Below are 134571 nucleotides of genomic sequence, written 5' to 3'. Positions count from 1 at the left end.
AACACGTTCTTCGTCTGGTTGGATAATAAAATCCGCTGCTGCAATGAGGTTGGGACACGGGGAATCGAAAACGGGATAAGTCTCGGTGTCGCTGATGTGGATGCTTAGGTCGCCGCACGAAATTAGTGCAGAAGCAGCGGACAGGAAGTCTCATCCTAATATCATCTGATGACCGCACGTCGAAAGCACCGCAAGTTGCACATGATGACGAATACCGTCTATCCGGACGCGAGCTGTGCACTGTCCGGTAGGAAAGATGGGAACGTCATTGGCACCACATAGGACCGGACCAACATACGGCGTTTGCACTTTTCGCAGACAAAAGCACAGTTCACGATGTATAACAGAAATAGCGGCTCCAGTATCTACAAGGGCGTCGACGGAAACACCTTCCACACAAACTGAGAGCAAATTGGCGGGGCGAGCAGGAGGAATTGGGACAGTTCGATACGATGCAGTTTCTCCTACGAAAACTACAGCCTCTAGTTTTCCAAACGGGTGTCCAGAACATGGGAAGCAGCACGCAAGGGCGATGAGGAACGGCGGTAAGGTGAAGGAGAGCGACGCCGGGGCGAGCGGGATGCGCAAGCCATGTCCTGGGAAGGTAAAGGAGAGCGACCAGAAGAGGATGTGTACGGTCCGGGAACGTACGAATCTAGCCCTGGTATCCTTTCTCGCTCAAAGGTGTCATAGCCTCGCCTTTCACCTGAGTGACGCCCGGGAACGTAGGAGTCAAACGTAGGCGCGCTGTCTCGCTCAAAGGTAGCATAGCCCCGCCTTTCATCTTGTTGACGCCGACGGCAGAAGCGAGAAATGTGGCCGCGAATACCGCAGTAGAAACAAACAGGGCGCGACGACCACCACGGAGAGTAGTACGGCTGTGCAGGAGTATTCGCTGCCAGCGGAGCTAGGGTCGCGGTAAGGTGGAGACTGAATGGTTGAGGGAGGCCGGGAGGCAATTTCGGCATAACTTGGCGGACGAAATGGTGCAGTAGACTTGTCCATTTGGACGTTTGTCGTCGACGCCAGTTTGTCCTTGATGATGCCACGCAGTCCAGGAGGAGCGGGGCGAACGGTTGCAAGCGTCGTAGGTCCGGAAAGATGGCCGTGAAGTTCCTCCCTGATGAGAGTGCGTATCAGGGCTCGCAGCTCAGCATCACCGTTGAGATGAGGGTCGGTAGAGGCGCGTGGCAGGCGAATAGACTGGAGCGTGTCTAGACGCTGGCAGGCCGTGATAATATCCCCAACGCAGTTTGGGTTCTGCATGACGAGAGCATTAAAGGCGGCCGTGTTGATGCCCTTCAGTATGTGGCGAACGCGATCAGCTTCCGCCATGTCACTCTGTGCGCGGCGGCAGAGAGCGAGGACGTCCTCAATGTAGGACGTATAGGACTCGTCCTGCTCTTGTATGCGCGTTGCCAGCTTCTGTTTCGCGACTTCGGAGCGTTCAGAGGACATGCCGAATATCTGGCGAAATTGCTGGGTGAATGATGGCCAGTCCGAAAAGTCACTTTCGTGGTTAAAAAACCATGTCTTCACAACTTCGGTTAAGTAAAAAGCGACATACCGCAATTTGTGCGTGTCGTCCCAATGATTGGCGTCGCTGGCTCTGTTGTAGTGATCGAGCCAATCTTCGACGTCGTCGCCGCGGAGGCCGGCAAAGACGGGAGGATCTCGGTGTGTGGTGTTCACCGTCCAGGTAGGCCCAGCGGGCTGAGCAGAGGTGGTAGCAGCACTGGTGGACGGGTTGGTTTCTGCCATCACCGTGGTAGGCGAGAGCAAACGATGACCGGATTGGAGCTCCAGGAGAATCGGGAAAGTAAGAGGACGTGGGAATCGAAGCACTCTCCACCACTTGTGAGACGTCGGCCGATGCGATGCCTTTATTTCCGAGCAGCCGCCCGAGTCAGAGACGTAAGACAAAAGATGATGATGAGTCGTATGTGTACAAATGACGACGACGATATGCACAAATAGCGCTCACACAAGATGATGAGTCGTATGTACAGATGACGACGACATGCACAAAATGCGCTCACAATATATATATATATATATATATATATATATATATATATATATATATAGAGAGAGAGAGAGAGAGAGAGAGAGAGTTGCGGCTTCGACTCCCAGCTTCAGCGGCCGCATTTCGATGAGGGCGAAACGAAAAAGAAAAATGCTCGCCTACTTAGATTTAGGTGCACGTTAAAAAAACCCAGGTTAGGTGGTCAAAATTAATCCTTGGCCCGCTACTAGGGCGTGCCTCCTAATCGTATATGGTGGTTCTGGCACGTAAAGCTCCAGAATTTAACTTTAAGGTGGCCTGTTCGAGGACCTTCGGCTACTATCTCGATCCATAACATTTCTCCCATTTGTCCGAGTTGTTCAGGACAAAAGCTTCCAGCTACGAACCCGGAAGAACCGGTGCAAGTATACCTTACCGCAACAACACTTCCAGAAAATGCTGAAACGGTCGAGCCCTATGCATGAGAAGAAAAAAAGGAAAGGAAAAGAAACAGAAAAGAAAAAGAAAGAAGGCACCTCGCACAACACGCTATAATGCTCGCGCTTTATGGAAAACCGTTATTTTCGTTTATTCTTTTCTTTTCTTTTTTTTTCTCGCGACAAAGTTCGCAAAATGTTTCCCGAATGTTCTTTGTCAGCTATCGATCTGATGTTGTCTCGCATTTCCACTACGAGCCACGCAGAACCCTTTTGTGGTGTTTCGTCAGTGCCACCCACGTTATCGCCATTTTCTTGACCTTCTCTTCTGAATGCGTATCTGACACGCTTCGTATTCCATTTAGTTCCTTTGCTGGTGGTATTTTTTTTTTCGTTCTAGGATATGAGTACTCTCGCAAACGCCTCGTACGCCGAACTCCCGTCACGCTGTTCGTTCCCCCCCCCCCCTCCTTTTTTTTTTCCCTATTAAAATGGTATGCATCTTGTCCGCAAAACTGAAGGCTTCCAGGGTTGCTTACAATAAAACGGTTGATGAAGTTAGGAAATCTTGCCGTACCTTACATAGACGTTTTCCGATACTGCTTTCCTTGCCTCTTATTCAATTTTTTTTTCGCTGCCGCTATTTTTTTTTTTTTTTGTCTGGTGCTCACACTTAACGATTGAAGCAAATGTAGCACTGTATTAGTATCGCCAGATCAATATCGCCATAGGCCCGCTGTAATACGCCTGTTCGTCGGTTACCTATTGCCTTTCTTTTCGTCAACGTTTGCTTCACGATAGCAACGTGTCGTAATGACCGGCAGCGCATAACAACACCGCCACTCGCCTGATGGGAAAGAAACGGCACCTTCTAATAAATTACGCATGCGGCGAACTGCAAACGAAGTAACCTTTCGGAACCGACCACTATCAGCGTCTTTCGAGGAACCTAAAATAATGCACATAAAGGACGACCGCGCAAGTCTTCCCATTTCCCGCTTGTTTCGGCCCGGTAAGAGACCATCAAGAAATTGAAACTCGAAGCTACAACTCGGCCAACGAAACGTCAGTACAAAAAAAACGCGTCATGTCAAATGCCACGGATAAGGTAGTCACGTGGAATTTCAAGGTCGGTAGACGGTCGAGCGAAACATTGGAAAGGTGTAGAGACACAAAAGCAATACAGAACAGGGACCGTAAAACATAGCAAACGAAACAGAAAAGAAAGAGAACTGAGCGAAAAACATAGGCACCACGGCACCGCAGCGAGCGATGCAGCATGAGAGGGCCCACAAATGACGCAGTGTACGACACAGAAAAACGCAGAACGATACTCCGTAGTAATGGAGGCAGGCGTCGCCCAACGCACCGCAAATGACCATACCTGGCAATCACAGCAAGACTAAGGAGGGAGATCAAAAGAGCATCTGCGTGTACTCGTTGGTACTTGTGCCGCATGCATTCAGTGAGAAAGCCCTCTTGGAGCAAAAATACAGCGGCAAAGCGTATTTAGATGGGAACTTCCCAGATACTACGGGGCCTATTTGGCTGGCTGCGCAACCAAGACACATTAGTGAACACTGCATCAGAATATGGAAACAGAAAGTTTCCGCGAATGAAGTCCTGCAGCAACGTTCAATATCGGCGCGCGAATCGATAATGATCAGCTTGCGCGCGTTCGTAATAAGGATTTACCCGATGTATATACTGCAAGTCCACTTTTCCTTTTTTTTTTAATAGATTCACGAGCATTCAATGAAACGCGTACGCGGGCGGAGCATTGCGTCTGTAGGTCACCTGCTTTTTATATTTCCATGTTTATCTCAACATTTCGAATATCGCCGCGAATCACGTAGATGTTCGTTCCCAACGTTTATCGGAAACGTTTTGTAAATTAAGGAATCTGTATAACTATTCAAGAGACGTTACCTATCCTCATCATCATCACCACCACCATGATTGTAATGACAACATTAATCGTCAGCATAATTTACGTCTACTGCAGGACAAAGCCTGGCCCCAGCTGACACCATTCTAAATGCCTGCAAATTTTCTAATAGCATCCAACGAGCTGAGCGGATTGCCCGTGCTAGTGGGGCCTTGGAATAGGGGCACCACTCTGCTGGACAAACTTCCGTCTTTAACCCCCTACCCCCTCTGGGGACTGGGGTAGGAGCCTGTCCGGTTTCTGAATATAATAAAGTTTTACTACTACTATCACATCTGCAAATCGCACGGCCACCCTCTCGGCCGGGGATTTACGATCAGACCAGCTTCCCCTTGGCAGCAAAGGCACACCGCAAGGTTCAGTTATCTCTCCCATGCTTTTTAAGTTAGTCATGATTGGCCTTGCCCAGCAACTACAACGAGTCGACAATATCAACCATACCATCTACGCCGATGACATCACCATCTGGGCGTACCGAGGCAGCGATGGTCAAGTGGAGTCAGCCCTACAAACGGCGATTGACACGGTTGAAGCCTATCTCCAAGGGACCGGACTGCGCTGTTCGCCGGCTAAATCGGAGCTCCTTCTCTACAAGCCCATTCAGTGGGGACGCCCTCCAAAACACGAATCTGAGCACCGACCCTGTGACTCTATCACCTTACGCCTTCAAGGTGGCAGTCCTATACCACATGTCCCTAGTATCCGGGTCCTCGGTCTCGCCATCTCTACCAATGGCTCCAATGCCTTGGCTCTCAACAAATCTGCGCCCAATCTCAAAACACCCTACGTCTTCTTAAATGCATCTCCAACCGACGAGGGGGACTCAAAGAAGAAAGTCTTGTCCGCCTCGTGCAGTCCTTTGTCATATGCCACATCACCTACGTTGCTGCGTACCTCAACTGGTACCGGGCTAAGCAAAACAAGCTCGACACCCTCATACGAGGGGTCTACAAGCAAGCACTTGGCCTCCCGCATTACACCAGTACTGAACTCTTCAACCAACTAGGAGTTCACAACACCCTTGCCGAACTCATTGAATCACAACAACGCTCTCAGCTTGAACGGCTCACCCTTACTGAAACGGGACGCTTTATTCTATCTACGCTTGGCTTTACTTACCATCAGCAACAGGGCCCCAAACAATCGATCCCGACTGACATGCGTAGTTGGATCCACACAGACCCTATTTCTAGAAATATGCGCCCTGAATATAACAGGGCCCGACGCCAAGCTCGGGCCGGAGCAATCATAAAAGCTCATGTACCTGGCGTTACATTTGTTGATGCAGCCCAATATTCCCATGGCACACGATTTGTGGCCGTCGCCACACGCAATGGAGTCCTACACCACGCCTCCAGCGTCACTACCCCCACTGCCGAAACGGCTGAAGTGGCCATCGCCCTGGCCACTCTAGATCCCACCTGTCACACCATCGTGTGTGACTCTCGCTCAGCCGTCACTAACTTCAGCAAAGGCCGTATTTCTCCTCAAGCTCTTCGTATCCTCCGCCAGGCACCACACTCTAAAGAAAGCATGATCTCCCTGACATGGATCCCGGCCCACGCGGGCACTGTCCACCCACACCTCCCCAACCTCAACGAGGTCACCCACTCCACTTGCGCGAGGACTAGTCAACCGCGCCGGAGACACTGGAGACGAGTTGGACACCAGGGACCATCTGACTACTCATAACGATCTCGTTAAGGCATTTTACCTTAGTCGCCGAACCTTCCCCCCACCTCACCCCAAGTTCAGCCGGGCGCAGGCTACCACCCTGCGTCTGCTACAAACAAATACGTACCCGTCACCCGCCCGCATCCACCTTATATTCCCTGAAGTTTACAATACCCCCAACTGCCGGTGCTGTGGCACTCACCCGGCTACGCTTCCGCATATGCTGTGGGAGTGCCCAGCACAGTACACACACATTAACACCACGACCCTCTCGTCGAGGTTCCGTGAGGCTCTGCGGAGCTCCGCCCTCGACGACCAAACCTGGGCGACCCAGCACGCCCGTGAGGCGGTGGCGAGGCAAGCCCTCGACGTCCCCTCATGGGAGGCTTTGGCTCGGCCATCTTAAAGTGCTGGTTCCGCAATAAAAGTTTATTCCTCCTCCTACGATCGCATCTATTTCTCTGCCGTCCTCGACTGCACTTCCCTTCCCTTGGCACCTGACTCTAACAGACCCCCGTTTATCTGCCCCTACTCATTACATGGCCTGCCCAACTCCACTTCTTTCTCTTAATCTCATCTACAATATCGGCTCCCCCCGTTTTCTCACTAATCCGTACCGCTCTCTTCCTGTCCCTGTTTCCGTCCGTCCGTCCGTCCGTCTGTCTGTCTATGCCTCTAACCACTTTCCCGCCAACTTGAACCGGTTCAAGTTGGAGGCAGGTGTTGAACGTTGAACGCCCTAATAAATGCATGGGCGTTCCAGTTAACTTTGTGTTTCAATGCATAAAACAGCGTTTTCCTCAAAAAGTTAATTGCCCATGCATTTCGTCAGACACTTTGAAAATTAATATCTCGAAACTGGTTCAGTCCTGCGAATTCGTTCCTAGTGGATACGCCTTGCGAACTCAGCGGCTATAATTCGTAGATTGAAAGATGTGCCGTGAAATAAATAATTAAAGAGTTAATTAGCCTAATTCTGTTAATTATTCAATTAGGCGTTTTGATTTCTTGTGGAAGTATTGGCCGCCTCATCGAGTAGTTTAGATCAAGCATTATAATTATGCTATCTGCCACAGGCAATTTTTTTTTAAATTTAGTGCAGCTAAAATGAAACACCCTGTATATATTATTATATAACGCGCAACCACGTTATGTGGCCTTCGCATAATATGGTTTGGTTACATTCCGCATACTTCTCACTTACCTGATTGACGACATGAGTCTGATACATTGTTGAATGCGAGTTTCTAAATCCAGTCTCCTCTTTGGACAAATTGAAGTCAACTTCGAATGTGTCCCACTTCGACTGTGTCCGATTGAAGTCGATTGTGTCAAACCGTGGCCTAGTGGTAGAACGCCCGCCTCGGCTGCGGGAGGCTGTGGGTTCGATTCCCACCGCCGCCGGGCACCCACTGGTTCAAATGGGTACAAGTGTGCCCCGGCCTAGCGTTCGGCGGTCATTTCCCATGTGACGCCCCAAGCACCTATTGAGGTGGGGACGCCTTCGGGTTGAGGTCAAACACCCACCCCTTTCGAAGCGTTGAGGTCCCATAATGGCCGAGCACCAGGCCGGGAGCGCGCTTGTACCTATTTTACCGGTAGGTACCCGGCGGCAGCACTTGCCCCTCACAGCCGCGGCGGATGCTCGTCTACAAGGCCGTCTGTGGTTGGACAAGAGGCGCCCAGAGACAACAGCTGAAATCTCTATTGGGCCCTCTTTCGAGATGTGGACCCCCACGACAGCCGAGCACCAGGCCAGGGGTCATCTCTACCCATTAGAAAAACCGGTGGGTTCCCGGCGGCACCGGGATTTGAACTCGGTACCTCCCGCATACGAGTCGGATGCTCTACCGCTAGGCCATCGCTGCGGTATCGTAGCTACAGCTGCGGTATCGGTAGCTACAGCGTCAAATACGTCGCTGTAGCTAAAATCTAGTACCGAGTTCCCCGCCCCGATGGATTTCATTTGTAAGGTCTTCATTAGAAAAAAATTAAAAATTAAGAATCCCCGATGGCCTTGAGCATTAGAGGGGGTTCCCAAGGAGACGACGGCCTTGTACGTTTTCATCGTAGACGAATTCGGTAAGTTCCACCGACAGATGAGAAACATCTTCCTGGTTGATTTGGAGATGTCGAATCCAATCATCCAATGTGGCTGGTCGGATACCTCGAGGTATTTCGTTCATGATGCGCTTCCGGATTGCCTCGTGTCTAGGATAATTCCACAACACATGCCTTGTAGTGACGTGTTGCTGGCATGCTGTACACATCCCTTCTATTTGCTCGTCACCAGATAAGAGATGTCTCTTGTGGGGTGACATCACTGTAATGGTGGCCAGCCTTCTCAACCCAACCTCGACGTAAAGTAAGACAAGAACATGTAAATACAAAACACGTTTATGAAGCGAAACTCCAAAAAACATTCTTTAATTTAAAAAAAAAGTAGTGGTCCAGTTTCGGTATCGAAATGATACAGTGAAGTTAAAATCCATGAAACTCATTTCTTCTCCTTTTCCCCCTTTACCTCTGCGGTGCGATGAGTTCTAAACGAGCTCAGTCGAGCATTCGCCATCATGGCTTTCGAAGACGAGGTGCGCCTATGTAATTCTCGGTAACGTTCTCGTCCTCAGCACAGAGCTTTCTATATTTTGGTTCCGACAACCCTCCTTTCGAAATATTTCATATGACAAATATACCTCGTATCTAACACTCTCGTAGAACACATTCAAACAAACAAGACCGAAGAACAACATGAAGATGGAGGAAGGAAAATTGCTGCAAAAACCATATCGAAGATGATTGTCAAAGTAAGCGAATATAGGTTTTACGTGGACAGCAGAAATCAAATGAACATACTAGCAATGCTTGCGAAGCGCAGTGCTCGCGTCGAGGACGGTGTTTGATGATGGCGGCAGAAATTGCCGTCGACGTGCTTTAGTAGACGACATGACAGCATGAGGACGACGTAGGTGTGACGACTGCACTGCTGCCATTGGAACTTGTTCAGAATTGTTTATGCAGTATTGGGCATGAAGAATTGTTGTAAATGGAAAAAAAAACAATACAACATGTGTACAACTCTTTCGTAATTTACCTCTAAAATCTTCAAGCCTTCGCGTTTTCACTGCTCTGGCCGACATTTTTCGGTATATTTAGTTAGCATCAGGTCATCAAATCAGCGCAATTGTCTTTGGCGACAAACTTGGGATAATCAAATGCTCCATTAGCGTAACATCAAACGCGAAATGCATGAACATGCGTAATCACACTTATCGCATTTGTTTATTGATAAATGAGATGCGAAACCGCTGCTCTACGAGTTTTTAAACATACTATAAACCCGAAAACATGTGAGTGTCAATGCGTAGCGTCACAGATGCTCGGAGTGTGAAAAATGCAAAAAAAAAGTATTCGCTGTTATTTTATCCTGCATCTCCTTAAAGTTATGCATGCGAAACGGGTGATAATGCAAGGCGACAGACCGAAAACGACCACATAGCGATCGCAGCAAATAACTGCAACAGTTGCTCGTTACAGTCACAGCGGGAGCCTCGGTCATTCAACTTTCCTACCTAACACAATCACGCTAAAACTTCCGACATACAGAACGCTATTCTGCAAATCACGCTGCTTACATTACTCGCCTGGGCGTGATGGATGTCCGTGCGACTTATTCAGAATGAAGGCGTGTCTGCCTGCGGTGAGCTCATCCACATACGCCCGAGGGCTTCAGTGATGGATTGGTCGCCGCTTCAGATTTGAATAGAAGAACTCACCGAGCCCGAGAAGGCTGATAATAAGCAGAAATTTACAATAACGTACGCTGTGTATGATTGGCGGTACGTATCTGGGTCGAAAAGGGAGGGTATTGAGGAGATAAATGCTGTGACGTTATCCGCGCGAGAGCGCGTCCGTGCCTGTGTGTGAGCGTGCCTCTCTCTCTTTCTTTCTCTATGTGTCTGTGCGTATGTATGTCCGCGTGAGCGCATGCATCTGTGTGTGCGTGCGTGCGTGCGTGCGTGCGTGCGTGCGCTCTCCCTGTGATTTCCAATTACGTACCTCTGTCTTGCACTAGCTGATTCCAACTTGCGCCTGCAAATTTCCTAACTTCATCACCCCACCTAGTTTTCTGCCGTCCTCGACTGCGCTTCCCTTCTCTTGGTATCCATTCTGTAACTCTAGTGGTGAGTCATTGTCATTTTTGCCGAGTCATGCTCATGACTATGGCTTCTACCATGATCCTTCAGTGTTTCCTTCGCTTAGTACCCACGTAAGAGCCCATTTCAGTGGTTTTTGAGTGTTGATCTTTTTTTGCTGAGTGATTGTCATTTTTGCTTTGTTATTCTCATGACTATGACTTCTACCATCATCCTTTAGTGTTTCCTTCACTTAGTACCCTCGTCAGAACCCATTCCATTGGTTTTTGAGTGTTAACGTTTTTTTCGCTGAGTCATTGTAATTTTTAATGAGTCATGCTCATGAGTATGACTTCTACCATTATTAGATGCGAAGCATTTCTTGGCGAACATTTGCCACTTTGACGGTATCTATCTATCTATCTAGCCGCCTAGGTCTTGGTGCTCTCATAGTCGTTTCGTTAACTTGGTGTTTACCAAAATTGGTATAGTGTGACTAGAGTGTATGACGAACCTAAATGATAGGTCATTGCATGAATATCATGACATGTGTGTCATTTAGGTCATGAAACAAGTGCCTAAAATGACAATGACCCAGCGAGAAAACTTAAACACTCAAAAGCCACTGAAATGGGTTCCGACGTGGGTACTAAGTGAAGGAAACACTAAAGGATGATTGTAGAAGTCATAGTCATGAGCATGACTCCACAAGAATTACAATAACTCAGCAAAAAATAACACTCAAAAACCACCGAAATGGTTTCGGACGTGGGTACTAAGGGAAGGAAACACAAGGACGATGGTAGAAGTCATAGTCATGAGCATGACTCAGAAAAAATGACTGACTCTGAGAAAAAATAACACTCTAAACCACTGAAATGAGTTCTGACGTGGGTACTAAGTGAAGGAAAGACTAAAGGATGATAGTAGAAGTCACAGTCATGAGCATGACTCAACAAAGATGAGAATGACTCAGCAAAAAAAGGTTAACACTCAAAAACCACTGAAATGGGTTCGGAAGTGGCTACTAAGTCAAGGATACACTAAAGGATTGTGGTAGAAGCCATAGCTATGACTATGAGTCAGCAAAATGCCAATGACTCAGGAAAAAAACCAATGGAATGGGTTCGGATGTGTTACTAAGTGAAGGTTCATAGTCGAAGTCATAGTTATGAGCCTGACTAAGGATTTCGCCTTAAGGTCTATTAGGCATAGCTAAAGGGACTCCTGAGGATTCATGACATGAATGTCATGACATGCGTGTCATGTAGGTCATGAAACAGCGGCCTATGTCTTGGTGCTCTCATGGTCGTTTCGTTAACTTGGTAAGCTCCCCCCCGCACACTGCTTCGCATAACATCGATTCCCACAGGGCGTGGGATCTGCCTGCTTTTCTTTAGTGTTTCCTTCACTTAGTACCCACGTCCGAACCCATTTCAGTGGTTTTTGAGTGTTACTGGTTTTTGGCTGGGTCATTGTGATTTTAGGCGGCAGTTTCATGACCTACATGACACGCATGTCATGACATTCATGCCACGACCTATCATTTATGTTCACCATACAATGTTGTCAAACTATGCCAATTTTGGTAACCACCAAGTTTACGGACCACCATAAGAGCACGAAGACGTAGGGAGCTGTTTCGTGACTTACATGTCATGACCTATCATTTACGTTCGTCATACACTCTTATGCTAATTTTGTTAAATACCAAGTTAACGATACGACCATGAGCACCAAGACGTAGGAGGCTAGATAGATAGATACTGTCAAAGTGCCAAATGTCCGCCATGAAATGCTTCGCATTTAATTAAAATGAACATTATTAAAGGCGTCCGACGGCAGGACTCGAACCCAGGAGCCCTAGTACAGAGAAGGCCGACATTGAAAACCATTACGCCACGGCCGCATGCACAGACACGCGCCTTCGAACACCCTTATCAATCTCTCGCGGGCAAGTCAGCGCGCTGAGACGCTGGCGCGTTTCAACGCCGCTCGCCAACAGGACGCTGCGCGCGAAGCAAACCTGCAACACGGTCGCCGTCCCAAAAACCATGGGCCTTTCGCTGCAGCGGACTGTGAGTTCATGAAGCAAATATGCAACAGCTTCGGTGGAGAGAGAGAAATACGTTTATTAAATTTTTAAAAAAATGTACACATACATAGAAGACACGTTTCACTTTCGTGTTCAACCAATTCCTATGAAAGAGGGATCAACCATAATTTTTTATTTTATTCTGCCCGTGCAAAACACTTCCTCCACTTTATCTGCTCCACCAGTCAGAGGCAGTGTATTAAAATGTACTTTTTATTACTTTTGCAGGCCATGAGGCCACGATTCCCCTCTTTTGCTCACGAGATTCAAGTATTCAAGTTGCGTTCTTGAATGTGGGCCTCATTCTCTCAAGAAGCTTTCTTTTACCATATTGCTGTTGTACTCGCATACTGATGTTATACTTACAAAACGTTTATAATGGATCCTGAACTATCCATGTCGGCTATGGATACAGATCCTGCAACATTCATTTGTACGCCTTTTATGCGATGGACATTCTCAATCTTTCTCAATCTTAAACCAATTCCAACTACAAACCAATTCCATGCAGTTATATATCGCTTTGATTGTCTCTCCATTCTTGGCCAATAATCCAGAGTGGCTGTGTGCCATTGCCAGTGAGGTCAACAACAATAACTACTGAGCTAGGTGAGCTGAGGTCAAAGCATCTGAGGTCACTTGCTCAGGTATGACAATGCACCACGGCCACCGCTCGAACCGTTGCGTGTGCAAAGCCAGCTGGCGACCTTTTCCGGAGTAGCAGCGCTTGCGCGCCAGGTGGATGCAGCAGGGCACGCACCGTCAGTCCACGCTGGCGGAACGAACGGCTACAATTTATGACGCTCCGTTGTAGACCTTGTCGAGGCCCTTTCATCGATCGCCAGTGACTCTCCCTGCGTGAAATGAGCTTTTGCCTCGTCCAAAGTCACCGTTTATCGGTCACTGTCCTTTCTATTACCGTGCTACCGCGTTTCACGAGTGCGCATCTTTAAGCATGTTGTTACGTAGGTGCAACTAGTTTGCTTATGAAACGACGCAGTCAAGCCTACCTGCGTGCGTGTGGCTACCTTCCGCATCAGAAATTATATGGACACTCCAGGCGCATTTCTGCTGTCGGCGTCGCTGTCGCCGTGATGTTCTGTATAAAGTCCAAGGGCGATAACACCGTCGCCGCGCGCCGTATTCTGTATGTGTGAGTGAAAGCGCGCGAGGGGAGCCGTCGATCGCAGCTCAATCTGGCGCGCGCAACAGAGGGAAGCTGACAGGAAACGCGCCGTCTTCCATCGCGCGAAAGGCCGTGGGGTGGGAGGCGGGGAGGGGGGGGGGGGCGGCGTTGACCTCCGACAGCAACTGCGTATTTCGCGACCACGCGCAAGGGGAACCGACGATCGCGGCTCAGCTCGCGTGGCGAGGCAGCGCGGGAGGTGGGGGGGTTCAACTCCGGCACCAACTGCGTACTTCGCGCGACCGCGCGCGCCTTGTCTTGAAAGCGATCTGCAGGCGGCTCATACCTTTGTGTGTGCGGTGTTATCGTCGCTCAGTTTGCATTGAAGCGATACACAGCACGAAGGTCACTTCGCTCGATGCTGCAGCTGCGCTTCCTCACGCCAGCGTTTTGACAGCGAGAGTCCGCGGTGTGATGTGTTCATGTTTCCCTGTGCGCGCTGACACCATGCTTGTTAATTTAGTTAGTAAGTGAATATTTCCAAGTTAAGCCTTTATCTCTCTTTCGCTATAATTAAAAATGGCTAAATATAGACGCTGACGAAAATATCCACTGTCAGAGCTGCAGGTATACGGTCTGTGTTGCTCACGTTTCCCGAAGAAATATTTGGACAAAAGCCGCAAAAAAGAGCAGAGCAGTTGTACAGTTGTACATCATGTATGAAACTATAGTAGGCACGGCTTCAATTGTGGTCTGAAATTGTTGGACAAGTCAATATCTTAAAAAATGATGTTCCAAATTCGTGTTACAGCCTAATGATTATTTCGTTTGAAAGAGGAATTAAACAGTGCCTTTCTTATGGGGTCGCAACAAACGCAGGAGCGAAATCACGCGCGTTCACGAATTTTTATGTTCTTAATGCGATATAATTATACAGAGAGAGAGAGGAGAGTGAATGAATGAATGAATGAATGAATGAATGAATGAATGAATGAATGAATGAATGAATGAATGAATGAATGTGTATTGTTTAGTGGCGCAAGGGCCAGGTGTGGCCAAAGAGCGCCATGCCAGTGTATGCGAGTTTGCAATGGAGCGATGAATTCTGAGAAGTAGATGAGGCATGGCTGTGAAGGGGCCTAAAGATAGTCGCTGTAAAGTGCGTAAAATATACATGTAATAAGATCATGGCAATGACTAATAATGTGTACTATGAAAATGAAGAATGTATTGAGAAAGAATGATACTATATTCAAAATATTTAAGATGCAGTAATTAGCAAGAGCAAGGGGTGATGAAGTTAGCAAATTTGCAGGCGCAAGTTGGAATACGCTAGCGCAAGACAGGGGTAATTGGAGATCGCAGGGAGAGGCCTTCGTCCTGCAGTGGACATAAAATATAGGCTGATGATGATGATGATGATGATGATGATGATGATGATGATGATGATGATGATGAATTAGCAAGAAGCACAACTGCCTAAACAGAGCCCTTGAAACACAAGGGCCTGAAGACATGTGCTATACAAAACAATCACAGCGGCATCCGCTGGAGAGAGGATGCGCTACGAATTTATTGGGCTAATAACGTTTAGGACAACATCGTTTAAGAAACCTTTGACTGCTTTGGAGCTAAAAAGCGGTTCTCCACCAAGAAACATAATGGGATGGAGAGGGACATGATAGCGGTATGCTAGAGGAAAATGTTTCCTTCTCTCCGTTTCGGCTTCCCGATACTCCAGGGGGACGTGGAGGACGGTCAGCCTCTCACCATATCTACCACAGGTTGGTGGTTCATCACCAGTCAGCAAAAAACTGTGGGTGCCATATGTATGTCATATTCTGAGACGATTCCGAGAAGGATGTTTTCGTTACGAGGGGCCAGAAACCTAACTGTGGTTTAATCAAGTGAAGCTTATTATTTGTTTCAGCGTCCCACAAGCGTTGCCAGTGGCTTCGCGATTCCTTTCGCAAAAAAGGTTTCAGATCTGTGGAAGGGATAGCAGCGGCAGGATTAATAGCTTGCGATGTAGTTGATGTTGCCAACTGGTCTGCTAGCACATTGCCCTCGATGCTTCTGTGGCCACGAACCCAGCATATAATCACATGCTGGTTAGATATATACGCTTGACACAGAACGGAATAGAGCTCAGTAAGTACAGGATTTTTGTGTTTACTGAGTGCACATCAATGCTTTTACGACGCTTAGGGAGTTTGTAAATACAATTGCCTCTTCAGGTTTTGATTTCGTTATATGCTTCACAGCCGACAATAGTGCATGGGTCTCAGCCATAAAAATACTTGTTTTCGGGTGCAGTACACCGGATTCCGAGAAGGATGGACCGACGGCTGCATAAGACACCGCGGCACGTGACTTAGAAGCGTATGTGTAAAACTCCATGCACGAGTACTTGGACTGGATTTCTAGGAAATGCATTTTGATATGTGCTTCTGGCGCGTGTTCAGTGACCTCTACAAACGATGTATCACAATTTATGAGCTGCCACTGCCACGGCGGTAACAGTTTCGCTGGAGCCATAGGACATTGTTCAAGAACTGGAACAACCCATTTCCTTACTGAGGTTCCTCACACGCAATGAGAACGGCTTTCTCGCTGCAGGTCGGTTATGGAAGAGTGTGGCAGCGGTCACATCGTTTATTGTTGAACAAGAAGGATGTTTAATGTTCGCTTGTACTTTCAGAAAATACGTAAAACTGCTGTATGACCTCTGCAGATGAAGTGACCACTAATTCGACTCTACATAAAGGCTCTGGATCGGACTTGTTCTGAAAGCACCGGTCGCGAGACGGATGCCCAGATAATGAACGGGGTCGAGGATTTTTAATGCACTTGGCGCTGCGGAATGATAAATTATAGCTCCGTAATCAAGGCGCGAACGGAGAAGACTGTTGTACAAGTTCAGGAGGCATTTTCGATCACTAACCCATGTTGTGCGCGAGAGAATTTGAAAGGTTCATCGTCTTCAGACACTTTGCCTTCAGATATTTAAGATAGGGGATAAAGGTAAGCTTGGAGTCTAGAATTATTCCCAGGAATTTGTATTCACTGCTCACGGATAGTTCCTCTTGATTGATTGTGAGATTTGGCACTGGTGTCGCGCCTCTTTTGTTTGAGAAGAGCATGCATGTACTTTTCTGTGCGTTTATTTTAAACTCATTTACATCCGCCCATTTAGCCAATTTGTTTAATCCAAGCTGCACCTGTCATTCACAAATAGCGATGTTACATGATTTGAAACCTATCTGTACATCATCGACATACACAGAATAAAACATGCTGCGTGGAATGACTGAATACAGGGAGTTCATTTTTACAATAAAGAGTGTGCAACTAAGCACACCCCCTTGTGGCACGCGCCAGCCTCCTGGGTGAATGTTCTAGATAAAACATTGCCCACTCTTGCACGAAATGTGCGGTTAGACAGGTAGCTTTCGAAGTGTGTTATACATATTTCCACGGACCCCCATCGCGAGAAGACCTCGCAGAATCCCGAAGCGCCATGTGGTGTCGTACGCTTTCTCTAGATCTAGAAAGACTGAACTAGATCTAGAAGACTAACCCATGTTGTGCGCGAGAGAATTTTTGAAAGGTTCATCGTCTTTAGACACTTTGCCTTCAGATATTTAAGATACTGCTTATGTATAAACGCATCTCTGATGTTTGCCTCGACGCGAACCAGGTGGTCTGTTGTCGACCTTCCCTCTCTGAGACCATACTGAAGGGGGTCTAGTATGCTGTTACTTTCTAGAAGACAAATTAAGCGCCGATTTATCTTTTTTTTTCAAATACTTTGCACAGACAGCTTGTTAGCGATATTGGCCTGTAGCTGCTGGCTAAGGACGGGTCTTGGGCTTGTTTAAGTAACGGGATGACAATCTACAGCTTCTTTTCACGCGGATGGAATATACCCAGCCACCCACGTGGCATTGTAGAGAAACAGGAGTGTTTTCAGTGTTTCAGAGTGTAGTTGCCTAATCATTTCGTAAATGATATGATCGCCATCTGGCGCCGAGTTGTTGCAACAAGATAGAGATGCCTTAAGTTCAGCTAAGGTAAATGGGCAGTTGTAAGCCTCACTCGAAGAACCTTTGCGGTTAAGAGGCTGTCGCTCTTCGCGTTCTTTGAATTTCAAGAATATTTGTGTGTAATGAGATGCACTGGAGATATATTCAAAGTGTTCGCCCAGACAATCTGCCTGATCTTCCAGGCCATCTCCTTGGGTACTCACTAAGGGCAGTGGGTTCGTCTCACGGCCTTTTAATTTATTCACTCTATTCCATATTATCGCCTCATTTGTGTAAGAATTTATGCCAGAAAGGTACCTCTCCCAACTCTCTCTCTTCGCACGTCGACGTGTTCTCCTGCCTTGTGATTTGACCTGTTTGAAATTAATAAGGTTTTCGGCTGTAGGAGGATTGCGGAGCAATCCCCAAGCTTTGTTTTCATTTTTGCGTGCTTTCCGACATTCGTCGTTCCACCATGGGATAAGACGCTTATTAGCGAATCCATTAGTTTGTTTAATACATTTCGTTGCAGCGTCAATAATAAAACCTGTTAAATATACCACAGCATCGTCTATATTGAAAGAGGCAATATCATCTTTGCTAAAGTATTCAGTTCTCGGAAAAGTTCCCAATTAGCCGAGTCAACCTTCCAACGGGGAACGTGTGGGGAGCATTCATGTTGTTTTGTTAAGCTTATCATAATTGGGAAGTGGTCGCTTCCAAAGGGGTTCTTGAGAACAGACCACTCCAGACACGGAATTAATGTACTCGATACTATACTTAAGTCTATGGAGGAGCATGTGTTATGTGTAACGCTGTAATATGTTGTCTTTTTCTTGTTAAGTATAGATTCGCCTGAAGAAAACAGAAGATTTTCTATTAGGCGTCCTCGCGCGTCGCAACGAGAGTCGCCCCATAGGGGGCTATGAGCGTTTACATCACCAACGACTATGTATGGCGGAGGAAGTTCATCGATGAAGCTTTGAAACTGTCTTAGACAGTTGATAACAAGGGAGGATGTAAATCGAACTGATCGTGACTAGCTTACCGAACAGTACTCCTCGGACAGCAACTGCCTCAAGAGAAGTGCAGAGGTTTAATTACTGACAGGCAACACCTTTATCGACTATTCTAGCGACACCACCCGACGAGACTGTAGCATCGTCGTGGTCTTTGCGATAAATGGCATATTGTCTCAGAAAGTTCGTGCTTGCTGATTTTAGGTGCGTTTCTTGGACACACAACACCCTTGGACTATATTTACGAAGGAGCTCTTTAACGTCATCAAGGTTATGGAGAAGACCCCTGACGTTCCATTGCAATATTGCGTGTCTATATTGAAAAAAGGTTTGTGCTGTGTGTACAGGAAATGTAAATCAGCTTACAGGGGAGTCCTTGTCGGGCCCTGTGATGCGGGCTTTTTCTTGTTTGGAGCGATCGCGAGATTCACGGCGCTCCTTAGGCGCTGGCGGCACCGTGGCCGGTTGTTGTGTCCATGGCCTCTTGCGGGGCGCTGGACACGCGCTCTTGCGAGCGGTTTGTTTGACGTGCGGCCCTCGCCTCGATGGACGAGATCCTTGAGGCCACCAGCCCAGAGGTCGATGGCCCCTTCTGCTGGGGCGGTGGATCAGCACTAGCTCATTCTGATCACTCCAACCCTCTAGAAGTTCGGCTTCAGTCAATTCAATGAGATCATAATCGGACACGACACCTCGAATTGTGTTCATAGTACGGTGTGGGGTAACTGTCACATGGATGTCCCCGAATGACACTAGCTTAGGCAGATTTTCATATTGCTTCTTATCACGAAGTTCCAGAAGGAGATCACCGCTCGCCATCTTCGACACTTTATAGCCTGTACCAAAAGTTTCCGTGACGGATTTCGCAACTACTAAAGGTGAGATAATTCTTACTGTCTTTTCTGGTTTCTGGGAATGTATTACATGGAAACGCCGAAAATTTTCTTTTTGCCGTCCAAAAAACTGGAACACTTCATCGGTGCACCCTCTTTTTGAGGGCGATCAGGGAGTGGGGGTAAGGAGCTATCCATAAGTAAACGAGTAGTTTTCGACAGCAACGCCAACCACCCATTATGGAGCCCTACAAGGGGACGCAGCAGGGCCTGTAAAAACAAGCCCCACAAACGCCAGCTGTACGTTACCACTATAACCGAATATTACATAACCTAGGTTGGCTACTCACACAAGGTTAACCATTGCCACCCGGAAATTCGGAAGTAAGAAGTGAAAAGAAGACAGGAAATAATAAAAGTGAGAGATAAAGACGAAGATTGGAGAGGGGGACAGGAAAAGGTGACTACCGATTTCCCCCGGGTGGGTCGGTCCGGGGGTGCCGTCTAGGTGCCGTCTCCGCCGAGGGGCCTTAAAGGTCCAAACACTCGGCATTGGCTCAACGCCCAGGATCCCCTTTTCCCCGTACACGGCTAAGCCACGCACCGCTAGACGCGGGAGGGTCCAACCCTCGTGTGCTCGGGTACGTGGTGTCGCAACGCACCAAACGCCTGCTGCAGCAGACGCCCCTGCGGGGGAGAGAGAGAGAGAAACGAAGAGGGAAAGGTAGGAAGGTTAACCAAGGACGTGGCTTGTTTGCTACCCTACAGCTTGGGGAGGGGGAAAGGGGAAGAATAGATAAGGACAGGATAGGAAAATAATAGTCAGTCATTCGCAAAGGAATCTCTGCTGTCACAATTAAGCATGCCTGCAATCCAACGTATCATTCAAGAAGTGCGCAGAAGGGCTTCTTTGGCCTTTTGCATGCAAGAATGCATAGGCCATGGCCCAAGGTTCTTTCCTTCCGATAGCGCTGTATTATCCAACAGGTTGAGTTTAGCTTGTAGAGTACGTCATTGAGTGTCAAAGGATAGGCGCTCTGGAAGGTGCTCTAGTCTCTCATCGCTACCCGCCCAAATTGCACGCGGTACTGTTGGCTATCCCTATTCGGAACCAATAGGCATTGGTAAATTAATGATGCATTATTATAAATTATAAATTAATTATAGTTGTAACCCCCTCCCCTGAGGCCGAGTTAACCCCCCCCCCCCCCCCCCCCCACGCGTCCAGCCCCACCAGTCCAACGTGTACCTTCAGCGCTCTGTTCACATTGACATTTACAATTCAGAAGGTGGCTTGCGGTCGAATTTTCCTGATTAACAAACAACACTATCACTGTCTTGTATTCATTCACTCTTAAATTACTTTGAGTAAAACGCTGCAGAAATGAACATCATCATCCTTGGTATCATTATTATAATTTTAGTAATTTTATTTGCTGTTGGATTCCTCTTGCTAAAGCAAGGAAATTGCATATTATGTAAAGTGCTTGCTTCCCCCCCCCCCCCCACACACACACACACAAATTTACCCCCCCCCCCCCCCCCCTGGCAGAGATCCTGGGTGCGCTACTGCGATGAATAATAATCGAATGACATGACTCCTCTCCATAATGGTCGCACTACAGTCGCGCTCAGGCGTATTATGGCCAATTGTAGATCTTTATTCTCATTCAACGGCCCGAATTTAACAAATTGTTATCGTCGTGGAAACGTGACCAACGAGAAACAACTTCATCGCAGACTTCGGTCTCCGTTGTGCACCGGAAGCCATGGTGCGATCGATTTATAATTAAGACAGCCGCGCGGCATGTCCATAAAAACTCGACATGTTCTCTTTCCAGTCCAACCCATTGTCCGTCTCAGAGGGACCGGCAACCGGTGCCACGCTCACTTGTTTGCTCGTTCCAAACACGCTTAGCTCAGACGACTCATGGAAGCGGGAGCGCACTGACTACGACATGAACGCGAGATCGATTCGACGCGGCAGTTGGCCCGGCGCCACAAATGACTATATGGCAAGCGACAGCCAGCAGCGCAGGCGCGCGTCGTTACTCAAGACGCGTGCAGAAAAACGCGACACGATCGAGTGATTGTGCACTGCGCGCAGCGTTCTTTCTTAATACATATTTATACTTTTTTTTTATTGTTGCATGGGTTTAGTTCTCTGAGAGAGAGCCCGCAGATGAAAGCTCAGGCTGGCCAAGGATTGCTGCCATCGAATGTCTAAACTCTCCTTCGATAGGCGAAGCTCGTAAATTTCGGGAACGAAGAACAACGGTAACGTCCGCGGTAATAAAGAACACCTAACAAAGCGTGCTGCTCAGTAAAGCATTATGCGCCCTTTGGGTGATGTTTATGTACCGTCATTACTGTCGTGTCCCAGTTGCACGCTTTTCTCTCGTTCCTCTGCTCTCTTCTTCTTCTTCTTTTTTTTTTTTTTCAGTGGCTTGAATTATCAACCAGCCAGCCGAAGCAAGTATATGCCGCTATAAGGTAAAACTCAGCGCCCCTATACAAGGTAATATTGGTTGCGTGATTATCCGCATGTATATGCGCGCAGACGGGGGAAGCGCAATTACTCCCTCAAACAGCGTGACGAGGTCGTTGAACCCTCGGGCTTTTGAAACGCGACAAACTGGGGGCCTGTGCTTCCGTGCACGCTGACATGACACGCCGACATGACTTCGGCGTAGGCGGGTGTGTACGGGGCCTGCGCATAATAAAGTGCGCGTCTGTTTACGTCGCATGCTCAGCAATTAGTGCACGTGTCATTCCTGCCCACTCGGAAAACGAGGTCTGCTGTCTGTGTATCTATAGCGGTCTACTTTGTCGAAAACAACGCTTGGTGACAAGACTGGCCCTCAAAGAGGCATCATATGTTATGCAAGCCTCTCGCACCTAAATCGTTTCGCAATTGCTAGTTTGGCCTACTTTCTTCCTTCGATTCATTTGCATAGGAAAGCTGTACCGCACGCAAGCGCATCCGGGTCCGCGACGCCTGTGAGACCTCATCAATCATGACGCAGGGAGGAAGAAATAATTTTACGCACTTATGTGGTCATCTTGTCCCCAAACAATTATCGTAATCTGTCTTGCGTACATTTCCTATGTTTTCTTTTTTCTTCTTCTTAGTTTACGCTGATACCACTGGTATACGCGCATTCCGTCCATGCAAGTACGCAGCATCAAAGACGTTCCAGCCGGCGACGGCAGCAAGCAGCCTCTCGGAAGAGCTCGCCTCTTCTTTTATGTCGCGCTACTTTCCGCACGGAGGAAAAAAGCGCGATTCCTCTGATTTTGTCTCATATGAAATAATTTAGCATGCGAAAATGCAAATTATACCGGAGAACGGAGACCCTAGGAGAGCAAGTAAGATTATAATAGAGCAGGCGACGCAGGATCTCCAGCGCATGCAACGGGGCAGTGGACGGATCAAAGCTGGGACCAGGGCGGTCCGGGTTTCAGCATTGGTGTGCGCGTTGGTTGCCCCCTAGGTGTCCTGGAGGCACCGCTAGAGTGTGCTCAACAATGGCACGTTGTTTACTTCGACTGCCAGCTCGATTTGCGATCGGCGCGAAAAGAAGAGGCCCGCCGGCTGGAGAGTCCTGTGCAAAGAACCGCACCAGCAGCTGCTATGAGAGAGTACGCCCCAAGATGCGCAAACCAATCCTGGAGTTAGTGCAATGCCGATGCACGGACCAATCCCGGAGTCAGTGCAATACCGGGTCGACTATATAGGCGAGGATGAAGCTCAGCATGACAAATGCGGGCTGACAACGATGTCACAATATATACAAGCAAATGAGGACGCGGGCAGCAAATCCGGTTTAGAGCTTAGCTTTATCTTCTACCATGACACCTCTTACAACAGGTAAAACCCTCACAAATGGACCTAAGGCAATTCTGCGGGTGAACCAAGTTTACCAAACTATGTTCGATGCAAAATTTGCAGACACGGAGGCGTAGATTCACTTATTAATGCGCTCGAATTCTACCGTCTGCGCATAGTAGGAACATCCTTAATGAATAAACTGCACCAATAAAAAAATACAAGTGTGTGTAACGTTCAGTAGCAGCGAGCCGAAAAGCAATCTGTTATGCACATTTCAACGCTTGACTAGGCATCGCAAGAACTTTCTTGAAGCGGGAAAATAAACAAATAAACAATCAAGCAAATCATCAATTAATAGACAAACGGCTGACCAGGAGGAAAACGGAAAGTCGCCATGGTGAGTCATTTTGCTCTTCTTTCGTTCCGTTTCCCATAACATGCCTTCCTCCCTCCCCCTTTTCAAAGCAACTGTCCGGAGAAACGCCCCATTTTGAATTTGAGTTTAATTGTTCTGCTTTCATGATATGAGTCCTCTCTCCCGATGATGATGATTTAGTGGCATTCCTTTTGAAACGGGGCGGTGACCATAGTCGCCTAACCTGCTTGAGCTAATCGGGTAATCTATACTTATGCCTATTAGCCTAGCACTCCGCCTACATCTCAATCTTTTCTCTCTTCTACCTTGTCAGTTACCTATGCGTGTAACAGATTCAGTCCTATCAATCTCTTCCCTGCCTTTTTCCACCGATACTCCAAACATCTGCTTACCGCTTAATGCTTTGCTTCCATCCACTTTGAATCCCAGCGCCTCTGGAAGGTGGACGTTACCTACGAGCATCGCTGGGTGAATACGCTAGCATTTTATTAGGATGTGTTTCCAGATTTTTCTGCTGCAGACACATACTTCATCCTGTTGCGAATATTTGCTCCGGTGTGTTTTTGTCCTTAGGCAACATCTTGGGCCTCAAATAGCAAGGCACGTACTGCCTTTTGTGTTATCGTAGAGATGTTCCTTTGATTTAACTTTCGCCATATTCACAAATATCCATGGTCTTTTTTGTTTTCATTTCTTGAGCACAATTTACTGTCTGTTTCTCTTTCTTTTTGGCGACACCTAATTGTCTATTTACACTTTCATTACCCTGTCCTCGGTTGCCAACTTTCCTGACTTCTTCCTCCATTCTGTGTCCACGCTTTGGAGGTGGACACAGATTCACACAAAACTTGGGCACTTCGTGATATCTGGCAGAGGGCGAAGCATTTAAGTTACACGACACTTGGCGGCGGCACGGCAGATGGCGAAACAGGCACTCACATAGCCCCCCGCTTACGGCTAATTATACTTATTGTTTATGTCCTTAGTTACAGACTGCTGCAACGTGTTCTCGGCACAGAAAGATATCAATTGATACCATTTATTTCATGTTCGTATGACATCTACAAGTCACTTAAGCGAGCTTTTTTTTTTCGGAAGTGGTTACAAGATAATAGATCCCAGATACGCCAACTCGTGTTAAGTCAGCTAAGAAGACCTTGGCTTCGAAAAGCTTGGCCCCTATATTCGTAATTAGCAAAGTCAAGCGAAACTGTCATAATTTTCCGCCAAATAGATCACTCCATTGTGACGCACCACATTCTCTGAAAGCTATTGTGTTCCCGCGACACGCAGTGCTTAAGGCTCATTCCCCCTAGGCCGACACGACACTGATTTTGGTCTGCCGACTGTTGGCGACAGCGTTTTCCTTCCTTTAAACTGTTGTCCACAGCGCTTTCCGTCCGGTAAACTGCTGTCGCCAACAGTCGACAGACCGAAATCGGTGTCGTGTCGGCCTAGTGTGAATGAGCCTTTAGGTGATCTCTTCCTCCGTCACCCCGATTCAGCGCACCTTGCTCTGATTAACACGCTTATTAGAATAGTTCAGACTTGCGTACAGCAATTTTTAACGTTCAGCCCACATCAGCTCCCCTATACTTGCGCAAGATGCCTTGGAATCTTTATTTCAGTTTTATACTTAACAGTACTTGTGCCTTTACTCACGAACCAGCATCCTTGAAACATTTCACGTAAATGTTCTGCAATGTCCCTGATATTTGCAGTTTTATTTGGTCTCCATTGTGATCTGTAGCGCACCCTGCAGCTCACTCCAATAAGTTAGACGGATAATTTCTTGCGACACCTCCGACTGATTTGTATATGCAACTCCTCCGGCATGTTCTGTAAAGTACTTACTCCACTCATTCAAAATTTCATTCAGATTAAACTTTTACTTTTCAAACGAAAATCCTTTCAACTTTGTTTTGATGACCCCTATCCAGCGGCCATCTAATGACAATATACAGGGTGTTTCAGCGAACACTTACAAAAATTCTTAAAGGTTAGGATAGGATAGGAATAAACTTTATTTGTCCAGCGGTTAAGGCTGTTGGTGCCCGGGGCTAGGCTGCCAGGGGTCCATCGCCGGAGAAAAATCTTTCGAGATCCTCGGCAATGGCCCTGGCCCGCTGGACGGCCCATTCCTGGTCCTCGGGTGCCTCGCTGAGGAGGGCGGCTTGCCATCTCTCAGCGAGGCGCCCCGCTTCAGAAGGTCCTGCTGTTATCTTCCCCCTTCCTCTTGGTCCTTCTTCAGGGCGTTGACATTCCCAAAGTATATGGGCCATGTCAGCCCGTTCGTGCTCGCACCACGGGCAGCCGGGCGACGGGTGCAGCGCGGGCCACAGGCGGTGCAGGTGATAGGGGTTGGTGAAAGTGCCCGTCTGCAACCGCCTCAGGTCGACTGCCTGGGACCTGTCCAGCCGCCCGTGGGGTTGTGGATATGTCATACGTTCTTTCCTATAGTGTGCAAGAACCTCTCGGTACGAGGCCGGAAACTCCTCGATATCACAGTCGGCGTCCCCGTGGCCCCCAGCTCCGACCGCCGCGATTTGGGTTGTGTTGATAATTCCTCCGGTGGGGTCCCGCACAACAACGGCGGCTGCCCTCTGGGTGATCGCGTCGCGGCGGGTAAGTTGCCTCGCGACGAGATGGGCACGCTCGTTGTTGTTGGGCGGGATGCCGGTGTGTTTTCGGCCGTTAGTATTGTTGTTGTTGCGGCTGTTGTCTTCTTTAGTACCAAGCTCCCCGACGTGCGCGGGGAACCATTTGAGGGACTTGATCGTAATCCTGCCGGACACGAAGTCTCCGGCTCTGGCGTTGAGCATGCGCGCCACATCCGCGGACACCCAACCTTTGGTGTAGTTCCGGATCGCTGATTTGGAGTCGCTTATTATCAGGCTATCCTCCGTACCTCCGTGGAGTACCGCGAGGGCTATGGCCATCTCCTCCGCTGCTTCGGCCGACGGCAGCCTAGCTGATGCCGTGACTCGGATCCTTCCCTTCGTATCTACGACCGCCATAGAGAAGGCGGGCTCCGCCGCCGTCGGCCGGCCGTGTCGTTGATGTTGCTGCTGTTGCTGCTGCCGTTTTTGTCGTCGTAGTAGTAGTAGAGATGGTGGTGTTGGCATCCCCGGTTCGTCTCGCACATTTCGTTGTAGTGGCGATGGTGGTCGTCGTCCCTCGTCGCCATCAACGTTACCGGCGGGCCGCGGGTACCTGGCTGCATCGACAAACAGGACGCCTTCTCGTCTTCCGTGCTCCTCGAGGATTGCTACCGCCCGTCGTTTACGTCTTTGCACGTCATGCACCGGGTGCATGTTCTTCGGCATGTTTTCCGTCTGTATGGCGTCCCTGACCTCCGGTAGCAGTGTTTCCTTCAGTCCCCGCGCCTCATGATATCGAATCCCGAGCAGGTCGAGGATTCGTCTTCCCGTTTTGGTGCCCGACAGCCTCTCCAGCTGCGCTATTCTCTGCGCCTCGGCGACCTCCTCGAGCGTGTTGTGTACGCCCAGCTCGAGGAGCCTGTGAGTTGGCGTGTACTGGGGTACCCCCAGGGCGGTCTTGAACGCCCTGCGGATCGCCACGTTCAGCTTGTCGGTTTCGCTCCTGTTCCAGTCGGCATACGCGGCGACGTACGATATATGGCTCAGCGCGTACGCCTGTATCAGCCTCGTCACGTTGTGTTCTTTCATTCCTTTCCTCTTGTTCGCGACTCGCCGCACGAGGTGCGTGGCGGCGGCTACTTTCTTCTGCAGTCGGGAAACCAGCTCGCGGTTGGCACCGTTCTCTTCCAGCCACAGGCCGAGCACTCGCAACTTGGACACCGTCGGTATTCGGGTCCCCTCCCTCGTCGTGACGTGGACGCCCAAACGACGGGCGTCGAGCACGCCCTGCGGGAGGGGTCCTTTCTTGCGCGGTCTGTGGAGTAGGATCTCTGACTTGTCGGGTGAGCAGACGAGTCCCGTGTCTTCAAGGTGCCGCTCCACCTCCCGGACGGCCCGCTGCAGTCGGTCTTGCATTTCGCCAACGCTCGTGTTCTCCGTGGTCCACACTGTCACGTCATCTGCGTAGATCGTATGATTGATGCCCTCTATCGCGTCGAGACGCTCCGGCAGGCCGATCATGACGAGGTTGAAAAGCATGGGGGAGAGTACGGAGCCCTGCGGCGTTCCCGCACCGCCCATTCGGACCGTTCGCGGCGTGGCCCCGTCCGATCTTGACCGTCGCCTCGCGTTCATTCAGGAAGCTGCAGACATATCGGTGAAACCTCGCCCCGAGATCGAGTCGGCTGATCTTGTCCAATATGGCCATGTGCTTCACAGTGTCGAAGGCGCTCTTGAGGTCTAGCCCGAGCAAGGCGCGTACGTGAGTGCTCGGAGCGTTCACTACCTGTTCTTTGATTTGCAGCATGGCATCCTGCGTGGAAAGTCCCTTCCGGAAACCGATGATGTGGGTGCCGAAGGCGTCCTGCTTCTCGAGGAGCGTCGTCACCCTGTTGAGGCAGGCATGCTCCATCACTTTCCCCACGCAGGACGTGAGGGAGATCGGCCTCATGTTTCGGACCTCTAGCGGTTTGCCTGGCTTCGGTATTAGTATAACGTCCGCGGACTTCCACTCTTGCGGAATACGGCCCTCCTTCCAGCACGAGTTGATGTACTCGCAGAGCTTCTCGATGGCGTCGTCGTTCAGGTTCCTCAAGATTTTGTTGGTGATCCTGTCAGGACCTGGCGCCGATTTGGTCTTCAATAGCTGGAGGACCGCTCTAATTTCCTGCACGGAAAAGTCAGCGTCAAGCTCCTCGTTGGGAGCCCCGCGGTATTCGGGGTGACTCTTCCCTTCCGGTCGAGTGAGGTGCGTCTGCACGATCTCCTCCACGAAGGCTTCAGGGTCGTCCTTGTACTTGTGTCGCAGCTTGGCCATCTCTGTACGGGTCGCCGTTCTGGTGCTTCCCGGGTCGAGCAGGTGCCTGAGAATCTTCCAGGTGCGTCCCGCGCTCATGTTGCCGTTCATCGTGTCACACAGCTCCTGCCATTCTTGCTCGCACAGGCGGCCGCAATGCGTCTCGATCTCCCGGTTGATTTCGGCGATCTTCTTGCGTATCTTCCTGTTGAGTTTTTGCTTACTCGCTCTCCGTTGCATGGATTTCTTGGCCGCAACGAGATGTGCCAGCCGGCTGTCCACTCTGGACGGTTGGGGAGCGTCGTCGTCCCCAGCTCCGCGGGATCTATCTCCTACTTCTTTGGGGGATTCTTATCGCCAGTCCGTCCATTCAATCTCATCGGTGGCTTTCGCTACGTCCGCGAGTAGTTCTCTGCACCATTCGCTGATGTCTTCAATAGGGCCCTCCTTCTTGTCTCGTTCTCTATTTTTCTGGAATCTATCCCAGTCCACGATTCTTGCCTTTCGGCAGACGTCCTCCTCACTTTATTCTCTCCCACGGTCACACACAGGATTATGTGGTCACTCCCCAGGTCCTCGAAAGAGTTCGACCAAGTGACCGCGTCCGCGCCCGACCAGACAGAGAGGTCGGGGGATGTGTCGCGGCACACTCCCTGTCCGATCCTGGTGTGCGAAGCCGGCTCGTTGAGTACGGTCAGGCCGAGCTCGTCCATCAGTCCGGCTAACCTCTTCCCTTTCGGCGAGTCAGCTCCGTATCCCCATTGCGTGTGCGGCGCGTTGAAGTCTCCACATATGAGCAAGGGATTGGAGGTGGCCTTGGACATCGCTTCGCGAAAGAGGGCGTCGAAAGTGTGAGTGCGGTTTCTTTGCGAGGGGGAGCTATATACGTTGAGCACGAAGAGGCCGGTCTTCTTTCTTCCACTACTCGGAACGACTTCGATCAGGACGTGGTCTATGTCCGACTCTTCGTGGAGCACGAGTTCGTGTTCGATGAAGGCCGTCCCACGCTTAACCAGGGTGCACACCTTGACGTCCCTCCCCATGCATTCGTAGGGGGTACAACACGTAACATAGCCCGGAAGCTGGGGCCGGTCGAAAGGTTCTTGCAAGGCAATCACGACAGGAAGTTTGTTATTTGAAAGCGTTTTCATGTATTGCACCATCGTTGCTTTTTTGTTTTTGAAGCCCCTGCAGTTCCACTGCCAGACAATGCGTCTGTTGTCGGACTTGCGGGACACAGCCATGATTGTTATGCAGAGGTGTTGGGGGGACACAACTCTCCGTGCATCCCTCCTTCCCCGGTGCGGGTGGTGTTGGCGTTGTTGCCGCTGGTGAGGATGGCCGGTACATTTATCGCTTGTGGTGACGGTACCCCGGCCCTTCCGGGCAGGTGGTGGTGATGTTGCAGATGCTGCAGCTGCATCGTCCCACGTTCCAGATCTTCGATTCGTTTATTCATGGCCGCGAGTTGGGTGTTGACCGCTGCGTACTGCGCGTTCCGTCCCGCGTCGGATTCGTTCAGCCTCGTGAGGAGCATGTCAAACATTCGCTCCATCTTGTCCGTCAGTTTGTTCACCATCTCTTCGATCGCGTCTATCTTTCTGGCTCCTGACCTGGGTCTCTTCGGTGCTTGTGCGTGGACCACAGCGTCTTCCGTAGGTGGCGCGTCGCTCGTGCCCTTGCGCTTGGAGCCCGCCGTCGCCGGTGCTTCTTCGCCGCAACAGGTGTCCATCTCCCCGACTTCGCCTTCTGTCGCGGTCACATCGCCTCGCTCGGCGGCCTCGCGGGAGGTGGATGAGGAGATCCTCTCATGAGAGGATCCTTTCATGTTCTTCAATATTTCGTCCAGCGTCTGCTGTAGCTCGTCGATTTTCCTCGCTGATTGTTCGTTCTGCTTTCTGGCCCTGCCCAGCTCTTCTCGAAGTTCCTTGTTCTCTCGTTCCATTTTCTCCATCCTCGCCGCCAGGAGGCGATCGGGGGCTCCTCTCGTACTGCCAGTGGCGGGGGTGCTCTCTACACAGTATTCATTTCTCCCCGCGACTATGTCGGACCAGGTGACTTTGCGCGGCCCTGTCTGTGTCTCGCCCTGTGTGGGCCGCACGCCGTCTGGCAGGGGGCGGTTTCGGTTCCGGTTGCCGCTCCCACTCCGACTCCGGCTTCGACTTCTGCTTTTACGTCTGTTATGACTTCGGCTCCGTCTTCTTATCGGCGTGAGGGATCTGGATCTCGAGCGACTTTGGCCTTTTCCCTCCGCCATACTGTATCCCGATGGTGATAGGGTCCGCTGAGGACCCCTCAGCGGACCCTTTGTTAACTTCTTAACAAAGCGTTGCTTTATGCATTGAAGCACACAATTAACTGGAACGCCGATGCATTTCTCCGCAAAGTTCGGGAATTAATATCTCGAAACTGGTGTCAGCCCGAGAATTCGTTCCAAGTGGATCCGCTTTGCGAACTCCAAGGCTACAATTTGTAAATTGCAATATGGGCCATCAGGTAATTAGTTACAAATCTAATTAGTCAATTTCTGTTAATTATTCGATTGTGCATTTCAATTTCTTGTGCAAGTAATGTCCGCCTCTTCAAGTAGACCAGTTCATTAACTAGAATTGGGCTATCTGCCACAGGCAACCTTAAATAAATTTTGAAAGTGTTCCCTGAAACACCCTGTAGATCAACAAACTTGTTCTTTATTTGTGCAAAAAATATTGTTTCAACTAACTGACACCGCAAAAAAATACTGGCGGAATAGCCATTACACTGGACCACTAGTAATCACATTTGCATGTGTTTGTGACACAGCGACCATGGAATTCTTTGCGTTCCAGTACATTTACATGTATACGCCAGTGTGGTAGCTCAACACATCCTGAATCAGCAGAATGCTCACTTGACATTTTGATAGCACACAGGAGTGCCATTTCCTCTGTAAGCATTGTATGAAATCTCGGTAGGGCCAGTTAGTCAAAAGCAGTAAAAAACATTTACACTTAAATTTGTTTGCTTCAACGAGATAACAGAAAACAAATCATAAATGCACTTTCCAACACTTGCAGCATTTTGTGCAATTCACAGGGCATAAGTGTCCTGCGCAAGCACTTTTAGATGGAAGGTTAAAATTTAGGAGGGGAGAGTGTGGGGATTACTTTCGTCCAGTTTGTTGCGGCGCCATAGCGCAGCACGTTTTGGGCATAGGGGCCACATGCGAAGTGTGTTTCGAACTTCGCGCAAATTCTAATTTAAAGCAGCCCTGCATGAAATGAAAACCAAGTGCTAAAATATTCACCGACGATTACAATACTGCGTAATGCAAAATTTGAGTGCAGCTCTACACGTGTTTTCATTTAGCGATATATTGGCTGGCGTGGACAATCTGACTCGTACCGCACGTTGCAAAGGAGCGAAGTGTGGCACGACTGCCTCGCTAATCTGGAGAACGCGATAGCCAGCGCATGGGTTACACGTGGGCAGGACTTACAACAGCCGCCGTCGACAGACCTCCCCAGACGACGCGCGCTACTCTGGCGCCATCTCGTAGCCATCGTCGCCACACTGCGCTTTTTTTCTCACGCTTTCGTCATACCCTCATCCGCTTTCCGCCCATGGTTCCGCTGCACCCTCATCTCCGCTTTCCTCCTCGCGTCTTTCATCTCCGCGGCACTCCGCGTGCGCTCTTTCATCTTTAGATATAGATAGATAACCTTTAATCCAAAGATAGTTTTGCCTTGCCCCAATGGGGCATCGCTAATGGTCGGGGCCTCTAGTCCAGGGCTCCGCTGGCTCTTGCCATCTTCTCTGCTCTCTGGATCAGCTTGAGCTGGTCGTCGAGGGCCGAGCTGGACAGCAGTGCCTCCCATTGCTCCCTCGTGGTGTTCGTGTCATGGTGTTCTATGCTGTGTAGCGTGCACTCCCACGTAATGTGGTATAGGGTTGGTGTGGCCCCACACCACGGGCATTCGTCCCTGTAGGCTGTGGGGTGCATGCGATGTAATATGTGTAGGTTCGTGTAAGTGCCTGTCTGGAGCCTACGCCAGGCAGCGGCATCCTCCGTCTTTAGTATTCGATGGGGTGGGGATATCGCAAGCGACTCCCTCTGTGGTAGTTCAGGTTTGCTGAATACTCGGGGTCAACTTGGTCAGGGTCATCTGCAGTCGGCGTGATGAGTGCTCGGTTATGTGCAAATTCTCGAGCTGCTCTGTCGGCATACAGGTTACCCGTGATGGCAGCGTGACCCGGTATCCAAATGATGGTTATGATGGTGTTGTCGTCAGTGTCCTCCTTGGGTATTTGGGCTAGGACTTGTGCCGCAGGTCTTGCGATTCTTCCCTGTAGGAAGTTGCGGCAGGCCTGCTGGGAGTCCGTGAGGATAGTCAGTGGTTTGCGTGTTGGCCTTCGCGGATGGCTAACGCGATGGCCAGCTCTTCCGCTTCCGTGATCGTGCAGGGGCGGGTCGATGCACTGGAGGTGACGTGGCCTCGGCGGTCGCAGACCACTGCCACTGCGCCCTTTTTCTTCGTTCCGTACAAAGCGGCGTCCGTAAAACGGGCCGTGGTATCGAACCTGAATGTTTTCTCTATGTATTGGGCCCTCGCTTTCCTCCTTCCGGAGTGTAGGTTAGGGTCCATGCTGCGTGGTATTGGGGCAATGTGATACCTGTCCTGGACGTGACGAGGTATCGTGCAGGTTTCTTGGGTTCGTATTGTTGTGGCTTTGAAGCCCAAGGTTTGTAGGACCTGCCGGCCCGTGTGAGTCCGCGCGTCTCTGTTGTTGTGAGACGTGAAGGGCTTGTGTGAGTTCGCTGAGGGTGTTGTGTAACCCCAGCGCCAATAATTTCTCAGTCGATGTACCCATCGGCAGGCGGAGAGCGGTCTTGAAAGCCATCCTCAAGAGCGTGTCGGCCTGTTTCGTCGCGGATTGTGTGAGATGGTAGTACGGCAGGCTGTATGTGATTCTGCTCACCACCAGGCTTTTGATCAGTCGGAGGGTGTCCCCTTCCTTCATGCCTCTATTCTTCGATGTTACACGGGATATCATGCGTGATATCGCCTTGACACTGGTTTTGAGGAGCGTAAGGGTGTGTGTAGCACGCTGGTTAGACTGCAGCCACATGCCCAGCACCCTGAGCAATGACGTTTCTTGTATGAGGCTCCCGTTGAGGTGTACCTCGATTTTTCGTGTAGGGTCTGTGGGGACTGTGTGGTTACCCCGGCCTCGCCAGACTCGTATGAGTTCAGATTTCTCAGGCGAGCATTGTAGTCCCCGTTGGCTGATGTATTCTTGGATGAGGTCAGCTGCAGTTTGCAGCCGTTCTTCTTTTTGAATAAGGGACCCTGTTGTGGTCCAGAGTGTTATGTCGTGTGCGTAGAAGGCGTGGCGGAGGTCTTCTACGTCCTGCAGTTTTCTTGCGAGACCGATCATGGCTACATTGAAGAGCGTGGGTGAGATGACTGCTCCTTGTGGTGTGCCCTTGTTGGGAGGGTGGTATACTGCAGTCTGGATCTCCCCAATCTTCAGCTCTGCCGTGCGGTGGCTTAGGGAGCTCTGAACGTACTTGTACGTTCGCTCACCGCAGTTGGTGTTGGCGAGCCCTTCTAGGATTCCTTGGTGGCTGACGTTGTCGAAAACTCCTTTGATGTCGATTGCTAGGAGAGCATGTTCGCCGCTGCGGGGAACGTTGCTGAGGACTTCTTCCTTGATTTGGAGTAAAACGTCTTGTGTGGACAAGCCTGCGCGGAAACCAAACATGGTGTCTGGCAGGTGCTTGTTGTCTTCTAACTGTCTCTGCAGTCTCTTGTGTATGATTTTCTCGTACACCTTGCCGAGGCAGGATGTGAGCGAGATGGGTCTGAGATTTTTAATTGCCAATTTCTTCCCCGGTTTGTGGATCATGATTATGCGTGCGTGTTTCCACATCGCCGGCACCGTACCTTGTTCCCAGTGTTGGTTCAGAAAGGCCGTGAGCGCGGAGATGGCCTTGTCGCTAAGGTTTCTGATCATGGCGTTCGTGATACGGTCCGCGCCCGCCCCTGTGTTACGGGTGGTGGCTGCGATGGCCGCTCTCACCTCGTTTTCTGTGATAGGTTCGTCCAAAAGTGGGTTGGGTTGTCCCATGTGTAGGGGTTGTATATGGTTGCGTGGGAGCTGGATCTCCATAGCACTTTCATCTTTCGCTGCACTCGTTTACATGTGACGCCAGCGCCGACGATCGCCGTAGGAACTGGCGCCTAAGAGCTGCGCTCTAAAATGACAATATGTGCTGCAAAAGCTAAAATGTGAGTTTATTTGAATGCTAAAGGAGTTACAGGCTTCAACGACAAAACAGTAAGCCGCAGAACCAAGAGAAACAGTGAGAAAGTTACTTAAGAGAAGGCAGAGTGGTCAGCCTGATGATGACTTCCTTAAGCCCAGACCACACGTACGCTTGCGGACACGCGCAGGCTCGCGTCTACGCGCCCACGCATGCGCAGACGGTGCGGCACGAGCGGCTCGTACGCGTCGAAACGCGGCGCGATCTCGGTGATCAGCTCCTCTCCGATATGCTTGGGCTGCCTCGCGCTGGCGTGCCTGGCTACGCAGCTAAGGCGCGGTACATTCAACATTTAGTTAAGCAGATTTATACCATGCAAGAAAGTGCTTCTTCTTCACTTTTTGTGCTTATCTAACAGCTCTAAAAGATATAACAATTACGTTTATGGATATCGAAGCATTTTGAAACAATGTCAACAACGAAGTACGAAGTGGCGTCTGCGAAGGCGTCAACGAGTGAGGCCAGTAGCGCGCCATGGAGCGCGCGCCGTCGCGCGTATTTGTGGATGCAAACCGCCATTCCTCGCGAGGCGCAGCAGGCGCTAGGCGCGTAGACGCGAGTTTACACGCGTCCGCAAGCGTACGTGGCGTCTGGGCTTCAGTCTGCTGCTCTGCGCTGAAGGAAGGGGAAAAAAACAGGCTTGTGAGACGTGATCAGTGAATCAATGAACATTTATTGAAAGTAAAATGGCGCTTTGGCAGCAAAATGTAGGATTCCCAAACGCATTATTTTTAAGCTTACCTTATTATTTAACTACTATTTATGTTTCCAGAAGACAATCATCCAGAACACAACATGCCAAGGTGACAAATGTAGCTTTAACCAAACGAGCTCAAGCATGGTGACATCTGGTGGTGCATTTCCCATTGCCCTCTAAGTCACAGTCCATAAGTTCTGTGCTTTTTGTACATTACTGCAACTAATTTTGTGCATGTCATTCGATTTTCTCACCTGCCTTTTGACCTCAACAGTAATCGTCTGTTTCTATCGTCAGCTATCATCTGTTGGACAGTTTGAGATGTCCCAAACCCAATTTTTAAAAAATTCTTTCATAAATTATTTCTGCTGCATGGACAGATTACACATTATGATTCATTCTGAGTGTTGGCCCATGTAAATGTCTAAATAAGAGAAAGAAATGAAAATTTGTAGGTTGCTTCTCTTTAGCCCAGCATATGTAATTTACTGAAGAGTACACAGCCTGTACTGAAAGAAAAAAAGACCAGTTTCATATCTAAAAGTAGGTGTAAGCATGGAATACTTTGAATAGCATCAACTCTCATTGCTGTCTTTTTTTTATTAGGAGAGACTATCTAACTGCTTTCATCACCTTCCTCTTCTGCATTGACACATATGCCCAGACCACAGATGTGTTATGACAGACAAGCTCGATGAAGTGTATGAAAAGGAAGACTGCGTGTTACAATGGATGGTATGCTCACAAAAGCGATATTGTAAGAAACAAAGCACAGGTCGTTCAATGGCTACTGCAGTCGATCCTGCTGGACTGCATATCACAGTTTGGTGAACAACCTGAAGGAGTATTGTATAAACGTCTACCCAGTGGTCAGGTCTATTTTGTCTGCTGCTGCAGTTCTGATTGGCTGTGCTGGGGTACACATGAAAAGGAGACTGGTGCACCCAGCCAATCAGCACTTCAGCAGCAGACAAAATGGACATGTCCACTAGCTGGACACTTACAGAATACTCCTCCTGGTGTGATAATGTTGAAGAATCATTTATGCAGAGACAGTATGCTTTGCTGGTAAACATGTCAAGCAAGAGCCCACACTGCAGTAGTGGCTAGGGTGTCAGTGTGGGGCTTAAGTGCAAGACATAACATGCGTGCATTTGTCTCTGTGATGTACAAACACAAGGTAGACCAAATATTCACTCAAGCTTAGAGATTGTTAAAATGAAATTTCCGTTATATGCAAACCTGCACAACCAAATGCTCAGAAAACAAGCATCCAGCCATCAGTTTTTCCTCAAACCTATCACAAGAAACTGCAATAACATGTCTATGCAGAACCATTTCTTCCTCCTTTGGTCACGATTATCCCTTCTTTCTTGCTTCTTCATTATCGACACTGACACATGCCTCACTTTTTCTGAAATGCACTAAGTGTTTCACAAGCAGCAGTACTTCATCTATCATGCTGACACTCACCTAGTAGTAGGTACCAGGTGAGTAAGGTAGTGCCTGGTGAGAAATCAAATCCTGTTTTCGTACTGTAGTGCAATTATTTTTTTTTCTTAACTGATGACAGGAGATGGATTACACTTGGTGAGGTATGCTAGAGCTTTGAAACTGGCGAGACCCTTTCAGACACCATGAGGCCAGCGAGAATCTTGAGTTGAAACCTGGTTAATGCCACCTGCAAGAATTTTTTTTATTTAAGGCAACTGATTGAGGGGGGGTGGCAGGCACAGGAGAAATGCATGTCTACAAGCACAAGCACCTCAACTAAAGCAGTTCATAAACTTAGAACTTGGCATGTTGCTTTTGAAGATTACTTAGTTGCCAATTTATTCAGTATTTAAAAAGTCACTCACGTGATGAAGGCTAAAGAATATTCTCAATAGCATCTTGGTTGTCCCCAGTGAAGGCACAACAGATGTTAGAAGCCACAGCTAGCTCTGTTCTTGGCAGCGCATGAGCATTTATCCTATTTTCCCAATACTGTGCCGCTCCATCCTGCCGTGGCATGATGCCTGTCAAGTAGGGCCTATGCAGGAAAGGTATCTTGATGAAGCTATGAAAATGGAGAAGCAACTAAGTGCTATTATTCAAGGTTAAATGCACCACGGTCAATTGTGTGGCAGCAAAAATTATAAAAAGGTTGATTTTGTAATGCTTTTGTATCAGTGATTAAACATTGTGTGCCGTTGAGTCAAACTGAGAGACATGGCTTGCTGCATAAATTCACTAATAAACATTACCAAATTGGCATAAATATAATGCAAGTGACACAGGAACTTCTGAATCCTTGGCATATACCTAGGTATTTGATTATAGCATGAATTAACGACACCTAATGCCATAACACCATTGCACCAATGGGTTTAATGCCGTGGGCAATCTGTCACAGCTGCCACCTGCATATGTGCTAGAGCTTTTCAGGAAGCACACCGCAGCAATGGATGGTCACATCATGCTGTGATAAAACTCTAACAGCAGCATCACTATAGTGATTGGGTTGCTGTTCCTGAAGATCCTATATGGGCATTCTTTACTGTAGCTGTACTTTGCGTCATAGCCTCCATATCCTGTTCACTTATGCATGGTATCACCTATTAGCAGGCCCATGCCCCCTGCCATCATGTGTGTGTATACAGTTGAAACTTCAACATAACGAACATGAATATAATGAATTAGCGGATGTAAAGAAGGTATCTTCGTGCCAGATTCAACTTTATCATAATGACGTTTGATTGAAGTGTGACGAAGAGAGCTGATAAAAAGAAATCAATTTATATTTATGCAAACACTGCACACATAAATTCACACATGCTGTCGTAAAGAGCGAAAGCAGTTGAGGACACAATATATTAAAGCCGTAATTTTTCTGTACAATCTCAATATGTCCTCTCCACTCGGCTGAGAGACTGCAATTTGTTTAACTATATAGATATGGAATATTGGTAGAATAAAAGTGACAAATTATGTATAAAAACCTTTATGTATGAAAGTTTCTGCTAGGTGCTCAGTTGCTATGCTTTCTAAACACTGTTATTGTTCTTTTTGCATACATCATGAACAACTTTCATTGCATTGAACCAAAGTGAGATGAATATAAGGACTGGGACTGATTCTTTGGTATTGTTCTTGTATAACTAGCAATGTTTGCGGTAGCTTTACACCTTTGTAAATAGGAGCTGCCATGAAATATTGCAGCACCAATTCTAATCCAAGTCTCGGCAGCTGCTTTCATTGATGTTAGCAATGGGCCTCTTCGATTATCCGTCTCTGACAGTCCCTGACTGTCCGAAAGACTGCATACGCAACGCTGATTGGCCGAAAGCACCGTCTCGGGCAGTCCGGGACTGTCAGGAATGGATAATCGAAGAGGCCCAATATGCAGGGGGTGAAGTTGCTTAAGGTAAGTCACTACCTTCGAGAAAAATTTTTACAATTCTTGTCCAAAAGTTACAATTATATTTTTGGCTGGTAAAGCTTAGGTAGTTTGAAACTTTAAACTGATGAAATTACTAAAAATGTGAGCAAAAAGATTTATATAAATCAAAATGTGCCAAAATATGCATGTTGCGCCAACAGTCATAACTACAAAATGGTAGGTGCGACTCAAACGCGACTTGGCAGGTACTTAATGAGGACAATAACCTGTGCATCTAACCACCACAATCACCATATCTTTAAGCTAAGGTGCGCTATCACAAAATGACTGATAAAGTTGATATCCGGCAGGTTTGTTTTTCACACAATTGGTCATAGTATAAAAAGTTACGGCTCGTTTTCAGTCATTCTGCTTGAATGCATAGTTCCATACATAAAGAAATAGCACACAAAGCTTTATGCAAAAATATTTATTAGAAGGAAAGTTATCACTGTTCGCGTAACTGTAGGATGCAGAAAATCATGTTTTGAGAAAAATGGCTTTAAAGATTGGAACCGAATGTCAGTGTAATAAAAAAAAAAACATTCAATATGTCAATATGTCACCAGGCTCACAGCTTGGGCCCTCCTTCAAAGCAACACGAACTTTTTTTGAGCGAGCTAAAGCACGCATATTTTTTTTTTTTTTCTGGCCCGTTTTGCATCTCAGGCTGACTCGCATGCGGCCTTCCTCACACGATGACAGTCACTGCATTGGCAATTCCTTTTCGTCCCGTACTTTGCCATATTTCATGGAGTACTATGACTTTCTTTTTGAAGGGCTAGAACTACATCCGCGAGCTCGAAATGGCGTACTAAAAAGCGCAGATGGCACAGATAACACAGACGAAAACATGCGCAAACCAAATGAAGCGCGCGCAATGTAAACAACAGAGTGCCGTAGCGCCCTTCAGCCCTCTTGTGGAAATTTTTAAATAAATCAAAAACATCATGTCCCACAAAATGCTTCCAAAAGCTTTAGAACGTACTTAAACAAATTAGCATTACGTAATATGTATACGAAGAGACAATTATGACGAGATAGCAGATGCTGTGGAATCAGAAACCTTCAGTTTCGGTTTTGGATGCGTCTAGGAGGGGGTGGAAAAATGGTCATAACTTTTGAACGACTTAAGATAACAACATAATTTTTTTGCTAAATATTCTTAAATAGACAGGAAGCTTGAATATATCAAATCCCCCCCCCCAAAAAAAAAAATTTTTTTTTTTGTTGTTTAGCTTGTTCGTGCTTTGGTGTTTAGCTTGGCAGCAGTCCCACACAGTACCACCCCTACTTTTGAGCACCAAGCCAACGCCTCCTATAAAGACGTCTTTATAGGAGGCGTTGACCAAGCCTTCTCTACATTTTATTGCGATAGCAATTATATGGACACTTCAACCGGATTTCTGCCGTCGGCGTCGCCGTGAGGTTCCGTATAGATTCCAAGGGCGATAAAATCGTCGCCGCGCGCCGTATGCGCGAGTGAAAGCGCGCGGGGGACACGCGCTATCACGGAGAGCCAACGCACGGCGGAAAGCAAACGCGATTGTCGCGCGAAAGGCCGTGGGGGTATAAGGGGGAGGGAGGCGGGGCGACGCTGTGCTACGGCACCAAATGCTTATCTTGCAACACAGCGCAAGGGGAACTGGCAACGCAATCTCCCACGCGAAAGAAAAAAAAAAGCGGGGAGGCTGCGCGGGAGGGAGGGGGGGGGGAGCAGCTTATACTCTGCCAACGAATACGCTTGCGCTGGCTGTGGTGGCCGTCGCCCGCACCAGCTCTTATCTCCACACGGATCTGACCTTTGTATGCGCTGTGCATTCGCCGCTCAGTTTCCGTTGAAGCGATAGACCGCACGATTCTTCGCCCGCTGCAGCGGCTGCGCTTGCTGCCAGCGCTTTGACAGTCGTTGTCTGCGGTCATTCAGTGTGATCTATTCATGTTTGCTTGTGCGCGATGACACCACGCTTGTCAATTCAGTTAGAAAGCGAATGTGTGCAAGTTTATGCGACCGATAAAACTACTCTACTATCCCTACTCCGAATAGCTCTCTACCAATTTGCTATCGCAATTGATGCTTCGCCTTTCGGGCGAAACTGCGACATTTTTTTGTTTAAACCATTCTCCTGCACTCACTTGCAGTGGCCCATAAACATTTTCCAGTTTGCAGTGTGGCATTGATGCGTTATAGGGTACTACCAGCAGTGAGGGAAGAGTAGAAAACTACTGCAAATAGAGATGGAATTTTAGATAGAAGGTCTAATGAAACTTACCCCTCTGGCCAAGTCTAGTAGTAATATGAGGCAAGGACAACAGCAGCACAGAACAAGCTGTCCTTTGGGACAAACAGCCTCAAATTAGGTGACCGCCGCCGAATCGCACCACTGTGACAGCCGCAAGCTACCCAAAATACTTACTCCATTATAGAACTCTGAAACACAGACGTCAGTGTCGGAATCCCAAAGGCAGCGGCAAGCCATCCTACAAAAATGAATTGAATAAAACAACACTTAGTGCAGAACTTCACACTGCTTCGTATATGGAATATTACTCAGCAAGAGCAATAACACACGTTGCTAGACTTAAATGTTGCAAGAGTTAATTTGCAACGTTTGAAAATTTAATTAATACACTGAAAATATCTGCCCAGCATGGTCCCCGCTACATAGACCACTCTCGGCATTTATCCTGCATTGCAGCATACTACAGTCGAGCGTCATAACTCACCTTGCTCCTTCACCGCGCTGTTCGCTGATGACTACTTGCACCACGTACTTGTATCTTTCGAAACCCAATTCTGAAATGTAATTTGGACACGTACGATACGCGTGACAGCAGCTTTTAAAGAATGTACCTTGTAGTCTTTCGCATATCCTTTGCGAGGTTTCTTTCGTCCACTTTGCTATCTGACTGGAATCGTAAATTTTGTCGTCAAACTCGGTCATCAAGACATCTTTCAAGCACTCTCGGGCAGCTTGGGCTGAAAACCTATAAAAAACAGAGCTCTTTCTCAATCAACGATGTCGCTAGCCCTTTGAAAATAAACAGACGATACTGTAATACCAGTAGGCTAGAGAATTAATGCAGCGTTATGAATAAAACCTACTTTTTATCAGGTGCCAAGCGCAACTCGTACATGTTGGCAGCCATTTTAGTTTGGCAATCGTAATCATGGTTGTCATGACGACGACGTTATGAATTGGATAGAGGTACCGTAGTGGTCGTCCTGGCGGTCGTCTGCTCAAATGAAATAGACGCATAGACGTACTACATGAAGTCGTCTTGTCTGTTAGCAGCGGTTGGCAGATTCAGAATTCTGAATCTCTGGCTAATAAACGTTGGCTCCGGCTGTTGCGGCAGCGCTCATTGGCTGAGGCGAGCTCACGGGCTGAGTAGCTGTCGTCTGCTCGATGCACCGTCGTTGTTGCGTCGTTTGCATTCTTTCCGCCACTGTTTTTCTATTTTATTTACAAAAGATCGGTGGGAAATAACACCAGTGTTGCCGCCACCCAGTATCCGCCAGTAAAAGCTCCATGCAGCTGCGGTAGGGTCTCCGACGCGACAAGCGTCCGGCCGGCGCGCGGGGCCGCTCATTCGGGAGAAAGCGACGGTGGCGCCACCAACTTTTCAATAAAAAAAGCCTCAGCGGGGAGCCTTCGTTGGACCAACGCCTCCTCTAGAAAGATGCCTGCGGCGTCGCTCGCTCACCCATTGTAGCCGTCGCGCCCTGTGTTGCGGTCGGTTGTCGAGAGATGGCGCCAGCATCTACCCTATCTCCGCAGGGGGTTGGGGTGGTGCGGTGTGACGGCGGTAGCGGCGTCGGCAGCCATGCGGTGATGTGCGCATGCGCGCATGTGTGGTGCAAGAGATCACCGCTACGATCGCTAGCTTCTACCTCGAGTGGAAAGGAGGAAAAGGGGAAAGGTAAGGGCAGCAGGTTTTTCGCGCACGCGGCAGGCATCTTTCTAGAGGAGGCGTTGGTTGGACCCACTCCTCCAGTCTAGTGTTTCGATCAAAATGTTCGATGGCCAACTCGGCCCGCTCGACTGGCTATGGATGTGTCGCCGTGCTGGTGCAGTTAGTAAGGTGATGAGTTGAATCGGCGTTTCTCGTCAACCAGCGCCGACACGATGTCGGAGACTGGCATGCTAGCCGTTGCTGTCACGCTGCTGAGCATCGTCGTACCTTTCGCAAGCTGTCACGGAAAAGCAGAGCACTCGCAACGAGGCCGCCAACAGGAACTCGAAGTCGTCAGCCGAATCTTGAGTGTCTTCGCGAAGCAAGAGAAAGATCCGTGCATACCACGCGGGCGCATCCTAGCTATCATTCGTACTGAAAAAACCAGGTGTCTATGGTTTTCTGACGTTTGTAGGTTAGCGGGCTTGCGATGATAAAAGCTTCAGCGTGTCCGATTGGCTACAACTGTTGCCACGGCATTTGGTGCAGTACGCTTTGTAAGCTCACAATATACATTTTCGTTTTGGACTACGCGGTATCGTTACTGCAATGCTTGCTGCTCGTTGTGCAACAATCTGTGGCAACAAAAAAAGGAAAGAAATTAATCAGTTTCGACAAGCCATGCCACCGCGCTTAGCCCGACGGCGCGGTAATCGTGCCTATTGCAGTTACTTTTCCTCGCCGTGCCGGTCGGGCAAAGCGCCACGCCGCAAACTCACTTCATGAAGCACGAAACTTGCGTCCAAAATCGTTTAACATTTGCATAGCGTATACATTTTACTTACCCACATGTTTCGCGGCAGGTGGCGCGACAAAAGAAAAAAATGATACATAAACTATTAAATCTAATTTTGACAGTCGCACGTTCTTGTACCAATGGTCGGTTGTGGATTGCATCACACTGGGTGGTCCACAAAATCGGATCCTCGCTTACTACCTGCGAGTGCGGCACCAAAGATGTTTTCTGGCACATCTTATAAATATGGCTGTTTTCAATGCCTTTTTCTAGAAGGGGTCTAGTAAGAACGACACTCATTTAGAATTCTGTCCGAGTCTCGTAGAGGCTTTGATTGATGAGAACTCCCTACCACAGCCTCACAATAAAGGATGCCAATCAGGTGCTCAAACATGTCGCTGTTTGTCGCTCGCCACTTAAGTCCATGTTGCTCACTGCTCAAAGTAAAAAGCCGACAAGGAGGCGCTTCATGTGCTTAAAACAATTCTTGTGTGATCAGGAGGCAAAGACTGTGATGGGGCACTATCCACTATACCTTCCTTTGAAGTGTACCACACAGAAACCAACTTTTAGAACCATACTTGAGGCGAGCAGCAAAAAAAGAAAAAAAAAATGTTTCAAAGGCAAGGCAAATTACACAGTCATTCATCAAAGGAACAGTATTGCTCTATTTTAGAGCAAAGAACACATCATCTCGGCTAACTTCAAAATTTTGAAGCCCTGAAGTCATTGTAAGTGCTGCAGTTACGCAAACTTATTTTTTTATCAGTAACAACTGATAAACGCTTGTCCTGTGGTCTTCATTCCTTTGTCATCCTTGTTCCTTTCGCGATGTTACTTTATACCATTGCTCTAATTATTTTTTATATTTTCCCAAATAATATTTTCCTCCCACAATCTAAAATTTGGTTTATTTTAGCATAGAGAGCACAGTAGCAAAAGGGTTAAGGCAGGCATCTTTTTGGCTCCTAGTACTCTTAACATAAAAAGACTGCTCATGCTTTATTGGTCAGTGTGTGGACAGTAAGGCCTAATTTTGTTCTTTTGTTTCCATCTTCCGCCATCCTTTAGGTACAGCACCAATTTGTCCATCGTAATGGTGTTCATATCCAACCTCGTCTTGATGTTCAACCTCTTCGTCATGGTGGTGACACGATACTTGCGCTACGACATTCGGAACAGCATCGGCCAACTCCTCCGAGAGGCCGCCAATGAAGACAACATCTCGCTTCTTCCGAGCTCCTTTTATTAACCAATTCGAAAGGAGACACTGTGAAAGATTGGAACCACTACGACAATACACAGGTTTTACTCGTGCCCTGCAGTTGGTGGAACTGTGTGTACAGGGTGATAATGTGTATCATGTGCGATACCAGCAGTATAAGTAGTAGCAGCAGTTGTAATAGCAACTCTTTTTTCTTAACCTTAACAACACTCATTACCCCTGCGCTTGCGCAGCAGCATTTATGCCAGGGACATGACCACAAAAGCTTAACAAAAAAGTGCAGCAAACTTAATATAAAATGGCCAGACACTAATGTGTACAAATAAAATTAAGAAAATATGGCATCACTAGAAATGAATTGACAAAAACAATAATACGCTGAGCCAGCACTTTGAAGTTGTTTTAACACTTAAGCTCCACTGTTTTTCAAGAACGCCAGCAGCTAGCTGTAATTGACTGGTAATTTTTTAAAATCTTTGCTCTCAACAAATACTACGTTAGACGCACACATGTTGGTCACTTTGTTGGACATAAGAGTCTGCAATTGGTGAACAAGTGGTCACTGGTTAACAGCACTGATGCTTTTAAGTCCTCTTGTGAACCATTACTAACAAATATTACGTGCATGCTATACGACGGCCCCTTGGCTGAGCACAAACTATTGGTTAAATCAACCAAACCTGGCAAAAATACAAACTCTTGCCCAAACAAAGACCACGAGTACTTATATTCTCAAAAAACAAACAGCCAAAATGCACCAAAACCACACAATGTATACATGTTTGGGGGGACGCCACCACCTTTGTACTCTCTTATTTTCCTACTTGCCCCATTGTTGAGCAAGACAACAACATAGCATGCTACACTTGGCAACTACATTTTGTTCTCGAAGCTTGTAACTGTTAAAGAAAAAAAAGAAAAAAAAATACACAGAACAAACACGGCAAGCCGGAGTAAATATACATACACTAAGTATATATATGTATATATTTATATATATAATATGCTACAAGTGCACGTCAAGCATCTCAACATGTACCATGGCACTGGCAATGCCCGAAATAGTAAATAAACTTTGCGGTTCATGTGGTGAGCCTGCGACACCCTAGTGAATAATGTTTTAGGAGGATTTCACATATGGGGGTCTATAAAAAGCCACAAAGAAATACTTTAACAAAGTTTGCACGCTTCCTTACAACTTAAGCTGCAGCTCGCACAAGTAACACTGCCGGCAAGTGCAGTATGCTTTTAATCGTCTATGGTGGTAAGCCCCACACAAGTCATGTGCTGCTGCAAACTATACCATATAAAATGTGGAATCTGACATCAAGAGAGACAACTTGGATCGCAATGAACCTAATCAATCCACTGCACTGCGAAACACATTGGACTGCGCCTGTGCTCAGATTCAGGTTCCACCTGATAGCGCAAGATGTCATACTTCCGAAGCGAGCCACTGGGATGAGAGCACACCAAGCCTGTTCTAAACCGTTCACAGTGTTGTTTATGATTGCTTCGGAAAGACAAGGTGTGTGTGTTCAGTCCCCTTTTGGAACCACATGCTCCACGTGCGCTTCTGTGCCCAAACAAAATGTGACAAAGAGAAAACGTAGCAGCACTGCCAGTGCTGAATGATAAATCTTTTGTACGTGTTTACCTATGTCATGTAGACACTTTCATATTTGTGCTAACAAGTCAGTGACGACAGGCTTACGTCAAAAAGTGACAGCTCAAACACACACAGAGCCTTTCAGCAGTGACAGAGGAAAGAAGAAAAATAAGTCACTGTGAAAGATGGAGAGATACAGACAACGTACATTGCACCAGTCATTGTAAAGCATTCACGAAAGAATGACTAGATACCCCGTCGATACCAAGCAAAAGAAGACAATACGGAATGAAATGTGCAACAGAAGCACAACCCCGCAGATATATAAGAAATGCATGCACGTGTGTTATTAAATGAGCCTAACTCAGCACTAAATTACAAGTTTACAAATTAGTAAAGCAGTGAAAATGCCCCTAAAAATCATGACAGCAAAGAGAAAAATAGCAACAGTTGCCAGATTCAGTAGTTACTGTCATAGAAAATTTTACAGCACAGAAAAAAAGAAAGTAGACAGTAAAGACAGAATAAGGAAAGGAGGAAATAAGAGAGAAACGGCATGACATGAGCAGGTGCCGCTTTTCCATGGAACAAATCTAACTGCTCTGAAGTGAACAAAAGGGGGGGGGGGGGGGCAAGAAAATGAACGGGAGAAAAACATATGCCGCCACAATTAGCGCTTTTCTCGGTGGGCAAAAGCACCTGGCCCTCCAGACATAGATGCAGTAACTCCTGCCGTCCGCCCACCCCGTGTGCTCTTGTATCTAGTTGATGGCAGGCACCATCCCGATCTTGCTGTCTCAGGCTTGGGAGCTTCCAGCTCCGACTGCTTCATCGATGTTGACTATTTCGATTTCGCCAACCTTGTTGCCGGCAAACTCAACAAAAGTGGCACGGTCACTTTGCCCGAGGCTGCGCTTGAACACTGCGAGAAAGGAGGCAAGAGAAGAACAGAGTGCAGCGATTAGGCAGACTTCCTTCGTTTTCTTGCAGCACTAATAGTTGCAGGTTTTCCGAGCTCTCGACGTTACTGGACGTTTCTTTGTTAATAGGCACTGCTACAACAATGGGCATAATCTGCATGATCTGTTCAACTGCTTTCAACACCAGTGAAGAGGTTACTTAAATGCTTCTCTAAACACGTGTAAGACATTTAAAGCACTAAAAGTAGTGACAGAAATTCTAGTGTGAGCTAATCTTTTTAAATAAAATACTAGTATGTATGTTGTTACCACAAGGCTAGGTTGTGCATTCTATATATTAGCAGTATCGTCACAGTAAGAGTTTTCTCACAGGGGCGTAAAGTTTTGTCCAAGAATTACTAAGAAGGAAGACCTAGCAAGAATTTCAGGAACTGATGGGCTCATTTTTTTTGTTGGTAACAATCATAGAAGCCAAGAGAAGATAAAGCAAGAGAAAGCAGAAGGAAAATTAATCTATTTTTCATTGAAGTGTCAAAACCAAAAAGAAGAAAAAGCTGAAGTGTTCAAGAACACTTCAGATTACTTGCTGCAGGTGAGAGCCCGACTCACATCTTCCACATTGCACGTGTGGTGCTTTACCAATTAAGCTACCACGGTAGCCGTCCTCCCACCAACCTTCTTGGGTGTTTGTATATCGTTACAATACCAGCCCTGGCAGTGTTCGCCAGTGCCACTCATGGTCATGGCAGCGGATGTGGATTGCCCGTGGCTAAAAGGATACTATTCCACATTTGCCACTATGCCCTGAGTGGCACTGGCTAATACTCCAAGGGCTAATCTCGTACCCATACACAAACAGCCAAGAAAGTTGATGGGAGGACAAATAGCCTGGTAGCTTAATGGCATCGCACCCACATACAGAATGCGAAAGATGAAGGTTAGGCTTCTTTTTTTTTCATCCACTTTAATTTCCAGTTTCCTTATAATTCTACGTTCAATTACAAAGTAACAGTTAATTTTCTCGATGCTTTGTCTTGTTTCATTGTCTGTAAGCTTCTATTTTTTACACTTTATCTTCCTCAAACTTCCAAGCAATCATTGCTCTCTGACAAAGCAAGGCAATAAGTTTCTGTGCACATGCATAATTATTCTGAATTGTATATATAACACAATATTTTCTTGAAAATGTTGGATTTGAAAAGTCACAAAGCCGTTTGAAGTTGGAAGGGCAAGTCCATGTGCTGCCCATTGTTCCAGCGCTGGCTGAACTGCCATACTTCCAAATCCCGTAGACACCAGTGCCATATTTTCTTCTAGTAAATATTAGACAGTCTTAGCAGACCGTTTCCTGCGCCCCGCTCCGCTCAGCCGCAAGCGGACGGGCAAGCTCCGTTCCGCTAGAGAGCTCGCCGAGCAGAGCGCACAAGTGCGGTGAGCGAGACGAACGGAAATACTAAATGGCTGCCGCCACTGCTGCGCGTTGGCTGAGCTGTTGGGGAGACCCTTTGAATCTTTGACAGAGTACCTCAGGAAACGAGGTGAGGGCACAAACTCGGCGCCAAAAGCGCAGTTGTGAATACGATTTGTTCAGTAGACATGTGGCACGTCAAGCACCTTTGACTCGGCTTAGCCTCATGAGTCGCAGCTCCGTGACAATACACCTGCCAGTATTTCAGCAAAAAAGGAAAAACAGAAAAGAAAAAACCTGCTTGGGCACTGATAGCCTTGACTACGCGATACACATTTTGCTGTAGTATCATCTTCTACCACCAGATGGCATAGTATGCGATGCACACCCGCCCAAACGCATTAATGCTCAGCTAAAACCAATTCTTTTTCTGTTTAACTGTTGTGGTGGAGCAGCTGTACACGAGCGAAACATGGAGCAGAACACGTTCTGCTAAAGCTGTCTGTTATAGGAAACTATGCACATGAGCACCAGCAGGGAACTGCATAATAATGAGGCCCAGAAGCAATTTTAACGGAAGTGAATTCATGGATCCTTACACACAACGCAACTATGTATACCAATGTACACTAGAAAAGCACATTAACCCACATCATTTGCAAGCAGTTTAAAAAAAAAATATCCAGTGAACGCCAACATTAGGATTAAAATTATGAAAGTTCTGGCTGATAGAAATGTTTAGGCATTGGCGGGGACCATCGCTCAAGGACTATTTAACCAAAAATACAATCGGTGAAATTGCAAGATTTTAAATTTTAACTCTTTCCCTTTATCACCCATTGTTTACATTTGACTGATTCTGGTTATAATGTGAGTAAAGCGCTGCCCGGACCTTCGATGAAACACAAAAAGGAACAGCAGCTGAATAAAATAGTAACATTAGAGAGTGAGAAATGGCGCACCCAAATGTCCTTGTGTACCCGAAACGCCACACCCTGCTTGCGTTTGTTTGTACTCCTTTTGCATTTATACCTTTTTGCATTTTTTTGTATGCCCACCAGATTAGGTACACCAATTTTGGGTTCTGCGATACTAAAACTAATTATTTCAGCCAAGGTCTGCAGATGCCTGACATGCACATACCTGGCACAGTCATGCGTTCAAGGCGATAAGTGGGCAGCGAAGAGCATTCACGGGTGATGTAGTAGCCAACGTCCCGAAAGTCCAGGATGGGGGGCGTCACAACGCGCATCCGCTCACGCACTATCTCCGTGTCCACGTCATAGTAGCCAGCCTAGGTGTGAAAAGAGAAACGAGGGAAACAGATTTTCTTTTTTTTGCATGCAAGACAACTATTTTCTAAGTCGAGGCATTATTTTATTGACAAATACAAGCCTTCTCCTAATATTAATTTAAATTTTGCAGTATTAAGTGCCAAGACGATACAATTATGAGGCAGGCCATGGTGGGGTACTCCGGATTCATTCTGACCAGCTGGGGTTCTTTATAAAGGGCACCTAAATTTAAGTAGACAAGCATTTTCCCGTTTTGCCCCCACAGAAATGCGGCCAGGATTGGCTCCACGATTCCAACCTCAGTAGCGCAATGCCATAGCCACGAAGCTACCGCAGCGGGTAAGTTTTTTCGTATGCGAAAGGGGCACAACCAAGAGCATCTTTGACAACCTTGTTGTCTACTCATGAGTTGCACAGCACATAAAAATGGGAAAAGAAAGTAGACTTAAATATTGCTACGTTATAAGATGTTGTTATGCAAACGAAGGATTAAGCACTGGAGACTATTTACAATGTATATTTACAAAAGACAACTGCAGGGCTGGCCAGTTCGGCCGACAGCTTGAGAGCAAGAAGCAGTCTGTCTTCTTCGTCTGGCGCCCCCGTGCATCATCCACAAGAAACACGCAATATGCATGTATCAATATGATGCAATAAAATGAACCTAATATAAAATTTACTTCTGTTTTAAATGTGCTTCTGCAAATGCAAAATGTACTGTGCAAAGCTGCCTGCCAATGGTGGATTCAACGGGGCCTGCTTCGCAGCAATGAAATCGTAAGCTACCATTGTGAAAATCTGATAAGGGTAGCTGGAGCTATGCGGAATGTGAAGCCGCACAATGCTTAGAAGCTCACCCGCATCTTGACAATCAGGTCGAAAAGCGAGTGTGGGGGCAGGACGAGGCTGCGGTTGAGAGGCATCACGAAGCACCGGCGTCCCTCTACATCCACGATTCCTGTTTTGTTGGCTGCAAAGTCGTGAATGAAACGTCCTCGTCGGCCATGGGAGAAGTCAGGCACCTCTATCTCTTCGTACTGTTCGTACTCCAAGTCCAGGTCAAATCGTTCCTGTGCATCAAAAGGGCGAAAGTATAATAGCAGTTGAAGACGAATTCAAATTCCAAAAAAAAAAAAAAACTGGAATCGCAAGAGGCACAGACTACTACTTTTGGAAGCAGGAGTGACGTGACATCATTAGTACAGAGCAGCAAAACAGATGTGGACCCAGCCTTTGACCCCACGAAATACGTGAAACAGTTATCTGAAGCTAACAATGCTTTTTGCTGCAACAAGAACACATAAATCCCTTGTGAATTTGACTTGAACAGTGCAAGAGGCATGGGAAAACGCAATACATGCTATCCAGGGATCACAGCCTTTGACCTGTGCTATATAGTATACCACACTTTGGCCACAGTAGGCAATAGTAGGCTGAGTAGCATGTTGGCTATCCAGTCGAACCCGTTTATAACGAACTTGATAGTTCTGCGAAAAGCAGTCGTTATATCCGTATTTCGTTAGATATGGACTTGCCCTTAAAAATGCTAAAAAAAAAAAAAATTTGAACTGCATTGAAGCTGACATCAGCAGTAGCAATTAAGTAGCGAGTCAGTCTGAAAACCAGATTTTCAGTGTAATTTTTATTCCAGGTGCGTTCCCGCACCTAGCTGCAAACTTGCGTCAAAAACGGCCATTTAAATAACGAAATGCGGCGTCGTACATTTCGAAACTGCAAGCACAGCCACCATTTTTTTTTCGAGAGCTTGTGATATATTTTACTACTAGCTTGGCATGACAAGCACAAGAGAGCGAAGTGTTCCAGTTGGGCGAAAGCGTCAACTTCGGAAACTACCGCGACATTCCGCCCTTCTGAGAAGGTCTTAGACATCCTGGTCTCGGCATTACGACTGCACATCAGCCACACAAGAGCCGTAAAATTGTTATCTATGTCGCATCGAGGTGAAAAAAAAAAAAAAAAATGCGACATTCGAAAATTAAACATCACCAGGGACCATTATCAGCCATCAGCGAAGCACAAACGATGTACCACTGAACCGAGATCTCCTGATAACAGCGTATTAACTGCCAAGCCTTCGTGACATTGCATGGTGGCAGCACGTGGTGCAGCATTCTCGCCGACTCGGGCAGTGTCAACAGAACACTTGAGCGATCGTTGTTCCCATGATGGAAAGACATAGATGGTGGTTCCAAATCGTTGGAACAGGCGTAATGCACGTGGTGCCGCACGGACAATTGCGCAAAAACAAGAGTGACGCCGTCGTGGCATCCGATATCGCACCGGTGCATGCGCCAGTGCACACCCCTGCGCCATGCTGTTTATGCTGTAGATGCTGTACATCTCCACCCTGGAGGCGTGCCTTGAAAGCGCATGAGCTTCATCGCGGCTTCCAAAATCTACGCGCAGCAGTCACTCGCTCATCTTGAAGGTTGTATCATCATCATCATCATTGCAATTGGACTCGAGCGGGGCACGCGCGCTGCTGTGTGCCATTTGGTTGCACTTACCTGCTTTGGTACTTCGTGTGTGCCCTTTTTTTTACCGTGACTAGGTTCGAAGCGTTCATTGCAACAGTCTGGCAATTAAAGAAATTCTCTTTACATCACGACACAGTTTCAATAGGCAGGGTCAGAAAATTGTAAATACATTGAATTGTGGTCATTATAACCGATAGGTTGTCATATCTGGGATATGACAATCTATATATATCTGGTGTGAATGATAGCTGCATAGCATAACTACAAGTACTCAGTGTTAAGCTTATAAATGTGTGATAACAACCTATGCTGTTTCTTCTGTCCTTAAATATACATACGAGAAGTAGATAAAGCACTATGAAAGTCGCCACTGCTTCCTGGTAACACTGCTCTGCGATGGAAATGAGATCCTCCTCTTCACACTAGACTTGAAGCCTTGTGCCCCTTGGGCATTCTCTTTATATCTGTAAGTACACTGCAAAAAACTTGCAGATAATTTTCACTAAATTACATAAATGCTGTTCAGGTAATACCGGGTACGTTCGATTCACCTGCACCACCTGTACCAGTTCACGAGATTCAGGTGATGTTTAAAACCAGAGGTTGTTTAAAAAGGTGCAGGACTGATTCACTATTCTGCTGCACCCCCTCTACTGTCAGTGCCAATTTGGTACAGATGTACTAGTGCGAAACAGCAGCGCAGCAGATGACACAGCACACATGTGCAAGCACCGTTAAAACCCCGCTGACGTGAACCTGTGCCGTGTCTATGCAAGTGCGGCAGTATTTATGCCTCAGAAGCCGACCAGACCATACCAGCAGTTCAGGACCTCTCAAACTTACACACTCTATGCACATTAGTCGCACTAACATGATGCCTACACCACGTCTGCATATTGGCACTGAATTCAAGCGTGGCGCTGTGCTTGCACCACACAAATCGAGCAGCACAATTTCTGAACTTCACGTGAACCACTGCGAACTGGTTCACAGTGGTGCAGCAATTCACAGTGGTGCAGGATTCAGCAACATTGCAACATAATAAAAGAGGATACCGATGAAGTTTGCTTCATAATCTGCACACAATTTATCTTTATCAGATGCTTAGCGCTGTCATTCTTGTTTGCACTTGCTGCCTAATTACAGATGTACAACAATGTACATCAAGACATGGTATACAAATGTGGCAAAAGTAAGAAAGTTCTTTTTTCTCGAATTCTAAAACTGAAGCAGCAGATTAGCTTCATATTGTTAACAGCGTGTTCAAAGGGGCTGGTTGGTTCATCACTAGAAAAATACAGAAACAGCGCGATACAGGCACAGGACAGAGCGCTGTGTCCTGTGCAGCGCTCTGTCCTGTGCTCTTCATTCGTCCTGTGTCGCGCTGTTTCTGTATTTCTCTAGCTTCATATTCACACGCCAACTGCACTTTGTAGGACACAACTAAAGAGGTTGAGCACACAGGAAAAAGTAGCAGTACAAACATTCCAGAAGTAGGCAGAGAGTGTAGTAGCAAATCTTTTAACTTAGTATAGTCCTGCAATACCTAACGATAAAGGTGTAAAATGTGTCTAGCAATAGAGGGCATCACCTGGCGAGTACAGTGGAATCCCGATTATACGACTGAGGGGACCACGCAAAACTGTTGTATAACCTGGTGTCGTATAATCGAAAAACTAAGAATATAGGCAGTGAAGCTCAGTCATGCCCAAAAACGGGTACAGACCGCCTGAATAAGCCCATGCCACGAACCTGCACTGCTTCCAAGGAAGGTACATTAAATTATTAAAAAAATTACTGTATTCATTCAATTGTAACGCGGGTTTCTTTTTTCATGATTTTGTTGCTTGAACTCGACCCTTGCGTTACAGTCGAATAACAGCAAAATTGACCATTTTAAAACAATCTAAATCCCGCGATTTTCAGCGTTACGTTGGCAACCTGTAACTTTACGTCTCGATCCAATCCACAGACAAGTCGACTGAAGTCAGAACTTGTTTTTGGTTGGAATCGACACTGTTTTCAGTGTGGTAGTGGCTGGTTACGATGCTGCAATACTCAACGGCATTTTGTGGTTCGACTGCGTTCCTTCGTGATGTTATGGCGACACAGCGTATTCGGTATGACGGTCACTTCGAGAGACGAGCAATTTTGACGACCAAGCAGCGGCGAAAAAAGTCCACCACGGCTTGGTGTCTCGACGTGGACGATTTGCGGATGGCGGGACCAGCGGCAGGCCCGCTTTAAATGCGAGGCCAGTCGGGAGGCCAGTCGGGAAAGCTCTGTGAAACTTGAAGTGGTTTGGTACTGACCCTGAATGAAATGAGTGTGCGGTCTTTTAAGTAGTACTTAAATCTCAAGCAAGCTCGGCGGCACGTAAGATGAGGGAAGGCTCGCAAAACCCCTCGAAGTATACTGCCGACAGCTCTCTTGGCGCTGATAGAGAGCTTAGGACAGCGCCGGAAACACTTGTCGGGGACGCTTTCAGTGCCGAGCATGAAATTTTGCGAAAGTGAAACTATTTACGAAAATGATTGCTCGAGAAAACTGCCCAACGAAAGCTCCTTCTCCTTTTGAGATGACCATGATGAGTGAAGAGAACATTTCTGAACTGCGATTCCTTGAACAAAGATACCATTTCATATTCCGTTCATCTCGCGTTACATTAGCGGTTTTATTTCACGCGACTGGAAAGTCGCCCCTCGCTTTACATTCGAGTAAATACGCAATTGCACACCCATTATCAGCCTGCTGCAGTGTGCTTACGTGCTAGCCTGCGTTTGCTTAGAACTTTTTTTCTTCTTTCCTCGGACGGTACCAGAGAGGAGTCGTATGAGGCAGGTCGGCGTAAAATTGCGTCGTATAAGCGAGGTTATTAATACACTATTTCTATGGGGGTTTCGCCAGGACCAAACCAATTTGGAAAATTCGGGTCGTCGCATGACCGGGGGACGTATAATCGAGGTTCCACTGCCTTCTGCAACAAAACTTTCTTAAGGCATCTCATATTAGTGGATCTATTGGCAATAGTGGCGTTTACATGAATACGACATAAGCATATCGTATCAACTTTCAAGCGTATGTAAACGAGGTAATTCGCTAGGAAGGCGTATCGCATCCAATGTGCCAAACAAGGGTAGTTTGAGATGGAGAATGCGCATTTCAGTGGTGCATGTAAACAGAAGCGTATCGCATCAGGAATTATGGGAAAGCATTCGCTGCGGGACTACAACTGGCCAACCAACCAGTGGCGCAGCCGCTGCCGCACTGCGAGACATGAAACAAACATGGCGGCTGAAAAAGCAGGTGCATCGCATGGTCCTATTGCTCGCGAGTAAGTGTCAACTCGCGTTTCCTTTACGCACTCGGCCACTGCCGGAAACCAGTTACACCGGAAGTGGGCTGCACTTACCTCATACGATACCATGTTGCGCTACGTTCTCGCGAGAGTTAATGCGCTACATGTAAACGGCGTCGCATCGCCTTTCTCAAATGCGCTTGGAAATGTGATGCGCTACTGTCGCATTCATGTAAACGCGGCTAATGAAATGCTTCCCTTGCTATGTCTTGTCCCCCTTTCCTATTTTTGATGTTTCAACTGTGCTCAAAGCTGTGCCGATGCCCAGCAATTCCTGCACTGCTCTACCAGCCCTCGTGCTAAGCTCTGATATCGGCACAGCCTACAAGATTGGTCTGTTGTGCTGGCTATTTCCAAAGCCACAGATAGCATCAGCATTGGTACTGTTCTCTGCTACCTAATGGCAGCACCGCATAATCATTCATAAGATTTCTCCATTGCTGGCCCGGCCAAAGGCACTCACTCCTTAGTTGTCCTGTCCAGAGGAATCTGGCCAATAGCCATAGAGTTAATTGGTGCACTATGGAATCAGCAGGGATTTCCAGAATTTTAAAGGAAAGGGCATGTGGTCTTTTACATAGAATTGTAGGCTCCCTGTTGCATGTACTGGAATATTTGGCTCAGACATAGAGGTGTGGCCACTGCTAGCAGGAACACGGGAGCCCGTAGCATCGCTTCGTGAAGCACCATTGCTGGTGCTTTGCGAAGCGCTGCCACGGGGGTGCCGTGTTTTCACTAGCAGTGGCCGCACCCGCACACAAACAGCCCTGTCTAGCGACATAAGGTTTATTCACGTCCAAAAAGTGTTGCAGGGATCCCTAAAAAAGTGAGCAGTAAAGTGCACTGGAAGTTGGTCTCAATCATCTTAACTGACAACTGCAACGAAATCTCACTTGAGCTCAATTTTTTAAAAACAGATAAGTGTGTGTAACCAGAGTAATTGCAGCAAAGCCATACGGCTAGCAACTGCACAGATCATTAATTACAGTAAGCCTCCACTACAAGAGACACTCAAGGGACCCGGGAAACATGTCTCCTGTAACAAAGAATTCAAAAAACACGGAGGAAGTCGGACCAGATCACTTTATTATACATCAGCACCAAAGTGTGTTAAAACACGTAAACAGGAAATTGCTCAGAGTGGCTTAAAGAAGCACTTCACTTTGCAAGCCTTCCTGTTGCTCACAATTCTTTTGAAGTGCTCTTAGATGTTCGTAGAGAAAGTGCTCTTACACTTTCTGCCCTGCAATGTCCTCGTCATCCTCCTCCTCCAGCCCGAATAATAGGGCTGTGTGCTAGCCGTAAACGGCGCACAGCTACTCTGTACCGTACAACTCCTGGGAGTCTAATGTCCACTCACAGGCGAACATAACACGAGATGCGGCATTCGTTTTTCTTTCTTTGTGTCAGCTGTCTTTAGCCTCGGCACGACTGTGCTTTTATGATGACTTCCCTCCTGCCGTTTAGTTCTACGCAACCTAGTAGGCGCACGAGCGGAGAAGAGGGGCTGGGGGGATACGAACTGTGGACAGAGCGACAGCAGCACGAAACAGGAAAGGGAAGAGCGAGGTGCAAAGCCTAGATGTAGCAAAGATTCACAGCAAGATAACGGGGCTGGTCGCTCCGCGCTGTTTGGCTCCCAACGATTCGGTTCGAACAGAGCTGTCTCACGGAAACACGGCGATGGCTTTGGAGTCCAACTAGTACCGGCATACAAAAAGACCAGCACCAAGGACACTGCGACGGAAATCCAACTCAATGGTACTCTGTTGCAGAGTCAGTGTGGGAGCGCGACAGCGATTATAAAAGCATAATGACAGAAAGTTCAGCACAATTTGTAGTCGCAACCATTCGAGGAATGACATCCGGCTGCAGATATAGCTGCCCTTAGTAACCGAGTGTCTCTTGTAACCATGTCTCTTGTATGCGATATTAACAAGGTGAACATAGGAAAACCAACCAAACCATTCTCAAATGTCTATTATAACTGTGTCTCTTATAACGAGGTTTTACCGTAACAGCACCTAAATTACCCTGTCATGCATGATACCAGCAGACAGGATGACGGCAGTGAACGGCACAACCATAGATTAGGGAAGATATTGCATCAATCCCAGAATCACATGTGGTGCAGTGGGAGCGGTCCCAATGGTATTTTTTTTTTTTTTGCCTCTTAGATATATTAAAGCTTGCCTTGCATGTGGAGCTGTGTCAGACACTAGGTGTGTGTGGGCACCTTGATTCAAGGTCATGCTGAGATTTCGCTCTGTGTCACTTTCAGTGAGCTGCACCTATTTCCCAGTTTCAGAATGAAAAGCATGAAATTTTGTGGGTTGCCTCTGATACAACTGTTTGCACTAACTGGCACTGAGCCTTCTCTCTAGCTTGCAGTATCATACAAATATGTTTTGTGTGATGCAAAAGTTTGCTGCACTTTACTTTTGATAGTCTTTACAAGTGATAACTACTAAACACTCTCTACTGCAAAAATGTAAAGGCCAGCCAGCTGTTCAACACAATGACGGGCTGGTTTTCACTTTTCTGGCAAGAGGATACACATTCATAACTGCATGAAGAGAGGCCCAGAACCTTACCTGAAAAATGTTGTTGTCCCTAACAGGGTCTACAATGGAGTTGGCAACTTCTGGTGATGAACCGTAAGCACCATTTGAGCTCTGGCGCAAGAAATCCGAGCCTGACATCACTGGTGGCATCTTGGAGTCTGACACATATGGCACACCACACCATCCGCGGAAGTGGCGGACCTGCATAACCAAGAGGAAAGTGAGAGTTTAAAAGAAAAGAAAAGCAAATTTAATATGCTTATCACATAAATATCGCTGTTGGGCATGTGCAAACACAAGATTTTAGGCATAGGAAATGCAACACAGTGAAGGAATGTACTAGTTGGAAATATATGATCAAGTTATGAGAACGCTTATGAATGCCTTGTCTTGCCTGTTGGACTTCTTTCTCTGCTGAATTCTCAGACTTCTGAATGAAAACGACTCGTGTGAATTATCACAACCCCTATTCGTCTCAAATCAATTTACCACAAAAGGAAAATATATGATTAATGACACATTAGTCAAAGGTGCCCTGAACCACTATTTATCAAAACCGAGAAATGCAATTTGAAGTTAAATTAAGCTTTTTCAGACTTTGCCGCAAAAAGAATTTCAATGCGTTCAGAAGCGGCGGAGTTATTGGCAATCAATGGTCGTGTATGATCCTGTTCACTGTGCTCCCGTTCCTTCTTCAATGCCTTGCACTGCGAAGGCTACAGCGAAGTGGGGCGTGCTTACAACGTTCCACCTACTGAACGCCACTGTGACACGCAGTTCAAATTTGATTTTAGAAGTTCATGTACACGCCACTACTTCCGATTTTGGTGCCTACGATGCGCCAAACGTAGCCAAATGCGGTTGTTCTCAGCGAGCCACAGTGCATTCAGGCAGCGGACACGTCACGGCACCCGCGGCGGCCGTGGTATCTACGCTATGTTGCAGACCGCAGCTACATGCAACTGTAGTACGTATGTGCAGCGTTTGCTTTGCTTACGCTCACATGCTCCAATCTAACCATGCAACATGGTGCGGACCGGCTTTATCCTGCACCAGCTTGATCGACAGAGAGTAGCCACATCCAACTTGTGCATTTTGAAGTACTATCACGCTCAATACGAAGTGAAGCCTGCCAAGGCGTCTAACCAGGAGAGGGCAGTAGTGAGCAAGCGTGCATGGGGTCTGACATGGATGCTTGTGGTTCGAGGCTAGTTGAGTGTTCAAAACTAGTAGAAATTAGTGAGACCCGATGGCCACGACACTGATAAGCAGGGTGGTCAAAGTTTAATTCCTATGTGGACAGCCGTGGCCGAGCAGGAGCAGGCTATAGTCGGCTTCTTCCGGAAGTACGTAATTATTATCAAAATTAGAAAGCAGATTTTCGCTTACTTCAGCCTGTTTATTAAACTTTGTCAATAAATATACAAAGTAACAGTATGACACAAAATAACAGCATGAAGAAGCACACCGATCCAAACAGATCGAAACACCCTTCTCGATTGTTGTCAACTATTGGCCAATAGCAGCCGCATATGGCAATCTGCTGTATTACGAAATAAAGCGCCCAGAAAAGAGTGAGGAGTAGGCTTCTGCTAAAAAGAGCATTTGAGAGAAAGGTGACTTCGCGCTCCACTTGAGAAATCCACATTCAGTGCATGAGTGCAAAATTTGGCTGAGATGTTCACAGCAGCGTATGCTATTCACGGACTGTTTTTTCCCCAAGCCCAAGTGGGGTGGTTCAGGGTCCCTTTAACAAAACACACACTCAAGGGTTACTTTTACCTAAAGTTTGTTTCAGTTTCTATAACTGTTTACAGTTCAGTTTCAGTCACAACATACTCATTGCCACTTGATTGATATCACTTTGCCAATGGCAGCAAACATTTCCTTTGTGTGGTTCATTTTAGTACTTTGACAGAAGCATGTTCTTTAAGACCCTGACAAGTAGATTTGTACTCTTATTGTGGTTGCCTATTTGTGCATACATTATTCTCGATGCTTAACCAACCTGCCCACATAGCTGTTCCAAGCAGATGGACTGATATTAGCAACATAGTGGCTTATATTCTAATATCACCACACAATAGTCATAGCATCTTGCCATATTTAGTTACTTTCACATATCCGATATTTTATTCATGAACTAATGCCATACTAACTATTCTATTTAAATGGCAAGTTATTTATTATGCTAAGCCTCAAAGCTACACAGTAGTACTTAACACAAGGAAGCAGCCTCACTTAAGCCAAGTCAGTGTGCGCTGAAAGCACTAAGAGCCAGACAAAAATTTAAGATCACTTTCCATTACTATCAGCATAAACCACCATAATTTAAATTACAATAAGCTACCTCGCACAAACTGCTTGCACTGTGGTCTTGCACCTCTGTTATACCTTTGCACATAGTAATTGCTATGCATTTTTTTATTGTCAAAGGCTAAAAATATTTATATATAAATGGCCACAAATGCAGAGCTTCGTTGCCATCATCAGAAGGGTAGGTGTTCTCTACTTCGCTTTCGCAACAACTTGTTTTCATGGCTCTTTGCCATGAACTTGTGAATGATTACCTTGTTGTTTATTAGTAAGCTAAGGCATAGCTTGAAGCCAGATGAGGAAGCACCTTTTACTGCTAACAGTTGCACCAAGGTTCTGTTTGAATTATTTTTAAAATATTCTTTTTTCTTTTTCCCACTGGCTAGAAACAATATATGTAGTATGCAGTTAGTGCGCCTTACTAGTTCACTGTAGTACAGTCTCATCGTGTGCATGATGGACACACATGATAATTTTGTCCACATCACTTTTGGGTCCCATCACCTTGATGCTGCCTTTGCTTGCTGCAGCTTTCTTTGAGATCACATTTACTATTACGACAGTGCTCACAGTACAAAATACATACCTCAGCTTTATGGTAACAGTCATTATTAGCTTAACCCCTTATGGGATCCCAACAACCTCAGCTTGCTAAGAACGATCACCAATTTTTGGCTTATGACAAGCCCACTTTATCATACGTATCCTGCAACTTTTTAAATGGCTTGCTGCATGGGGAGAAAACGGTCTCTTCTTTTATCGCAACGCACATAGCAGCAGACATTCTATACCTCCATAGCGTTTACTGAGTCAGACTTTCCGCACTATTTCAGGGGCGAATCCAGGGCAGCTTCCAGGGGAGGACCCTCATAATGAAATGTACAGAAAGTAGAGGGGGGTGGGGGAGGACTCCTTGCATGCTTAGTACTATCAGTGCTAAAGTCCCGGCATTCTCAGGGGGTGGGACCAGTGCAGTCTTTGCAGTTATATTTCTGTGTTCTAGACATGCCATTAAGACAGATCATGTAAAAAAAACGAGCCATCATGGTACAGCTCCTGAAAAAAAGAAGAGGGGGGGGGAGACGGAAATGAACCCTAGGTGGATTAAAATACCCCCCCCCCCCCAATTAGACCCTTCTCCAAATTCACCCGTGGGCTTGCACTAATTTGGCCAACTAATGGCGGCACCAGTCATGATCTAAATGATGACAAAATGCTAGCTGCATTGTTGGGGTTTGTCACTTGTGCATGGTTTCGTCACATGAGCCACTCCTACATCTTCCTTGTGACACGACATGCAAACTGTGCTAGTACATGCGGATTGCAAAAATGACTGTTGCCTTCATCTTGCCAAAATGTGCTCATATGTGCGGATTGCAAAAATGACTGTCGCCATTAGCATGACAGACTGCTTCACGAAAAAGCTAGTTTTACAATTATGAAGAGTACTATTGAACTGGAATTCTTAACTTGGTATTTTATGAATTTTATGAGTACTGAAGCAATACTTTGCAAACACGCATGCAGCTGCTCAAAATAACTACACAAGTTGCACAGGGCAGCTAGTTTTGACAACCTATCCATCTGAGAGGTGAAAGAACCCATAACAGGAACCATTATAAAACCCTAGGGACTGTTAGGTACTTTTAGGTACATCTAGCTACATATTAGTGCCTAGGTACTTTCTAGCACCGGTAGAAAAAGAAGCAAATATAAGGCAGTTGCTATGGGCCGTAACAGTCTTTCAATGCAGACCATGCTAGTAAAATTAGCCATCTTAATGCACATACGCACATACGTTGGACGTACTACTCATTTACATACGCACATACGTTGGACGTACTACTCATAAATGGATCTTTTTAGAGGTGTGCGAATAGTGATTTTTGAGACTGAATCGAATACTTTTCGAATAAAAAATAGCCGTTATCACAATTATAAAACGATGTTCACATCACAGTTTTCTTAAAATTAGCAAGTTCCTACCATTACATAGTACATTATGAAGTGTTGCTTATTAAAGCACAAATGAAGCATTAGGAGCAAATGAGTAGCCTCTTCAGATTATTTGCTCTCTTGAGAGCGCAAATAATCACTGTACTGTGTACAGCATGTAAAGTATGGCTACCCAAGTGACGTAGCCTGCTCCACTATGCAAGTTCTCATGTTTTAGGTCTACACCATCCCCACGAGGGCAGAAATTTACTGTAATTTTGCTCAAATTTTATGTTTCTTTTGGCGCAAGTGACATTTTGAAATATTAGAAAAAACATTACAAAAACATTCGCATTTACAAATAGTGATTATTCGATTCGTTATTCGAAAGTTTCAAATATTCGCACACGCCTATATATTTTCCACACGTGTAATTTGGCTGCCCTGCAAAGCTTCGTAGGCCCCGTAAGAACTGTCATACAGAACTGTCATGCCTGCTGTGCCGGCCCCTCATGAAATTTCTTTGTTAGTATGCGACCTGCCCCCTTCCCTGAAAAACATATTTCTGGCTACGCCACTGCACACTCACTTTTTCATTTAGTTGAAAACAACACATTCATGCCATCTATCCTTGGTGACCTGCTTAAGCGGAAGCTTTATCTCGGGCCCAACTTGAATGCCGCTTATTCAAATACGTGTAAAACGTAGAAATGTTTTTCTGTGAAAACCCCTGGGCCTATTTTAATGAAATGTGTTGCATTTGAGAGATAAAGTTAAATTCTAGTGACTGTTGGAAGCGTAATTTCGATTTGGGGCCTGAATTTCTTTAATAAAATTTTCAAAATTGGCAAGTGAAAAAACAAAAACAAAAAACAGACACACGAAGGTTACAAATTTGTAGCTCTGCACCTAGGACAGATATCGTAGTACTGTAAACTGAATTCATAAGAGCATCCAAAGCATATTTGATATGTCAATTGATATCGTACACTGAATTTGTTACATTGTTTACAAGGGTTTTACAAAAGTTCTAGTCTCAAATTAGTGGTCTAGTTTAGAGCCACGTATAATATACAAATTTTGTCCACTTCAGATGTACTATTAAGTGCAATTTACAGAATTGCTATATCATTTTTCATTGCTAAGTTAGAGTTGTAAATTTGAAAGCTTTGTTTTCTGAAAATGTGAGATTTTTGTCAATTTTTATCAGAAAATTGACGACCTGTATCAAAAATTTGCAACAACAGTAACTAGATTTTAACCTTTTCTTTTAAATAAATAAAAAAAAAAGCCTCATCAAAATTTGGTGCTGTGGTTGCCAAGAACTATTTCTGCTTTCCCATGTATTTAGATAGGAGGCCCCGAGCTAAAGCTTCCTCTTAAGCTTTCAGCTTGGAACCTGTTGGCTGTCTTGCTGACTACTTGTGGTGGAGGCCTCTCAAAGGGGCAACCTGGAGCCATGACAACACGTAATTTCTCTTACTACGAGACAGCAATGCAGCCTGTGGAAGAGAGTTATTGTGGGGTTTGCTAGGCATCCCGACAGCCACCTTACTGAGGCATGAAAAAATGTGTGCAAGATTGCGAGCACTCAATGATTATGATGTTGCACTCCCTATACAAGTGTAACACGACGCTAAAGCACCAAGTTAGCATCACTAGTATTCGTTGGCTGCTCTTCGGGTCTATGAATGAAGCCTGTGATTGTCACAATACCTGACACAGTTGATTCATTACTTTATCAATCCCATACAACAGCCCGTTTCTCTGAGGAAACAGCTGCCAATTGAGAGTTCACTTGATACAGCAGACTGTTTACACAGAACTATTTCGGCTCAGCGGCGCGGCGCCCCCGTGGTTGCCAAACTCCGCCGGAAATTTCATGTGCCCAAGCCGCCGTACGCAACACCGAAATCCATTAGTGAAAGATTGAGACTGGCCTAGCCTTCACAGTGTCTGTAGAGCCAGGTAAAAAAAAATTAGGTATCGGTCCGGGACAGTGGCCTTGGTAAACTCGGCGGTAATGCAGTTCCACTCAACGTGAAAGCTGGGGAAGTGCGAAGCAGTCATTCACCGATGTTTTCCTTGTGTTTATCTTGTTTTATCCTTTGTTTATCTTGTGTTTAGCAATCCATCATCCATTTTGATACCTAAATTAATTAATGAAAATTAATTTAGGTATCAAAACGGATGATGGATTGATACCTGTGCCAAGGTACAACTGGTGGGAAACTGCCACGCACATGGAGCCAAAGCCTTTGCTGGTGATAGTTAGAAGTGATTTTAACAAATTTCTGTTAATTAATTCGATTAATTCATGAGTATTCATATCTTTTAAATGATTCTGAATCATGTTAGTTTATTTTGAACCAGTTTTTATCAATTCTGCACTTGTTTTGACCCTGTTTTGAGAACTTGTTTTTGCATGTGACCACGACGACATGAAATCACATTAAAGGATTTTCACGAGTTTCTGCCAATTAATGCACTTAATGCTTGATTATTCCTTTCTTTTACATTATTCTGAATCATGTTATTTTATTTTGAACCAGTCTTGATCAATTCTGCACTTGTTTTGACCATGTTTTTGCGTCATGTCACAGAACCATCTGGCTTACAACACATTATCAGAAGTATGGAGACAATTCGTCCAGTTCAGAATAAAGCACAACTGATGTTCAAGGTATACATATACATACGCACGAACACCCAACCAGACCTAACAGCGAGCCTTACATTCGGTAGAAAGCGGCCTAGCCAACAGGCTCCCAAGTCTAGTTGACATCGAATAGTGCAATTTCTGTTATACAAAAGCATGCCTGACTGTTTCAAATTGCTTCATTTAACCAACTGCACAGATGAAAGATATACATGGTGGTTCGTTTATGTAGGCAATAAGTATCAAAGCAACAGAAATAACCAGAGTTTATTAGTAAAATAGGGGCACATAAGCAGAAATATTTGTTACCCCAGAGTCAAGCAAAGAAAGTTAGCAGAATACCTAGTAGGGTCATGAGAATTTCATGTTTTTTTTTTTTTTTTTTCAATTTGAGGGACGCTAAATGCGTCATAGTATGAAGACTACAAGAATGATCGGGAGCAACTGTAAACCCATGAAATTTAAAAATAGAAAACTTCAAAACAGGAAATAGGGAGAGAAGTAAGAGTAAGAAAGTGGACCAAATTGGCACACGACCAGTGTACTTAGAATACATTGGCTAAATGGATAATCTAGTTTGGGTCATGTGTAGTACAACACCTACTGCTGGACCAACATTTCTAGACATGCATGCAGTCGCCAAGACGAGTCGATGCTGTTGGGGGTGCAACTGCTGAAGTGTGAAATGATATCACCATCGTTCCCCCACTGTAACACTCACACAGTGAATGGTACCACAGGCATATTTCACTGCCTTACTCTGTGATAAGCACAAAGTGTGAGCAATTGTGTTCTAAACGGGTACTGAACCACCCCTTGAGCTAGGTGAAAAAACATACTTCACGGATAGCATAGGCTGCTGTGAACATGCCATGCAAATTTTGCACTTGTGCGTGGCATGTGGGCCTCACAAGCAGAGCGTTAAGTCACCTTTTTCTCAAACATTCTCTTTTCAACAAAAGCGTCCTCCTCACTTTTTTGGGGTTGCCATATTTTGTCATATAGCAGATTCCCATACACGGCTGCTACAGTAGCTGACATCAATCATGAAGTGCGAACCAATCCTCGTCTGCTCATGCTCGGCCGCGCCGGCCCACGTAGGAATGAAACTTTGCCCACACTGCTTATCAGGTATACAAGTAGTCTCCGGCTCTCACTAATTTCGATTAGTCTGGAACACTGAATTAGCTTCAAACTACTCAAAACTTAAGCGCAGACCAAATGCACGCTATCCCTGCTGTGCCTCGCGGTGAATAGCAGTTAGCATCTACAAGGGATGCGTACCAATGCTGGCCGCTTCCGACTAGACGTGCTTCATATTGATCTTCGTATTGAGCACTACCAAGTGTGAAGACTGCATGCATTTGCTTACTATCTGTGCGGGACAAAGTTAGTCTGCACCACGTAGCACGGCCAGGCTGGAGCACGCGAGCATGCACTCCAACCCTGCTGTGCACTTACAGTTGCACTTCACCACACGTAGCTGCATTTGCGTAGCATAAATGCCGCGGCAGCTGTACAGCGTCGCGATGAGCCAGCTCTCTGTAACAGTGTAGGCGGGGTATCGCCACTCTATCACCACCGGCGCTCCACCACTCCTTCGGAACAGAGGACATTGAAGGTGAGTGGAAAAGGTAAATAGTGCCGCGCTCGAAGTATCTACACGCTTGTACTAGGTCTTGTTGAAAAATTATTTTGCTTATATATTCCTGAGAGGTTCCGCACTTGTTCAAAGGTGTTTCTGAAGCTTCAAAGAAATGTTGTTCAAGGCCCCTTGAAGATTCGGTAGCAAATCAGTGCTCCTCGGAATAGAAGGGACGTGTCATTTTGTAAATGCAATGAAGTAACAAGTGTGACATCCAGTTAAGCAGATACTTGAAGACAACTACAAGCAAAGCACCTCAAAGCAATCATTTGCTTTTCTTCAATTATTAAATTCTTCTTAAAGCAATGTGATATCAGTCAAAATGTAGACATCGTTTGTTTATTGTGATGTACCTCGGGTAGCAGGATACAGACATGAAGACTGTCTCCCACAAAATAAATGGAAATCGATATTTGAAAAATTACTTTACCAGACTAACTGAGCGTTGGTCTTTAGTGTCGCTTTAAAATGCTGTACTGAGTTGGCAGTGCTGTTATTTATGCAGGGAATTTATATACTGCAACACCGCACGTGCTAAGATTTCACACCACAGAACTGGTTTCACACTAACCTCCTTTTGGGGGCAAATGAACTACCTAGCATTGAAATACGATCTGCAACCATGTTCAACCATACAACCTAACACTGAGACATAGTCCGGGCTAGGGTGAACAACAAATGAGAACAAATGTGCTAACTCAGTTACATGACACAGGGCTGCATGCATATATTTGATGCCCCTTTTTGTTCATTTTTTTACAACATATGCATTGTGGCAAATCCCCCTAATAATAATAATAGTAATAATAATAATAATAATAATAAGAAGAAGAAGAAGAAGAAGAAGAAGAAGGAGCAAAGCTGACAAACCTTGTAGTGTGTGAACTGGCGATAGAGGTACACGCCACCGACGATGCCTGTTGCCAGCACCAGGAATGCAGTGAAAAAGACGCACAGTGTTGTGGTCGTGCTTACGCGACGGGCGCGCATCGTCACTATCACAGGGCTTCCTTCCACGTCGCCTTCGTTGCCCTACAGCGGTTCGAAAAGAAGGTCAGTGGGGCAGAAATGCAGGAAGCATTGTATGCATTTTCACTATCACACATTCCTCCTTCATTATATGTACAGAGACAGTATGAATTCCATACCGACCCTGAATCCTTTCTGCACAAGTAAAAAGGGAAGCACAAGGTATTGTGAGAATACATCTCAACTTTCGGTATTGTAGGCAATGCTCTTTAAAAGCAAGATCAGATTACTTTAGATGCCTTGCCAGAGAGAGGCAACAAATGGTTCTACCAGAAATATCAAGCTCGGACACTTGAACCATGAAGGCTGCACCTATTCTCACAAGGTCAGTAGCTAACATAATGGCTACGTAGGTTGACTGTACTATGTCCTTTTACTATCTACCCTGCATTGTACAAAAGCAACAGTATCTGAGCACAAAGTGTAGCTAATAAACCTAAGAAGCAGTAAGTATTATTCCCAAATGTTCAGACTAACATTGATGAACACACACACGCACACACACTCATATTTCTGTGACTAGTGCATCAAACGCACTGCCAGACAATTATGTAAAGGATTTGCCAATATGAAATCAGTATTCAAATGATTCCTGCAGTGTTTGGCTTCTGACCCTGCCACGTAATACGTGCTATGCACCTCTCCTCTTGAAAAACCTGCCCCACTCTGAAAGCTTTTATAGTGAAAAACAATGAAAATTCATGGTTATGGATACAATTGTTCCTTACATATTTCACCATGCATAGTCTCAATAGAAAGCATGCAACCTTTCTGAATCCCATCATAAACATATTGAATGTAGATATACCTCCTACAGGCCTCTAGCAGTCGTCTCATATGTACGATACACTACAAATTGCATTAGTATATCTTTGCTTGCTGTGTTACATTCACTTGTGTAGACATATCTTGATTAATTTTGCTGCAGGTTTCCTTACCAGGCCAAAATTTACAAGGTCAAGTATCAGCAAATTTGCTAGATATCTTGCTTAGCTTAAAACAGAGTGACCTTGACTCTACCCTACATCACCACCTTATATGACCGAATCTTGTCTGCTTAAGCAAAAGTGCATAGGTATCACAAACAAGTGAGCAATTGGAATGTGTACACAACCTGTAAACAACACTATATGTCAGTTATCTTCTCTCTATTCCTCTTTCATGTAGAGCAACGGTCCAGAGACTGTAGCACCTCTTCACTATTCTTTCATTAAAACTTTCACTGCACAAAATTTTGGAAGCCTTTTACAAAGACACACTACACATTTGCAACATCAAATGGAAATTTATCATCAAGGGAGGCTGAAGAGCACAAGCAGAAGGAATCTTTAAAAAAAAAAAGCCTTCTCCTCTTCTTTTCTTTTGATGACGAAGCGCATTCAACAAATTTTTATAATGTTTTAAAGTGTGAAATGGTTTTTGCGCTGACAGATGAGAAAAGAGGCGTTGGACACACAAAGCGTTTCGTGTGTCCTGTACCTCTTCTCTGTGTTCGAGTCTGTCAGAACAAAAACCATTTTGCTATGTCCCCTAATCAACTCTCCCAAATCACCACTCTCAAGTGTCACCTGCCACGAGTTCCAAAATAAAATCATTGGTTAATACCAATCAGAGCTAATGAGAGTCCTTAGAGCAACAGCGATTAAGAATGTAACGGAAGCTCAGGGAAGGCAGGGCTGGTTGTTCCATCAAGGCATCTTTTTCTTTTTGGGGTTTTACGCGCCAAAACCAGTTCTGGTTATGAGGCACGCCGTAGTGGAGGGCTCCGGATTAATTTTGACCACCTGGGGTTCTTTAACGTGCACTACAACGCAAGCACACAAGCGTTTTTGCATTTCGCCTCCATCGAAATGCGGCCGCGGCGGCCGGGATTCGATCCCGCGCTCTCGTGCTCAGCAGCGCAACGCCTTAGCTGACTGAGCCACCCCAGCGGGGTGTTCCATCAAGGCAACGCATCGGTCTAGATGTAAGATAAGTTTCTGACCCAGATGTAGATGCCATGGTAGAGCTAGCTCCACAACACGTGTTATGCCTTAAGTTAAAATCTACTTTAAAGGTCACCCATTTTAATCTATTGACATCCTTAAAAAAAATATAAAAAAATTACTAACAGGTCTATACCGCATTACAAATCAGAAGTTCCACGAAGCTTTCCTTTGGTGAAAGAACAGTCTTGCTGCACTTAGATTCAGGAGAATTATTTGAAATGCAACAGAGTTTCCCAATTTCTCGGCATCTGCACCCACTTGATATATCCAAATGTCCAAAGCTTTCGACACAGACTTTGTATGTGTTCTTCATTTAAATTTTTTATGTCATAGGAGCTCAATTGCATTTGAGAACTAGAAAGGCCAAGTTGATGTTTCACTTCGCCAGAATTAGTTGCAAAAAGGAAGAGCAGTATGGTAGTCCTACATTTCATCAAATATCATCCGACAACAAAAGAGCATAACTGCAAGAAATATGATTTAAAACAAAAAGGTGCAACATGATGCTTGTTGCAACTATTATTCTCTTGGCAATTAATCCCCACCTTCGTACTCAAGACTGCTTTCCTTCAGCAAACAACCACAAATTTACAGTGGTTTCAAACATGTCAGGCAATGTGGCTCATTATTGATCATTCTTATGACATTGAAATTACACTTCATCTAGTTAACTGAGCATGACACAAAGGTTGGCGGCACTTGTCACTACCCTTCAACCAGTTAAAGTACAAGCACTACATTAAGGTAGTGCCACAGATTTTTCACCTGTGCTGTGGCTTTTATTAAAAACAAGTACAGAAACCACTACAAAGCAAATGCAGAGATCCAAGACTCAAAACGCTAATGCTATGCTCACATCAAACCTGTGCCAAAATGCTCAGAGTCTTATTTGGCCACACCGTAAGTGACAATGATGTCATCAATCCTCTGTAGATGTTAATATTCTAGGTACAGAAGCACTTTTGGAGAAAGCAATGTTCTCGATGGCTTCAGGCCCTTTGTCTATACAAGCTATCCACCCAGTTTATGCTAAAGTGTCAGTACCCAGGGCAATCTTGTTCTCAAGCAGCATAAACGTAGTTCAAATTCAAATTCTTGGGTTTTGAGTGCCAAAACCATGATCCGAGTACGAGGCATGCCGTAGCAGGTCACTTTGGAATAATTTTGACCACCTGGAGTTATTCAACAGGGCACCTGAATCTAAGTAAATGAGCAATTTTGCATTTCGCACCCATCGAAATGTCGCTACTGCAACTGGGATCAAACCCGCGACCTCGAGCTCAGCAGCGCAACACTACAGCTGTCGTGGTAGCATAAACCTCGTAAGAAAGATTAATGCTTATTTATATTTATTGCAAAACTTTAGCTTGCCTAAAACCTGCCGTTCTTCTCAGTGACTTATTTCTTGATGCCCCACATGACAAAATATCTTACCGTGCATAGCACACAACAGTTTGGGTAAAGCATGCAGCTTAAACATAAACAAATAGCGCATAAACATTAATAAAATATGAATTTCTGGAGTATATTACAAATGACAACTTTTTTACAAGGTCAAGATAAATAAAGTACAAGAAAAATGAAAACGCTGCTTCACTGCAAAGTGTTGGCTGTATTTTGTTTGACTGAAACTCGGCACTGACACTGTTTGCTGCTGTATAGAAAACAGGATCCAGTCTGCTTTCTTTTTGGCAGATGCCTCCTGTAAAGTACATAAGTGAAAACTGGGGGGCAGGCAAACATACTGATACTCCCATCGCTACACTGCCTCTGTTTATAGGCTGCTTATCCCCATACTCAACCAGCAGGCCAAGCAGCACGTCAATTCCTTGCACAAGACTGTCCCGTTTCAAAACAAATTTTTCTTTGCAAAACATTTGCAGCCACTGCTTAATGTCAGCAGTTTATGCGTTCCAAATCAACGTGACAGCTCTCGTATACCACGAAATATTAATAGGCACGATGAAAACGAAAGACAATAAAGTGAACAGATTATTCACGGATATGTTAAGGCCTCCTGGAACTCAACATGGCAAAAACGTTTGTCATAGCTCAATTTTACATAAGCAAAGATTATATTCAGCTATGCAAACTGCTAGACAGACTGTGTTGGAGAGACTCGTTATTTCTCCTGACTTCTAAGAAACAGCACGAAAGATCACATATAGTTATTTCATCTTGCTCAGCTGTAGCAATCCTTTTATACAATTTTATTCAGTGTAACGTCAGAGGATTGCAAATGAGTAAGTATATTACCTAAACAAGGAGGAAAACAAAAGTGCAACGTCTGAAATATACAATCATTTTGCGACAAAGGTCGGAAACACAAGTAGATATCCTACAGTACAGTATACATTACGAGACACTTGCAGCAGCAGCTGTACTGTGAAATTTATTACACACCTAACGACTGCTCATTGGAAAGACTAGTGAAAGGAGGCATTGGACTAGTCGCAGGGTCGCTTCGCGCAGCTAGCTGAAAGCGTGCCAAGGCTGATATTTGAGGCAAGCGCTTGGGACACCTGAGCGCTCGATCACACTATCCGCACAGCGTTTACTTGAACGCGATCCGCCCTTTCGTACGCCTCAACGACACGAACCATCTGCATGCATTCACCGCGACATACACGACGCTCGAGCGCCAAGTCGGTGATATGGCGCGCTGCACGTACTCTTGAAAGCTGAAGACGTTGCCGGCAGCCTCATCTGCAATGCGGAGGAGTGTTGCAAAAAAAAAAAAAAAAAAAAGACATATCGCAAGCGCTTCTTTAAGTACATGTACGGCATGTCCTCTTGGCAAGGGCGCAACACGCCGGCGACCGTGCGTTGTCGACATCGGTATTTTGGCCGTGGCGCGAGCACTGCGGGCATGAACAGCAGCAGAGCAGCGCGAAACTCCTGTTCTCAAAATAAGTGATTCTTCACGAAAGAGGCAGCAGCCTCTGAGGCATCCTTGTTTTCGCCACAGGAGCGCTGCACATGAAGTGGTGTCAAAAGAGCGGCGCCCGAGGCAGCTGGGCCACAGTCCAAAAGTGCCGGGTTCAAGACTACGCAGACGCTTCTTGCTGATCAACACGCCGGTGTATCCGGAGTAGCGCATTCGTTTCCAGGAAACCGTCTCTGCACCACGCGCACTGGCATAGTGGACAACTCGATACCGTGCCGCGGAAGGCCAAATAAGCGTTTTGTTTTGGTAACGCCAGTAACGCTTTGAAAGGCTGACGGTATCGACGGAAAGAACGAAAAGAGAAGAGCTCGAAAGTGGTAAAAGAGAAAGAAACGTATAAAATGCAGGCGAATCCGAGCCAACAGAAACCACTCCGAAAGGAAACTGCCATTGCCTTTACTTTTCGATGCAGTCTCAACAGTACGTTAACTTACTAAAAACGTTGGCGACTGGCTTGACGCGCCATGCATTGCGACAACGACCAAGCGAATTGAGTTGGTCCGAAACAAACACCATTTCAAACATTACATAAACGACGTGGGCAATGCTACCGCTGACGCTTCGCGCGTTTGGGAGGATAACGCGCAGTCGACCCAGTGTGCTCGCGCGCCCACTTCCTCCGTCTGTTCGGCCAGAGCGGAAGCGAAAACCAGTCATATCGACAACCGAGGTGGCAACTGCGGCGATATCCTTTTTTTTTACGTAAGCCTAACTCACCGACTCATGCTGAACGAGAGGCTTGGCCTGCGGCGACTTGGCCAGCTTCTTTTCCGTCAAGGGTTGCGTGATGATCGTCATCTTGCGATGATGTCCGCTGTCAGTGCGGCACACGGATTATAGAAGCAACGAATCGGAAGGATTGGGTTGCGACGCACAACAGCAGTAAATGCGCTATCAACGGCGCCCAGCAGTCCGGTAAACGCGCAAACTCTACTCTCGGCGCCTGGCGGCAGCAATCCTCCGCTTCGATTTGTTTGATTTTGCTTTGCAAGCACTACGTCGAATGCTCTCCGGTCGCGGTGCTTCGCGGTTCAAGAAGCTGGGTCTGGCTGGGCGAGCACGGGGGAGATTGAGGTGCTAAGTACCTAGACTAGCGCTTTCGTATTGAATGTAGGGAAATTTGGGGAATTCTGTGAGCGACAGCAAAGTTTTGCCTGCGCTGCGCAAAGTAGATCCAAATCTTATAATCCAAGGTTATCCTTTTTTTTTTTTATTTCCCTCTCCAAACGCGTTGTAAGTGGGCAAGTGAAAAAAAAAAAAAGTTGGAAAGAAACACGGCTCTTGCGTAAACTGTTATGAAAATGTATAAACGCTCGAAATTTGGTAGTTTGCGTCAGGATACACGCCATGCTGAAGTTTAGCCATGCTGGATGTGTACCTTCGTAAAAAAATACTTGGCGGTCCTTTCCGAAGAAGTGTGGATGTGATGATTGGCTGCAGCAGCGAATTCATTAGGCTCGTGAGTGTATCGAGTGAGCAGCGCGAGTTTTACGAGATGCCGAGGATACCCTAGTGCACAAGCGCGGAAATCTTGTGCGTGTACGTCGAGAGGTGGACAATTATTAATCCCTTCGTTACGAAAGTCCTTGATGAACAGAAGCATGGCTGATGAACCCTTGGTGATGGAGGAGACAGCTCCCACGGACCTTGTTGATAACTCGGACTGCGAGTTGTTTACGAGTGAGAGCCCGGAAGATGACGTTAATACCCGTCTGACCGACACAGTTGTAACATCATTCAACTACTGCATAAAGCCCGTTCAAGTGTGCGGTGCGTGGAAATCATTTGCTAAGTCCATCACACGGGGTTGTAAATGGTAAACTATTTTAGTTTATATTTTTCTTGTCGTTTCTTCTCTCATACTTCCTTATGCGTAAGCCGAACAGAAGTGGTGAAGCTTCACTTGGTCGCTTTTTTTCTTCTCTTTTTCTTCATGGAGGTCTCCTGATGGGTCATGCATTTTAACAAACAGCGACGATTGCTGTCTGCGGATTTTCAACCTTCCTGCGGTCCTGTGCCAACAGCAGGTTGACTGGAATGAAGTGGAAGAGATGGTGACATATTAACCCATGCCTCTAAGTTCACCTGCTTCTTTTGTCTAAGTCTCTATCTACACTGTTTTCAACATACCATAAAGCTACATGCAAAAGTATTGCCTCTGTTTACACATTGTGAATGTGTGTGAAATTCAGATGGTTTTCTTACACTAACATCTTTTGTGTGGCATGTTCGGATGCAATAAGGAGATAAAGGAACCATTTTAATTGGCTCTCCAGACTTACTGTGGTTCAACCAAAATCCAACAGTCTTGTTTTTTTTTTTAATTATTATACTTTCTTGCTCAATAACGAGGTGGCCAGCACTTGGCTGGGGTGCAGAGACCCTCCTTTATCACCTGAGCAAGTGACGGCACACACTTGACTGATGTTTCAGCAAAATGCAGTAGTTGATTTCAACTCACCTTTTTAGATGCTTGACAGCAATGCAGGTGCCAGTGCAACTGCAACAGCTTTCTAGCTCACTTTAATGCTCATTCTTAAATTGCATGACCAAAGTAGTTGGGATGATAGTTGTAGAGCTTTTTTTTATTTGTCTGCCAGGAATTTTTTAGGTGATTGGAAATGTGTTTCCAGGTTCCTGTGCTCAAGTGCAGTGAAAGTGGCCTGATATATGACTATGCTTGGTTCCCTGGCATGAGTTCCTCTGATCCGGCAACTTGTTGGTATGTGCCAGCATTCATTATGAGCAAGCTCTATATATACTGGCACCACACTTGCTGTATCAGTGCTCATCAAATACTGCAAGGTTATCAAGGCCTGTTGGATGTTTACAGGAGACACCCTTTAATGGGAATTCAGGCCAGATTTTCTGATAAGCCATATTGTTTGGGGAATGTCTTCTGACAAATGTTTGGTGAAGTTTGTTTGGTTTCCCATATATACAATACACTTATGTTAAGCTTAACTTCTGATATGATGAAACGATTTCCAACATACCTCGAAGGGAGCCTGCAGCACCTACAATATTGGAGACACTTATGGAATGTCTCAAATGGCAAACACTTCATGAAAAATTGCAGGGGTGACTTTTAATTTAAGGACATGAACAGCTGTAATAGTGTTCAACAAACTTTTAAAACTGCAGCTGTGATGCAGTGTTACATGAGATCTTTGCTTAACCTTCTGCATCAGTTCACACATTTCCCAAACAGCTACAGTAGCATGAGCTTTGAAATTTTGCTGCCAGTGGTGCAAGGAATGAAGACAGAGGAATCACATTTAAGAGGTGGGGAGGGAGAAGAGAGGAAGACAGCCAACAAGTCTCTAGAGGTGCTAGGAAAAGCACACAGTGAGCTAGCATTTGACAAAGGTTTACAATACTTAGCAGGAAACACAGCTCCGCAAAAAAAAAAAAAAAAGCAACACTGCAAAAATGATAACTTTAGTCTCTAGTAAAAACTGTACTAAAAACAGAGGCAGCTTGCAAGGCACGTGACTCCTCAACCTACAGAAAGAAAAATGCAAATTAAATTGGTTATGTCAGCAGTCAAGTTTAGATGTCTTAACGCGACACAAAAGAGCTCTGTGCATTTGATGTGCACAGGGGGAGGCCAGGTGGCCCTTTTCAAGCCTGTCAAGGGGAGGGTGTAAATCGAATGCATAGTCGTTAGTTCTATATACCACGAGCACCTTCTATGGTTATTTTTGCCTTGTTTTGAGCAGCTAATATAGTTTCTTTGCAGCAGCTTGTATCATAGCGCCTGCAGCACGGTTGAAGTTCGTTGAAAGTAAGTTGTGGGCAAAATACACATTGCACAACAGCGTGATAAGCGATTATTAAAGAAACATTATATTGCATGGTGGCATTTCGCTTTTGGTTGAATGTCCACGAACGGCGAAAATAAACTTAAAAAAGTGGGGGGGTGCAAGATATTTTGGTCCTCCTAATGAAAATACCTGTGCATGCAAATGTGCGTTGAGGGGAAAAAATGCTGCTGCTTAAAGAAGTATGGTGCTCAGCTATTCAAACACTATACTCGGAGCGCATGGCTTGCGGTGCTTCTTGTGCTACTGATGGGCACTGGGGCACTAAGCTGATGTGTTACGGTATATGATATGTTATGGTAAGCGAGGGCCGTAATGACACATTGTGACAGTGTACGGCTTACCAGTGATCACGGGTGGTGCAAGAAGTGCTGGCCACCGTGCAGTCCAATTATCACATTTGAATCGCTAAGGGCTGTACAGTTGAGACAAAGAAGGAAGATATCACGAAAGGGGATTGCACATTGTTGTGCATATGCAGAGTAAGTTAGGGACAGTTACAAAAATGTATATAGCACGTGAGCTTTTTACATAGTGATGATAGTTTCATCACTAGCTAGACTGATGTACTGCCACCACCAACATAACAAAAACACATGCTTTTGTGCTTCTCCTACATGCAGAAGCAGAATTTTCCAGTGACTTGCTTGTGAATGCTAGCTTGGCCCATCTTCAGAGAAACATAAGTGTTCACTTTGCAAAGTCTACATCTGCTAAAGAAAATTTATACTCAAAAATCATGTTAGCTAGAGTAACCTATTATTGGTAGAACATGCAGACATGCTGCTTTGATAAAACATGCTTTTTTAAGCAAGAAAGTAGCATTGAAGTCAAGCACTGGCATTAACTCGCCCCCACTATTGGCTGTCATGTAATTGTACTCCACTGAGGGGTTGCCACGACTGATCTATTTTGGAGCTACTCACTTCTAGCCACTTTATATTAGGTTTCCCTTTCCAAGTGATGCAGCTTTTGCAGAGCAAAAGTTATCTGAGGTGCCATTGTCTTGTTTTGTTTATTTTTCGAGGTATTCCTGAAATTCTTCTGAAATGTTTTGCAGCTTTGCAAGCACAAGTACAAGAAATCCTGTCCACTTATGGGATGCATACACAGCCGAGTTACGGTGCTCTTACAGGTCATATAATCACCTGGTAAGAATGGGTTTTCCTGAACAACCACTTGCACTGGGCAAGCACAAAGGACCTCCCCAATTGTCATCTATCTCTTGTGCACTCATTATTAAACATATGACGTTGAAATACGTATAAGCAAGAAAAGGACATTTTCAGTGTTTTGTACCTAACCCACAAAAGCTCAGTACAAGCAGCTTTTGACTCTACTCGTGATTTCAGACAGTAGCTCACCTCTACCTCCATGCACAGGAGCAGGTCATGCGCTGTGCTTGCCACTCGATTACCGACATGCATTTTTATGATTGTGCAAAAGCACCGGTAAGCAGACCTGGGTCTGTGTTAGCAAAAATTTTCTTACGTAGTAGCATTTCCTCATTGGCTTTTGATCTGATATGACTAGCTCCTACATCACCGAGAGCTTATTGCTTATTAAGTGAAGCTTTTTTTGCCCCCCCCCCCCCCCCTCTTCCGGGTTTCTTGTCTCTTCTCCTATCGGTTTCCTGACGAGTAGAGTGGGCCAATCAGGGAGGCAGTGTAATGGTAAACTAGGCCAATCCTGTAATCAAAACTGTGGCGATTCCAAAGTCGGTGCAATATTGCAATACAATGCTATCACATTGTATCGATGGTCAAGAATAGAACTTCCATATTGCTAGTTAAAAAGTTAACTCTTTATTGGCGAACTTGTGCCCAGCAAGGCAAGCAATACACAAAGCACAATGATGGCGGCGAGCACAGTCGTCGGACGTCGAAATCCGATCTACGACTCAAGTGCGTTGGCTACTTGTACAGGACTCAACGTACATTCTAATGTAATCTCTGGTGCTCACATATATATACCAGAATGTACACCACTATTCGCTTTGTGTACACATTCTGATTAGGCAAGGTTCTTTTGCTATAAATCAGCGACAACGTTTGAGAATGGTTCGATACACAAAGGTGTGACTTGCACCGAGTGCTTACTTTGTGACAGTGGTTAGCCAACGAAAAACGGTCACAAGAAAAAGATAAACAATGCATGCGTGTTAGTATGTTACAAAATTTAATTGTGTTGTAATACTAAACTGGACTGATCATGGAGACGGTGTACTCAAAACTGGACTGATCCTGGATGTTGTAATCTAAGGTGGCGACATAGTGGGCCAGTCCTTACACCTTTGCTAATTATGCGTTCTCGTAAGGGTTTGGATGTGGTTTGTAACACGGGCCAGTCCTACAGGCAGTGCAATCCTGATGATCCTGATGACGCCACCTATTGCATTGCAGTTGCTCAGGTGTAGCATATTAGCCTAGCTTCTCTGCCTCTTTTAGTTTGGCATCAGTTTCTCGCCATGTATACGTAGGGGGTCTCCCGCACAGCTGTGGCACAATGAGAGAAAGCACGAGGAATATTTGCAAGACAATCTCGCTGGATAGATTCAGCAGCTGATCTTCATGGTTGCGTGGTGGGGGTGATTGATTGATGTCAGAGTAATTGAAGCCTTCAACATGCACTGTTATTTTTCATTCTTCTCTATATAAACTTCTGCTCACAGTGCGTCCTTATCCACTTGCGAAGAGTTGCATAAGTCTGCAAGTCATTGCTGCATCCACGTTGCACGCCATGAGGCCATGTAAACCTCTGCATTTACATATAAGCAGAAAGTGTAAGCAATTACACAAGTTCGAAATAAAATATAATTGCACACAACATGTGTCTGCATAGCAATAAACTAAAATGAATCAAGAAAGCCTTGCTTAACGTTGATTCCAAAAAGATTCACCAACGATTACGATACTCCCTAATGTGAAATTTGAGCGCAGCTCTATATGTGTTTTCATTTCGCGATATATTGGCTGGCGCAGACAATCTGTCTTGTGCGGTATGTTGCAAATGGAATGAAGTGCGGTGCGACTGCCTCGCTGATTATGAGATCATTAGAGGCAGTGCTTGGGTGATGTGTGGACGTGATTTACAGCAGCCACCGCAGGCACACATTCGCTCATGCAGCGCTTTGTTTCCATACAGACGACGCGCGCAACTCTGGTGCCATCTCGTAGCCATCGTCACCGCAAAGCCCGTCTTGTGCGGCACCAGGCTTTTCTTACGCTTTCGCCATACCCTCCTCCTCCACTTTCCTCCTCATGCTCTCTTCGCTATTGCCGTCTTTCCTCTCTCACTGCGCTCTGCATTCGCTTTCATCGTTCGCTGAGCTCGTTCGCTCACTTACAAGGGACATCACTGCCGCTCACCGCAGGAACGGCCGTCTAAGAGTTGCGCTCTAAAAGTATGTTGGATCTGCCATAATTTTGTAAAAGTACCTTTACTAACTTTTCTTTTTTTTGGTTTTCAGGATGAGCCCGTGGCAGCGCACAGTATAGCATTTGACATGTTTGGTGAGAGGCTGTACTGCGGCTTTGACAAGATGGTGCGAGTATTCGACGTGGCCAGACCGGGGAGATGTTTCGAAGAGCGTCCAACAAATGGTGACTTGCAACCTTTTACTGTTTTGATATTAATGCAGAGCCTTACCTCCGTATTCATACATGCATCTTAACTTGAATCCCATGCTTGACTTGATCTAAATGACGCCTGGCATGAACGTGCAGAGGGCACTCATTGCGTTTCCTTCGGCGCGTTCACGACAGGCGTCATATAAATCAAGTCAAGCATGGGATTCAAGTTAAGATGCATGTATGAATATGGAGCTTAGGACCTCTGTGTGCTCCTGCCAAACATTGGTAACAGAACTGAGATTGTTGGAGGCTACACATTTGAGTTGCTGCTCTCGTTTAGCTTTGAAAGCTTAAATTACCTTTAACTAATCCCTGAAAGACTCCTCAGCTGCCTGCATGTTTTGCTTTCAGATACATTGATTCAAAAAGTGAATGTATATGTTGATGTTTATTGGGAAATAGTCAATGTTCAGTTTATAAAAAGAAACTGAAGTTGTTTTGTTCTGCTCTCTATCTGTATTGTCCAGTTATTACTACTCCATGCAAGAATTAAAATGTTGCATTCTGCTACAGAGCACAAGGTCTTGGGTTTGACCCCTGACCATGGTGGCCACACTCCAATTGTGGCAGAATGTAAAGGGGCTTGTGTACTTATATTTAGGCGTATGTTTAAGTGCCCCAGGTTGCAGGGGGCCAAATTTAGCTTATGATTAGAGGATTTACGCTTGTTGCTTTTTCCAGCTTCCTTGAAAATTCTTCATTCAATTGTCATGGACCTTGGGCTTGTTTTTACCGAAGCTATTTTAGTAGAAAAAAAATTGCAATTTGATGTAATGGGTGTTTCAGTGACTGCCTCTAATTAAAAAAAAGGGGGGGGGGGTGATTTCAACAGAAAAAATTTTGGTGGACCAGATTTATAGCTTTCAATCACTGAAAATTGTGCTATAATTGCCACAAAGACCGTAGCAAGTTAACACCGATTAGATTTCGAAATAATTACTTGAGGGAATGTGATACAATTTTGGGATTGAGGTTGTTTTAGTGTCCACGGAATAGGAGTTTTGAGACTACTGCCACTTTCGAGATAATTGTCCCCAAAATTGCTTGCAAAATACATTGGTGGCATTTAATTTTTTTTCTACAGTGTGCAAGCAAGGCATTCTGGGCTGGTATTTTGTAACGATGCCTTATGACTTATTCTATACTAGTCCTATCATCCACCCCTCACGGCCGGCTGGTCCTGTTGATAACGCGAGCGGACCGTCGCTCTGTCCACTGACAAAGCACAATAAGCACGAAAAGGCATTAGCACCGGAAAGGCATCACTACAAAATACCAGCCCTGGCAAGATTTAAAGTAAAATACAAATGGCATTTCTACACTTTAGTTTGCACACATCTCGAGAAGACCAAAATTTACCTGAATTCGCAGGAAAAGAATAGTAAGCTCTACATCGGCATTCATTTGCCCTTGTGGATTAGGAGTGTATGATAAAACACCTGTTAACCGTTTGAGGTTCAAATTTGTTTGAACCTCAAACCAAATGCGACCTCCCAGAGTCCATTATTTTTTATTGCAGATTTAAAACCTTCAGAGTGACCTGCAGTGTAGACTGCTTATAACGTAAGTCACGGGAGTTGTAAAAATCTGCGCTATAAGCAGTACCACGTTATAACCAAAGCATGCTTTTTTCAGCTTTTGCTTATGCCAAACGGGCAACCCACCTTTCAAACACAATTTATTACATATTTCACCCACACACACATGCAACGCAATCGCACCACAGCACAGAAACCAAGTTCCCCTAATAAGTGCGGCATCAGCAGAAGAACGCTGTTATTTTCGTCGGGAGACTGGTCTCCACGCTCACGCCCACGCTTCCATTCCTGAAAAAAAAAAAACGAAAAAAAAGGAGTGCGCCACCAATCTCCCCCGCACTCCGCGCGCCCTGCTTGGACGCTGCTATCAGTTCACTCTAGATGCTGCTATAGTAATGAAAACACGTGCCCTCCTTCCTCCACAGTCTCCCGCCCATCTCTTCCTTTTTGGTTCGCTTTTCGCCGCTAATCTCCACACGCGCGCCCACGTTCCCACTCCTGAAAAAAACAATAAAAAACAATGCTGTATGCTGTTGTATGCCGTATGCTGTATGTGTGAGTGAAAGCGCGCTAGGGATGCGTGCTTTCACGGAGAGCGAACGTACGGCGGATAGCGAACGCGGCGACTCTCGTCGTGCGGAAGGCCGTTGGGGGATGGGAGGGAGGGAAGGGGGGCAACGTTTAGCTGCAGCACTCAATGCGTATCTTGCGAGCGGGCACGAGGGAAACTGGCGACTTAATCTTCCACACAAAAGGAGGAAAGCGCGAAGGCAGCGCGGGAGGGACGGGGCGCGGCTTTCTCTGCAAGCCACTGCGTACTTTGGGCGGCTGAGGGTTGCCGCGCGCACCGTACCTTGAAAGCGATCTCCACACGGCTCTGACCTTTGTATGCACTGTGCTTTCGCCGCTCAGTTACCGTTGAAGCGATAGACCACACGAACCTTCGGTCACTGCTCCTGCCGCGTTTGCTCACGCCTACGTTTTTACTGTGCTTGTCTGTGGTCGTTGAGTGCGACCTATTCATGTTTGCTTGAGTGCGCTGACACTATGCTTGTTAATTCAGTTAGTAAGCGGATGTGGCCAAGTTTATGCAGGCGATAAAACTACTATCCTTACTCTTATAGGAGGGACGTGACGGCAGCTGTACGAGCCGTGCCGTCATCCCTGATCAGAAGGGCGAAGGCAGCGAGCCGAGCAACGGCCGCGACGACCAGCGTGGCTGGCTTTTAGAACGACCCTGCGCGTGCCGAGCTTGCGCCCCGAGCACGCGCTGCGCTTCTTTATTTTTCTTCTCTTTGCAGCGCCGACCATAGCGCTCCCCGCTGTGGCGTTGGTGGGCGCTACACTCTGTATACTTACTAGTAAATTTGCTTCGCCTTTCGGAGGAAACTGCGACTTTTTGTTTTGCTTTTCGCCACTGGTCTCCACGCGCGTGCCCACACTCTTACTCCTCCGCCTTTGTGCGCCCGGCAACCGTGCAAGCCGTGCTCCGTGCACCGATTTCATGGTCGCGCACTTAAAATAACCGCGCTATAACCGGTATTCTGCTTCGCGCGCCTATGCAATGAACGGTCCGCCTATACATTGAGTTCTATGTGAGATATATCGGTGGTCAAAAAAACCCACGCTATAACCGGTCCCGCGCTAAAAGCGGTTACGTTATAAGTTGTCTGCGCTGTATTTCGAGAAAAATTTATTGCATTTTTTTTAGTGACCATAAAGTGACAAAAATAAAAATGCTGACTCTCCTGTAATTGAGAGTAGATGTAAGCATGAAATGACTACCATATGGCATCTTTTGCTGCCTGTGGTGCCGCCTCCTTCAACCGCTTTTAGTCTTCCAACAGTGCAGCGCTCTCAGCGTCTGTCGCTACTTTTTCTTCTTGTTGCGGACCGCTCATGACTCACGGACCGCTGGCGTTCAAAAGAGCACAGGCAACCTCTCTATCTGCCTTTTGAACGTCGCTATTGGAAATGACAAATAAAATTTCGGCGTACTAGAAGTTAAAGCTTCAGTGTTATTGTGAACAAACATTCAGAAGAAACTGGAAGCAATATTTTTTGTAACTTGTTTGGGAAGTATCTAGCGTATGTAATGCGGTCCTGTACAAAGGGTTGGGTGCCAGAGACAGCATTTTCCTAACTCTTGACTGGTTGCCCGGATGATCTCGTTTGAGTGCCCGGATAACAGCTCTAGCTTTTCGCTCAAGGTCACTTGAAGGTTGCCGACAGCGGGAACTAAAAGCATTTCATGCTTAAATATTTTCAGTAGGTAAACATGCATACTTTATTCATCAATACGGATGTGCTTGCATAATACCTATAATAAGAATAAAAAGGTCCACACACTGGAATGGATATATTCCAATTTGGCACTTGGGCAGTAGTCCGCATTGAAGGAATCGCCACTCAACTCACAGAAGAGCAACTGGCACTCATGTCCATAGTGTAATTGAACTGTGTTGTGAGCGCATGCAAGAAAACTCAATGGTTGTGCGCTCATCAGAAAAACCACGCGAATTAGCAACTTGCAGTAATTGTTCTTCTCATCGCCAACGTGGGGCAATCAGATTTTGTGAGTTTCAAGAAATGCAGGCATGGCAGCATCGTTCGTATACGGTGGCATCATTTGTATATACCAGCATCCACCCGTGAGCAGATGTAATCGCTCCCCTGTGAGCAATAAGCAAGCGAGCATCTAGCAGTGGCCCTTTGAGAGATTAGAAACCAGATAGACATCAGTTTTTGCGAGCGGTGCAAATGGAAACAGCCCGCGAGACGAAACTAAACCTAACCGCCGCGCACGTGTGAATGCGTGAGCGGTTATCGACGTGCCGGTGTAATGAAGGAGTGGAATTAAAATGAAGTGACTACGGATCAAAAGAAAATTTATTGTATGGTGGCATGGAAATGTATTGCAGGGTGGCAGCACTTGCTGGGCAACAGAGCGTTGAAAAATTGGTGCATTTTTCGAACATACCGACGGTGTCGTAAATCATATGGTGTTGTACGGCATCGACCCTTTGGAACTTGTTTGCCACACTGTATATTTACATCTTTGACCCTCAAAGGATTAACTGGCTCCTTGTTCACCATTCTGGTTTAGTGTGTGTGGTGTTACCTCTGCCTCTTTGCAGTGAAGAAGATGGGTCAACCTGGCATCATTAGTTGTTTTGCGTTCAGCCCACTTGGTGTCTATGCCGCTGGCTCCTACTGTAAGACAGGTATGCACCTCCTTTGTGTACAGTGTGGTATATTTTTAAAGGGAAAGCTTAACTTATGATAAAGCCAGTTCCAATGTGTCACACCACAAGCTGGCACCACTTTCTCTAGTTACATATGCTGTGGTTCCTGTGCCACGCTTGCCCGTTGCAGCCCTCAACTGAAGTGACTGATAACCCAAACCCAAGCAGTGACAATGAGGCATCCAAATCTCCAATCACTCAAGCAACTGAAACACTTACAGCATCTGAGCAATACACTTATGTGTAGCTGAATAGCTGATGGGGGGCGGGGTCTTGCCAAAAACCACAAGATCGACAATGTGTGCCTTGTGCTGCAACAATTCAAGCAGTGCTTAACATTATGAAGATGTCAACTACAGTTGTGTCTGAAATTTCTTTAATGTCTTCGGATCATACGTTTTTCTGGTTAGTGCGCTTTTCTCTTGTTTATCGTATTTTCCCCCCTTTAAAAAAACAAAAATGGATCAGCGAGGTTCTACTGTGTAGCCTCCCTGTTCTGGCAGCATTTTAACAAACAGCCCTCCCAACTCTACCACTGATGTCGTTTACAATGTCGGGACCAACTCCCGGTTAAGTCTATAAGAGCTTTCATAGCACTGCCAATAAATCTGAAAACCAAGTGAAATTTTGCACTCCAACACCGGTGCCAAAACAGTTGCAGTTGGACAAAACACAGTCAAATTCTACTCCTTCGTCACAAATGATGCTATTACTTGACATCCTGCGATGCAACCAGTTCATTTGCTGACTTCCAAGACAACAATGTTGAGCAGAGACTTTGCTGAAAAAAAGCCTCGACTTTCCTGAACGCCGTTGACACCACAGTCTGAGCAGAGAATGCAAATGTCCACCAGCAGCACATCAGAGGCAAGACCTTTGAAATCAACAAGGCTGCAGCAAATTCATCTGTGTATAACACCCAAAACACACTGTCAACATGGCTCTGCTTCTGTTATGACGAACACCGAACACAGCAGCCTGGACTGCCCATACCACACGGAGAGGAGGGGCTTCTGCTCAAAGATAGGCCACATCGACAAAGTCTGCTTAAAGAAAAATTCACTGACGGTTACGATACTCCCTAGTAAAATTTGAATGCAGCTGTTCAAGTGTTTTGAATTCGTGATATATTGAGGCAGAGAATTTGAATCTGAACGGCAGGGTCCTCTTGGCGGCGGCGCTGAGCCTCTGCTCGGGCAGCTCGTTTAGCAGCAGCGGCAGACAAAGCGCTTCCACCGGTTGCATTGCTGATTGTTCAGAAAGAAACTGTCAACATGGGAACGCGTGGCTTGCGCAGCGGCGGCGGCACAGGCGAAGTAGCACATGCGAGGTGGGTTCAAAGCACACTCCAGCACTTTGTTTTCATATATTGTATCGGTGTACGCGCTCACCCAGACGTTGCCGCATGCTTTAGTAATGATGTCATTGGCACACTACGGCGCACGTTACTATGGTGACATCTCATAGTCTCATGTGGCATTCTGCTTTCCTCTTCACCCTTTCGTCATACTCTCCTCCTCCGCTTTCCTACTCGCTCTCTCTTCGCTATCGCCGTCTTTCATCCCCCGCTGTGCTCTGCGTTCGCACTTTCATCCTTGGCTGTGCTTGTTCACTTGGCTACGCTGAGGGACGCCGACACTCAACGCAGGAACGGGCACCTAAGAGCTAAGGGGAAAGAATGAAGCATGACTAACTTCTAACTAGCAGCATTCTCCACATTGCAAACTGCATGCTGTGGAAAAGCAGAAGCATCGGACATTCCAAAAAAACTGCAAAAAGGGAAAATGTGTGAATGTTGTGACACTCGCTCAATCAGGCCATAAGCTCATGGTCTGTTCAAAAGTTGAAGGCACAAGCCTTGCATTCAGGGTTGATTTTGGAGCCACCTACTCGCTCATCAGTGAAGAGATGTTCAGAAATGCTTGGACTAACAATACGCCCACTCTCAACATTGCCTTATGACCATGGTCAGCCGAAGGCCTCCCAGCTTTGGGTACAGTATCAAAGTAAATTTCAAAGAGTTGCAGCGTGCATCGCAGCAACTGGTTCCAGTCACTTGGCATCTCACTAAATGACAATCATCCACTTCACTGTTACAGAAATGTGACTAATTTGCTCAACAAGCATGCTGCCATTTTTTTTACGTCAATGTGAACGGCTAAAATGGACCATCTATAAAAGTCAGAACTGAAAGATTCAGCATCTCTTAAGCTCTTTTGTGCATGACTGGCTCCATTGGCTTTGAGATAAGCTATATAAGAAAAACCAAAAGCGCTGTAACAGAATTAGGAACACCCAACGCAGCCCTAGGAAATTCTCCACTTAAACGTTGCAAAACCAATTGAAGGCAACATTCTTTGTAAATGTAGATGCCTTTACCAAATGGCATGAGGTTGTGCGGGGCTAGCACAACTTCTGTCTCTGGAGCTGAATGAATTTTGCCAGTGAAATGGCATGCATTCAGTGACTAGCACACCTTATCACCTAGCTAGAAATGGGCAAGTGGAGCACATTGTCTACGAGGTGAAACAAGCCTCATCACATGAACCTAGTGGTGATGTTACACTGCACGTGATCAGATCTTTTTTTAATCAACATTCGAATGTGTGCTCAGCAACTGGAAAGCTGCCAGCACAGCTGATGTTTGGAAGAGAATTGCAGTAAAACTTCCGCAGCTTGCTCCCAGCCCATTCAATGCATCGACAGAATTTGTCAGTCATAAATAAAGCCTTTCATTCCAACCAGATAGTTTTGTCATGTACGAGGTCTGTCCCAAAATTTCTTACAGTGAGTCTGCAAAATAGTGGGAGAGGGTGTAGCAGCGCCACTCTCTCCATCCGAAAGGACCCATTTGACCTCGGGTATGAGCCAAGCCAGACTGCTGTATGACAAGGTAGAATTTTATTATTTAGCCTTTGTCGAAATGGAGATCAAAGAACAGACAGAATAAAGGATAAATATCAAATTTCTTGCAAAATTGTGCAGGAATGGTTCAGAAATTCATTAATAGCTGCAAAAGGTTTATGCAAAAGATGCCCTAAAGAAAAGTGGGTTCAGCATTTTTGGGAAGGCCGTGAAGACCTCAAGGACAATCTAAGACCAGGACGCCTCTCCACCTAGCTTAAAAATGAAAACCTATATCGTGTGCATTCTCTTATGCTCACTGATTGTTAAAATATCAGAAACACTTGATTTGGGAAAGTTGTCCATTCACCGAATTTTGGGCAAACAATTGTAGATTAAAAAGGTTTGCACCATGATGTTGCCGAAGCTTCTGACTAACAAGAGAAAGTTGCAACGAAAAGAATGTTGCATTGATTGGAAACTGCTTGCAAAGGGTCGTCATGAGTGACGAAACTAGGTTTTATAAATACAACATTGAGCTGAGTCGCAGGTGTTGGAGTGGAAAAAGAAAGATAAACCAAGACCCTATCCTGGCTCTGTCCCAAAATGTGCAGAAGAACGAAGCAAAAATCAGTCACATTGATCGTGCTTTTTGACTGCTGTTTAATTGTGCAACACAAATTTGTACCTGAAGGTCAAACTCAGTGCAGCATGAAGGTCTTGAAGCATCTGAAAGGTTGTGTGAGCCACGTGCAACAAATTTGTCAATAGAGGGGCGTTGGATTCTGAACCACAAGGCACAAAGGGGTTTAATGAATAGAAATCGCACAAATGCGAGAAGCTTTGCTGGAGGTGTGCGGGCAACAAACAACTCAGGCACTCTCATGGGGCATGTACAACAATGCACACCACATGGAAATTTATGAGTGATGCGAAATACAAAGAAATGCATGCAACTATACAGTCGACAAACACTACAGTCAATGAATATACAAAAAAGAACATGCAATGATTAGTTAAACATAAGATTACACGTGATTAATGAAAAACAGTATGACGGAAAGATCTGGGAGCAGGTTGGAACACATAGGCTCATCTGTGGCATGCTCATCGCGACTCCCATCTGGAGATGTGTCGGGCTGCTGGTACCTCGCTGCTGAAAACGATTGCAGACTCACGTTGGGGTTTTGGTCTACTTGCCAAGTACGCTGGCCTGGAGATCTTTAGCTGAATCCCAGATGCACCACCACACTGTGCCAGCTTCCAAGCCGCCGTGCCGATTCTCGCAATGACCTTCCCTACTCACTCCCTTACTGTGCGCCGCCAGCTACTCACATGGTGAACAGGCCAGGCGAGTTAAGAAACAATAGGAGAGCTCCCCACCGTCACATAAGTGGTGCCGCAGCTGTGACAGCAATGGGGCCGTGTCAAGAGATACACGAGTGCACACACTTTGTGACAGTATCGGAACAATCCTCACCTGTTTCGACCAAAAGACTCAAGATACCATATCTGTAACCCAATCCCGGGCAGAGCAGCAAAACACATGTAGCCGCTTAGCAGTGCGCTTTGTGCATAGCTGGTTAAACTGTTCATAAATAACTAATTTGGTGTTCCCTTTAAAAGTTGATCATATTGCACATCAATTTTTCTCTTCTTATACTGTAGTAAATTGCATTGCTTGTTTTGAAAGACTTACTTAAATCCTCGAGCAAGCACATAGATCATGCTTGTATTTTTCAAATTCAAATTTTCCTTAGAAAAACATACTTCACCATGCTGCACCGCTGTAAGCATTTTGACGTGCAGCTCACAGAGGTGTCGCAAAGTGCCATAGCACTTCTGGTTCATTCGCTGCTATACTAGTGGAATAAGAGATATGCCCTAGGGTGTGTTGATCTGAAACAAATGCTCACCTAGCAGATCACCTAGTAGAACTCATGTTAAGCATTTCATCTCATATGCAGATGGCTCCATGTCATATGGTAGCATTTCCTTGACAGCTGTGGCCACATGGCTGTAGCTGCCAGCAGCGTGGCACCTGCCTGGGCTTTTCAATGTCTGGGAAACTTGTTGAAATAAAATTGGAATTCAGATCACACAATTGTGTGTACGTGATCTGGTAGCTAACTCAGGACTACCTGAGAAATTGGAAGACGTTTAGGACGAGGAACCTCCATTTGTCAATAAAAACTGTGGTGTTTTTGCAAGTGGCTCTGAGCTAGTGCAACACTGGGCTGGGAAGCACTATAAGTAACTGGAATTAAAATTGATCACCTTGCAGATTTAGCAAATTTTCCAAAACAACTTGTTTGGCTAAGCCTGTATGTGTACTCTAACTCAGTGTTAGCTAAACAGGGCTGCTCTTTCTCATATTTTTCGTTGTGTCGTTTTAGGTGCGACGATGTGGCTTTACCACACTGGAGCATTTGCTTCTTTGACAAACTGCATCTGCTTTGTCCATGTGTGCAGTCTTATTATGTGTTCATTTCGATGGAGGCGAAATGCAAAAACGCCCGTGTGCTTGCGTTGTAGTGCACGCTAAAGAACCCCAGGTGGTCAAAATTAATCCGGAGCCCTCCACTACGGCGTGCCTCATAATCAGAACTGGTTCTGGCACGTAAAACCCCAGAAAGAAGAAGAAGATTATGTGTTCATTGTATTGTGGATAACTGCCATCTTAATTGTTTTCCTTAGTGGCTGTCTACAGTGAATCTGATGGGGCCCTGCAGTTCATCTTGTCTGGCCACCATGGAGGTGTGACTCATTTGAACTTCTCGCCTGACGGACAGCTGCTGTACAGCGGGGGCAGAAAGGCATGTTTTTTCAGCTTGCTTAACTCGTCTTGGTGTTCGTAAGCCATTTCGACTGCTATTTTGCAAACGAGAATAGAGCGTAACCCTTTTCATACGGAAGACAAGCTGATCTTATCAAGGGCGTACTTACAAAAAAGACTGAACGATGAGCCCAACTCATCCAGCGGGGTCTTGTCTTTCATGCAGCCCTGAAGACGATTTGAGCTTGTTCATTGCTCTGTACTAGTAAACAAAACCACATGGCTCAAGGAGCCTGTTGTAAGACTGAAGTTTTGAACATGCAACCAAAACATGCAGCGAAGCCAACTTTCATTGCAGTGTAAAATGTTTTTTACTTTTTCCTTTTTTCTTGTTTTTTTTTGTATAAATTTTATCTTACTAACACGAACTTTTCACGTGGTCTTGCTTTATACAGTGAAATCCCAATAATTCAAAAGTTTTTCATTCCAATTGATGGATAATTGTAACTGCTTTGTTGGTCCCAGCAAAGACCAGTGCATTTGAATAGAAAAAAACTCCCTCGAATTCCCTAAAATGTTCAAAAACCGTGCAACGGGCACCAAGAACCAAATTTGTCAATCCCATGGACCGCTTTTAAGACAAACCTGAGCCAAAGGCATTGTTTCAGTGTGTCGCTAGCTGCCATAATATCGCAAGCTGTAAAAATGACAAAGATAGAGGCGTGTGGGAAGCCAAGACCGAACCAGAGCAAGCAGAGTGGTGTGCGCCCTCCTTTCCCATCTGCTTTAGAAGGAGTAGGAATGAGCCCACAGCACGCTCACCTATGCACCTTCCCCCCTCCCCTCTCTCCTAGCGCACACTTGATCGCAATACCACACACTTGCCTACACCCCCCTCCTAGGTTGCGCTTGGCCACATCATCTTCAACATTAGGCATGCAGGAGGATAGTGTCATCAAGCCACCATCCTTCTCAGCTCACTCTAACAAGTTGTTCCTCTCACCTACAGCAAACAGACGCGCGAGGCATGATGATATCGCATTTGGACTTAATACGGAAGCTATGCTTCTCCCGGCACATGTCGTCGCGAGCTGATGGAGGAAAGATCAGGCTTTTTCATTGAGAGCCCAGTGATAGTTTTGGTTTTGTACACTGTACTGTATAATTGATTGGGCACTGCATTTAAAAAGGGGCTCTCCGTAGTTCGAGCTCCATTTTATTCGAATAAATTTCTGGTCCCTTTGGAGCTTGAATTAATGAGATTCTACTGTATAATCAACAGAATTGCTTTGCACACACAAAAAGAATTCAATATTTTTGCTAGTTTTCTTTAATATTTTTTATCATCCTTAAAGGGTTAAAGCGACATTAAAGAGAATAATTATTTTACCTGTGTTAGTAAATTACACTTTTCAATAACCAAAAAAGCCACCCTTTCTATGAGAAAAGAGGCATGATAAACAAGAAAAGACACAAAAGACAGGCGGCGATGCTGCCTTAAAGTTCCCACTTCAGCTTCCCATGATATCATGGATTTTGACTGCATCTGCTGAGGCCTATTTAACTTTGTATTCATGAGATGAACTACATAATGTGATGAAAGAGCAAGAAATTGAAATCAAAAAGGTTTTGAGCTTTCTTACTGAACTACAATGACCCGAATACGAGATAATACCTTGAAATATGTGACATCACACTGACATACTGGCACTTACTTTTTAGTGTGAAATTAAAAGAATGGAAGCGTGGCCTTCATTTCCTCTTCTAGTAATAAAACTGTTACCACAAGGTAATAGTTTGAAAGAATACATTATCAATGCAAACTGTTTTAATGTTTCTCTTTAGTGTCCCTTTAAAGACACTTGGATTGTGCAACCTTCCTTGAAAGCACAATAAATGCTCTTGTGTGTATGTGTGCACACATATTGGTTTCATTGTGACAGCAATAATAGACCCTTTTTGCAGAGCAGTTTGCTCTCTAGAGGAACGAAATGGTGCTTTCAGTGGCTCGCCGCACGTTGCCTCAGCGAAAGCGCAGGAATACGAAACTATTACCACGTCTGCACTGCTACTGTGCAATCAGCTGTCAGAAATGCAACTGGGTGTTCAATAATGCACTGTGCTCCATTCATGCTGCAAAATGTGCAATGGTAGAGGGAACACGTGTGCAATGGTTGGCTGTAAAAATAGTGACTGGCATCTTAAGGAATGGAATGAACCTGTGTGGCCAAGTTCACAGACCACTGCTACTTCAGGGCTGCCTGTGTTGCCGGCCTTTCATGATGCGCGGCATTTTTCGGGGATAAAAACATTGTCTTCCACCACCGTTGTATTGCTAACCTTGAAAGAAAGGACTTCAGCCCCAGAACATTCGCAACACTGAATACTGCTCATTATGACAAAGGAAGTAGTGCCGCTTCCTGGCATAGTAAGTTTCTCGCACTTTATCTCCACACATCTGCCCCAACTTACACACAAGCTTACGCCCACTATGTTGCCAACGTATCAAGAATAAGTGAATGAGGGCACACTTGAATCAATGGACCGAAGCATTTGTGACGGTGACTACACGGACTACACATGAATGTTCGAAGCTGTACGTTTCGTGACAGCCCACAGGGATTAAGTGAGCGACTAGCGATAGTATGTCTTTGCTACAAGCTATTACAGAGTACAGAACATCTGCGTTCCAAGCCTTGTGCGCAGCATGAACAAATTTATCGCAACCAAGCACACCCACAGCGATTAGGCAGAAAATAAACCAGATACAGTATAGACCACTTATAACGTAACCGCTTAAAGTGCAGGACCAGATGTAGTACGGTCTTTTCAGACTCCCATTAATTTCCCCATAGCACTCCATGTATACACGTATCGCTTATAGTGCAGTTGCAGGAAACAAAATACCGGTTACAGTGCGGCTGCCTGGAAGTTTGGCAGTCAACTGAGACGGCGAACGCTCCCCTCAAGCCGCAGATATACTCGAATGTAACTCGAGTGCGCATGTCGAGCTTCGTGACGCCACGGTGGCGAACAACCGGCGCGTCTCGCACCATCGGGCGTGTTCCGAAGTTGCTGGCGCGTGAATAGCTCCGTTCATATTTTTCGCCCGGCGCACCAAGCCGCACCGGCCACGCATCCCAGCATTCCTCATGAGGTGTGGGTAGAATGACGTTATGGCGGGAGCGCTCGAAAGCACGTTTGTCGCCGCGGCTCTCTGCACATTAACAAGCACAGCGGCCCCTGCGGGCGAACGTGCGCGCTGAGAGTAAATGCAGCCCTCCCCCCCCCCCCCCCCTCCAAGCCTTGCGCACGACGGAAGACAGCGCACTTCCTTCCCGCTTTCCTCCCTTGCATGTGCGAGATTGAGACGCGATCACCGGCTCACCCTCGCACGCTTTTGGTCGCACATACGGCATACAGCGACGATTTTATCACCCTTGGACTTTATACGGAACCTCGCGGCGACGGCTACGGCAGCTAGAAATGCGCCTGGAGTGTCCATATAATTGCTATTGCAATAAAATCGTGGGTTTTGGTTATAGAGCGGTACCGCTTATAATGCAGATATTCACGACTCCAGTGACACGTTATAAGTGGTCTACACTGTAGTGAATGCATCGAGAAATGTTACAGAGTCAGAAACATTACAAACCTCTGCTTCAAAGTGTTTGCCGAATAAAGAATGAAGAGAAAAACACACTGATCCTGATTTAATTCATAAGTGAAACATTTGGACAGCTTGGAATACACTTTTAGCCTCGCTTTTTGTACAAGCACCGTGTGGTATTCTGCATGCGCTGTTTAGACAAGGCGTAATGAGTACCAAAAGCGCTTACATGTCCTCTGAAGCTGTGGCCAAAGTTTCGTGTCGTCAACAAAGCCACCGTCTACGATATCTGCCGAAACAGAGGTTTGCTTAGCCGCATGGGGCATCATGCACATCCATTGTAAACACGGAGGCAGCTGAGGCAAGCAATGGATGCGTCACCGTGTGACCAAACATGGCGGCGCCGACGAGATAGCTGTGAAAAGGGTCTATACGGATACATTGGCGGCAGCAGCGGTGGCATGCTTGCGCATGCACATGCACCGCTCACACGTGGGAAATTGAATAGTCTTCAGAGACGCAGAAGGTGTTTTGCTGTGAAAACAATGAAGCAAAGTGTACGCACCCTCAGCATTCCGTGCAGTGAACTCAGTCGTGGAGCCAAGGCAGACGTTCTGCTTTCCGCTGCTGGCATGAGTGTTGTGCGTGCACACATTATTAGCGCACGAGCATTCCTGCTAGGTTGCTGTGTGTATGCTCTGGTGGGAGCAGTTAACGTCAAGCTAACAGGTATATTTCACTTTGTGCTGACTAAAGCTGGCGGTTTCCCGCCTGTCACATCTCATGCACCATTGAGGTGCGAATGCTGCAATACCACTGGCGGTGCTCAGCATGCCAGTATTTTGAGACACCTGGTAGCTGCTGGGGCGTTGTTCATTTTGCCCAGCAGCAGTTGCCGTGAATGCTGTGTCATGCCAACATTTCACACCTACGCATAGTTAGAACACTATACAAGGAGTTCGAGCACAACGCTATACCTCGCTAGTGAAACTGCCAAGTTCTTTTCCGTTTTCTTTCCTTTCTACATCTTTTTAATGTGATTAGCGTTCTTTGCCTACTTCAGCCATTTTGAGCCAATCTATCTATCTATATAGCCTCTTACGCCAGCCCCGTGACCCAAGTTGTCTACTAGCTTGGGCTGCAAGTTATGTACTCGTGGTTGTCATGCCGTCATGGCCGTTCCATCGTTGTCATTCCAGCTTCTTGATCTGATTCATCATGCCATCGTCGTCACGCCTTCTACGCCGACCCAGTTTTGTTATCGTTGAGAATCATCTCATTTTCGTCATGCCGTCGTCATCATACCACCTCTGTTGATCTGTCAACATTCTATCATTGTCACTGTGTTGGCATCATACAGTCATTGTCATGCCACCATGCTCATCAGTAACATTGGCAAGTAAGTGCCATAGGAAAGTGTGACGACACCGGAGTATGTTGCTTATAGCTGAAGCAGCGCAAATCTCAGACTGACCACCTACAGATGTTAAATAAACATCACTTGAGAAATACTGTGTGTCACTACTGCTTGAATGCTTAGCAATCGCATTACCATCGGCAGTCATCGGGAGATGAGTTCTGCCATAATTTTTTCTGTCCCCTTTACTCCTCACAGTGTACAGTTGAAAACCAGGAGCAGCTTAATTTAACCTCTCCATCTTTCGTCTCGTAATTTGTCATCACATTTTTATTCTGACTATTGATTTTCTAATAGCATTATCTTTTCCAGGACACAGAGATTCTCTGCTGGGACCTGCGTAATCTGGGCAAGGTGTTGTACTGCATGAAAAGGACTGTCACGACTCACCAGCGCATGTACTTCGAGCTTTCCCGGTGGGTTGTTCTGGCAGAATTGAGCTCTGTTCTGTCTGTTAAGTAATGCAATTGCGATAGACTTCATCTTCTTTTTCGTTTTCTGATTTTTGTTTTCTGATTGTGCACTTTTTATCTGTTGAAGTAGTTTGGTTAGCCAGAAAGGAGTGCTTATGTAGTGCTAGTGCAGTGATATATTTCAAGCGAAAACACTTGAGCCTTAGCTTGGCCTTACTACCTGTTCAAAATTTTACTTTTTAAGTTACTTTATTGTGTCTTTTTGTTGAAATATTCTTGCGTGTAGCCTTATTATACTAAACGCTATATCTTGGAGATGACATAAAACTTCAAAGGAGTCCTGAACTGCCCCTCGGGCTCGGTAAAAAAACACAGTCACAGATGTTCACAGCAGCGTAATTTTGCAGTCATGCACGGCGCGTGGAGCTTGCAAGCGGAGCACGAAATCACCTTTTTCTCAAACACACTTTCAACAGAAGCCTTCTCACTCTTTTCTGGCTGCTTTATTTCGTCATATAGCAGATTATCATGCGTGGCTGCTATTGGCCAATACAGAGAACCCTGCTGGTACGTTCCCGGGTGCTTCGTTTTCCTGTCTGTTATGTCATTTTCGGCCGGTCCCGGCATAGCTCCTATAGGACCCAATGCATTGGTAACCCTGCTGTTGCGTCGCAACGGTGGAACCGTTCCCGGTGGAACCGGTGGAACCGTACCCGGTGGAACCGTACCCATGTTGACTTTTCATGTCGCTTGACAATGGGATTGGCCGCCCAAAGTGCCCAGGGCGACACCTATGACGTATTTTCAGTTTCTGCCAGTAAAAGCATGGCCCTTGAGATCCGTATTTGCTATCTAAAAATGGTGTCTATGACGCATTGGGGCGCTAAAATTGGTTTTGGCGCATAGATGTTCCGTATAAACATCAAAACTGAGAGCTGGGCCAGTTGGTGCAGTTCCATCTTAAGAAAAAACTAGTGCGAAAAAGACGTGAATGAGCAAGAAACGACAAACAGTGCCCGTGTTCGTCGTTTCTTGCTCGTCCACTTCTTTTTCGCGTTAGTTTTCCGTAGTATGTCCAAGGGCGATAATGCCGTCGCCGCGCAACGTATGCTGTATGTGCGAGGGGAGCCGACTACCGCGGGTAAATCTCGTGCACACAAGAAAAAAAAGCGGGGAGGAAGCCCACCTTCTTCCGTCGCGCTCTACGCACAGGGGGGAGGGAGGGATAGCGGGTGTTGTTGTACTTTGGCATCAACTGCGTACTGCGCGGCGGCGCATGGAGTGGGATGTGTTCATGTTTGCCTGTGTGCGCTGGACACCTTGCTTGTTTACAAGTTTATAGGGACGATAAAACTACTATCCTTACTTTGTATAACTGTCTACTAATTTGCTATCGCAATTGATGCTTCGGCTTTCGGGCGAAACTGCGACTTTTTTTTTTGAAATGTATGAATTAAAATAAAATTGTGTGCAGTTCACCACTACTCTCATTTCACAATTTTCCTGATTTCTCGGCTATTGCGTTTCCCGGCTCTTACGTTCTTTCTTTCTTTTATTTTATTTATTTTTTTATTTTTTTACGGTCCCATGAAAAACGCATCAGCGGGGTTCTACTGTAGCTGACATCAATCAAGGGGGGTGTTTGGATCAGTGCCCTTCTTCCTACTGTTACTGTGTATATATTGACACAATTTAATAAGCAGGCTGAAGTAAGTGAAAATCTGCATTTGAATTTCGATACGAATTATGTATTTCCAGAAAAAGCCAACTTTTGTCTGCTCATACTCGGCCACGGCCGCCCACGTAAGAATTAAACTTTGGCCACCCTGCTTATGGGTGTCGCAGTCGTCGGGTCTCACTAATTTCAACTAGTTTTGAACACTCATCTAGCCTGGAATCTCGTGAAACTTAAGGTCAGACCACACGCACGCTTGCCAGCTCACGCTCACCCCTGGTTGCTCCTGACTTGGTGCCTTGGCAGATTTCACTTCGTATTGAGCTGTTGATAGCGCTTCAAAATGCGCAAGTTAGATGTGGCGCTATCTGTCGATCAAGCTGGTGCAAAGAAAAGCCGGTCTGCACCACATAGCACGGCCAGACTGAAGCACATGAGCGCAAGTGTGCACTCAAGCCCTGTCGTGCACAAAGCAAATGCTGTGCAAATGCACTTCAGTGGCATGCAGCTGCGGTCTGCTTCGTAGCATAGATACCATGGCCACCGCTGGGTGCTGCGTTGAGTCCGCTCGCTGTGCGCACTGAGGCTCTTTTGAGGACAACCGTGTTTGGCGCATCATAGGTGCCAAAATCGGAAATAGTGGCATCTACGTGAATACTCAAAATCTCAAAGCTTGAACTGCGCGCCACAGTGTCATTCAGTAGGCAGTGCGTTGTGGGCACGCCCTGCTCCGCCGATGCCTTTGCAGTGCAAGGCATTGAAGAAGCGGGAGCACCGCAAAGGGGATAATAGCAACCTTTGCTTGCCAACAACTCCACTTCTGCTGTACGCATTTAATTACTTTTTTGTGGCACAGTATTCCTAAAATACTCTGTTTTAACTCCAAATGCATTTCTCGGCTTCGATAAAGAGCGGTTCAGGGCCCCTTGAATCTATAATTGTAGTTGCACTGTGAGTACATCATTAGGGCATGCAAAATGAAGGTAATATAATAAAGTGGTGCAACATAGAGTGAACACAGCCATTGCTTGTACATTGACCTGAATTAGGACTGCTTCATGTTCTGTGTCATAAAAGTTGGGTTTACTGTGTCTGAAGATGGGGGCATTCTTCACAGTGAAGGCGAAAATGAAAGCATGCTATTTTTTGGATTGCGGAATGTTTAGATGACTTTACCAGGGGACATATTTTTAAGCATTCCATTTCATCGTTTTTTATTCTTCTTGGCCTTTGTAATTAGCCCAGACATAGCTCAGCCACCACTACAAGGCTCTTAAATCTTGGATTGGTCACTTGGCCTGACGCATGATGGGAAAAGAAGAATGAAAAACAAAATGGGATGTGCTGGATATGAGCCCTGTTGGCATTGTTCTTCCACATTCCGTATTCTGTTACTCACTACAAGTCGCATTGCTTTTGTGTTGGCCGAAGTTCCAGCCACAAAAGGGAGGTTGGCTTCAAAGGTGGTCATGGTCTTGCTTTCCTCTGAATTTTCAGGTGCGGAAACTACCTTATTTCAGGGAACAGTAATGGCATCGTCACTGCTTGGGATCTTAAAGTTGAGCCGTTAGAGCTTGAGGACTGTGAGCCCCTCAAGAAACCAGGCCTTTTCTTCAAGGCTCATGACGACTGCGTAAATGGTATCAGGTGAGATAGTCACCAGATTCTTGCTCTTGAAGCCACTTTATACTTGCTGTGCAGTTGGTGGCTTACTGCAGCACCATTAGAGCATTTATTATATGCATGCTGTATTATGTAACATACATGCTTGAGGAAAGTTACGAGCGGAAGGTTATGAAATTGATGTTCTGTGGCTGAACTATGATGTTTCTTCCATTGCACACTTCACATGCTAGCAAAACGGTTGCAATACAGTAGCCGACGGATTTTTCGGACTCCAAAAATTCGGACTTGTTGGATATTCCGGACTTCACAGATGTACCGTCAGGATTCCCATGGAGCTAATGCATTTTCGCGACCGATTTTTCGGACGAATCTAGGTGCCAATGTTCGATTTTCCGGACTGAATCGCACGCTCCGTGCCCCGCTACCCGATCTTGGGGGCCGCCATGTTGGATTTTCTGCTGGCTTGGCCGGGCTTGGCTTCCAGTGCCCCCCCTGTATAGCCTTCAAGATTGGTAGACACACGCTATCCTCCCGTCTCCGAGACCATGCCCACTCTTCCTTGGCCAACAAAACGTTCCAAAAAGCGGCACTTGCTTTTTTTTTTTCGGTCAGCTCAGCACTATCGTCATTATCACTTAAGCGGAATCCGTTTTTTTTTTTTTTTTTTCCGGTTGCGCCGTACCCTGTGTACGGGTGAAAGCTTGCCTCGCGCACGCGAGAGAGGAAGGCGGCCGGATGCGCGCAGACTTCGTTCGCTCGCGGGGCACGGGGAAAAGGCGACGTAGTCGGTGGGAAGTTGCGTTCAGCTGCTGCCGCGCAGGCACCGTATCTTGAAAGCGATCTGCAATGGGTACAAAGGACGTGCGCCGAGTGCCAGTAGCTTCGTACGCGCTGTTCTTCTCTTTTTTTCGACGTTCGCGTTGAAGCGAGAGAATAGACAGCGCGAAGGTCAATTTGCCCGCGGTCATCGAGCGAGATGTGTTCATGTAACCTGTGCGCGCGTGACACCGTGCTTATTTAGTTAGTAAGCGCATATTTACAACTTTATACGGCCGATAAAGCTAACATCCTTACTTCGTATTGCTGTCTATTAATTTGCTATCGCAATCGATGCCCCGCTTTTTGGGCAAAACTGCGACATTTTTCTTAAGCCGCTCTCAGCCTCATAATTTTTTTCTCTTGGTGGGGGGGGGGGGGGGGGGGGAGGCGAGTTTTTCGGACTGTTCGGTTTTTCGGACTGCTAGATTTTTCGGACTATTTTTCAGTCCCCGCGAAGTCCGGAAAATCGGTCGGCTACTGTACACAATTTTGGGCAACACCTGCTCGCTATTTCTAGTTTTAGATAACTTCTCTTTGAACTCAAGCAGCTGTACAAGTTGTATCCCACTGTCTATTTATTGCCCTGCTCCCTTCATGAACAAGTGCAGGCATCTCTGCTAGCCTCAAAAACAATTGTGGTGGTGCTAGGGGACATGCATGACAATAATTGGCTGGAATTTATGGCTCGAAGTCACAGTTTGACTAAGATATTCTAGTGGGGGGCTTCGAATTATTTTCATCCACCAGGTGTTGTTTAATGTGCACCAAAATATCGGCACACAAGCATTTTTTGCATTGCTTCCCCATTAGAATGCAACCGCAACACCATGAATCAAACCCACAGCCTCGTGCCCAGCAGCAGAACACCATGGCCACCTATGCAGTGGTGGCTCTGTGGCCATGGCATATGATGCAGTGAGAAATGAAAGTAGCGCAACCATATACAGTAGAACCTCGTTCATACGTTTTCAAAAAATACGCGAAAAAAAAAAAAAAACGTACGATCCGGGAAAACGTACGATCCGAATCCAGTAAAAATTGAAGCTGATAAGCCCATATTGAGGTGCAAGGGCAGAAAACATTTATTTCTTGCAAAACATAGTTACAGTTGAATCTCGTTAATTCGAACTGACGCTGTGGTCCCGTCAAAGTTATGTGTATTCCAATGGGCGAGAACGCTCGGTAATTCGAATACAAAAGCATTTGCGACGGTTAAATCGAACATCACCGCGCACTGACAATGCTCTCAGCAGCACGCCAAATCATGTGGCGGGGCCTCCGACTGGCATTGCTCCGACACCGCCATAAAGCAAAAGCTTAGGAGAGACCCTTTAACGCCGTGCGGAGAAACAAAGAAAGAAAAAAAATACCCGGCGAAATTTGCTCTCTCAAATGGTAAGGTCACCGTTTCTGCGTCGCGCCAGTACATGCGTGTACGTGCCGACGTCTCAGCCAATGCTGCGGCTGCGGCGCAGAGGGAAGCAACGCGGAGGCCCAGTCTGGCCAACGAAACTGCCCACGCCGGCCAACGCTCGCTTCAACGGCAGAAAACGAAACTTTGGGAAGCGGGCTAAGCTGGTGCCGGGCCGGCGGTAGTGGCGGCACCAGCACGGTGGTGGCGCCGGCACCTAGACAGTCGAAGGTGAGGGAGCTACGACAGAGTTGAGAGGGAGAGGGAGCCACCGAAGCGACTGGGTTGCCGAGGCCAAATGCGCTTCCCTGCCACCCTCCTCCCTCACCTTCGACAGTCTCCACGCGCGTGCGTCACTGTGCCGGCACTGCCCGCTCCCTGATGCTTCATTCACTGCTGTTATCTGGATGCGAGAGAGAGAGAGATTGTGGTTGTGAAGATGTGATGTTTTTTGTCACCGATCTCAGGGGCGTGCGGGTGTTAGAAGAGATGGAGAAGGAAGACGGATGGCGACACAGCAAACAGATTTTTTAATAGCACGCAAACTCGAGACTCAAACTAAAAAAGAAAAATCAAGCACACTAAAACATATTGAACAAATACAAGAACAACTTGAAGCTTCATGCACTAAACAAATCCTAATCTGCGCCTACACTCGTCTGTGGCGGCTAATCCTTCAAAGTAAGGCAACCCTGTCTTATCGCCGAGACGCACGCCTGAAACGCTACAAAGAGTCACCTTGCTGCACCCGTCTTTGAACGTGTGTTCCGGCTTGTCGGCTCTTTTTCCCCAGCGGTTGGTGCTCTCGTTGATGGTGTAGTCGCCTTGTAGTCGTCACGTCGCCTCTTTATCGGTGGTGAGCTCGCCAGTACTTTGTCGGTGATGAGCTCGTCAGTAATTCTTCAGTGATGGCGCTCGGCGTTGCTTAGGCCCACCTGGATAGGCCTAGCGTCGGGATGCGTCGCAACTTCTTCACGAGTGCCGACGTGGCGTCCCGTGGAGAATCGAACGTGTCGGTCTGCTGCGGAAGAGGGATCCTCTCTGGGGTGCCCGGTCCTGCCGTGAGAGGCTGCAGCCAGTCCAGGAGCCTCGCTCGAACTTGCCGAGGTCGACGGCCACACCTTGGACGGCCAACGTCACGGACTCAGCCAGACCCCCAAGTCTCCCGTCGCCAGAGCGGAGCTGGCGATGCGACCTTCCTGGCCCGGAGCCACGTCGATAATCCACCGACAGCGCCGTTCATCCCCCGATTACGCCTCGGCTCCCGCGCCTCGAGAGCTCGTGCCGTTCCGAACACTATGCTTCACGTGCTCTTCTTTTTCGCGCCGCAGGCGGCCTCTTACATATGACAGAAGAGAAGAGGCGCTATCGGGATGCGAGCGTTGGTCCGGCTGTGGGCAGTTTCGTGGCCCTCGCTCGCTATGTGCTTGCGCGCCGCGATATTTCATGACTCGCACCATTCGTACGTAGCGCTATGGTGCACAAATATGTCAAAAATAATTCCTTCTTTTAATTCGAACAAATTTTCGGGCCCCTTCGAGTTCAAATTATCGAGATTCGGCTGTATTTTCTGCTGGTGCGTCACACCCTTGGACAGGAACAACTCCTTTTGCACACATTGCAGACCCTTGTCCGCATTTTCGTTGTCTTTCGTGCGAAAGAAGCTTTGTAAGGCTTCCAGGGCAGCAAGGGCTTCGGCGAAGGTAGCCGGTGGGCGCAAGCCTTCGTTCTCGCCACCGTCTTCAGGCGCCTCGTCCGCCACCACCTCCGCTACGATCTCGGCAAGTCGTAGCGCAGCGCGCGCAGCGCGCCGCGTTTGCCTGTTTTTGCCGCTTAGTAGTTCGCGTTGTATTAACACATTCCTCTATGTGGTTAAGTTTATTTTTCGCGATTGCGAACGTAGGAGCCGGGTAATCGTATTAAGCGGGAACGTATCAGCGACGTTCTACTGTACTCTCCATAATGTCATGGCAATCATTCCAATGCTACCCGCTTTTTGAATGCCACAGCACAATACCAGCAGCGTTACTTCTGTGTCACACTTAGCATAAGCAAGAAAGGCTGTAACACTAATGGTTGCCGTCAGTAATTCTTACGACCAAGCAGGCAAGAAATGAAATAAAAATATAGATTTATATCTGGCAGGCTTCATTGATTCCTGTGGCTGTGAGCTCGTTTACAGCGACAGCAGGATCCCAAAGTAGGCACTGCCATTTTCTCAAGAACAACTTATCCTTTGCAATTTCACATGCTGTCATTATCGTACGTTACATTATCGCCTGCTGGGACATCCAAAATACATGCACCACTACTCTCACAGTCTATCTGCATGGTGCACAAAACCGTGCACTAATTATCAAGTGCCAACGCTGCACAATAGCGCATTGATGAGTGCATCCAGCTCCTATCTGCACATTGCCACAGGGGCATGAGTCTAATCCCCAGTGGAGTGGTGAGCAGTTTGTTTGAAGGGATGATTTATTAGTGAACCCTCCAGGACTTTCCTGCTGCACCATGTTATCTAGAAACGAAAAGCGTAAGAAAGACCAAACAAAAACAAAGTTTGCAACAGAGTTTGTGCACCTCGTTTTCATTTCATCCTTTCGTCTTGTCTTTTTCCCAAGTAACCTCTGTAGCATGACCTTCACCTAGGTGTGGAAAACCAGTTGGCCTCATTAACATTTATGCTCTTCTTTGCAGCCTCCATCCAACATTACCAGTCTATGCCACAACCTCGGGGCAGAGGAAATTTCCAGAGCTTTCAGATGACGACAGTGACAGTCTCTTTACATTCAACGATTCAGACAAAGTGGACAATTCTCTCAGACTTTGGCTTATAGATGACAGACCACACAATGTTGAACAGTTGGCATAGCTATTCTGTCATTCACAGAACTGGTTTCAATGCGCCTTGAGCCCTGGTTTCTGTTTTAATGTCTGTGCCTGTATATATTGTCACTGTACATAGGAAGTGTTGTACAATAAATGGCATTTGATTGTTGAGTTTCTCTGTTCTCTCTTGTGTATACATTGGGGTCCTTCGTTTTCTGGTTTTATATTCCTTAAATTCAGGGGGCATTGTCTTAAAAGATGAAAGCCGGTGAGAAATCGGGACTTTCGTTGTCTGGCAGCTCAAAAGGATTTTTCTTGTAACTTTTACTAACGATTAACACATGCAATAGCCTCCTTTGGGACACAAACATTTTAGGTATTTAAACAAGTTAAACCACTTACAGGAACATCTAATGACAACAAGAGCTACTCACAAATCATGTGAAGAGTTCATCTATACAATACCTCATTAGCAGGCATTATTAATATACATTTAAAAGAAAGCACATAACCAAGATACGCATTTGGTGCCGCAGCACAGCATCGCCCCCCCCCCCCCCCTCCCTCCCTCCCTCCCATACCCCCACGGCCTTTCATGCAATGGAAGTTGCCTTCGCTCTCCGCTGTGCTTTCGCTCTCCGTGAAGGCGCACAGTTTCACTCGGCTTGCAGCGACGATTTTATTGCCCTTGGACTCATGCTCCACGTCTCATGCTCCTCCTCCGCATCGCCCTCGTTGATCTCCTCTCCTATCGGTGGGCACACCTCGTTGAGAAGCGTGCTCGCTAACGCCCTTGTTGGCGAGATTTTACCGCGGAAGCCGCATTATAACCGGTATTTCGTCTCATGCGGCTGCACTGTAAGCGGTATGCGTATACATGGAGTGCTATGGGAAAATTAACGGAAGTCTGAAAAGACCGTACTATATCCGGTCCTGCACTATGAGCGTTACATTATAAGTGGCCTATACTGTACATGTATTTACCTGTACGGGCCTTTTTGCATTCACCCCATCGGAATGCAGCCGCTGCAGCCAGGATTGAACCCAAGACCTCAAATTATGCAGCACAATTCATAGCCACTAGGTTAGTGGCGTGGGTTCAGCAACACTTTCATGGCCCTAAAAGCATTTTGTGGAGTTAGATATGCAAGAGTAAGGGGATGCTTGGGTGTGGTTGGTTCTGGTTGGTAGGCATTATTCTAGCACAACTTAAGTAACTGAAGCAAGCAAAAATATATGTGACTAAGCGACAAGAGCGGCAAGTTGGGCAGGTTGGTTCGACAAAAAACTGCACGACAGATAAACACCTCGAAAAATGATGCAGACTCCAAGAAGAAAGGTATGTAACTTTATGTCCATTTCTTGTATTTGTTCACATCATTTTTCGTGCTTTTTATCCGTCAAAGTGACATTTAACAGTCGGTTGTGGCATGGAATACCACAAGACCTCAAGGAAAGGATGACAAGTGTGGAGTGACGTGGCCAGCGCAACAAGATTTCAAGATCCAGTTGGTGAGCGAGCAAGCAAGGGTGCAACCAGGCAAGAGCATGCAAACGGCTTTCATGGATGAGAAGCCTTGAATGGGACAAGATCATCGGTGCACAGCTACAGCCATACATGTTAGCAGGGCTGTACCCAGGGTGGGAGAGGGGGAAGCGAGGGTGTTCTCAAGGTTCTTACCCACCTCCCCTTTAAGAGTACCTTTCTGTTTATTTCAGCGATTCACTCAATCACACACGAAAACAAGTCAATATAAATAGTTCAAGATGGCCACAGTTGTCCCAACAACACCCTCACCGCCCTGGAAAAGAATTCCTGTGTAAAGCCTTACATGTTCTTAGCACGGCTGGACTTTTTTTTTAAGCCTCCTTAGGCGGGACACTCCTATTTCACCATGTTGGCGTTTTAAGCCAGTAGAGAGGGCGTCACTGCTCTCAGCTAATCAGAGCAGACAAGATGGCGAACTTGTTAATATATGGCCGAATTTGACAGTGTCCAAAGTTGCATTCTGGTCAGAAAAAAAAAATCGCTCTTTTTCTTTTTCTTGGCCACAGCAACGTCAGAAACAGCTCAGAATGGCTGACAGTATAGCTATTTGAATTCTCGGCGCTCGTACTGTAACCTGAGATTATGCGTGTGCATAATTTATGGAGCACCCTGGCAGTGACCCCTTTACGCATTTAGTATGCTTCACCGCAGAATATTGCTGTCCGACGGCAAAGCTGACTGAAAGGAACACTAAAGGCAAATTCTAAATCGACGTGGACTCTTTAAACACCATTCCAGAAACCTCGCAACGCTTGTTTCGTGCCAACAAAAGACTTAGTTTACTAGAAAATTGCATCTGAAGGGTCCGAATACCTTTATCGCAATTCAAATATCCCGCCACCTAACCGGGGAGTTGTGACGTTGCATACGCCATCCCCGCCATTTGCTGCCGTCGTTGAGTAAAACGGCGCCCCACAGACGGTGGTACGTTTTTTTTTTTTTTCCACACAATGCAAGCGCGCGGCCATGGAGACGCCGAGCCAAGAATGGGCGGTAGATTCGCAGCTGCAGCTGCTTTTGGTCAGGTGGCGTGGACCGATCGGGCATCCCGCGACATCACATGGAAGTGGAATTCTCTGCTACTTGCAGTTTGTGCGAGTTTCGTAAGCCAGCAACACCAGCGCAGCAATACGCGATAACGAAACTACTGAAACGCGAAAGCACGGGCGGTGCAGGGTCGAGCGAAAACGAAACCTTTCGACTGCCTGCGTCGTCAGTGGTAACGTCAATGAGTTCTTTTTTTTTTTCCTTTCGAACTATCAAATAGACCTGGACAAATAGCGCATTATTCTGTCTAATAATTAAATGCACTGATCTTTTGATTACGAGAGGTTGAGCACTAGTGACAGAATTAAAATGAGGAGTGTCTTCCTACGCCATCGGGCTAGTACTTCAATGTCCCAGGTGAGTCGCAAGTCGTACGTCCTGTGTTTACCTCAATTTCTCGATTACTAATATTTTGTTCGCAATAATATTGACGCCTTAGATATTCTCGAGCACTTATCTATTACTTTAGCGTGATTTAATATTTATAGGAATGGGCGAATAATGAATTTGAGGTTCGAAGCGAATTCGAAAGTTAATTCGAATTTCACGGGATCGAAAAAAAAAATGTCCGAATTAACCGAATGCCGAATTATCAGGGTATCCAGAAAACAATAAGCAAATGCTTACTACGTCAGCGCCATTTTATTAGTGTAATATGGATGAGCAAATCCTTTTGCTATTTTGCACAAATGTAGTGCGGAAGCTGCAATTCTCGTCATCTCGTGACTGATTGGCTCTCGCAGCGGAGATCGAGGCTTGACGACTTCCTTCGCAGCACGGCCGCGGCGCGCGCCATCATTTGCGACACGCTTTGCACTACCGCGCGCACATCCTGATTATTTTTTCGCCAGTAAGCTGACCGCCAACAGATCGCATGTCCATCGCGATGTAGCCGGTGCTCTTCGTCTCTCGACAGCTTTGCACCGAGTCAAACCGAAACAAGTGTTTGTTGCAACCACGGCCGCTATCGACACAATTATGAACGGCGACTTTGCGGTGCTTAAGGCACGCGGCCGACGCACGCACCGAGTCAGAACGAAACTACCGTTCGCTGCAACAACTGCAGACGAAATCGTAGTCGCTATCTATGCGATCATGGATGGCCACTACGCAGCTTTTAAATACGAAGCATTTCTTGGCGTACATTTGTTACTTTGACAGTATCTATCTATCTATCTCTATCTAGCCGCCTACGACTTGGTGCTCTCATGGTCGTTTCGTGAACTTGGTAGGCACCAAAATTTGTATAGTATTACAGGAGTGTATGACGGACATAAGTGATAGGTCATGACATAAATGTCATGACTTGCGTGTCATGTAGGTCATGACAATGACCCCAGCGAAAAAGATTAACACTCAAGAACCACTGAAATGGGTTCGGACGTGGGTACTGAGTGAAGGAAACACTACAGGATGCTGGTAGAAGTCAGTCATGAGCATGACTCAGCAAAAATGACAATGACTCAGCGAAAAAAGATTATATAACCCTCAAAAATCACTGGAATGGCTTCGGACGTGGACACTAAGTGAAGGAAACACTAAAGGATGCTGGTAGAAATCATAGTCATGAGCATGACTCAGTAAAATGACAATGACTCAGCGACAAAAGATTAACACTCAAAATCCATTGGAATTGGATCGGACGTGGGCACTAAGTGAAGGAAACACTAAAAGATGATGGTAGAACTCATAGACATACAGAGTTTTCTTGCACACGTCTTGAAGTCATGAGGTCCCCCACAGCGCTTGCACCTCTGTTCCCCACGACAGTACTTAGCGATATGTCCGAAGCGCTGACACTTAAAACAGCGTGGTTGTGTCTCCACGTAGTCGACAAGCTCGTGTCTGGTGAAACCAAGGTTGATCTTCTCCGGGCGTTCAGAATTTGGAGCAAATGTGAGAACCACCGAGTTAGTGTGCCTTGACTCCCATTCAGATCACTAGGTTTGGACCCGAGGGATGATTCTTCTTGCATGGAATACTCCCTGGGGCCTCAGGTAGGTGAGCAGCTCTTCATCTGAGTACCATCTGAGCGACCATCCTGCTAGCTACGGTCGATGAACTGCGCGGACAGCTGCTCAGCGAAGGAATAAGATGTTTGTTTTGGGTCCAAAGAATGCAAGCGCACCATCGAACATGAAGAAGACGCCCAACGCGCCACAACTAACTGGTTTGGAAAGAGAGTACGCATCTCATTTCCCGCGTCTCACACCGATAAACGAAGTCATTGAGTCAACGCAAACGGTCACCGCCGCTGAGAAACCTGTTCTAAAAGAGTCCGAAAAGCGCACCTATGCGGCCGCAGTGAACCGACCTCAAGTACCACTTGGAAGCAGTCAGCTGGAAAACTGCCAGCATGTGATACGCGCTTTGTTCACGGCACTACGTTCCCACGTCGCGAAGATGCCTGTGAGTTCAACGAAGGATATGTTGGAAGCAGTGCTGGCTCTTGAGTCAGTAATACTCTGCTCTACTTCCACATACCCTCAGTAGCATAATGGCAATTTCTAGCCCACTTGGTCCATTCTGTCGTCCAAAAGTGCCCTTAATAATGCAATGGAACTGCACCGGTATTCAACAGCGTCTGTGTGAACTTAGCCTTTTCCCTCGAGACAGATCTATACCAATTCTAGCCCTCTCGGAGGCCGGTCTCCCTAATGGAAGGATGATCTCAGGGTACATCAGACATGGAAATTCGAGTATACCGTCATTTGCGAATGGAAGTGCGATGATATACATCAGGCAAGAAATACCTCACGTCTCCTTACCAGCGCAACACCTTTGTTCTACCTACTTGGAAGTCACCGCTGTGCAAGTGTGCCTAGCAAACCGAAAACTCAGTGTGGTGTCAGTGTATATAAGTCCACGCAGGAAGGTCTCCATGGCGGCGTTTATAAAGGAGCTTTGCATTCGTTGCCCCCTCTCCTAGAATAATCTGTGGCGATTTTAACGCACATCATTCGCTTTTGGGGAGATAAGATTTAAGATTTCCGAGGCAAGGAACTTGTCGCAGCCGCGCCCACGAAACACAAGCAGCTATCTGATGTCTAAAAGATGTCTTGAACGGATAAATCAAAAGTCTAATAGCTGTCCTGGTCAAGACATTTTCTAGCCGTGGACGTGTACAGGTACTTCAGTAAGCCCTGCTAACGTTACGCTAAAAGTTGGCTAATAAACACCTCGACAAGAAACAACTTCAAGAATTGTATTAGACGTTCCCAGAATTCTGTAATAATGACTTTGGAAACATTATGCAGGCTTTTATAAAACATCTTGACAAGAACAAGTCCCCAGAATTCTGTTATAAATTATAACAGAATTCTGGGGACGTCTAACAAAATTTTTAATTAAGCTACAAAAGCCTGCATATTGGTTCCGAAGTCATAACGTATAATGGCTTCAGAAACAATATGCAGGCTTTTATAGCTGTCTTTAAAGCAGCATTTATAGATTGTCATTCTACAGTGACGTGGTAAGCAAAATTATTGGCGACTTCTTCCTCATACCATGCATCCGTATGCTAGCTTCATAGCACACATGTTACTATATAGGACTGAAAATTAAATTGAAGCATTACATTATATTATTTATAATAACTTGCATAAAATTGTTTAACATATATCAAATGTGCAATACACATCCAAAGCAAATGAGCATAACAACATACAGAAAAAAAAATTACCTGACCTTGTGAGAAAGCGGCTTTATTGACTAATAAATTAAAGGACATGCAGAATTGTTTTACAAAATTTTTTTAATACAGTAGAAAAGGTGACCACAGAAAATAAGACGTAGCTGCAGTAACCACAGCAATCCAGGTCCCTTCCCTTTTGAATACCGCTGGCTGCCCACAGAAGTTCGCTCTGTAATCAGGCGCGGATCCAGGGGGGATGTCCGGATGTCCTGACCCCCCCCCCCCCCCCCCTCAGATTTCTGCATCGCCACCTCGCTGACAGGGGGATGGCCCTGTCGCAAAAAAAAAAAAAAAAAAAAAAATATGGCCACCAGCATTCTTCAAAAGTATTTTTCGCGAGTACCAGTGGTATCAGCCATGTAGAAGTAAAGCTAGCTCGCTCACAAGCTTAGTTCTATTCCGTAGGAGTGTGTGTGTCGCGAAGTTGCCGTAGTTATTTTTCTCATGAACACCTTGGACCTCTTGGAGCCTGCCGTGCCTTACTCGTCCCGTCGGTGGCGTCGAATGAGCGAGGGGACGTCCCTTTTGCCAAACACGCCGAGGTCCGCTCGAGCGCCTTCGCGCCTGATTAACTTGGTTTCCCCTTGAGGAGTCAACGGTTGCCTCATTGGCTGTCATCGGTTCCGCAACCAACCTGCTTAATGAAAGAGATCTCTTGCTGAAGTGTTCATATATAAATAATATCAACTAACAGCAAAAGTAAGAACTACGCATAGGCAACCTTTTTTAACTGTAGCACTCATTGTGATCACAGTTACACGTGACAATATCCAGTACGAGCACAGTACCGTTCGTACGCTACAAGTTCTTCATTGTAACTTCGCAGTTTTATTGTCGTACATTAGGAATAGGAGGCTCAAGCCCACCGGATCCGTTTATCTGAGTGGGCGTCCTTGCGGAGCGGGGCGAAGCCTCGAGCCGCGGCTGCGAAGTGGGGGAGCGTGACGTCAGCGGCCAACGCCAGCGCGCGGGCCTAGGATGGCGTCGCGTGGTTAGAGAAACGGGAGCAGATGCCCCCCTTGTGTAAAAGGATGACATCGCGTGGGAAACAAAACATGAAGACGCTGGCTCGCGCTCTCGCCTACTATGCCACATCGTTATTCTTGTAGGTGGCGTCGTGAGTCTTCATACGCGGTGATTCGCATATCGTAAACAACCAGCGTATTGGTTGCTGCGTTGGAGCGGACCGTTACGCCCGTATTCAAGAACGTTCCTCTAGTCAACACACCACCACGACTCAAGAGAGAAGATGGCACCGCCATCCCTCCACAGAAGTGGTCACTGAGCTTCATGATCATTCACGGGAATTCATGAGAATTGTCGCGTCTTTATTCTCGATTATTCTGCGCAGTACGACAATTGAAATTTGGAGTCTGATATATCGGAGCACTGCATGCTGTTCACTGCATGCTTAGAAGAAGTATTCAAGCTCTTAGACTGGGAAGGATTAGGAGTGAGGATCGACGGCGAATATCTCAGCAACCTTCGGTTTGCAGATGACATTGTCCTATTGAGCAACAATGGAGAGGAATTACAACAAATGATTGAGGACCCTAATCGAGAAAGTGAAAGAATTGGGTTGAAGATGAATATGCAGAAGACAAAGATAATGTTCAATAGCCTGGCAAGGGAACAAGAATTCAGGATCGCCAGTCAGCCTCTAGAGTCTGTAAAGGAATATGTTTATTTAGGTCAATTACTCACAGGGGACCCTGATCATGAGAAAGAAATTTACAGAAGAATAAAATTGGGTTGGAGTGCATACGGCAGGCATTGCCAAATCATGACTGGGAGCTTACCACTGTCGTTGAAAAGAAAAGTGTACAATCATTGCATTCTACCGGTGCTAACATATGGGGCAGAAACTTGGAGGTTAACAAAGAAGCTCGAGAACAAGTTAAGGACCGCACAAAGAGCGATGGAACGAAAAATCGTAGGAGTAACGTTAAGAGACAGGAAGAGAGCGGTGTGGATCAGAGAACAAACGGGGGTAGACGATATTCTAGTTGACATTAAGCGGAAGAAATGGAGCTGGGCAGGCCATGTAATGCGTAGGATGGATAACCGGTGGACCATTAGGGTTACAGAATGGATACCAAGAGAAGGGAAGCGCAGTCGAGGGCGGCAGAAAGTCAGGTGGGATGATGAGGTTAGGAAATTCGCAGGCGCAAGTTGGAATACGCTAACGCAAGGCAGGGGCAATTGGAGATCGCAGGGAGAAAAAACTTTATTTGGTTGGAAAATATTTGAAGTATAGCGGTGGTCGGAGCCCCTCAGTCCAGGGCCCCACTGGTCTCTGCCGCCTGCCTGACCTGGCTAATTAAGGACTTTTGTCCTGCCAAGTCGGAACGGGCGAGCTGTGCCTCCCACTGCTCCATTCAGATATTATTAGTGGGCCTATGAGGGTGCTTACTACACTCCCAGGTCACATGTATTAGTGTAGGTATGCCACCGCACCAAGGGCATGTGGCCCTATAGCGGGTGGGATACATGGCATTTAGCAGTTTTAGATGGGGGAATACCCGGTCTGTATTTTGCGCCAATCGGCGGCCTCTTCCCCGCTAAGTTGTGGGTGAGGCGGCGGGTATTTTCTGCGGACTCCGCGCTGATGAGCAAGGATGTCTTTTGCATTTAAATTGATGGGATTTTGTGAGGGATAGTGTGAGGGGTTAGGGTTCGAAGAGGACGCCATCGCTCGGTTAGTAGACGCTCGAGCTAAAGCGTTAGCCTGTTCGTTCCCCTGTACCCCCGAATGTCCCGGGCACCAGAGTAGGCGATGGCGGTGGTTGAACGATTTGGGGATTATCGCGAGGCTAGCCGCAGTCACGTGCCCCTTAAGAAACATGCAACATGTCTCCCGGGAGTCAGTGACCACGACTGAGTCCCTTTCCGAACGCTCCGCGTGAGCGAGCGCGATCGCCACTGCTAACATTTCGGCTGAGTTGGGGGAGCCCGCCGTGGTCGACGCGGTAATTTGCTGCTGGCTGATCGCGTTCACGACTGCCAGGGCGTACCTCTTTTGGTAGCGCTGCCCGGTAGCCTCTGCATACGCAGCTGCGTCCGTGTAGTACGTATTGTACCTAGCGTTATTGGAGTACATCGATTGAATATGTTGTGCGCGTGCTTTGCGCCTTTCCTTGTTGTACTCGGGATGCATATTCTTGGGAATTGGAGCTACTGTAATTTTGGATCTCACCGAAGGAGGGAGAGGTACGGCCTCTTCGGTGAGATAAATCGGGTATGCTGGGATATTAAGTCGTGCCAATATTGCCCTACCAGTTTTTGTGAAGCTGAGGCGCTCCCTCTGTCGCATCAGAGTGGCCTGCCTCAGTTCGTCGAAAGTATTGTGTACTCCCAAAGCTAGCATGCGCTCCGTGGAGGTAGATTTAGGCAGGCCCAGAGCCGCCTTGAAAGCTGTTCGAATTATCGTGTTGGCCTGCCTCTCCTCTTCCCTGTTCAGGATTTGGTAGGGCAAGCCATATGTGATTCGACTAATCACTAAGGCCTGTACGAGCCTTAGGGTATCGATTTCTCGCATTCCCGCCTTTCTATACGTCACTCGACGTATCATTTGGGCTATGTTGTGGGTTGCGGATTTGATGGTTTTGAGCGTCTGTGCTGCTCTCCCGTCGCTCTGAAGCCACAAACCCAGGACTCGCATCATAGGTACCTCTCGGGACCTTTGGCCCTCAACCACAATGTTAATCGACCCTCTGGATTTGTAGCCTTTCGCGTGTATCAGGATGACCTCGGATTTTTCGGGCGCGCACTTCAGCCCGCTCGTTCGGGAAAATTTCTCCACCGCTAATACCGCGGTTTGGAGCGTGTATTCTTTTTCCCCTAGGGAACCTCTGCTCGCCCACAGCGTGATATCGTCAGCGTAAAGCGTGTAACCTAGGTCGGGTATCCGATCGAGATCGCGCGCGAGGCGACACATCGCCATGTTGAAGAGCAGAGGAGATATTATCGCTACTTGAGGGGTTCCTTTGCTCGGCATTTTAAATATCTGCGATGTGATTTGGCCAATACTGATGCTGGCCTCGCGGTTGGAAAGAAATGCCCTAATGTAATTGTAGGTGCGCTCACCACAACCCGAACGTTCGAGTTCCTCGAGTATTGCGCCGTGAGAGACATTGTCGAAGGCTCCTTTGAGGTCTAGTGCTAGGACTAGTCTCTCGTCACCGTACGGAATATTGGTTAGAATCTCGTCCCTTAGTAGGAGGAACGCGTCTTGACACGATAAACCTGTGCGAAATCCTATCATGGAGTCTGGGAACCAGCTCCGCTCTTCCAGGTATCGCTGTAGTCTGCTGTGGATCACCCTCTCATAGAGCTTACCGAGGCAGGACGTGAGCGATACCGGCCGGAGGGTATCAATCGAGGGATTCTTTTTCGGTTTGGGGATCATGATTATTTTAGCCAATTTCCATTCTTGGGGCAAATCTCCCTTGGCCCAGTACTCGCTATTGAAAACCTTTGTTATTTTCGCTAGGGCCACCGAATCCATGTTTCGAATCATTGAATTTGTGATTGTGTCTGGGCCCGGTGCCGAGTTTTTAACTGCGGCTTGCGCCGCTTCGTACACTTCCGCGTACGTTATTTCTTCGTCTAATTTAGGGTTGGCCTCTCCCGCGTATGGTCTCGCCGTGTAGGGTGATGCCGCCGCGGGTGAGGGTCCTATGTATTTGTTCTGAAGGACGTCGACTAGTTCTTGATCTGTACCCTCGAAATTGTCTGCTATAATTTGGAGCTTCTTGTTATTCTCAGTACGTGTGCTCATTGGGTCTAGCATACTCCGGAGTATTCGCCACGTACTGGCCGTTCCCAGTGTCCCAGATAGGTTTCCGCAGAAGGTCGCCCACTCGTTTTTAGCTAGCTCGTTGGCGTGGCCTTGGGCTTGCTCTGCCAATAGAGCGATGCGTTGTCTTAGGTGTTTGTTTAGGCGCTGTCTTTTCCACCTCTTCACGAGTTTCCGCCTCTCTTCCCATAAGCTGACTAGGTGAGAGTCTATCACCGGCGCCTCCGCTGTGCGCTCTATGGCTTTGGTGGTGTCCCCGTGCACTTGTTGAAGGAATTTAGTCCATTCCCGCATGTTGGTCGGGGCGGTATCTGAATCCTCCTGTGCCCTCTGGAGTTTTCTATAACGAGGCCAATCGGTTAGCTTGGTGGTTCCTATTGTTCTACGTATGATGGGTGTGGAGAGCGCTATTCTGATTATGTCATGATCGCTTCCCAGGTTTTCGTCGAGGGAAACCCATTGTACGTCTCTGACATTAATTGTATATGCACGGTCGGGCGCCGTGTCTCTGCTCACGCTGTTACCCGTGCGCGTCGGTTTGCCAATTTGATTGATTGCCCGTAAGCACAAGGCTGTGGCGGTACGCTCGAGTAGGAACCCTTTGGGCGATGTTTTCGCGTATCCCCATAGTATATGGGGCGCGTTAAAGTCCCCCACTATCACCGCCTTATCCCTGGTGCCCGTTAAATATTTTGTTGCCGAGAGAATTTGTGGTAGATCGTCCCCTTTGCTTTTGGGAGGACTGTACAAGTTTGTGATTATTGTGTGTGCTTTACTTCGTTTCTTTGGCATCACACTGATGCAGGGAGAGGCCTTCGTCCTGCAGTGGACATAAATATAGGCTGATGATGATATAGGAGCACGGACACGCTAGAATAATTCTTCCGATCGATACTGTGCAGAAACGACTGTCTCTAAGTTTTCAATAAAAACATACCCACTTACTCTAGTCAACAAAAAATAATTGTTCAATTTTAGTTAATTGGGCTGCTCACAGCGATAATTATCATCTCACTTTGTGCCCCCTTAGTCACATAACTTATTTGCACAGGTGGTCTTCGCATGCCTCCCAGTGCCTAACTTTAAGAAAACCATAAAGCTTAGTTTTTAACGCCCTGTATTATCAGGCGCAGCCGACAAGCACATGGCTGTATTGGGTAACGTCCTTTTCCTATAAGCTCGGAGAAACCGATACCTGGCTTCGCTACAGATCTTCCTCTTTCCTGGGTTTTACGTGCCAAACCCAGTTCTGATTATCAGGCACGCCGTAGTGGAAGGCTCCGGATTAATTTTGACCACCTGGGGTTCTTCAAGCTGCACTACAACGCAAGAACAGGGGCGTTTTTTGCATTTCGCCTCCATCGAAATGCGGCCGCCGCGGCCGGTATTTGATCCCGCGATCTCGCGCTCAACGCCTGAGCTGACTGAGCCACCACAGAGGGCTACAGGTGTTGCTTCAGCCGTATAAAACGTGGGTTTATCGTGAGGAAAAACGGTAAATTTCGGTAAATAAGAAAGGCTACTATCATCATCATCATCATCATTGACAGAAGCTGACCCCCCCCTCAGAAAAAACCTGGATCCGCCCCTGTCTGTAATACAACAGTGAAGAAAAAGTGAGTAAGCCACACATGATTTACAATAAAGATGTGCGATTCCCTATTTCAAATAGCAACATATGTGCCGTTGTTTTACCTCGGTCTCATTTACTTTATAAATTTAAGCAATACTTTCTCTCAAAATCTTATGCTGTATGATGACGTTCAGAATTATGTTGCAGATATGATATGAAAAAGCTACTGTAGAGTGAAATTAAACTGGCAAATGGTTTGAGCCACACACGACTTGCAGTAGGTCATTAGCAGTTAGATGGTTTGCAAACTAATCTCTTACAAGAGTATGCTACTTTTATTTAAGTAGTGGTGTTGGTGAGTTGTAGCAACAGGTGGGCTTAGCCTTAATTGGGCTTAGCCTGACAATCAAGGGTGGCACCTGCTCCTTCCGAGTGTTTTACAATATCCCTGCAGTATTGTACCACATGTCAATAAAACCATTCTCTTCCTAAAGGGACCCTAAACACTTAACTAATCATAGAATGGCATCACTATATTAAAGGACGTCGTCTCACGAATCTCATGCCGCAAAAAGTTTTCCAGTCCTCCAACTATAAGTGTAGTTACCACACCAATGCAAGACTATTTTCCTGCCTGCTAGCGTGCTGGAAGCTACACAGAGGAGAAGCCAAGAGAGCAAAGTCCCGGTATACTACGCAATGCAGCACGCTGCTGCCATCTTAAAAGCCACACGCAGCTAGAATTTCTGTAATCATTCAACCAATTATGTGAAACTCCGGCTTTACCTCCCAGATCACAAAAGAACGTTCTGCTCCATATCGTGCATGCAAATATATTCGAGTCTAAACTTCGCGCCAGCACGGGCCCGCCAAAGCAAAAGTGGCGTGCAAGTCGTAGCAGGTAAACGTACCGTAAGGAACTGTACCGTATCTGCAGGCGCTGGTCAAGGCTTGAACGTGAGCAAAAGACTTGGGAAGAGAAGTATGAGCACTGTTGAGCGAACGCTTGCGAGCATGAGCACGGCCCTTTCAATCGCTCGCGTAAACTTCAGCCCCCCCCCTCGGTGCGGTCCAAGACACGTGGTCCAAGAGCAGATAACAGTTCGCTGAAACGGAGCGCACGTTTGCGACTGCGCGCGGCCAGATCTGTTGGTGACGATAGCTGGTATCGCAATTCCAGCTTATTCACCGCTTGTTCGCGCAAAGGGAACGGAAGGTACGGCTCTGATAAGGACGCTGAACGGGCGCGCACGTGTGCGCCCGGCCGTTTTCTTTCTTTTTTCTAAACTTTGACTGTCGTGACAGACTCATCGAGTGAAAAAATCGGAAAGGAATCGAATAACCCCGCAGGCTTTTTCTGCTTGTTCACCCAAAGGGGGAAAGCAGCGAAAGGCTATATGATGCGACGTTGACGGATTGCATATGGCTTGTTAAAGTCGCACGGAATGTAACGCTGCGCGTCGGGCACGCGCATTTTAAATCTTTTTCACTTTCACGCGCACGCCCAAACATGTCGCACATTTTCCGACAAAAACATCTAAAGAAGTTCTTGAGTTATACGCTCTCAAGGCGTTCACCAACGTATACTCCGGTGACGCCAGAGGTGGGCTGTTACCACAGCTGAAACACAATAGCATATTTGATTAACCATACTTCCTGCTACATAATGCTTCCAACAACATCTGTTTAACGTCTTCGCGTAGACCAAGACGTCTATAGCCGTTTGTAGCCGTTCCGAGAAGTTTTCAAGACGTTTTGTGTTTCGTGGGCGGATACTGCTGACTTATGTATCGCGAACGATGGCAAACCGACTTTCTTCAGACCACCAGATTCATGAGTGCCATAGACCTCGTGATCCATTCTATAGACCTTTTCGTATCGTCGACAACGGCCCCAGACAGGATGGGCAGCGACTATTTTCTTATCTTCACCAACATCACCGGATTTCACACTCCTGGTCGACAATTATGTGCTGTGACACGCTGCGACACATACAGAGAAGCATTGGATGAATCCACTGGTGAGCTGTTCGCAGATATGCTGCGGAGCAAGAGAGTGGCTACCTAAATGTTGAAACTGCCAGATCATTTCCCTACTGCTGATTTGAAACTAAAGAACCTCTGCGCAGCGCGTAGGAGAGCGGAGCGGAAACTAATGAGAAAAACGGGAAATCCCTCTGCGAAAACTGAATACAACAGGGTAAACGCTCTCATCCGTCGTCGCACAAAAAGGTTAAGACTAGTTCAGTGGGCTGCTTTCTGTGAGAGTTTATAGGCGTTTACTCCCATGACAAGGAGATGGGGAGTAATGAATAGCCTATCCGGAAAGATTCGCCCGCACAGGCGATTCGAAGCACTTGCTTTAAAGCAAGGAAAGTATTTGCAAACCCTTGCAGAAGATTTTGCAGACGTTTACACATCTGGCAGATCAGCAGGAGTATCGAACCCTCTGTTGTCTCAAGCATTCCATACCATGTATACGCCATTCACCTTCCGTGAGTTGGATTTGGCGCTTAGCAAATTAAGAAGACGCTGTGCTGTGGGTCCCGATTTGATCAGCAATCAGATGCTGACAGATCTGCCATACGAACGAAGACGAGCCCTTCTGGACATAATTGATCACGTCTGGAGCACAGGAGAGATCCCAGAAGCGTGGAAGATAGCATGGGTGGTGCCAGTACTCAAATATGGAAAGGATCCTGCGAACCTCGCCTCATATCGGTCAGTATCGCTAACATCATGCGTATCAATTAGTTGATGGAAATATTAATATGTACGAGGTTAACATGGTATCTTGAGCAAGGCAATCAACTGCCATCGTGTATGACCGGCTTTCGTCCACGGTTGAGTGCCCAGGACAGTGCCTTGGATTTTCTAAGCCATATCGAGCACCATCACGCAGACGGCCTTTCCACACTCGCCCTCTTTATGGACGTTGCCAAGGCATACGACTGTGTGCTTCATACAGGCATTATCAACGGACTCCGAACCATGGGTGTCTCGGGAAATGCTCTTCGATTCGTCCATGAATTTCTCAGAGATCGATGTGTCCAAGTTAAGCTCGGAAGTATAATGAGTGATAAGCGACGAATTTCCCTCGGCGTCCCACAAGGAAGTGTCCTATCTCCCTTGCTTTTATTGCGATAGCAATTATATGGACACTCCAAAGCAGATTTCTGCCGTCGGCGTCGCCGTCGCCGTGAGGTTCCGTATGACGTCAATGGAGATGAAATTGTCGCCGCGCGCCGCCGAACGCTGTGTGTGCGAGTGAAAGGGCGCGAGGGACGCGCGCTTTCACGGGGAGTGAACGCACAGCGGAGAACAAACGCGCGTTCTGCGCCGTGCTCCCTTAAGGGCTGCAGAAGTAGGCGTCTCTTTCCTCCTTTACAATCACCATATATGTAGAGCAAACGCGCCTTCTTCCGACGCGCGAAAGGCCGAGGGGGGAGGACGAGGGAAGGGAGGCGACGTTTAGCTGCGGCACCAAGTGCCTATTTATATCAGAGGCTCCGGCAACAGTCACCAACGCCGCACGCATTTTGTGCGAACGCGGGCAAAGCGCCGACGGCGTCGACAACAGTTCTGCGTGTTGCCGGTGCTGCTGCATGTCCAAGTTTATACAGCTGATAAAGCTACTATCATTACTCCGTATAGCTCTCTACAAATTTGCTATCGCAATTGATGCTTCGCCTTTCAGGTGAAACTGCGACAACTTTTTTTAACGTTGCCATGGCCAGCCTTCCAGATGCACTGAAAGTAGGTCGGACGGCAGTTAAAATGTCCATCTACGCAGATGACATCTGCATTTGGATCTCGGGGTACCAACACAAACGGTTGGCCCGGATAGCCCAGGCGCAATCTCCACCATCGAACGCCACTTATCGACGCTTGGCCTATCTTTATCAGCGGAAAAATCTGCCTTCATGCTTTTCCCGGGAGTGAGACACAAGTCAACACGCCTGACGCTGAATGAGGGCATTCAATTCTTCGTGCAACTCATGTTCGATTCCGGGGCGTTACCATCGACAGCAAGCTACTATGGCTTAAAACCCCTATATTTATAAAAGTAGCGCCATTCATAGATCTTGCCGCCACCGCGCTCACCCCGGCGCTTCCTCCTCGCCCTCTCTTAGCCGCCTCCTGTCGCCCTGGCCTCCTCCGCTCCCCCATTGGCCAATCCGTGTCACGTGAAAGTTCGCGTCGCGCTTTTGTATATTTTTTTCTTTCCAGCGCGCTCCGACTGCCATTCTCGGGCCTGTGCGACGAAAGTGCTGTACGCACAAACGGATCAAACGTGTTAGGGACAAGAACTTCGTTGTGATGGCATGCTGCTGCGCCTTAAGTTGCCGCAACCGACAAGGCGAGGGCAAAAGGCTTTTTTTGTTTACCATCCGGCGTGCGCAAACGCTTGCTGCACACTTGATATTTGCGCCGTCTCGTATCGTCGCGTTGCTACTTCCAAAACGGCATTATTAATACCAGTTACTGACTGACGAAGCAAAATCGCGCCTCAAAAACGTCTCCGCAGGGCGCGATCGAAGTTTTCCTCGGATTTACTCTGGTAGCGCGTTAGCTGTCGTCTGCCATGGCAGGCCCGACGCAGGCGGCGCCACTGTCGATATCGCGCCTCGATCGCGCTGGTCGCGCCGACCGCGATAGTGGAACGGAGGAGGAGGGAAGTGGATGGCGCTACTTTTATAAATATAGGGACTTTACTATAGCTTCGTGCGGTCGAAAGTGTTGTGGCTGCATCAGTGCAAATAGTCAAAGCACTTCGTCGATTGGCAAGTGTACGTTGGGGAAACAATCCTATGTCCATGCTTAAACTGAACGCTGCACTGATATCAAGCCGCATTTTCTATCAGCTCTCTCTGATATCACCGTCATCGAGTCAATTCGAGCGCTTGGAGGCAGTGCACAGAAAGGCACTTCGCTTGGCGATGGGAGTTCCACAGGCGGCTTCAAACAAGAAAGTCACTAATGAGGCAGAGTCTCTTCTACTCCGCCTCTTGGCATCTCAGGCGTTGCTGACGCAGCTATTAAGGCTGGGCGAGTCCCGCGCAGGCACAGCGCTTCTCCGGCGGCTAAGAGCAAGAACTCGCTCACATTTCCATGCGGCGCTGAACACTTTCCGATTTTTATGATTGGAATGGCCTAAACGAAGTCGCCTTGACCCGCCATGGTCTTTTTCGGCCGTTACCTGCAGCCTCAGTGTACCCCACCTACCGGCGAAACGCACCATTTCAACTGCAGAAGCAAATTTTATTGTGCTGGACCACTTGAACACAGCGTTTCAAAGTCACTTACAAGTGTACACAGACGGTTCGGTGTGCGCACAAGCAGATAACTGTGCAGCGGCATTCCGCATACCATCCCTTGGTGTGTCATGGTCTGGCCGACTGGATCGCGTAGTTTCCTCTACAGCAGTAGAAAGCGCCGCAATCACCGTGGCTTTGCGGAAACTACGGGCCTTTTCTGCACGAGATGTCTTGGTGTTGACGGATTCCAAGTCAGCGTTACAGAGATTACATCGTGGCCTACCTCTAGAGAAATTTACAAGGCAATCTCTGGCACTGATTAACGATCTAACGAGCAAAGTATTTAACATAAGGTTTCAGTGGATACCACCACACGTAGGAATTGATGGAAACGAGAAAGCTGACGCCCTTGCTCGCCTAGCGCTGACATGTGTCCCAAAAGTGAAAGCTCCAAAAGCTTTTCAGAATCCTAAGGGTGCAATCCGCCTTCACTTTAGGGAGATCCACAAGAATCCTCACGAAGCCTGTGTGACTCATGGATTTACCCGCGAAGAAGCGACGCTTTTATACCGCATAAGGACCGACTCCGCGCACACCCCAGCTTGGTTATTCAAGACTGGGCTTCGCGCTTCCCCACTCTGCTTTCTGTGGTGACATTGGTGACATCGAACATTTCATTTGGCTATGCCCGCAGTTTGACACAGAAAGAAAAGCGATGGTCGACGCCTACAAAAGAGCAGTCTTACGCACAGGACATTTGAAGACGTCGTTTTTCCCGGAGGGCCCGCGGCAATCAGGAAGAGAGCGCAACGACTGATTATAGCCTTCCTGCGAGACACAGGGCTCATCGACACCTGATGACACACCCCTGATCTCAACTCGAAGGAGGATGAGGCGGAACAATTGCCGGCTATGTATGCCAGGCTAACCCCGCCTGCTTCAACATCACCACCGCCACCACCAACTCATAGTCATGAGCATGACTCAGCAAAAATCACAATGACTCGGCGAAAAAAATATTAACACTCAAAAACCACCGGAATGGGTTCGGATGGGGTACTAGGTGAAGGAAAAGGCTAGGGTTGTTGGTCGAAGTCATAGTCATAACCGTGACTGAGCAAAAATGACAATGACTCAGCGAAAAAAGATTGACCCTCAAAAACCACTGAAATGGGGTCGAACGTGGGTACTAAGTGAAGGAAGCATTATAGGATGGTGGTAGAAGTCATAGTCACGAGTATAACAAAGGCTTTCGCCCTAAGGTCTCTATAGGTGTAGCTGAAGGGACTCCTGAGGACTCATGACATGAATGTCATGATATGCGCGTCATGTAGGTCATGAAAGAGCCGCTTACGTCTTGGTGCTCTCGTGGTCGTTTCGTTAACTTGGCAGGCTCCCCACACACTGCTTCGCATAACATGGATTCCCACAGGGCGTGGGATCTGCCTTCTTTTTTTTTTTTTTTAGGCACGCGGCCGACGTGCGTATTGAGTCAAAACGAAACTACTTTTTGATCTAGATTTTTAATTTTTTTTATTTAGATCTGACCGGCTAGCTACCTAGCACATACGGTGTGATCATTTTCAAGTTTTCCAGAATTCTTAAATATTGCCTGTTGCAGATAGCATAATCCTAGTCCTTGAGCTGAAATATTCAGAGGCGGACATTACGTGCACGAGACATAGAAGCACATATCGAATCAATCAAAACATTAGTAATTACCGTATAAATATTTACTTTATGGTACATATTACAATTACGAATTGCAGCTGGTGAGTTCGCATGGCGTATCCAATCGGAATAAATTTCTAGAATGACATTAGTTTGTAGATGTGCTCCATCAAACTCACCGTAAAAATACACTGTTGTTCCGCTCACTTTTTAATAAAGCGCTCTTTTATGCAATGAAGCACAAGATTAACTGGAGCGCCCATGTATTTCGTCCTACACTTTGGTAAATAATATATCGAAACTAGTGTCATCCTGGAGATTCATTTCAACTGGATACGTCTTGGAAACTCACCGGCTACAATTCGTAAATTGCACTTTGTGCCGCAAAGTAAATAACTTGGGTGTTAATTAGTGAATTTTTGTTAATTGTTGAATATGTGCTTCGATTTCTCGCGCTAGTAATGTACACCTCTTCGAAGAATCAAACTAAAGGACGAATTATATAAGTAATGGCTTCGTGATGTGTTCGCATGCGAAGTGATGGCTTCGCATGCGCATGTTCATGCGCATGCTCATGTTCTTGAGCGCCTAGTTCGCATTAAAGCGAGAGGAAGCACGAAGAGGAATTCGCTTGCCGCTGTTACGGCTGTTCATCACGCCAGCGTTCTGACAGCGAGGCCATCGACTGACAAGTGTTCGTGTTTGGCTGTGCGCGCATGACAGTGTGTTTGTTAATTTAGTTAGCAAGTGAATGTTTGCAGCAGTTCATACGGCCAGTAACACCACTAACCTTACTTCGTATAGCTGTCTAATAATTTGCTATCGCAATCAGTGCTTTGCCTTACGGGCGAAACAGTGAGCTTTCTTTTTCTTTTTTTTAAAAATCTTTTTTCGTGACGTGGTTGGAGCATTTCTTCGGGAGACTTATAGCCGTGCCCGTGCAATCGGAAGGATTGGCCAGAATTTGGGAGTCTCCCGGACATATCGGGAGAGTTGGCGGCTATGAAATGTGCAGTTGTTGAAGGAAAATCTGCACAGTGCGCCACGGCTGCAGCATGTTTGTTCAGTGACGAGGTTGTGGGGTCTCACTCGGGCTCCTGGGACAAAGGAACGACAACACAGTAGTGCAAACAAATAAAAGGGCATTTATTGCACCTTTCATACACTAATACACGCTAGCCGAATTACTATGCACAGAACATTCACATGGGCGCGCGACAAATCAAGGAAGTCCGACTCACCGCGACCGGATAGCGAGCGAATATGTTCGCCCCATGCTATGACACCATTGCCTAGTCTTTCACGTGTACGGTCACGCGAACGGTGGCAAGTTCGAACGATCCGTGTTCGTCCATACCGGTGTCCTGCTCCTAGCCTCGCGAGACGGTCTCGCGAAGCGTGGATCGGCGCACGCGCGGAACGTCCGCATCGCTCACCGCTCCCAACCCGAAGAGGAAGCACCTTCGACCACAGAACACCTATACAAACTGCTTCGACCTTTTGCTCCCAAGTCACCCCGCCGTTCGGTGGCGTTAGCATCGCGACACTCGCGCCATCTCTCGCAATGCGCCGCAACCACTACGAACGCCGCCGGCGCTTAGCCACGCGGAGAAGCCGGATTACAGGAGATGCGAGCCATGCGGGAAAAACAACATCAGGGGACGTGTGAGAGTCGCGCAACCCCACAAGGGCGAATGTCAGTACCGGACTAGGCATGCACATGAACCGGAAACGGACAACACCGTCCATTGTCGCAAGCGTCAATGCGCTGCATATTTGCCACGCGTGTTTTACAATGGCCGCTGCATCGTATAATTTAGCTCAGGGGTTAGAATCGTGCTATCTGCCACAGGCAATTTTTACGAATTTGTTGCTGCTAAAGAGAAAAAAGAAAAGCTGGTAGAAGACGTCGTGAACGACGTTGGTTATTGCCGCTTGAGTAAAGGTGCTGTGTCATCATCATCATCATCATCATCATAATCACCATCATCATCATCATCATCATCATCAGCCTATATTTAGGTCCACTGCAGGACGAAGGCCTCTCCCTGCGATCTCCAATTACCCCTGTCTTGCGCTAGCGCATTCCAACTTGCGCCTGCAAACTTCTTAACTTCATCATCCCACCTGGTTTTCTGCCGTCCTCGACTGCGCTTCCCTTCTCTTGGTATTCATTTTGTAACCCTAATGGTCCACCGGTTATCCTTCCTACGCATTACATGGCCTGCCCAGCTCCATTTCTTCCGCTTAATGTCAACTAGAATATCGGCTATCCCCGTTTGTTCTCTGATCCACACCGCTCTCTTCCTGTCTCGTAACGTTAGTCCTAAGATTTTTCGTTACATCGCTCTTTGTGCGGTCCTTAACTTGTTCTCGAGCTTCTTTGTTAACCTCCAAGTTTCTGCCCCATATGTTAGCACCGGTAGAATGCAATGATTGTACACTTTTCTTTTCAACGACAGTGGTAAGCTCCCAGTCAGGATTTGGCAATGCCTGCCGTATGCACTCCAACCCAATTTTATTCTTCTGTAAATTTATTTCTCATGATCAGGGTCCCCTGTGAGTAACTGACCTAGATAAACGTACTCCTTTACAGACTCTAGAGCCTGACTGGCGATCCTGAATTCTTGTTCCCTTGCCAGGCTATTGAACATTATCTTTGTCTTCTGCATATTCATCTTCAAACCAATTCTTACACTTTCTCGATTAAGGTCCTCAATCATTTGTTGTAATTCGTCTCCATTGTTGCTGAATAGGACAATGTCATCTGCAAACCGAAGGTTGCTTAGATATTCGCTGGTGCTGTATAGGTCCTTTCAAAATTTGCTTTATCATTTAGTTACCTAATGCTTCGTTTTGAATGTTTGCTTTTACCCCTTTTGGTATGTTGTTGGGTGCACGTTTCAATCTATACAGTGTGCCCAATCCCCCTCGTAGGTACGAGCTATGTTTTGAGGCAACAACAAAGGTGCTGTTCGCTGCCAATGGACTTCTCTCGCCTTTCCTCTCGAGACAATGAAAGAGAAGAAAAGGCTCGCCCGTTACCAATACATTCATCTAACGCGTAAGTCAAGGAATCCTCAGCTTAATATCTTTTTATACATAGTGATACAGGATGGAGGCAAGGGGGAAGGGGGTTACGAGATTTGTCCCAAAATTCTTGCAGCACGTCTAAAAAAATCATTTCAGAAACTTTCAGATCATAAGTGTGGTCACCTGAAAACACAATACACAGGTTCCACCTCTTCTTACATCGCTGGAAGCACACTTGGAAGTCCTCAGCAGCAACGTCCTTTCCTTTTGAATTGTCGCATCCCCGAAATTTCGCCCACGGAGCGCCAGTTTGCATTTGGGGAACAAGAAAAGTCGAAGGGGGCTAAATCCAGTGAGTAGGGAGGGTGGTCCAGCACACTGATGGAATCGCACGTGCCAGAAACGGACGATCTATGAATGCAGAGTGCAAATGAACATTATCGTGGAGCAGCATCCAGTGCCTCTCTTTCGGCAAATTTGGTTGCACGCGACGCACCAGTGATCTTTCAGACACTTCAGGGCAATCCAAATAAAAACGCTCTGCATTGACAGTTTGACATTCAGGTACAAAATCGTGGTGCACAACTCTACAGCAGTCAAAAAAGACGATCAACACGGCTGATTGTTGCTTTGTTCTCCCGCGCTTTTTGGGGGGCCTTGGCTTATCTTTCTTTGCCCGCTCCTTGCTCTGCGACGTCAACTCGATGTCATATCCGTAAATAAAAGTTTCGTGACCAGCCACTACCCTTTCTAAGAATACGTCGCTGTTGTCGTCTGAAGTTTTTAAAATTAATGCAACATTCTTTTTGTCGCAACATATGCCCAGGAATCAGCAGTTTCGACATCATCTTTTACGCAAACGTTCTCAATTCCCAGTTTAAGTCAAAATCCGGTGAACAGACAACTTTTCCAAAACAAGTTTTTTCCGATGACATTCTAACAGTCATTCGGCAATCACTCAGCACAAGAGAACGCACTCGATCAATGTTTTCATCTTCGCACGAGGTGCAAGGGCGTCCTGATCTTGCATCGTCATTGGTATCTTCATGACCCTCCCGAAAATGCTGGACTCACTTGAACACAGTTCTTTCATTTGGGGCATCCTTTCCATAAGCCTTTTGCCACATTCGTTGAATTTCGCACCATTCCTGCACAATTTCACAAGAAATTTGATGATGATCCTTTGTGTCGTCTGTTCTTCCAATTTCATTTCGACAAAGACAAAAAAATGGGTTGCACAAAAAGAGCACGCAAAAAATCCTGCCTTGTCATAGAGCAGTCCGGCTCGTAATGGAGGCAGGGCTGGGCAAAGATACCTTGCAATTGTATGATGATACGATAACAAGATAATCGGGCAACAAGTATTTGAGATACAGATAAAACTTCCACAATAATTGTATCCGATGCGATACTTTCCATTTGTATCTTAAAATACTTCGATACATTCACAAATTTCTTGTTATAGATCTATTTAATGTAGCAGCAAACGCGTATGCACACAAATGTTTGATTGGAAATTTCTTAACTCCGAACAAACTTGTTTCATTTGAATGAAATATCTGTTAGTATCTCAAAATGTTTGTCTTTCTTGCTCACAGTATAATATTTTCATTCCGAAACAATTTATTGGGGTTGCTTTAACTGCTTAAAAAGCTCTTCATACGCGGCGCTATAGCTGTCAGCCGTTTTTGCTTGCCGCTTTTGTAATTGATGGAAGTCACTGCTCTGCTTGCCGACCAGCTAGCGGGTCGCCATCTAATTATAAGAACGTCACTAAGAAGCCTCTGCACTATGGCGTAAATACCGCTGTGGAGTTTTAGCTTGTCCGTAAATGTATTACCGTTTACGCAATACCGGATCACCGGTCTAGTGTACAGGAGCAACAACGCCGGTAGCGACATTTTGTGATGCATCGTGTATACAGAGAGCATATAAAGCTGCAATGACTTGATGTGTGAAAGCCACTAGACGCAAGGCAACCCCATTCTTGTAATCTTCAGACTTCGTAAGAAAGCATCACGTAAGAGAAACTTCGATAACGACACTATAGCGGCATCAGAATTTACGCGAAAGATGCCGCACGTGTTTGCGTACGCAGCACAGTACGGTGGCTACGAGAAAGTGTCATGGAACTGACGCAACTATAAAAAATAAAATGTCACAGTTTCGCCCTAAGGGCGAAGCAATGAATGCGGTAGCAACACAGCAATGTCATACGAAGTAAGGTGAGCGGCTTTGGTAGCAATGTGAATTGTAGTAAACATGAGCTGATTAAGTAAGCAGGTGTGCTGCGGCGTAAGTAGACCGACATGAAGAGAGACTCGATGACCACGAGAAGGCGCGTGTGAAACGGCGGTGTTGATGAGAAGCGCTTCCCGTGGGCAGCGCGTGCGAAGGGACACACCTGTAGTGCTGCACTGCCGATCCGGGCAGCATTGCATGTGTAGCGTGCGTTGGAAAATTTGGCCCGACTATTATTACTAACTGAATGAACAAGCGTGGTGTGAGCGCGCACAAACAAACACGAATAGATCACACTGAATGACTGCAGACAACGACTGTCAAAACGCTGGCAGCAAGCATACGCCGCAGCGGGCGAAGGTACTTGCGGTCTATCGCTTCAACGGAAACTGAGCGGCGAATGCACGGCGCATAAAGGTCAGAGCCGTGGGGAGATAAGAGACGGTGCGGACGAGCGACGAGCGCGGTTGTTGGCAGCGTGGAAGTGCCCCCCCGCGCTCCCTCCGGCGCTGGCTTCCCGCTTCCTTGCTTGCGCGGGGGTGATTGAGAGCGTTCGCTCTCCGTGATAACGCGCGTCCCCGCACGCTTCCGCTCGGGCATACGGCGCGCGGCGAAGATTTTATCTATAGGGAACCTCACGGCGACGGCGACGGCGACGGCAGAAATCCGGTTGAAGTGTCCATATAATTGCTATCGCAATAAAAGAAAATCAAGAAAACAAAAGGTTGGCTGCGCGCAGACGTTCACGCGCTTGTTTTTATCGAGAAGGCGCGAGCGCCAACACGTGACTCTGCTTCACCAACACGGACGCCTGCCCTCACGTACCTGCCCTCGCTGGAGGGTTCTGGCGGAAAGATAAAATAATGTCGCGCTGCCTTTACTTTTATTCAGGTGGCTTAATGGCAGCAGTATCAGCTTGAGAAGCTGATTTCATCCAATGTTTATAGTTTCGCATGGTTATGTTGCTATAGCAGTATCTTGTATCTTAAGACACAAGATAAATTCTTTCGTGTATCGGAAATACAGATATTGATACACGCCTTGCTAGACGTATCATGATACAGATACAAGATACCCAAAGTGCATCTAAAATATTTTCTAAGATACATGTATCTTCGATACTGCCCATCACTGACTGGAGGTCAACCAGATCTTTTCGGGTGGAGAGGGCGGCGCCACTGCACACCCTTGCACTTTTCTTCTTGACTCACCTCGTATAAGAGATAGCCCTATGCATTCCCACTTAGCGGGTCTATGAACGGTTGCTCGCAGCAAAAAAGACGAAAAAAGAACACAGGAGTGAAATGTAAATGTCAGTTTGAGGATCACTTACCCTTATTTTATCATTATTAATTTTTTTCTTCATACACATACAGATACGCCTTGTATAATGAACTTCATTCTTGTAAACGAAGGTGGGTAAAAAAAATGTAATGATGCCCCTGCTCTACAGGCATCCCACGTATTCTCGGTGGCCGACATCAAGTGTGTTGCAACAGGAGAAAGATCTTGAACAGCGAAATCGGAAAAAAAAAAGAAGCAAAGAGCCACAGGCTCGATTACTGCGAAGAACAATCATGATCTCTGAACACCTAACCACGATTAATAACATAGAATCTTGAGGCAAACCCCGCGAGAGATCTCCACTTTGAGAAACCTTCACTGTCACTAGGTGAGGTTAGGCTTCATCGCAATGAGAACCAGTATGCAGCTTTGCATTCTACAGCGGACGCACGCTGTCCGCATCGTCATTCAATGGCATGCTGGACCAGGGTGTTGAACCGAACCGGAATTGAACCGAAAACCGGAGCTGAACCATTTTCAGCTGAACCGGAACAGAACTGAACCGAACGGATATTTTTCCGCCATCTTGGAACCGAACACGAACTAGAAGTTTTTGCAGGAACCGTTCCACACCGGTTCGACTACAGGTTCAGCTTGGGGTCTGTGCTGCTGAAATTCTACTAAAGCAGACGACGCCTTTTGCGCCAATGCGGAGCAGTTCGCGGTATGTTGATTTAGGAATAGTCGTGTGGCTCGCCGCAGTGATCTGATTGGCTCACTGAACTGTACACATGGTCGACTCGCTGCGTCTTCGTGGAGGATACTGCTTCTGCTCAGGGTATCTTCTAGTTCCAGGAACATTAGCGAACTGGTTGCGCTGTCCGGTGCGCGTGTCGCAGCTGATACTGCATCTTCAGTGACTGCTGTTTCTTTTGCAGCACGGTTGTGACTTCGTGGAGATTTTCCACGGCAAAGCGCAGTCGGCGACAACCTAATGAAGTAAATTAAGAGCAAGAGCGAACTTTGTTTTGCGGTGCTCGCCTGTTATTCGTGAATTCTTGTAATTGTATAGGCTCTCTCAATGGTACTTAGATGGCGTTACCTTTCGTTCGTGAAGCAGTTTCCGCAGCGATTCTGGAGGAAGCCAGGATAGAACATGTGTCGTAATGGAATGACAGAAAAAGTTGTATTCGTCCGAGATCTCTGCTCATGCCGCTAAAAAATGTGATAGCTAAAGACTGAGCATGAAAACAAGACGGAACAAGAGAGACAACTCAGTACGTGATGAGCACATGTCCAGTTGTCTCCTTGTCCCGTCTTGTTTTCGTGCTCAGTTTTAGCTCTAAAAATGTGAACACAACTAACCTTGCAGTCCGTTTTACTAAACATGTCACACGATATGTTTACCGAGTTCTGCTCACTGTCCGCGCTACATACTTATAGTTTTTTTTCTTTTTTTTATAAAGCGAAGCTGTTAGTACAACTATAGAAACGCTCGGAAACATTATGCGTGTTTTCACGATGTCCCGAAATAACTACATCATTCACCCAGTTTATATTTAAAGAAAGTGGGTGGAGGGGAACGTTAGGGAGCTTAATGAAAATAGACCAATCTCTGTTTTCTACCTGTTTAGCAGCGTTATACGAAACGCTTACAAAATATCCCCGCGGCCCTGTGAGAACCAAAATATGGCAGCAATTATATATTCATAGAAAATAGGAGCCGTGTTTTGGATGAACACTACAGAAAGTTTGAACTGTGTAGGTTATTTGCAGCCTTTGCAGTAAGTTATACTTAAACAAGCGTATACCGGAGCTTTACAAGCGTGTTTTATGAACCACGTAGGAAGTTTGCCCAATCTATTGAAAGAAGTCGACGTGCCACAAAGATACCATTTCAAGGGAATGGGTGATGTGTGGGCAAATATCAAGAGCGTCCGTTGATTGTCCGGAGGTTGTCATGTTGCTCTACAATTGAGAAGTTGATTAACTGATTAAGACTAATTATCTAATTAAACGGAATGCAAAAAATAATCTGAGTATCTATAAGCGACGGAAAACAACATTAACTTGGTTCGGTCCAGCGTACCATTTGCATATTTTTAAGGCTTGGTTCAAGAAACACCCTGTACAGTCATATTGTAAGATGCCAACAATGACACCAAGGACAGCATAGAGGAAATTATCAGCAGTTCTTAATTGAAATATAGAAATGATAACTAAACCGAAATGAGAGTGGATGAAAATACAACTGGCCGCAGGCGAGCCGCGCTTCGCTGTGCTGCGTGCGCAATCAGGTAATTTCGACAAATAATTTGAGACCAATTATTTCGGTTTGCATGGCCGGTTTGAAATGTCGGAACACGGAAGTAGGATTTTATGACGAGTTCCTTCAACTTTCCAATATAAACATGTGCCGTAAAGTTTGCAACTAATAGGTTAATTATTGCTTTAATTTAATTAGTGAATTGATTGCTTTGGTTTTTCTTGCAAATGATGGCCTGCCTATAGGCACGTATTTAATCTGTGGTGACGTAATACGAGTAACTTTTGTGGGCTTTAAGAAGTGTTCAGAATAAAAAAAAAAAAAGGCACACACTGCATACAAATTAACAGTGCATGGCGCCACATTTATTGCGATTTAAAAAAAAGTTAATGCCCGTGCAAAAGAAAATGGTTCGTAACCGAAACAGAACTTGCGTCTCCAAATGTAGCGCACGTTTTTGCGGAAACGGGAGGCACGCAACTGCATTTTTTTTCTTCGACCTGTCCCTGAACCCAAAATTACCGGCTAACCAAAGTTCTGAACCGGTTCGAACTGTTATAATTTCCGCCCCGGATCTGAACCTGAACCACACCGTTAAGCTTGAACCCGAACCCGAACCAAGCTGAAAAAAAAAAGAAAATACACGAACCATTCCACTTTGTGCAGGTGGATGACCAGCGAAGCTGTTTAGCGCACGACACAGATGTTAAAAAGAATTTTGAACAAAGGTACGAACAATTTATTGTCCGGATCGGTGGTCATCGTGACGATAAGTACGCATACCCTTCGCGTACCACCTCTGTTATTAAATCTGTCCGTCTCAAGTAATACAATGAATGGCTCATACCCCCATTAAGCAATGGCTTATAACCCCGTAAACGCGGCTTCCCCATTACACGACAGAAGAGAAGTGAAATTCTACGCTGGAACGATGAGCGGCAACGGAGCCAGCTGTGGTGGCAGAGGGGCGCCGACGAGCCAGCTGTGGAAGAAGACGACCGACGTTCGAGCCAGTGCTGATGATATAGTTTTCTGTACACAGGCGATTTCGCCAAGCCTATAAACGATTTCGCCTAGACATATGTAGCTTCGCTTTTTAAAAAAAATTCGCCTCCAGTCCGCCCTGTGAAAGTGGATGTACATTGAAGCTGTTGCCGACGTTAGACAAGCACAACCGACGTTAAACAAGTATACCACCATCCGAACTGCAGTTAGACAAGCACCACCACTACAAGCGACGTTAGACAACCACAAACTGCTGACATTTGGACCGGTTTGCCATAATGTCGATTACGATCGCAGCACCTGGTGTTGCGACAGATGCAACGGGCAGAGCGCCGGCGCATCGAGGGCAGATGCACTGTGCGCACAGGTACTACATCACGCGCGCACGCACGTGTGCGCAAATGCAGAACACAGCCTCATTCTTCTAGGCCCTCCGCCAATCGCAAGTGCCTTATGAACTAATGACGTTTTCCAAAGAAAACTGCGTCATAAAATGCGTAAGTACAAGCTCCAGACATGGAATGGAACTCGGATTGGAATGGAATTCCATTCCATCCCATGGCGGGAATTCGAAA

The 134571-nt window shown here is 46.5% G+C and overlaps 3 protein-coding genes and 1 long non-coding RNA gene across 6 annotated transcripts; 2 read left to right on the top strand and 2 right to left on the bottom strand.

The window, feature by feature from the left end:
• Positions 1 to 35362: 35362 nt before the first annotated feature.
• LOC119441821 (dynein light chain Tctex-type protein 2B-like) lies at positions 35363 to 41982 on the bottom strand. 3 transcript variants are annotated; one of them, XR_005190008.2, is made up of 7 exons: positions 41934 to 41982; positions 41682 to 41815; positions 41555 to 41624; positions 41245 to 41308; positions 41101 to 41162; positions 37266 to 37465; positions 35363 to 37087 (listed from the first exon to the last, which is right to left on the bottom strand). XR_005190008.2 is itself a non-coding variant. In XM_037706451.2 (6 exons), exons 1-5 carry the CDS (start codon positions 41963 to 41965, stop codon positions 41115 to 41117), a joined length of 348 nt encoding a protein of 115 aa, XP_037562379.1. In that variant the 5' UTR covers positions 41966 to 41976; the 3' UTR covers positions 37112 to 37465; positions 41101 to 41114. The 3 variants fall into 3 exon arrangements, 2 of the variants coding, with proteins under 2 accessions (XP_037562379.1, XP_049517609.1); XM_037706451.2 differs by lacking the exon at positions 35363 to 37087 and having other exon boundaries at positions 37112 to 37465; positions 41934 to 41976; XM_049661652.1 differs by lacking the exons at positions 35363 to 37087; positions 37266 to 37465; positions 41555 to 41624 and adding an exon at positions 39497 to 39641 and having other exon boundaries at positions 41934 to 41976.
• An 831-nt stretch (positions 41983 to 42813) lies between these two features.
• LOC119441822 (uncharacterized) lies at positions 42814 to 44844 on the top strand. The gene is made up of 2 exons (XR_005190010.2): positions 42814 to 43172; positions 44592 to 44844. It is a non-coding gene; the product is annotated as an uncharacterized LOC119441822 (long non-coding RNA).
• LOC119441820 (integral membrane protein 2B) lies at positions 44750 to 73938 on the bottom strand. The gene is made up of 6 exons (XM_037706449.2): positions 73634 to 73938; positions 67823 to 67984; positions 58428 to 58598; positions 50835 to 51047; positions 49826 to 49976; positions 44750 to 47276 (listed from the first exon to the last, which is right to left on the bottom strand). Exons 1-6 carry the CDS (start codon positions 73712 to 73714, stop codon positions 47152 to 47154), a joined length of 903 nt encoding a protein of 300 aa, XP_037562377.1. The 5' UTR covers positions 73715 to 73938; the 3' UTR covers positions 44750 to 47151.
• Positions 73939 to 74258: 320 nt separating this feature from the next.
• LOC119441819 (telomerase Cajal body protein 1) lies at positions 74259 to 104710 on the top strand. The gene is made up of 10 exons (XM_037706448.2): positions 74259 to 74732; positions 74856 to 74970; positions 75550 to 75638; positions 77801 to 77891; positions 80210 to 80342; positions 85048 to 85134; positions 90697 to 90815; positions 96115 to 96218; positions 99388 to 99537; positions 104447 to 104710. The coding sequence occupies exons 1-10, from the start codon at positions 74506 to 74508 to the stop codon at positions 104619 to 104621; spliced, it is 1290 nt and encodes a 429-aa protein (XP_037562376.1). The 5' UTR covers positions 74259 to 74505; the 3' UTR covers positions 104622 to 104710.
• Positions 104711 to 134571: the final 29861 nt, after the last annotated feature.

Source organism: Dermacentor silvarum, chromosome 2 (genome assembly GCF_013339745.2).
Source record: "Dermacentor silvarum isolate Dsil-2018 chromosome 2, BIME_Dsil_1.4, whole genome shotgun sequence".
NCBI classification, from domain to species: Eukaryota; Metazoa; Arthropoda; class Arachnida; order Ixodida; family Ixodidae; genus Dermacentor; species Dermacentor silvarum.
Note: the sequence above shows the minus strand (reverse complement) of the source record. Positions and strands in the feature narration are given on the sequence as shown.

Excerpts from the sequence above, each read along its gene's own strand:
- LOC119441821 (XM_049661652.1), bottom strand. The coding sequence starts at position 41,965 with ATGTACGAGTTGCGCTTGGCACCTGATAAAAA. Across the intron at positions 41,309-41,681 it reads GATATGCGAAAGACTACAAG|GATGGCTTGCCGCTGCCTTT; the intron begins GTACATTCTTTA and ends TCATTTTTGTAG. Across the intron at positions 41,163-41,244 it reads TTTCAGAGTTCTATAATGGA|GACAGCTTGTTCTGTGCTGC; the intron begins GTAAGTATTTTG and ends TTTGTCCCAAAG.
- LOC119441820 (XM_037706449.2), bottom strand. The coding sequence starts at position 73,714 with ATGACGATCATCACGCAACCCTTGACGGAAAAGAAGCTGGCCAAGTCG. Across the intron at positions 51,048-58,427 it reads GGGACAACAACATTTTTCAG|GAACGATTTGACCTGGACTT; the intron begins GTAAGGTTCTGG and ends TTTGATGCACAG. Across the intron at positions 49,977-50,834 it reads ACCTGATTGTCAAGATGCGG|GCTGGCTACTATGACGTGGA; the intron begins GTGAGCTTCTAA and ends TTTCACACCTAG.
- LOC119441819 (XM_037706448.2), top strand. The coding sequence starts at position 74,506 with ATGAACAGAAGCATGGCTGATGAACCCTTGGTGATGGAGGAGACAGCT. Across the intron at positions 80,343-85,047 it reads CGAAGAGCGTCCAACAAATG|TGAAGAAGATGGGTCAACCT; the intron begins GTGACTTGCAAC and ends GCCTCTTTGCAG. Across the intron at positions 99,538-104,446 it reads GACTGCGTAAATGGTATCAG|CCTCCATCCAACATTACCAG; the intron begins GTGAGATAGTCA and ends TCTTCTTTGCAG.